The 144179-nt window shown below is 44.3% G+C and overlaps 1 pseudogene across 1 annotated transcript; it reads right to left on the bottom strand.

Annotated features, from left to right (window-relative positions):
- Positions 1 to 19780: 19780 nt before the first annotated feature.
- LOC309856999 (piggyBac transposable element-derived protein 5 pseudogene) lies at positions 19781 to 83663 on the bottom strand (annotated as a pseudogene). The gene is made up of 3 exons (XR_014316671.1): positions 83647 to 83663; positions 32354 to 32691; positions 19781 to 19905 (listed from the first exon to the last, which is right to left on the bottom strand). The product of XR_014316671.1 is annotated as a piggyBac transposable element-derived protein 5 pseudogene (transcript).
- Positions 83664 to 144179: the final 60516 nt, after the last annotated feature.

Below are 144179 nucleotides of genomic sequence, written 5' to 3' on the forward strand. Positions count from 1 at the left end.
TACTCATCATGCCTGTATTTTATCCTACCAGTTCTCTCTAATGACTTAGCATTCTTTCTTGTCTGCTCTCCTCTCTCATTTCCTTTCACCAGCACCAAAAACACAAAGACTCCAAAGTCCTGAGAGCAGACTGGAGTATCCCTTTGCCTTCTAGAAGCTGTGCATTTTGACCCTACTGGTCCATTCCACCTGCCCAATAGGCAAGATTGCCCAATAGGACAGTGCAGTCAGGAAGGGAGGCAAGGATAGAATCTTGAGGGATAGCAGAGAGAAAGAATCACCTTAAGAAAACTGGCAAGAATTCCTATCTTACATTGAGGTCTTCCATCCATTTTGAGTTTAATATTTTGTTCTAATAACACAACTCTGGGTGGGCTCCGAGATGGCTCCTCAGTGGGGACACATCACCAGGAAGACCACACCATGATTAGAATTTAGAATCTTCGGCACCCCCACCCCAACCCCTACATTCCCCCAGAGAGGGGAGGGGGCTAAAAGCAGAGCACATCTATGTAAGGAATCCTCCATAAAAATCCTCATAGCAGGGACGCCTGGGTGGCTCAGTTGGTTAAGCAGCTGCCTTCGGCTCAGGTCATGATCCCAGCGTCCTGGGATCGAGTCCCACATCGGGCTCCTTGCTCAGCAGGGAGCCTGCTTCTCCCTCTGCCTCTGCCTGCCATTCTGTCTGCCTGTGCTCGCTCTCTCCCCCTCTCTCTCTTTGATAAATAAATAAAATCTTTAAAAAAAAATCCTCATAGCAGGGGTTTCAGGAAACTTCCAGGTAAGTCAACATATCCAGGTACCAGGAGGGGGATAAAACCCAGCTCCACAGGAATAGACATTCCTGTGCTTGGGACCCTCCCAGACTGTGCCCTTTGTGTCTCTGCATCTGACTGTTCATCTGTATCCTTTATCATATCTTTCATAAATTGCAAATGAAAACAAATGTTTCCCAGAGTTCTGCGAGCCACTCAGTTGAACCAGAGGAGGAGTTGAAGGAACCTCTGATTTGTAGCCAAGTTGTAGAGAAGTTGTGGGTAACCTGGGCTCCTCCTACTTATGACTGGCACCTGAATGTGATGGAACAGTCTCACGGGACTGAGCCCTTAACCTGTGGGATCAGATGCCATATCAAGGCAGACAGTGTCAAAGCTGAGTAAAACTACAGGACACCCAGCTGGTGTTGCAGAGTTGCCTGGTGAGGGAAAAATCCACAGCCTCAGCCACAGTGTTAGAAGTAAAGTGTTCTGTGTGAATATGGTAATATAAAAGCCGATGGGAGAACTGAAATGTTTGCTTGACATACACTGTCACACAAAATATTATGTATGCCAGGTCTTTGCTGATGTGATATAGCACATATTCAAGTTCTAGTGAAATATCATAAAGAGTCAACTCAAAAAACAAACAAACAAACAAACAAACAAACAAGCAAACATACAAAATATGGATGAGCTGGGAGAAAATAAGCAATGTTTCCTCTTTCCTATCAAGAGAAAGACCATTCCTGAATTATCCAAGATTTTGCTTTTACCTGAATAACCATACAGTTCAATAGTACTTGAAGGAAAAAGCATGTTTGGTCCTCAGCGATCCTTTCCCCTGATATGGCCGGCAAGAGTGGAGTGATTCTTGTGGATATATCTTTGCTCCAGAGTGGGGAAAAAAAGGAGTTCTTTCACCAACGTTCAAAGGGTTTTTAAAAAATGGCCTTCATTAAAATACATCTGCCCCTTTTTTGGAACCTGCTCACGCTACACTCCAGGCCAGCGAGCATCAAGGGGTTGGAAATACGGTACAAACTCCCATGAAGCCACCTCTCCTTCTAAACTATTCTTCTCTCTGCCAAATTCTGCTTCGGTCAGCCTAAGGATCAAATACCTGTCTTTGGGCAATAAAGTGATGTGCATTAATCAATCATTGGCCCTAACTGGCAAGTTCCTTAAAAACTCATGGGACACAGATGGTTGCCATGACTTTCCCAGGAAGCAGCTACTGTCTTTCCATGAATGCGGCATGAAAATACAGGGCTGGGTGAGCAGATGAATGTCCACTCGTGAAACAATCATGCTGAGGACAATAAACAGTAGTTTTGGATGGCAGATTTAAATTTCATTCACAGCCAAGAAAACACTCCAGATACATGATGTGTCTCCACTTCCTGTTGTTCCCAACATCTGAGTCCTCCCTTCCATTCCTGTTTCCACCACTTCAGTAAATGTCTCCCATCCTCATTGCATATAAAAAAGGCTCTGATTCTTTCTATTCTAATGTCTGTAAGACATTACTGTGAACAAGAGCAGGGGATAATTCCTCCTCCAAACCCATCTACGAAATAAAGGGTTCTATTCAGGATCCTGACAAGCTGAGGAATCCCTCAAGAGAACTTCCAGAGTCATTTCAACCTGTAAGGCTGGCTAAAATGTTCCTCACCATCCGCCACACCAGGGCTAGGACTGATGAGTGTCTCCACCATGCAGGTCCCTCTGGATGACATGATCGCTGGGAAACCAGGCACGAGGCAAGCAAAAATCAGCACCTGCTCTTCTGCAAAGTTTGTCTGAAGTGCTTGAAGCCAGAGAAGAAACAGATTGACTCCTTCAGATCTTACCTAAAAACAAAATTAAAGGTGACAAAATTAAACACATCATTATGCAGAGATGCACTGCAATGCAGATTCAGTTCTGAGAAAGAAAAACTAGAAGTTAAAGGTACCGTTAAACTCCTGCACCAAGTTCTTAGTGACAAGAAATCAGGCGTGCTGCAAGAAGCCCAAGGGTGAAGAGTTGGGGTCTGGAGCCACAGTGCCTGGTTCCAATGCAGGCTCTGCTTTTTGCTTTTTGCTTGCTTAGCTGTGGCCAGTGGAGAACCACCAAACTTCTCCCTTTGCATCAGTCTCTACCTCTGAAAAATAAGGATGATAAAAGAATTTACCACAAAGTGTTTGCACAGGGATAAGTGACTTACAACAGTGCCTGTATCATCAACTGTCATTTAATCACAAAAATAATGCAAAGACAATCATCCTCCAAATTTACAGTGTGCTTTGAATAGTGTTTTTTCTATAATATGCTTATGTATCATGGAAAGTTCTTGAAAAATCTCAGAGCTAAATAAGACCTTAAAGACCTGGCTCAGTTATTTGACTTTGAAGCCCATTTATCAGGCATTTCTACACCAGCCCTCCTTTTTTTTTTTTTTTTTTTTTTTTTTGCCCGTGCAGGTAGCTACCTTGAGGGCTGCCACCAAATCATCACTTCCACAAAGAACCATTCAGAAATTTCTGGAACTCATATCATTGCTGGATTTCTGGCATAAGTCCATTGTTCCTGGTGGATGCTTCCAGTAGTAGGAAATGGAACATGCTCAATGAGGGCAGGGGGTTGTGTTTGACTTGCCCACTGCCATATCTCCAGCACCTAGAAAGGTGCCTGAAACACATAGCTGGCATCCAGTAAATGTGTGCAATAAATGAGTGAACTAGACAAAAATAGATATGCACTGGTAGATGTGGCCTGTGGAGTACAGCTTCAAAAGCAGGAGAGTATTGAGAGTCCTACATGGTAGGTTGCATAGCACTGAGTTAAAGAAAATGGGTCCTACAATCAGACCAAAGGTTAAACCTCGAAAGTTGTGCGATCTTGGACAAGTCACCTACAAGAACAAAGACCACTGTCTTCTATTGATAACAGCTGCGAAGAGAGAATCCATTTCAGAATGAAAGGGGACACAGGACGGCTGTGTACGACACTTATATTGTGGTCAAGATGGCAGTGTAAATTCACTTCATGGGGTCCCACACCATCATCCCTCACTACCATTTGAAATACATGGTAATAAGAGATAAAATATATATATGTATATATATTTTTTCAGTGTAACAGTATTAGTTGTTTTTGCACCACACCCAGTGCTTCATGCAATCCATGCCCTCTCTAATACCCACCACCTGGTTCCCCCAACCTCCCACCCCCTACCCCTTCAAAACCCTCAGATTATTTTTCAGAGTCCATAGTCTGTCATGGTTCACCTCCCCTTCCAGTTTCCCTCAACTCCCTTCTCTCCATCTCCCCTTGACACCATGCTATTTGTAATGCTCCACAAATAAGTGAAACCATATGATAATTGACTCTCTCTGCTTGACTTTTTTCACTCAGCATAATCTCTTCCTGGAAGAGATTATATATATATATTTTTAAAAGATTTATTTACTTACTTATTTATTTGACAGAGAGAGATCAAAAGTAGGCAGAGAGGCAGAGAGAGAGCGGAGGAGGAAGAGGGCTCCCTGCTGATGCAGGACTCAATCCCAGGACCCTGAGATCATAAACTGAGCTGAAGAAACAGGCTTAACCCACCCACTTAGCCACCCAGGTGCCCCTAGATTTTTTTTTTTTTTAAAGATTTTATTTATTTATTTGACAGACAGAGATCGTAAGTAGGCAGAGAGGCAGGCAGAGAGAGAGAGGAGGAAGCAGGCTCCCTGCTGAGCAGAGAGCCCGATGCGGGGCTCGATCCTAGGACCCTGGGATCATGACCTGAGCCGAAGGCAGCGGCTTAACCACTGAGCCACCCAGGCGCCCCCCAGGTGCCCCTAGATTAAACACATATATTTTTTAAAGATTTTATTTATTTATTTGGCAGACAGAGATCACAAACAGGCAGAGAGGCAGGCAGAGAGAGAGGAAGGGAAGCAGGCTCCCTGCTGAACAGAGAGCCTGATGTGGGGCTCAATCCCAGGACCCTGGGATCATGCCTTCAAGCCGAGTCAAAGGCAGAGGCTTTAACCCAGTGAGCCACCCAGGCACCCCTAGATTAAATATAATTTTTTTTAAGAGAAGAGAAAAGTTAGCAAGTGAACCTCAGTAAAAAACAAAACAAAACAAACAAAACCCAAAACTGACAAACATCTCCATGAAGCAGCAACCGCAGAAATTCTCAGTGATGCACAGATGTGTAGCGACAGGAAAAGATGTCTGGAGGCTGACTTCAAGGAGGACAAGTCGCTCCCACTGGAGATAAAGGCAGACAGAAAGGCCTGCTCGCTTGCTGCCTGAAGCCACAACTTCAACTGGGCTGCGGACTTGATTGCACACCACTTGCTTCACCAGAACACTGTGAGGTTTCCAGTAGCTCATTACATCTAAACACTACTGCCTCCTTTAACAAGGTTTCCCTTCCAGATTGCCCCTGACTTACAGGGATAGGCAGTAGGTGTCCCTCCACGTGCTCCTTCCAAATTCTCTCCTCTCTCTGCTTTCTTCTGATCCACTTTTTATTTATGGGCTAGCTTTACAGGATATCCCTTCTGTGATTAAACAGGTCTTAATAATTCTACCTTTTGTAAAGGAAGCCTTCCCCAATTATTTAGATGTTGATAAATATTTACCTCTGAATCTCCATAAATCATCACTTTATATGGCACCAACATGTAGAAAATAAGAATGAAGTTACCCAATTTTCAGAATGAACCATACAAATGACAACCTACCATCTAAAGCCAGAGACAGAAAGAGAACATCTGCATAAACTAAAGTAATGCGGGTTCCTTATTCATTCATATTTATTATGCAAAATGGAAGTTTTAGGAAGATTAGAATAATGCATACTTGTTCTATTATATAGGCAACTAATCCTCTGTAGATGGTAATGTATCCATAACTCCATCTCCAATCTAGAATTTCTGAACACGAGGAGAGGGTATTAAAATCTCCTCTGTGGGAGGCAGAGCATTACAGTGTCTGGCTCTGGCCTTCCTGCTGCAGGAGGAGACTTGCAATTAGTGATGGCAAATGGAATTCACAAAACATTTCTGGGCTTTAGAAGATATTGGAAAACTAGCAAAGGACTTAGAAAATGGTAGGAAAGGAAGCAGGAAGAGGGAGGTGGCAGAAACAAGTGAGCCAAAACCTGATCTGTAAGCAACAAGCTCAAGAAAAACAAATCAGGGTGCCAGAGAACAAATGCCATTTTCACTGCAGGATCTCTACAGGCCTGTGCCCTCCAGACCCCGTTCCCACCACACGGTAAGTTGGGGGAACTGAACCTGAGATTTCCTTAATAAACCAGGACCGTCAAATGGAACCAAAGTGATCCCAACCAAGAACACTCCCAGCCTCCTGGCAAAGGAAAGACAAACCCTCCAGGAAAAAACAGACAGACAAACAAACAAACAAACAAAAAAAACACACCAAAAAACAGAATTAAAAGAGATTACATCTATGTTCCAATAAATCTGGTCTCAAAATCCCTTCACAGAGCATGCAAGAAATGAGGCCACTGTGAGAGACAGAAGACTGAGGGAAAATGAAGACTTTAGACACTGGAATGATCAGATACAGAATAGAAAATATTACATGTTAATTGTTTAAGAACACAAAAGAGGTTTAAAAATAAAGAAGGAATAAGAGCCTATCAAAAGCAACAGGCCAAGTGTGAACATGGAACTGAAGGAAGTTAAACAGGGACCAAAAATCACTGAGACGTAAAACACAACAGAAAACACACCAGAATGGTGGGGCAGTAGATGAGCCCTGAATGAAGGACTTCACAACACTGCACCAAGAAGTGAAGACATTCCCCAGAATGCAACACAAGGAGGCAGGAGAAGAAGATGAACGCCAGCTTGAGAGACACGAACAACAGACGGGAGGTTTAAATAAGAATCCTGGGAAGTACAGCAGAAGGACAGAGTCAAAATTTCAGAAGAAAACAGCTGAGGATATGACAGAAATGATAAATCCAGAAATACAGGAAATGCACAGATACCAAGCAAGATGAGAAATCTTCAATTAAACATTTTGTGGTAAAGCTATAGAACACCAAAAACTAAGAAAAGGTTTTAAGGAAAAGGCATTTAAAGGAATGAACAGGGTGGAAACAGGGTTTAAAGCTGCTACAGTGGTAAGGAGATGCTAGTAAAATGGTACCTGTAAAGGGTGACAGGAGTATTTTTACTGCCACTACTGCTAATACTGTGCCTAATGCACATAACAACTGAAGACTGCGAAGGTTAAGCTGGAGCAGAAAAAAATTAAACGAATTATGACCCCCAAAATAAGGATCATGTTGGGGCGCCTGGGTGGCTCAGTGGGTTAAGCCTCTGCCCTCAGCTCAGGTCATGATCCCAGGGTCCTGGGATCGAGCCCCGCATCGGGCTTTCTACTCTGCAGGGAGCCTGCTTCCTCCTCTCTCTGCCTGCCTCTCTGCCTACTTGTGATCTCTGTCTGTCAAATAAATAAATAAAATCTTTTTTAAAAAAAAAAGAAGGATCATGCCAATGAATTTCACAACTCTGGTGATCACTTTAAAAGCATCTCTTCTTTTTATCATAGCATTTGTATCATGTCCAGGATGAGATATTACAGCACACATGATAGAATATTTTAAAACAATAGTCCATTTTGCTCAAACTCCATGTTGAAAGCAAACGACTCTGTCAAACACTTTGAAGAAGGTAAAAGTAGTGGAACCATGTTTTGTCAAGAAAGCCCAGGGAGAAAAGCAGGTAGTAAAACCAAGTAGCAGTATCGAGGAAGGGCAGCCTCAGGAAGAAAATGAACACCGTTTTCTTCTGCTTTGTTCTCTTTTTTGTTTTCTTGTTGTTGGTATCTTTTTTTTTTTTTTGGTCTTTCCCAGAAATCACTTCATATATATACATTTATCTGTTCAACTTCAGTGAAAGTTGGGAGGAAAACGGCCAGAACTTTTGAATGGTTGTCTTCAGCTGAGTGCTTATTTTCTTCCTTCAGTTTCTCTGGGGTTTCCCACTATTCTTCAATAAACATGTGTTGCTTTCTGGCAGGGTAAAGCCAAATGCATTTTTAAAAGAAGTAATGGCAGGTCATCCGTCCATCCAGATCAGGAGAGAGCCCATACCAGAAAAGGCAGAGAGGGTAGTACACTCCCCTCTGTGAGTTCCTGCCCTCTTGGTCTTTCCTCAGCCCTTGCTCTCTGCTATGTCTCTCCAGTCACACCCCAAACCCAGAGAAACAAAAGGACTCTTCAAAACTTAAACCCTGTGAGAAGGGCCACGCGGAGGCAAGGAGAGCCCTGTAAGACTCTGAGCCATGTGGTCTGTATCTGAGACTGCACATCTCCTTGAGCCACGTTCCATTCCCTCCATGCCTAATGTTGGCCTTGTGTTCTACAGAAGCAGTCAGGGCATCCATACACTCCTCTCTGTGTGCTTTTCTGTATACCTGATCCCATCTCAACCCACAACATCCAGCAGCATGCACCATCTGTCATCTCCCTTCAGTCAACCTGCAAATAGGTAAACACAGCCTATAAAACCCACCCTTGTCCAAGCTATGTCTGAAGTTATGATCGTCTGTGTCTTTACCATCAAACTTTCTAAAAGGCTATTCTTGTGTGTGACCTTCATGGTCTCACGCCCAGTCACTCTATCTCTATGTCTGGCTTAGGACTCCACTACTCACCTCCCATTTTCTTTCAGTACTCAGTGACAACCTCCTCGATCTACCCCCACCCCCTAATCAAGCTGCTTTGCAACTTTTCACATCATCGAACATTGCTGACATTTCATTCCTTGAAATCTCTCTTCTCTAGACATCTGTGCAAAAATGCCTTCCTGGCATCAAAGCCACGTCCCTCCCCTTCCATCCACTACTCATTTATTCTTCCCCTTTATCTGCCCAAGAAAAGAAGGAATTACTTTAAATCCTTAACTGTCACTCTCTCTACAAGGAATATATCCCTTGGCAACAGCATGATTGCATCTCTCTTCCCCCAAGCACCCATTCCTACATTTTGACTGTCCAACCAGAACCTACACCTGCACGTCCAACAGACACCTCAACTCAGATTGCCTAAAGCTGCACTCCTCCTCTTACCTCCTGCACCTGGCTCCCTTCCTGAGTTGCCACGACTGTTGTGGCAGTTGACACATCAGACTCAACATTCTGAAAGCACGGAGGCACCCCTAAGCCTACTGCAGCATTTTATTTTCCGTAGCTGAGATATGGAAGCAGCCCAAGTGTCCAGCAACAGAAGACAAAGTGGTACATACACACAATGGTATATTACTCAGCCATCAAAAAGGATGAGATCCTGATATTTACAACAGTATGGATGTACCTAGAGGGTATTGTGCTAAGCAAAATAAGTCAGACAGAGAAAAACAAATACTGTATCTCCAGGGATGAATTCTTAAAAAATGCCCTACATATTCAAGTTTTAAGGCAGGACCAGAAGCAACAGTTTTAGCATATATCACCACGATATAAAATAAAATCTTAAAAAAAAAAAAGGAAATAATAGGACAACAGCAATTAGGGTAAAAAGACTTAACAACTGTCTTGCTCAACATCACCAGCACTACACCAGCTACACGTCTGACCCCCAGACCAGCATAGCAGGTGTGAGGACAGGTCCAAGCAGAGAAAGTGTTACTTGTCACATTTTTTGAAAAATGATAAACAGAAGGGATGCCTGGGTGACTAGGCTCGTTGAGCGGCCAACTCTTGATCTCAGCTCGGATCTTGATCTCACGGTGGTGAGTTTGAGTTCCGCACTGGGCTCTGCACTGGGTGTGGAGCCTGCTTTAAACTAAACTAAACTAAACTAAAATAACACGTCTGTCAAAAGTACGTGAATTCACAACTTACATGTAAGTCAAGTTCTACTTGTTCTAAGACAGCATGAAAACCAAGATGTCGTTAGCAAGACAGGAAGCAAGATAAATTGTGTATTCCATGTGCCGTGAGATGACTCCAACTGCATCCAAGTCAGCCATGGCCCTCCACACATCTGCAAGAGAGGGTATATTATCCACATTAGCACAGAGGAAACCAAGGCTCAGAGAGGTTAAAAAAAAAAAAAAGAGTCCAAGATCATAGCATCATTTAGCAGCATAGACAGAATGTATAGGAATTACCTCAAAACAGGCCACACTAGTGGAAGAATACCTTAGTGTGGAGTTATGAAAACCCAGGTAGAACGCTGCCTCAGAAAGGCAGATAATCAATAAAGGAAAAATAAAGAGGCGCCTGGGTGGCTCAGTCGGTTAAGCATCTGCATTGGGCTCAGGTCATAAATAATCCTGGGATCTTGCCCTATGTCAGACTTCCTGCTTAGCAGGGAGTCTGCTTCTCCCTCTGCCTCTGCTCCCCATTCATTCTCATAAACAAACAAATCAATAAAATCTTACCCAAAAAAAAAGAAAAAAATAAAGATTATAAGCTTACAATAATGATATGAATGATGAGTCAAAGCTTTCAGTGACACACCCACACCTGCCTACAGTTCACTGGCTAAAACATGGGTGGAATTGATGGGGTTAGAAGAACAGGAGGCACATAGGCACGGACAGCACAGCCCCAGCAGATGCAGAATCCTGGTGTAGGTTCAGCTAGCTTTCATTGTCCTTTAAAATGTCAAAGCTAAAGAAATCTGGTAGGGTTATTGAAGTCTGATCCTGGGGGATGCCTGGTTGGCTCAGTCTGTTAGGCAGCAGCCTAACATGACTCAGGTCATGATCACAGGGTCCTGGGATCAAGTCCGGCATCAGACCCCTTACCCAACCAGAAGCCTGCCTCTCCCTCTGCCTGTTGCTCCCCCTGCTTGTGCTCTCTCACTGACAAATAAATAATCTTTAAAAAGAAAGAAGAAAGAAAAAAAAGAAAAGAAAAATAAAATCTGATCCACAGTATAGAACAACACAAAGGATCGTACTTTTTTGGGCTGATTTCTGTTTGTTTGATTTTAAGTAGGTTCCACAGCCAGCACGGACACTAGTGCAGGGTTTGATCTCAGGACCCTAAGACCATGAACTGAGCCAAAGGCAGACAATCGATTAAGCCACCCAGGCACCCCACTTTCTTGGGTTCTAATGGGACTTTTCCTAGGTTCTAATCCTAGCTGTACTGGCTGCCAGGGGGAATGAAGTCCAGCACCACAAGAAAAGCATCCCAAGGCAGCAGTCCTCTGCAGAAGATTTGCTGGTGGCTGCCATCATCAAAGAGTCAGTGGGTGAAGTTGTTGAAGCACAGTGGGAACAATGATAGCCACTGCCTTTTGTGTGTCACTGAATCATCCTACTCATCTTCAGGAAGCCTGGCCCTTCTCCAGTCAATGCAGCAAAAGCAAACTTGTTAGAAGAACAGGGGAGGGGGTCATCTCCCTCCCTCCCAGAAACTGAAGCAACCAGCCAAACAGTGCAGCACTGGAGTAAAAATAAAAATATGAAGGAATGTGGCTGCACCTGGGTAGCTCAGTCTTTTAAGCATCTGCCTTTGGGTCAGGTCCTGATCTCAGAGACCTGGGATCTGAGACCCACATCAGGCTCCATGCTCAGTGAGGAGTCTCCCTTTCCTTCTCCTTCTGCCCCCGCTCCTAGCTCATTCTCTCTCTCTCTCAAATAAATAAAATCTTTAAAATAAGAAATTTAAAAATGAAGGAATGAATCAAAATGCAGAATTCAGAAACAGAACTACAGATATAAAAACTACATATAAAAACCTGAAATATGACCCGGTGAGTGAGGAAGGATTATTAAATCATGATACTGTATGAATTGATTGCCAATTTTTTCTTAGAACATAGAGCACACTGCACTACACGAAAACAAAAACACAAAATTAGGATTGAATACAAAAACAAAATTATCAGTGTTATTCCATCAAGTGTTTCTCTAACCTACTGATCAAAACCTCAGTTCATCCTCCAAAAGAATCTGGGCACCACCTCAGCACACATGAACACATTTTCAGGCCACAGTTCACACTGCTCCAGTCCCCACTCTAAGTACTGAGCCATGGGCTCCTCCAGGCAAAGCCACCACCAACTAGGCCCCTGCCCTAGAAATCCCCAAACCCAACCACTTCACAACAGGGAGACTCAGGGAGATTCAAATGGGCAGAAACGTGGGACTTTGACTTTTTTTTTTATTTAAAAGAAAAATACAGCAAGAAACATTTCTAGCACAAAGTGAAGAGCTAATCTTTCACAATGTCGAGAGTATTAGAATTATCAATACACCATCAGTAGTTTGATAGGTCAAACAGGCCAAAAGCTGGAAACACAAGAGGAAATGCTCACAGCAAACAGTCCTGAAAGCCAGGGCCTGGACCGGCTGACATGGCTCTGCTGCTTACCACAGCGAGAAAGTGTAACTTTCCTGGGCCTCAACTTCCCTCCTGGCCAGCAGGAAAGTGGCAACACCACAAAATTCATATCTGGTCGGGGATTACGTGAAAGGAGAATGCTCAGTGAGAGCCCCGCCACACCGCCCGTCCAGCCACAGTCTGCGCCCAGTGAATGGGAATTTCCTCTACTGCAGCCACACGAAGAGCTGAAGGATCTGCACAGGATGCCTGTTTATTTACCAGTCACAAAACCACGTTCTGCCAGAAACAGAGAAGGCAAGAGACCCCAAGAGATGGGAATATCCCTCACCCTTGCCTGGACCAGGCTTTCAAGACAAGTTGGAAAGCCCACAGCAGCTCTGCCACTGACTCTGAATGAGCCTTTGGAAGACAACACCATCCCAAACAACAGTTTAATTTACTTCTCTTTAAAAAGCAGTGAGACAAGGTCTTGGCCACATCTTCATAAATTAACAGCTTAGGAGGCTAAACCCCAATGATTTAGTTATGTCCCCAGCAGGCACACCTCCACTCGTGGGCAGCTTCAGGGTGAAAGGGTGCCTCCCCATCCATGAGGACACCCTCTGACATTCATCTGAAGATGCTTCCTACCCATGGGCATTTACTCCCTGGAACCCCCCCATCTAAGTTCCTCTCTGGATGCTGCACGAGGCAACTTCCTCACACCCCCATCACCACTGGTGACACTGCAGCTACCTCAGAGCCTTCAAGCAGGGTGCACCTGTCTTTGCTGCCAAGTATCCCATCAGCCCAGCTCCATCACTGATTTCTGTACCCATAATTAATTAACTTATGCATGTATGTATTTATTTATTTTTACAGCTTCATTTATTTTAGGGAGAGATAGACAGAGAGAGAGATACAGAGAGAGCACACACACACAAATACAGGGAGATAGAACCTCCAGCAGATTCTACACTGAGAGCAGAGCACACCTCAGGGCTCAATCCCACCACCCTGAGATCATGACCTTAGCTGAAACCAAGAGTTGGATGCTTCAACGACTGAGCCACCAGGCACCCCTCTGTACCCTTAATCTTAAGAAAAGACAGACACCGCTTCTTTCTGTCAGCCACGGCCTCATAAGCCATCTGTCACACAGCCAAAGTTTCCAGAGGGTAGGACCAGGTCTGCAACACCAGTGATGCCAGAGTATCTCCATAAAACTACAATCTAGTGAGTACCAGGCTCTGCTCTAAGCTCCTAATATGGCCTTCTATTTTGTACCCGTCACAGACCTACATGCTAGGTATTATCCACAGTGCACAGAGGAGGACACTGAGGTCCATGGCTTACCCAAGCGATCTACTTTTATGTGGCAGCAGCAGGGGCCTGAACCCAAGTCTGTGACTCCAAGGCCCCTCCGTCAACTCTGTTACTCATGCAGCCCCAACACAGTCATCAAATACCTCCCTAAACCCTCATCCCTCCTGTGAAAAAGCATGGTCTTCTGCCATTTCCCAGATGGGAAGAAAGCCGGCGTGAGCCAGATATAGTGACCTGCCCACGATGGTACAGGCGATGTCCCCTCTGTTCTCCCCCCAACACCCATGTCATTCTGCACGAGGCCCCATGGGGTCCTTCATGCTTCCAGTGGAAAACTCTGGTGAGACCACCAGTCTCCTGGCAGGCCTTCATCTTGACCCTGGAGGACAGGACCAGTTAGGAGAAACGGGCTAGTTAAGCCTCTGAAATGGGGTCCTACCACCCAGGAAAACACCCTTATCTCCAGGGCATCGCCCGTGTGAATTAGCTGGATTTGTAGAGGGCTCCACAAGCACCAGCCTTGCTGAGTCACTTTCTCTAAGGTGGTGGCTGAGACAAAAAGGACCCAGGAAAGAAAGGCATAGGCTGTTGTGGAACTCCAGTGCCTTGGCATCAACAATTAATATGAGCAGCTGCCTCTGCTCACCAGATCTGCATTTTATGTGGGGCACACTGTTCAAAGTTTACACCCCCCCATCTCTGTAACCTTCACGACAACCCCTGGAGCTCCCTGCACCATCATTACCACCTCACAGACAAGGAGACAAGGCATGAGGGGTGTGTAGAATGATGCAGCTCTGTGCTGGGGCCAACCGGGGGAGGACTCCCACAGGCTTGCTCTTCCCACTGCTGCAGAAGCAGCTGAAAACAAAGAGTTTTTCAGTTTGCATTATGTAGAGTGGAAAAGTCAACCATAAAGGTCATTCAATTTTTAAATGGGTTATTCCTCAGGATAAAAACAGTTCCAAAAAATAATTTCCGAGAAGTTCAACATATTCCTCCTTCCAGGTGCCTGGAATGTGATGGAATGTTGTTAAAATAAGTTCTGGCCCAACAGTATGCCAGACAGAAACTGGAAGTAAGCTGTTGCAGGTCCCCAAAGGCTCCGTCACAATCCTAAGGAGAAGACATATAACTTTCACTGTCCCAAAGTGGTTATGTTTAAAAAAAAAAAAAAAAGACACAGGTGGAACATTTTAAATTACAGACTTTCAATGCAGGGGCAGTGGGGGTGGGGGGGGTGTCCCCCAACTACCCCCAAATGTTTCAGCTATATATAGTGACTTACCAAAGTGACTCATTACAAGTACCTACAAGGCGACTGACAGGCAACTGACCGATGAGGAAGGTATTCGGACTGCTTAACAAAACCAACACAACTTAGAATTTTCATGATTAAGAAGAGAAAACCATTTATTAAACACTCGCCAGGCACCAAACCCGCTAGGCACTGTCACACGCTCTACTCATCACAAGGCTGCCAAACTCAGTGCAGAAACTGAGGCTGAGTAAGTCACCTAATATCATGCAGCACCAGAAACTGGATTCCAACCAGTTCTGACATCAAAGCCCACCCCAGCTTGCTGCAATGCTTCAGAACCCAAGCTTTGTGATGATCAATGTTTACACATCTCTGTTAGAATTCAGGGAAAGGTTTTTAAAAATGACATACACAAGGGGAAAAAATAATACAGTTTCTGGAGGCAGGCTGCCCGGGGTTCAAATCTTGGCTCCTCCACTTGCAAGCTGTGTGACCTTGGACTCCTTTAGCTCCCCTGTGCCCATATTTCCATGCATTAAAATGGTAGCCATAACAGACCCTATCTCCTAAGGCAAATAAAGCATTTTGGTGTTGTTGTTCTTGTTTTAAGATTTTATTATTTATTTGACAGAGAGAGAGAGACAGGGTGAGAGGGAACACACACAGGGGGAGTGTGAAAGGGAGAAGCAGGCTTCCCACTGAGCAGGAAGCCTGGTGAGGATTAGATCCCTGCACCCTGGGAGCATAACCTCAGCTGAACAACTGAGCCACCCAGGTGCCCACAAATAAAACATTGAGAATCATTCCTGGCATGAGTTAAACCTCAGAAGGTGTGGGCTGGTGTTACTTCTTGCTGGCCACTAGATAGAGTCAGCAGCCTCAGGCCCACTGTTTTAGCAACTCATTTGCATAAACAAAGCCCAGGCTCAGCCACTTTGTGCTTACCCTATGATTTCTTCCTGTCACTAACATCTCTCCTCACTCCTGCTCTGTGGCACTAAGCTCTGGGCCTCAACTTCCCATCTGTCAAATGAGGTGAGGAGCCCAGCTGATCTATCTGAGGTCCTTCCAGCTGGGCAACCTAGGGTTCTTGGTAACTCAGGGCCCAGAAATTTCAGAACCATCCTAACACAAACATTACCAGATGGCACTCACTCAATTTCCTCAAATCTTCTCTTCCGTGTTATGTATAAATGCTTATTTTCATGGCAAATCTTCTCCAAGATCCCAGAGCTCCACGAGCACCCAGAATAGGCTGGGCAGGCATCCCCAGTGCTGAGGCTGGGGACATGATGGTCAGAAGCTCTGACCTCCAGGGGAGATGGATTCCAAATCAAGCTGCTCTGATAAGCAGGTCTTCCCTGTTAGAGAGGATTTCAACAGAGCACAGTTAAGAGGAAGTGCAGGTAAGAAACTCAGAACTTGGCCCACCGGACAGAGGGCAGTAGGACAGTGGGCCGGAGGGGTGAGAGAGGGATTGAGAGGAATGGCACGATCAACAGAGGCCAGCCAAGGCAGCCCTGATGCTCAATGTGAGAGGGTGGGCTGGGGATACACTGTGAAAATGGCTTCAAAGTCAGGAAGCAATCCCAGTCAGCACAAAGCAGTCCTGAGCAGGAACCTTCTGGGACCAGGTTGGACACTAAGGTGAGCTGAAAATGGCTGTGGCACCCAGTGCAGTCTGAATCTCACCCATGCCTCTCACAGGCTGGGTGACCCCGGACCAGTTATGCTATGTCCTTTAATGTTTCCTAAAGGGTATATTCACTCCATAACCCTGAGCCATGTTCTCATTTCGGTGAGTGTGGGAGGCCGCAATAAGGCTTGAGACGAGAACCAAACCAGACCCTGACTTGTGCCTCCTTTAAAGTCCAAATAACCTAACAAAAGGTTTAGGACGGGAAAAGTTCAGTAGCACTGGGCAAGAGTCTGTGCTATGTGTTGTGCGCTCGCCTACGTGACTCCCCACACGCTACTAAACAAATGAGAACAATTCGGTTGGGCTAAAAAGTTCGTTGCTGGTCCTTGCTGCCTTAGTACAACCCATAATTTACTTTCAGGTTTGCTGTATTTGTACTGGAATCAGCCATTTGGCGTCATGAGGAACCATAGTTGCTTAACTAAACACAGATGTAATGTCACTATATATATGGCCTTAAGGCTTTGAATAAACTCAGCACTGTTGGACATCCTCCTCAGTGCTCCTCCTGTCCCCCATCTCTTTGCTTCTCGAGTTCTTTTCTTCATCCTCTTACCCTCATGTTCCTGGTTGATTTGTTGCGCCGGCCACGACAGGTGAGGATCTGATGGTGCCCACTATCTACAGAGATCCAATATATACAACTAGGACAGCCTGGAGGGGGGTGGGCAACCCAGGCTGGACAAGGAGTTAAGAAGGAGTCAGGAAGGGCGCCTGGGTGGCTCAGTGGGTTAAGCCGCTGCCTTCGGCTCAGGTCATGATCTCAGGGTCCTGGGATCGAGTCCCGCATCAGGCTCTCTGCTCAGCAGCGAGCCTGCTTCCTCCTCTCTCTCTCTCTCCGCCTGCCTCTCTGCCTACTTGTGATCTCTCTCTGTCAAATAAATAAAGTAAAATAAAAAATCTTAAAAAAAAAAAAAGGAGTCAGGAAGAAGTCATTCCCACACTTGAGGCATGGGTTGGTACTGACCAGAGACACTGGGCAAGAGACAGTGTCCTAGGACTGCTGTAAGACTAGCCGGGTCCAGGCAAAGCGCCTAACAGTGTGAAGATGTAACCCATCTGTAAAAGGTGGACGGGGGGTGGTGGTTTCAGCTGGTTGAGCATCTGACTCTTTGTTTTGGCACAGGTCCATTCACCTGGCCCATTCACCTGTGCCTGCATGTGTTCCGTGGTGTGCTCTTTATCTCTCTCTCTTTCAAATAAATAAATCAAAAAAAAAAAAAAAAAAAAGGAAGTCAGGAAGGATCAGGAGACCTGCTGTGAAGGTCCAAAAGATTCCACCCTCCTCAACTAGCCTCCGGAAATAAAGTAAGTGGATGCCCAGGAGCCTCCTGGACACAAAACTTTCCAAAGCAAAGCTTTCAATTTCATACTGGAGAAAAGGTTGCTGTGCAAATTCAAGACAAAAAAGCCGGCCATGGTGGGGTGGGTTTGGACAGGGTTGGTCCTGTAGGGCTCTGGCCACTAAATGCCCACTGCCCAAGCCAGGAGCCTGGAGTCTGTGCAGCCAGTGCTTCCTGAGGCTTCCACATCATAGCCTCACTCCGAAGTTTCCTCCTGGAAGCTCCTTACCCAGGGAGGCCACCTGTGAGCACCCCCTCACACACACCCCAGCTTCTGCCCCTCCATCCAGCTGGAGTGAAGGATCCCCAAGCCTGCTCTCTCTGGTCTCTCCTGCACAGAGAGGAGTATGTGCCCCGGAAAGGAGGGTCCCTGAGGATACCTGAGTCCTTGGCCCAAAGACAGCTGGCTTGAGAATGTGGGGTTTCGGTGCTCTAGGCACAGCAGTTCCTAGAGGAAACAGGGTAGGGAGCTCCAAGGTGGAGGGGAGTCCCGGGAGTCTGGGATCACAGATGCCAGTGGCCCCCAAGTGGAAGGGTTTCAGTAACTCCAGAGGTGAGAGGGGCCAGGGGTCAGGCCTGGAGGTGGACAAGGACCTGTGGGGTAGGGGGCCGGAGATGGAGGTGATCCCAGGGTGGTTGCAGGCCAAAAGTAGAGGTGTGGGGTGGGGGTGGGGAAAGGGTTCCATGGGCCAGAAAAAAATGGTATCCTGGGGCTCCTGGGTAAAAGGCACTTGAGGTGGAGGGGACCCAGTGGGGCCCAGGCTGCGCGGGCAGAGCCAGCGCCTCTCAGGCTGGGGAGCCCGGCGATTCTGAGGGACAAAATTTTCCATCAAGTTCTGGAAAAGAAGCCTGTCAGCACAGGCGTCTCTCCGGGGTCCAGACGAGCCCAGTGGTGCTGGGCCCCTTGATGTCAGTAGGGTCCCACGGGTTCCCTGGATACCGAGAAGTGGAGCGAGGGCTGTGGGGCAAGGGCTATGGGGCGTAGGAGCACCAGGCCGCCAGGAACCTCTCCGCCAGGCCCCCTCCCGCTCCCTTGGACGAAGGAGCAGGTGGCAGCGGGCAGCAGGGCCCCAGTCTCCCTCTCTGCCTAGCGCCCCTACCCCTCCCCAGCCCCTCAGTACCTGAGTCAGCGGGGCACCGATGCACTCCCCCGCTCCTTGCCCAGCCAGCCCAGAACCCCTGGCTTCCCGGGAGGCGCTACTTGCACAGTGAGTTTGCTGGGCCCACAGAAGGCGGTGGGTGGGGCAGGCAGGTGCGGGCGAGCTGTGGCGGGTGGGGGGCGGCAAACAGCAGTGCAGGCCTCTCTGCAGGCCCGCGCGCCCTCGCCCAGCCTCCTGTTCTGTCCTGTCCGGTGAGGGGGCTGGCTGCGCCCCCTGCTGGTTCCCGCTGCTCTTCTGCTGACTCCAGGACCACAGTCCCCAGCCCAGTCCTGGCCTCCCTGCAGCTCCCTGCCACTGCTTGAGCTCCAGGCTAGGCCCGCTGCTGCTCCTGGGCGGCCGAACTTTGGCCCCGGTGCGGTGTGGCTGGCCCTTTTCTCTCCCCAGGGCACAGTGGAGCCGCGAGGGAAGGCCTGAGGGGATCTTCCGTCTGCTCAGTGCCCGTGGATACTCTCCAGGGGCCTCTCTACCTGGTGGGCTCCACCCATGGCCATCTTGGAACCCCTGGAATCCCCTTCAGAGACCAGGTGAAGCCCTCCTTGGGGAATCCAGGCTCCTGGGACCAAGGCGAGTTGATCTTGTGTACTGCTGGGTTTGTTCCCTGGCCTGGCATGGATTGACAGTTGCTGAATTGATCTATTCTGGGGTCATCAAGGGCAGAGCAAAGAGTTCAGGGCTGGGATCCCCAGGCCTGGGGTCCACACAGGCTTGGAGCCCTCTTGGCTGTCCCTGACAGAATGACCAAAGAGGAACCCTCAGAAACATGGATCTGCCTTGAACTGGCAGAGCCTTCAGGGACAGGAAGGGGAATGTCTCCTTCGCAGAGTATCTGGAAGCCTGCAGTGGAAGATGGATTTGTCTGAGCCATGGTCATTAGTGTTGGGCCAAGGAACCCCTGGCTTGCTTCTCCTACCTGCATCCTATGTCTAAAAGGGTCTCTGGGTGGCTCCCTCAGTGCAGCATCTGTCCAGGGTCCTGGGATCCAGCCCTGCATCTGGCTCCCTGCTCAGTGCAGATCCTGCTTCTCTTTCATCCTCTCCCTCTACTTGTGCTGTCAAATAAAATTAAAAAAAAAAAAAAAAGTTAAGTGGGGGGACAAAATGGCGCGGAAGTAGGAGGCGTCTTTTCAACTTGTACCCCAAAATGAGCTGATTACCTACCAATCACCCATGAACTCCAATCACCCATGAAATCAGCCTGATATCAGAATTATACACATGTGGATCTCTACAGGGGGAGAAGAAGCCAGTGGGCAGGTAAAGCGGAGTGGGAACTGTGAACTGATATCAGAAGATAAACAAAAGGGGGAGGGAGCTACCAGAGGCAACCAGTTGGAAAGTAATACCCCAATACAAGCGAGAGTGCCCTGCGTCTGGGGACCAGCATTAACTCGGAGACTGGTTGAAAGCACTCCAAAAGAGCAAAGCATCTCTGGGGAAATTGTGGGAATCGGGGCGGCTAGGGACAGGGGCTTAAGTCCCTGGTCCCAGGACAGCCTCCCTTGGCACTGAGTCAGAGAGAGTGCGGCAGAGAAACCAGCTCTTGGTCCCTAAGCTGCCAGCGCAAGGAGAATGCATGAGGTCCGTTTCCTGTGAGGGGATGGGAGCCACACCAGGTGGCAGAATGCAAGAGTCCTGCTATAGAGCCTGAGATACTCCCCTGAGAGAGGTATAAAGGCCCAGCAGGTGCCCTTTGATACACGCCCTTGTTTCAGAGCCTGCACCAAACTTTCGCCCCAGAGAGGTGCACGAAGGCCCAGCCTGGTCTCTGGGACCTGTGCCCCATTCTCAGAGCCTGAGACCCGCGCGCGAACCTCTGCCTTCCTTGAAATTGGTGCATGTAAGGTGGGCGCTCTTAGACCCAGAAAGACCGGGCACTCGCAGCCCGGGCCAGCGGGAAAATCTCAGTGTGCGATTGCTGCTTGGAACCTCTCTAGCAGTCTAGAGGTGCCCAAAAGCTGCTGCCGTGCTTTTGGGTACAAGCAAATGATCCTCCATCCCCAGGGACAGCGACTTCGAACCTGCTCTGCCAGCAGCCAAGGGGGAACTTATTTGGGCTCTGCAGCCAGACTGAGGCTTCTCTCTGAGAGGGAGATCAGGGTGCGGTTTGTTTTCCTCTAAAACTACAAAAACCATCAAAAGCGGTCAAAGTGAGAAAAAAAAAGTGAACAAACAAAAAACCGCCAGAGAACAAAAGCCTGAAAAAAAAAAAAGTTTCCTCAGAGCCCACCCCCTTGAGGGGGGCGGTAGGACTTAAGTCAGGGAACATCATTGACTGAAAACCCACATGGCAGGCCCCTTCCCCAGAAAACAAACCAAGAAAGAAAAAAAAAAAAGAGAGAGAGAGAGAGAAAAAAAGTACTACAAGAGAACTACCACTACTACATAGGACACTTTTATCTTTCATTCATTCCCACTATTCTGGTTCTTTTTTTATATATATAGGTAATTTTTTTAACCCCAGCAGGATGGTGGAAGGGGTACATGGCTGAGTGCCTCCCGGGTCTGACCCTGTGTGACGCCACCCGGTGCCTGCAGCTGCCCTCTGGAAGGTGTTGCTTTAGTGGCAGAGCCGGAGGGCACCAAGCGTGTGTGTGTCTCCAAAGTCCTGGGTACCACATCACAATGCCTTCCTGAGAAGCAGAATCAAGGACAGTTGCTGATCTTCATTCCTTCCTACCAAAGGTATCTCATACACCATCTTTGGAAGTTGGAGCCAGGGGGCGCATGGGTGGCTCAGTTGGTTAAGTGTCTTTCTTCAGCTCAGGTCATGATCCCAGGCTCCTGGAATGGAGTCCCACACATTTGCCTCCCTGCTCAGCTCCCCTGAGCCTGCTTCTCCTTCTCCCTCTGCCATTCCCCCAACTTGTGCTTTCTGGCTCTCTGTGTGTCAAATTAGTGAATAAAATCTTTTTAAAAAGTTTGGGCCAGGGATTGCCTGGGTGGCTCAGTGGGTTAAGCCGCTGCCTTCAGCTCAGGTCATGATCTCACGGTCCTGGGATCGAGTCCCGCATCGGGCTCTCTGCTCGGCAGGGAGCCTGCTTCCCTCTCTCTCTGACTGCGTCTCCATCTACTTGTGATTTTTCTCTGTCAAATTTGCCACCTCCCTGAATTTACCTGCATCTTTTCCAAAATCTACTTATCTTCCTGCCTTCGTGACCATAATGAGTCTATAAATTTTCAATAGACAGTGTGAACTCACATTGCTAATATTTGCATAACATGCACCTCTTTCAATCTCAAAGAAAAGCTTCACACCACAATGGTCTCTAATCTCCAATTAGTTTCTGTTCTGGGATCCCACTGGAATTCTATGCGCCTGTCCCCTAAGATCCCATAAATTGTGGTCCAGTTTCCCAGCCAGCCAAGGAAAGCACATGGGAAATCTTGCTGAAGTATGAGTAAGAGCCAACGAAAGGGAACATATTTATCTGCCTCGAATGCTGGGACCTGAGGAAAGCAAGTTTCATTACAGACACATCAGGAAGGAGGTGCAGATTGCTTTTTATGTCACTCTGGAGTGGAGGTCTGCTCACTCACAGAAACTCAAAATCTTCACAAAGGACAATGTCCCCCACCCCCAAAGTCAGCTGGGGATTCTCAGGAAAACTTTAATTGAAAGTATTACGGATTCTCCAACTTCCCAAAATGCAGGAGGAACATCTACAAGCAAGACTGTCACCACTTTTAGGCAATTACACTTATTTACCTTTTTTCTTCCTAGAAAATCATCCCCTCTCCCAATCCATGATCTTCTTTTTGTAACAGTTTCCTAAAGAAGGAAACAGATGTCCTCCCATTCCAGTTACATCCAAAATAATAAAATAAAAATCTTTAAAATTTAAAAAAAAATTGTGATTTGTTGAGACAGAGCACATATGCAGAGGGACAAGCAGACTCTCCCACTGAGCAGGAAGCCCGATTTGGGGCTCGATCCCAGGACCCTGAGACCATGACCTGAACCGAAGGCAGATGCTTAACCAACTGAGGCACCTAGGAAGCCCCCAAATAATTCAATTTTTAATCACTTTGCCATAGACACTTTTGGGTGGCTTTGAAACACCAGAATCTCATGGACTTATCAGTGTCCTCTTCACCATCTCAGAAAAGGACTGGGTGCCTCTCAGAGGCCTCTCTCCCCTCCTGACCCAGGTCCCAGCCAAAGGTCCTTCACATTAGAGTATGAGGAACTGAGCGGGATGGGGTGTGGAAGCACCCTGGGGTGGGGGGCTCTGGGGCCCTCCCACTCCCAACTTCAAAGACAGCGCCTGCTTTCCCCTGCCTCATATAGGTACCCTGGGTTTGCCCTCTTTAAGGTTCCTGGTTGCTGCAAAGGTCTGAAAATCTCCTAAGTAGCACAAAAGCCATCATGTGCATTTTGGCCACACAGGACAGAGGGAGTTTAAAGGAAGAAAGATAAAGGTCCCCAGAATGAGCCAGCAGCTCTGGGCTTCCCTGCACATCTTTCCTGACCTTCAGAACCCTGGGAAGGAGCCCCTTGGTGCAAAGTCACAGGGGGAGCCCACGCACAGCCCAGGCCTCCTGCCCCAGGTCCTCTCCAGCCATAAACTGACCCCCTAGCCCCTTCCAAACCATCTACAGCCTCAAACCACTGACGTGCGGTTCAGCACCCATCTCCAGAGCGCAGGATGCACGTGGCTTCCCGGCACCCTTCCGTGGCCGCTCCCAAAATCACCGTGGGAATGTCGCAGCAAGGAGACAGGGAATCGATTTTTATCCTCTGGGTTGTCTTCCCTCGTAGCCCCTCAGGAGTCCCCACGCAGCAATGCCGTGTGGGCCCTACTGCTCTGAATCCACTTCCCTGGAGGAATCCGCTTTTCTTCAGCGTCTGTGTCTGCAAACCTGGCTCCTCTAACACCCCCCACCAAACGTACCAAGAACCAACGGGGGAAGAAGTTCATTTCTGGCCGAAAAGCCTTTAATCCCTGAGAGCTGTGGCTGATGCAGGAGCAGCTTTTCTCCAAATGGTGATTTCGATACGAGGTCGTTTTACCTGCTGGCCCCCAACATCCCTGACGTGTGGCTCCCAGGGGCCTCCCCGCGGCCAGGCCTGAGAGTGGAGCCCACCCTTGGGCTCATTTTCCACTGCGCTGAATCCAGGCAGCGGTCCCGTCTCACTACAAAGGGTGCTGAGTAATGAGGTGCTGCCACCAGGAAGAGAGGCAGCAGGTCAGACAGATCTGTAGAATGACACTGGCCTTCAATGGCCCCTCACAAGGGAAATACCATTAAGTAGCAGATCTGAACAGATATACTGTGTTCCACATTCACGCCGTAAGGATGGGGTTTCCTCGAGCCCTAATCAAAGGAACTCTTTCACCTGAGTTCACTTGACCAATCGGTGACTCAGTTTCCTTATACTAAAAATGAGGATAACAATACATCACAAGATTGTTTTGAGGAGTACACACGTTACAAAGTGTTTAGAGGCACCTGGGTGGCTCAGTGGGTAAGCATCTGACTTCAGCTTAGGTCATGATCTCATGGTCCTGGGAGAGGGCCGTGTCAGGCTCCTTGCTCAGCGAGGAGTCTGCATGTCCCTCTCCCTCCCTCTTCACTTCCTGCCCTCTCTCTCTCTCTCTCAAATATATAAATAAAATCTTTAAAAAAACCGAAGTTCTTAGAACACTATATGCACATAGTACAGGACACACAAGCACTTGTTAAACAGATAAAAGGGTACAAGAGGCTGGCTTCCCTTCAGATTTCTAATAGGCTCCTGTCTGGGGGTCTCTAGCTCTTAGGAAGTGGGGAGGCCACAGAAGCCCAAGATTGTAGAGTTCCTCCGAGGCCAAGTTCAGTTTTCTATGCAGGACAGAAAACCTATAAAACACATCCCAGACTTGCTTCGCTGCCTTCCTAGTAGGGAATCCATTCCCTCAAGAGTGGTCCAACCTCTCTTCCACTATTTGGGATGTAGAAAACGTTTAGACATTTCTCCATTGGTGCTCATTCCATCCTCATTTTTAACAATCTAGCTGTGTGTTCATCTGGTCTTCTGTTAGTTCCTTTATCCAACAAACATAGAGGACTCACCGTGTCCTAACTGTGACCAAGACATCCAGCATCTCATCCCACAAAGGAAACATATTAGCAAATGTGGCAGCAAAGAGGGATGGGGTAAGGCAGTGACATCTGAATCAAGATCAAACTAACAAGCAGAGCCTGCCATGAAGAACATTCCAGGTATGGGCCCCATAGGCATGAAGGCGGAAATGAATAGATTATGTGCAGACAGCAGGACAGGGGACTAAGGGGACACTGGAAAGGAAGGCTGCGGAGCAGCTGTTGGCATTGGAGGCCTTGCGAAGGACTCTGGAATTCCCTTTGGTTTCAGCCAGAAGCTACATGAAGGTTTAAGCAGGGAATCATCAGATTAGCGTATATTTGTAAAAGATCGCTCCTCTTCCACAGAAGACATGGGGATGGGGTGGGGGTGTCCACGAGCCTAGAAGCTGGAAATGGAAGCAGATGAAGTTTCCAATATCCTGGCCAAGGAGTGAGTCTGTCGCAGTGAGAGTGTCAAGATTTTCAGTTCTAAACTTTTTAGTAAAGTGGCTTATTAAACACACAGCTAACTATTGCCCGGGGTTCCTACTTTTGTAATAAGTTTTTTCTGAAACTCAAAAAGGGGAGAGGGGCTCTCTGCACCACGTGCCAGTCGGGGCAAAACATCATCGTCACATTACAGGGTGTTTTCAGAGCCTGTTATCCTTTTAGTACGACATCCCTCCCACCCCGAGACAACACCGTGCCTCTTTCCGCCAACAGAAGTTGAGTTTTTCCCTTTCCCTCTTCCTTCTTTCGAGGGCAGAGCTCAGGGCTTCTCCAGAGATTCCATCCTAAGTTCATAGATCTCACCGAGCCGACCACATTCCCCTCCCTGTGGGCGCCAGGAAACACTGTAAACATCTGTATCTGCACCTGAACATGGGACCTTGGATCCCAGCTACAGTTACTTGTGCTGTGGTAACAAGGACATCATGTCACGTTTCAGGACATTTTTGTATATAAGGCCTCGGGTCGGGATGCTCAGGGTAGGAAAAGGGTGGGTTCACCCCTGGGCAGAGTGGCATACCTTCTCTCTCCTCCTGGCCTTTGCCCGAGTTGGAGATGCCCTGTTCCTTCCTCTTCACCTGAGTAATCATTATCTCTGCTTCCAGAAGCAGCTCAGGGGGCCACCTCCATCCGAGGGGCCACCTCCTCCCCAACCCCGCTGGACCAGGTGACCCTCCCCAGAATTCCATATAAATCCCTGTTAACGTTGATCCCACTGCTTCCCAGAGGCTCTTTCTCCTTGTCTTTACTTTGTCTCTCCTGCTGGACCCCAGGAGACAGGTCTCACTCATCATTTTATCCCAGCAGGGTTCAGTATGTTGCTGAATTAACACATGGCATGTCCCGCACATCGCTGGCAGCTGGATGAACTGGAACACAGTGTGGCAGCATGTACTGAAGCAGGGGTTCTCAGAGCACCAGGGGATTCAGTCGGTGAAGCATCTGCCTTCGGCTCAGGTCATGATCCTAAGGTCCTGGGATCCAGGCCTGCACCGGGATCCCTACTCAACAGGGAGTTGGCTTCTCCCTCTCCCTCTGCTTCTCCCCTCCCTCTCAAATAAATACATAAAATCTTTTCAAAAAATAAATTTTAAATAAATTTTAAGAAAATTAAGCAGTTGTTCTCAGCTGCAGGTGATTTGGCTCCCCAGGGGACATATGGCAATGCCTGGAGAAACGTTTGGTTGATGTAATTGGAGGAAAGGGCGCCACTGGGCATTTGGTGGGGAGAGGCCAAATGGAGGTGGCCAACATCTGGCCATGCACAAGACAGGCCTCAGCAAAACATCACCCAGTCCACGAGGTCGACAGGGGAGACCCACATCTAATCTAGGACCTGGAAAACCTTTTCCTAGCTTTACATGATCAAGGGAAATGTATCTGTCCATCAAAACCACAGGAATGTCTAAAGCAGCTTATCCTCGGAAGCCCCAAACTGGATGCCATGTAAAAGACCATTAACAGGAGAACGGATAACTGACTACAGTACCTACGTGATGGAAGACAACAGACGATAACGAAATTTAAGATGCCACATACGCGACAACAAGAAGGAATCCACAGATGTCCTGAGGAACTGAACCACCAGAGCAAGGTAACAGGCAAACTTGATCGCTGGTGATGGAAGAGAAGCAGGGGGCAGGGAGTGACTGGGAAGGAGCAGGAAAGAACCTCTGGTGTGCTCAGAATGTTCCTGATCCTCATCTGGGTAGTAGTTACACACAGCGTGCCGCATGCTAGGACTCATGTGCTGTGTGTGTGTATTACACCTCAGCAAGCTTTACCAAAGGCAACGGTCCTCCAAGAGCCCCGGCGGGCAGGATTCACACACTGGAGCAGGTCCTCCGAGCATGACTTTCTAAGGATTTCGGTGCACAGCCGGCAGGAGCATTGTAGATATGTTTATGGAGACCTATTTCACCACAGACACCAAAAACCTTACAGTGGGTCCTTGATTCAATTCTGCTTCGGTCATTTTCTGCTAAGGATTGTGCTACAGATGTGCACACAGACTTAGGTTTCAAGAATATTTATCACAGCAGAACAAATACAAGAGGGAGGCAGCAACAACACGGACCCAGAGGAAACTGTGTGATACCGCGGACTCATTAAAATCGACATTTAAAAATGTAAATGGAAAACGACTACAATATATTAATTACAATTAAAGAGCAGGTCACCCAACAAGCTGACACCTAAGATATATGAAGAATATACTCAATATGATTAACTATGATTAGCTAAGGTCATGAGGGGTTATGGGATTTCTTAAAATTTTATCATTTTCCCCTAAAATGTACATATATTACTTATTAATAAGAAAAAATACACAATCACACTTCTTAAAAATAAAGGTGAGTTTTCAACTCTAAAACTGAGTACCAGGGGCGCCTGGGTGGTTCAGTGGGTTAAAGCCTCTGCCTTCGGCTCAGGTCATGATCTCAGGGTCCTGGGATCCAGCCCCGCATCGGGCTCTCTGCTCAGCAGGGAGTCTGCTTCCTCGTCCCTCTCTCTGCCTGCCTCTCTGCCTACTTGTGATCTCTATCTGTCAAATAAAATAAATAAAATCTTTAAATAAATAAAATAAAACTGAGTACCAGACCCCACACAACTCCCAGATTCCCCATGGATTCAGAGCCCTGCTGCCTGCAGAAGCGCTCTATCGATGCTCATCACAGTGGCTGAGACAGATTAAATAAAGAGATAACATTGCAGATTTCCTGTCTCTTATCCGACTGTGCAGATTGGTTAAACAAATCCAAATCCATACATGCATTAGATCTCACTGAACTGAGTACGCCCTGAGAAAAAGACCCTGTAAAGCAATTCCCTGTAAAAATACGAAAGTATTTCTGACAGCAAAAGTTTTCAGATTGCTGTAACGAAAAAAAAAAACTAAAAAGGCACGACCTTCCCTGATTAATAAAGTCTCCCTCGAGAGAAGGCTACCACTTCCCAAGGTAATCTCATCGCCTCAGACGAATCCATGTTTCTCTGTGAAGTGGAGGTGATCGCGGCTCTCTCGGAGTACTCACAAAGGTTTGGCATGATTATGAAACGGAACATTATGACCGGGGCCCGCTGGTTGTGGTCACCGTCATGCCCACAGCCTGAACACCACCTCCCTCCAGGAAGCTCCCTTCTCTGAATTCTGTGTGGTAGGGGCACGTGGCTGACTATTAGGGAGCACTGCATAAGGCGTACCCTGTCGCTCGCCCAGACGCACAGCTCCTCCCGGAGCCACCGAATGCCATACAGAGCTAAAGCTGGGAGCAGTGGCTCACCGTGGACACCAATGATGAGGGCTCAGGTACCTCAGCTCACAAACCCATTACAAGCATATACATTTAACTCTAGCTTTAAGATGTTTCTCCTCTTACTTCTCAGTCAAAAAAGACTTTAAGCTGAGTAAACCAACAACAAACCCTAAGATAAAACATTTAACCCTGTTAACTTCCTAAGGCCTACGGTCGTCTTCAGCTTCTCAAGGTCACACCTCCCTGCTGAATGATTACCGAGGGTTGCTGACATGGTACACAGAAAAAAAAAACTCTTAGGATGTCCAGCCTCTAAGAGAAAAAGCAAACAGCTCAGAATGCAGCCAGCCATGGCAAAGGAACCACCGACAAAGCCAAACACAGAGGGGCCCCTGAGCATCTGGGAAATCTTCCTGTTCCTTTGCCTCCTCAGAGGAAACGAGTCACAAGACTGCTCAGAATGGGAAATGAGAAGGGCAGAAGCCCGGAAACCAGCGCGTCCTGAATTTCGTGCTGCTTCCAAGGAGTGAGCCCGCCTGCTGTGCTGCTGTGTCAGTTATTTACACAGTGGGCAGGTGAGGCTGACAGCTTGAAGGGGTTATTTTAGAGGGAGAGCTGTAAGTCTGATCAGGAGAAGGTTCTGGACCCTGGGGTCCCAGCACGCATCTCCAGCTTCCAAGCTGACCCTCCCTTCAGACAGGGTTTAAGAGGCAGCAGGGCAAGCATGGTCTTTGTATTTAAATCACCTCAAGGGGGCCCATATCTCCAGGCACAACCAGAAGCCAGGGAGGAGAGGGAAGGGGGAGAGGGAGAGGGTACCTCCACTCCTATCTGCTGGCTGCACTTCTGGAGCGCCTGATCCAGGAAGCTAAATGTGTGGACAGAACAGAAGGAAGAATCTGGGAAGACTGGAAGACTAGAAGAGCTGTTCGTGGACTAGTCTCAACCTGAACCACAGAAACACCTCTGCCTCCCTGCCCTCCTCCCCTCGGCTGGGCACCAGGTGCCTCCCTACTGCACTCCAGATGCAGATCCAAGCTCAGGGGTGCCCAGTGCCGATGCCTCTCTCTGGCGCAAGGACTCTAGGGCATCAGCGGGACTCCTAGACAGCACCTGTGATCTCTAATTTAAAACCAAAACCAAAATCCCCAACCAGCCCAATCCAGCACAAGCAATACATATTTATGTGTAAGACACCTATGCACACATACACATTCACTTATCTACACACACACACACACACACACACACACACACGCTTTTGCAGCAGAAGGCAGGCATGAAACCTGTTCCCTAAGTCCTTTGCTTTCCTCATCTGCTTCTAGCAGCAACAGCCATTTCTGCTACGGATTTTCCTATTCGAGGGTTGATCACAGATCCAAATGCCACCATCCTGTTTGCCACCCTTTCCTACCCCACCGGCCCACTGACGTCTGTCAGTGAACCAGGGAACAAAGATGGAAGACAGGCCCAAGCTGCCTTCCTAAAGTGGGGTTATATTTGACACTTTAATAAACCTCAGAGCCTGAGCCTCTCTGCTCTCAGACTGGCCAGGGTGCAGCTCTCACTCTTACCAAACCCGTCCATCTCTCCTCCCCCCACCGCGGGGCACAAGGGTTTTCTCTGCCCGGCATCTATTTCCAGGCCCCATAAATCATATCCCATTGTTCCAGGCCATCTGAACTCATGCTTAATAAACCATCCACCTCACCCTTCCGCCACCACCCCAAATTTCCCACAGGGAAAGACTGTTTCAAGAAGAAAAGGAAATTCTTCATTAGGGCTGGATTTTAAAAGCAAGCTTCCACAAAAAACCAGAAAACAAAATTGGGTATAAATACCACCCAATAACCACTAAATGTCTTTGGTTAAAGCACCTGCCTGCCTGTGATTCTCAGGTCCAGATGTGAGCTCAGTGCACATCCAAAGGAAGCAGAATTTGAACCTGATGCTAAATGACAAATGATCCTGAACTTCATGACCATTTAAGTGCCACAGTGGCTAGACTAAATTGCTCTGATGCAGAATTTCTCCCAAGTATAGGTTACTGAGAAACATAATATTGCTTGAAAATGTATTTAGGTGCGCTCATCCTTCTCAGACCAACACTCATGGGCTCTTAGTCATAACCAGGCTTAAGCAAACACGATTCCCCTATTTTCCCCAGAGAGGGAGGGAAACAAGAGGACATGTCTCTCATGTTCCAAGATCAAAAACTGGATCACAGCACTCACAGCATCAAGTCTGCCAAACCAGAGCTCTGGGTACGTACAATTCTTAAAGAGCTAATTGAATGGAAAACAGCCATCTGGGGCTGGAAACCCTTATGACATTCTGGGAAATGTATGGGCTTTAAAAGGATTATGCAGGGTGATGGGACTTTCAAAATTCCCAAACTCTGAACTGAAGCCTAAATGAGAATATGTTAAATTCACCCATTCCAAAACACAGCACAGTTGACTCGGACCCTAGAGCCCAGCTGTAGCTCAGGGTGTCCACACTGCAGCCTGTCTGTGGGAGGTCTGCAGACCACTCCCTGCTGAGAGAGTCCAGCCAACCCAATCAGCCTACCAGCAGGCTGTGGCACAAGGTCCAGATCCTAGCCCAGGCACCAGCCAGGGTTCCCTTTGGCCTGCCCTCTTATGGTTGAACAACAATCATGGAGAGCCACAGGGAGAGCGGCATTGGGTCCAGTATGGCCACTCCCTGGTCCTCCACAACACTGGTTGCACACTCTTCAACACAAGAAAATGGTGTGCAGAAACAAGGGCCTGCCACAGTAGGCTGTCGAGCAAGGAACAGAAAGCATCAGGGGACAGGTGGGACTGCTGGCTGGTCTCCATCTCTCCCAGAGGGCAGAGGCCGCAGAGCTTCTGCAGGCTAAGCAGAGACGTGTCAGAATTACCTTCCCAAAAAGTAGGCAGTAAAGGAGGATTTCAAGCAGCCACAACCACCAGCAGGCCTGCGACCTCCAGATATCAGGGGCTTGACCATGACCGTGTCGGTAAGCAGAACACACAAGTGCCTTCTGGAGCGAGAGAAGACAGCTTAACGCTGATAACTGGTCCTCTCACTCTGCTCTCAGCAAGTGATCCTGAAAGGGATGGACAAAGTTGGTCAGATTCACTGGAGAAAACACGAGCCAGTGAAGATGTCCCGGCTCGCACTAGGCCTCCCTCCAAAGGCTGGCTGCCCCACCCCTGGCACCTGGGTAACGCTGCTCTGGGGCCATCCACACAAAACGATTTACGTACCCCCCACCCGCAACAAACAGACACACACACACACACACACACACACACAAGCTGCATCGGGCTTTAGGAACCTAACTCAAACGCACCCCTAACAACAACCCCACAGGTGTGACTGGGTTGGACACTCCCAGCAAGGGAGGAAAGGCCCTCCCCTTGGGTCCTTGCCAGCGGCAGGGTGCCACCTGGGCCTCCGCCTCATCCTCTCCATCCGCGAAGAAGTCGGAGCGGCCCCCACCAACCACCACCACGCAACCAGATTCTCGCACTTCAAATCCCCGCTGCCAGGGCCCCATCTGTGTGCTGACCGAAAAGCCGCCCTCAAGCAGCCAGCCCGCGGAGCATCCGGAGTTCTCCCAGCCCCGCGCTCACGCCTCCCCAGGCAGCCCCCGCACCGGCGGGCCGCGCCTTACCGCCAGTGTCCACGAAGCGCGGGGGCGGGCGGTCCCGCAGCGTGGCACTCCAACCCGCGCTGGCCTCGTCCTCGTCGGACTCCTGCCCTTCGGGGGCGTCGGGAGGCAGCAGGGGGCCGGGGCGCTTGTGTTTGGCGTCTGAGGAGGCGGCGGAGGAGGAGCGCGAGGCGGCGGACGTGGAGCGCGAGGCGGCGGACGTGCTGTAGAAGGCGTTCCCGCCGCTGTCCGGGCCGGACTCGCCGAACACTTCGTCCCAGATGTGCAGGCTCTCGTGGCGCGCGAGGGCCGCCTCCAGCAGCGCCGGCGCCCTTCTCCGCGCGCTCCCGCCGACCTGGGCCCTGGCCCCGGCCGCCGCCCGCGCGCCCGCCCCCCAGAGCGCCTCCCAGCCGCACGCGCTGGGCACCGGGCCCGCGCCGCGGGCCCGCCGACCCCCACCAGCGCAGCCCGCAGCACAGCGCCTGCCGCCCCACGCCCGGCCGGCCCGCCATCTTGGCCGCCTCGGGCCCAGCGCCCTCGGAAGCGCCCTCGGAGCTCGGGCGCCGCAGGCTGCAGGCCGCGGAGGGACGCAGGGCGCGAGGGCGGGAGGCAGGGGCTGCGGCCGGGCCCAGGTGCCGCCGCTACCGCCGCCGCTGCGTCTCCTCCGCACCCGCTGCGTCCCCGCGCGCCCTCCCGCCGCACCCCGCGCTCCCTGGCGGACCTTCCCGGGCGCCAGCCGCCAGAGACGGCCCCGCCTCCTCGCACATCCGGCCGCCCGCCGGCCAATGGGGAGCAGGCCGGGGCGGGGCCCGCGCGGGGCACGCCCCACACCCCTCGGCGGAGCGGGGCAAGGAGAGCAGCTGCGGCGCCGGTGGCGGCAGGGGGGAGGGCGGCCGGTGGCTTCCTCGCCTGCGGGACGTGTGGCCCGGGACGGCCACCCGCAGGCCCCGCGCGGCCCCGCAGGGGGAAGGGAGGAACCGAGTGGGTGTCGGGTGTGGGGGGGACGCAGCCGGTCTTCCCGCCGCCCCAGCCGGCTCACGGAGCGTGAAGCCCGCGCTCTCGGTCCCCTTCCGCAGTCGGCACCGGCGGCGGCGGGGAGCTCTCCGCCCCGGTGGTTCTGAACCAGGCGCTGCGGAAATTCCAGGTAGGCGCCGGGCCTGAGGGTCACGATTCCCGTGGCTGCTGTGGCTGCTGCTGCTTCGGTGCTCCACAGCCGGCTGTACCTTGAGCTCTTGCAAGCACAAGGGCTATCTGGCTTCCGGGAGCCTTGCTCTAATAAGGAGCCCTCCTCGCTGGTTCATTCCTGGGGTCAGGTGGTGACTCAGTCTCGCTTCAATACCCCTGTAATTTGAGGGGGTCAACATCCAATCTTAGTCATTCCTTCCGTCTTTGACCTTTGACATCTTTAAACTCAAAATATTCATTCACATGACATTGCTTTGTATATGAATTGGCTGATATACGTGAAATGGTTTGCAAAGCATTTCAAATCCGTTGGAAGAATTGTGTCACAGAAAAGAACTGGTTTCCAGCACTTCTCTATACTGTGTTAACCAGGGAAAGATTCTGAAGAGAGTTCATACAGGTAATCAGACTTAAAAAGGTCATTGACACATAGATTAAAGACGAAAAGTAAGATTGCGTAGCTCAAGTTCAAATTCTGCAATTAGGAATTCTGTAATACTCCTGTAAAATTTAATGACATATATTTTAAAAAATAATTGAAAGGGATCAAAACACTGAAATACATAGGCAAGGACTCCTTCTCTTCTCCAGGCAGCCAATGAAAAAGTCAGCAGCTAAAGTGAGTATTTTAAAAACATTAGCTAGCTTTGCTACCCAGAGGAAGCAGGAAGTAGAGCAGTAACAGTTACAAGGATGGAATCAGTCTTCCATTGTGCCAAATCTGCATTTGTGTGGTGCTAATCCCAAAGAAACCTTGGAGTATTTGTGCTTATGAGCTCTCAAGTGCTTGTAGCTCACAGAGCATGCAACACTGGGAGAGGATTATATGGTCACAAAAGAAACAGACTGGCAAATCAAATTGTTATCCAAACCCTGGCCCAACAAAAATGAGATGGCTATGTCCATTTAGAATCAAGGGTTTAGCAACCAAGTGCTACTTTGTTTAAACAAATGTTTCCGACCAAGAACAGTAAAAATACTTCAGCCTTTAAAAACAGGTGGCTGATTCTCCTTGTGAAAGGAGGGGAGGAAAGGGAAGAAAACAACTGGAAAACAAAAACCAAAAAACTTTCCCATCTGCTTGGCAACCTCCTACTCGATGCAATGATTATGGTTCTACATCATTAAGTTTTACAAGTAATGTTTTCTGGGAGGATAATTATAGAACCAGCATTATACTGAGATCTTTTAACTTTGAGTCATTTAAACACATCTTCCAAATAATACAACTTTGTAATATAATTAATTTTAAATTTAATATTGAGCTTTTGGTTCATAGTCTGCACAAAAGGCTCCAGGGTAGTAAGAACGACCCATTTCTGTAGTAGATTCCTTAGGCTTTGTTAAGCCAGAGAGGTTCATGCTCTTGTGAAACTGGGGATAATAGCCATATTTCATTGAGTCTTGGCCTCCTTTCCTGGTATAGTTTAATAAGAAACAAAAAATGCTACCATTCAAACTATGATACAATGTTTTCTTTTCATTAATATTTTAATTTAAATGTATTCAAAAAGCTCTTTGGTAAGTATTTAGACAGATTTTTATTACATATGGCCTTAATGCATACATAAAATAAAAGTTAAAATTTTGGGTTAACGTTTTTCCAAACCTCACATTAAGAATCTCACTACTTTTATTTACTTTCTAACTGAGAGATTTCAGTGCCCAGATTTTTCTCACAATATGTTCCTCTGAGCCACCCAGAGCTTTTGTCATGCTGCACTTAAAAAATTATTATTAGACATATACCTGACATTCAATGTTAAATTAGTTTCAGGTGTACAACATAGTAATTTGACAATTCTATACATTACTCAGTGATCACCACAGTAAGTATATCATCACGTCACCATATAAACTTATTATAATATCATTGGCTGTATTCCCAATGCTGTACTTTTCATCTCCAGATAAGAACAAGAAATTATTTTATTTATTTTATAACAGGAAATTTGTACCTCTTAATCCCCTTCACCTATTTCACCCATCCCCCATCCACCTTCCCTCCCATAACCACCAGTTTGTTCTTTGTATTTAAGAGTCTATTTCTGTTTTATTTTTTTGTCTGTTCACTTGTTTCTTTTTTTATATTCCATATAGACGTGAAATTACAGGGGCCCCTGGGTGGCTTAGTGGGTTAAAGCCTCTGCCTTTGGCTCAGGTCATGATACCATGTTCCTGGAATCGAGCCCCGAGTCGGGCTCTCTGCTCGGTGGGGACCCTGCTTCACCTGCCTCTCTGCCTGTCTCTCTGCCTACTTGTGATCTCTCTCTCTTTCAAATAAATAAATAAAATCTTAAAAAGAAAAAAAAAAGGAAGTGAAATCATATGGTATTTGCCTTTCTCGGTCTGACTTATTTCTCTTAACCTAATACCTTCTAGATCCAGCCATATTGTCACAAATAGCAAGATCTCATTCTTTTTTATAGCTGGATAATATTCCATTATATATCTATATACACCATATCTTTACCCATTCATCTACTGATAAACACCTGAACTGCTTCCATATACTGGCTATTATAAATAGTGCTGCAGAAAACCTAGGAGGGCATATATCTTTTTGAATCAAGTGTTTTTATTTCCTTTGGGTAAATATCAAGTACTAGAATTACTAAAGCATATGGTAAATCTATTTTTAATTTTTTGAGGAACCTCCATACTGTTTTCCACAGTTGTTGCACCAATTTACATTCCCACTAAAAATGTACAGAGGTTCCTTTTTCTCCACATCCTGGCCAACACTTGTTCTTTCTTGTCTTTTTAATACTAGCCATTCTGACAAGTATAAGGTGATAGATCTCCCTGTGGTTTTGATTTTATTTTCCTGATGATGAGTGATATTGAGCATCTTTTCACATGTCTATTGGGTGTCTGTATGTATTTTTTGGAAAAATGTCTATTAAGTCCTCTGCCCATTTTTCAATTGGATTATATGTTGGGGTTTGGGTTTTTTGGGGGTTTGGTGTGTGTGTGTGTGTGTGTTCTTTACATATTTTGGTTATTAATTCTTTATTTTATTTATCATTCACCACTGTCTTCTCCCATTCTGTAGGTTCCCTTTTGGTTTTGTTGCGGGTTTCCCTTACTGTGCAAAAGCTTTTTATTTTGTTGTAGTCTTAATAATTTATTTTTGTTCTTGTTTCCCTTGCCTAAGCAGACATACCCACAAATAATGTTGCTAAAACCAATCTCCAAGTGATTACTGCTTATTGTCTTTTAGGAGTTTTATGGTTTCAGGGCTCTCATTTATTCATTTAATTTTTTTTTTAAGTAAGCTTTACACTGAATGTGGGACCTAAACTCACAGCCTCAAGAATAAGAGTCACATGCTGTAAAGGCTGAGCAAGACAGGCACACCTCACACTTCACATTTAGATCTTTGATCCATTTTGAGTTTCTTTACGTGTATGGTAAAAGAATGTGGTCTAGTTTCATTCTTTTGCAAATGGCTCTCCAGTTTTCCCAACACTGTTTTTGAGGAGACTTTCTTCTGTTACATATACTTGCCTCCTTTGTCAAAGATTAATTGACCATATAATTGTGGATTTATTTCTGGGCTCTCTATCCTGTTTCCGTTGATTTATGCGTATATTTTCTCCCAGTACCCTACTGTTTTGATTACTATAACGTTGTAGTATATCTTGAAATCCAAGAAATTGATACCTCCAGCTTTGTTCTCCTTTCTCAAGATTGTTTTGCATGCTACACTTCTTATAAAAGTATTCTGAGGTCATCCATTCTGCTTGGTTTGATGCTGGTAGGGTTTCTCTTTTTCTTTTTTCTTTTTTTTTTTTCCTTATCTGAGATTTTGTTCTCAAAATCTCTTGAGCTTTGTTCTCCTTTCTCAAGATTGTTTTTTTTTTTCCTTATCTGAGATTTTGTTCTCAAAATCTCTTGAGCTTTGTTCTCCTTTCTCAAGATTGTTTTGCATGCTACACTTCTTATAAAAGTATTCTGAGGTCATCCATTCTGCTTGGTTTGATGCTGGTAGGGTTTCTCTTTTTCTTTTTTCTTTTTTTTTTTTCCTTATCTGAGATTTTGTTCTCAAAATCTCTTGAGCTTTGTTCTCCTTTCTCAAGATTGTTTTTTTTTCCTTATCTGAGATTTTGTTCTCAAAATCTCTTGAGCTTTGTTCTCCTTTCTCAAGATTGTTTTGCATGCTACACTTCTTATAAAAGTATTCTGAGGTCATCCATTCTGCTTGGTTTGATGCTGGTAGGGTTTCTCTTTTTCTTTTTTCTTTTTTTTTTTCCTTATCTGAGATTTTGTTCTCAAAATCTCTTGAGCTTTGTTCTCCTTTCTCAAGATTGTTTTTTTTTCCTTATCTGAGATTTTGTTCTCAAAATCTCTTGAGCTTTGTTCTCCTTTCTCAAGATTGTTTTGCATGCTACACTTCTTATAAAAGTATTCTGAGGTCATCCATTCTGCTTGGTTTGATGCTGGTAGGGTTTCTCTTTTTCTTTTTCTTTTTTATTTCCTTATCTGAGATTTTCATATAATAACCAGTTTATTTTCTTTCTTTAAATGGTCCTCAAAAGGCCTGTGGCTTGGCATGCCAAGGGATGTAGATGATCAGTTGTGCCCTAGGAGCAGTAACCACATGGCACAGGGTCAAGCTGTGGTAACTTTATAGGGACTTCCACCTGCTCAGCCCCAACTATAAGACAATTCCTGACATTGGAGATGTGAAAGAAAATGGGAGGGGAGGGGCATCTTAAAATCCATAAAATATGGCATATTGTCTCCTGTTTGTACTTTTACAATTTCTGATTTTGCAAATGGCCAAGCTGCCGCAGGGAACAAAAATGAGGTCCTAAGGTGGCAGAGACTGACCTGGCCAGCCCTGTACTGCACAGGCTATGCGTTACTGGATCAGTGTGAATGGAGAAAGCAGGGCTGAGTCAGGGAAGCTGCTGCTTCTCCCTACATTGCCTTCATCACTCACAGGGAGGGGGCCCAAAGCCAAGGAGGACCTCCTGGAACTGAGACAGGGGAGGGGAAAAGAAAGCTGAACGATGCCACAGCTGCTGAACCATGACCAAAATATGGGGGAGAAGGCTGGAGGCAAATGTGCATGGTACACCGTGACATTTGGAGTCCTAGGTGTCATAGAAGCTTAAGGATCCAACCTTGCTCAAACTGATTTTACATGATGATTTTATCTACTAATCAACCCAGAGATGCAGAGGATGAAATAGGGCAATACTATAGAAAATGCTTGAGAGAAATCTCTCTTATGATTGAGATAACCTGATATTTCCATTGATTGATTGATTGATTCATTCATTCATTCGTTCAACAATTATGTACTGAGTATTATGTATCAAATCCTCTTCTGAACACAGAATAAATAAGGAAAAAAACCCACAAATACCATTTTTATAGCACATGCATTCAAATAGAAGAGAGAGAACAGACAGTAAATAAATAAATATATAATATGTCAGCTGTTGATAAGAAGTCAAAAGTAGAGAGGGACAGAAACTATGTTGATTGTGATGGTGCTGGTGCTGGCTGTGTGTGCAGTTAGGGGAGATTACTCTGATAAGAAGACATTGGCAGATCCTTGAGTGGATTCAGAGAACAAGACGGGTACATTTAAGAAGAGGAAACAAGTGCAACGCCCCAAGAAAGGCACGCACTTGCTGTACTCTGTTAAACACTAAGGAGGCTGGTGAGCGGAGGCAGAGACAGCTGAGTGAAGAGGTAGGAGATGAATTGAGAAGGAAGTTGAGTGTTAAATTTTGTAAGACTGAATTTTGTATTGAGTGAAATGGGGAGCCATTGGAGATCTTAGAGCAGAGAAATAACAAGGTCTGACTTTTGTCTTAAACGGATTGCTTTAACTGCTGAGTGGAAAATAAACTAGAACAGAGCAAAGATGGAATCCAGAAGACCAGATAGGAGACTATTACAATAACTCATAGAAGACGGTGTTTTGGACCACAGTGGGAGTAACTGAAATGTGGAGAACTGGTCAGATTTAGAATATATTTTGAAGATAGAATCCACAGTTTCTACCAAAGAATTAAACGTGGGCAGTGAAAGAAAGAGATGAATCAAGAATGACTCTACAGTTTCCTGTTTGAGCTATTGCAAGACCAGCAGAGCTCGAGAAGAATAAGAGCTTGGTTTTGAACATGTTGGGTTTAACTCATCTAGGTAGATCTGGAAAGCAGGCAGTGGAAGAAAGCTCAAAATCCAGGTCTGGACTGGAGGTGGAGATGTGGAGTCATCAGGAGATAGATGGTAGAAGAGGGACAGTCACCAAGGACTCAGTGTAGACAGAGGAGAAGTCTGAGGTTGGGTCCTGGAGCACATTCATACTCAGAGATCAGGGAAATGAGAAGAAATCCCAAGTGGAGGGGCATGTCATCACTCAGAAGGGATTGGAGTAAGGGTTCCACCCAGGTAAACTTAGTGGGATTCTGTGGGTCTTCTTTCCTTACCGATTTTTCTTTTCAAGATTTATTTGAGAGAGAGAGAGAGAGAGAGAGAGAGCAGGAGCACACACATGCAGGGGGAAGAGACAGAAGGAGAGGGAGAGAATCTCAATCAGATTCCCCGCTGAGCATGGAGCCTGACATGGGGCTCAACTCCATAACCCTGAGCTCATGACCTGAGCCAAGATTCACACGCTTAACCACTTAGCAACCTAGACACCCACCCAGTTTGTTTTTCATTCTTTTTTAAAAATATTTTATTCATTTATTTATTTGACACAGAGAGAAAGAGAGAGAGAGAGATCACAAGTAGGCAGAGAGGCAGGCAGAGGGAGAGGGAGAAGCAGGTTTCCTGCTGAGCAGAGAGCCTGATGAGAGAGCCCGAGACCCTGAGACCAGGATCTGAGCTGAAGCCACCCAGGTGCCCTCAATTTACTTTTCTCAGTGAAGTCATCAGAATGGTCGGTCATCAGCTGTATCTGATGGAAGGTGTTCAATTCTCACTCTGAACAAAATGGCTGTACATTAGAATCACTGGGAGAATTTTAAAAGCACACTTATATCCAGACCCTAATTGGATATTAATCTAATTGGTTCTACACCAATTAGATCAGGTCCTTTGGAGGTGGGCACTCCTGTGTTTTAAAGTCTTCCAGGTGATTCAAAAGTGTGGCCAGTGTTGAGAAGCCCTGGCTTAAGGTTGGAGGAAAGAAGATGTGAAATAGTCAAAATATTTCACGAGAAGAATGGAGATTCTGTCAGTCAGAGAAACATACTTGGATTTGTGGCTGAGAATTTAATGTGAAAGGGGCGCCTGGTAGGCTCAGTGGGTTAAGCCACTGCTGCCTTCGGCTCAGGTCATGATCTCAGGGTCCTGGGATCGAGTCCCACATTGGGCTCTCTGCTCAGCAGGGGGCCTGATTCCCTTCCTCTTTTTGTGATCTCTTCCCTTCCTCTCTCCTACTGTGATCTCTCTCTGTCAAATAAATAAATAAAATCTTAAAAAAAAAAAATTTAATGTGAAAGCTTCCAGCATTGTTGCTTTTCTCACCAACCACCTTCAGCTGCCAGGGGCAGACATAGGGTGGAAAGAAGGTTGGGTTTTTACCAGGGTGGGGTTTTATCAGGTATGTATGATGTATGATGGAGGTGAGAGTATGGGACAGGGATTATAGTTATGGGAGCAGACTCTGTGCCAGCTGCGGAGGCCTGTGAGAATTTGGGGTAAGGATCAAGAACCACAGAAAATGAAATAGGGGGATGCCTGGGTGGCTCAGTTGGTTAAGCAGCTGCCTTCGGCTCAGGCCATGATCCCAGCGTCCTGGGATCAAGTCCAACCTCAGGCTCCTTGCTCGGCAGGGAGCCTGCTTCTCCCTCAGTCTCTGCCTGCCACTCTGTCTGCCTGTGCTCGCTCTTGCTCCCTCACTCTCTCTGACAAAGAAATAAAATCTTAAAAAAAAAAGATTCTCTTCAAAAAAAGAAAATGAAATAGGTAAATGGATTCTTCTGAGTGACTTAGATAATTAATACTTCTTGAAATAATTTAGTGCAGCCAGACCCCTGCAAAGCAGCACAAACAACTCTGATGAGTGCTTCAATCTACCACTTCTTCCCAGGGCTTCAATCAATTGCTTTCAACAAGTGAACATTGAGATATTTAGAGCAAAGGAAAAAAAATAAATATTGGAAGTTCGCATTTTTTTAAGATTTTATTTATTTATTTGACAGAGACACAATGAGATAGGGAATACAAGCAGTGGGAGAGGGAGAAGCAGGTTTTTCCTCTGAGAAGGGAGCCCGATGCGGGGCTGGATTCTCAGGCCCCTGGGATCATGACCTGAGCCAAAGAGCAGATGCTTAACAATTGAGCTACCCAGGCTCCCCTGGAAGTTAGCTTTTTACATTCTTGGAAAATGGGATTTTGTACATTTATGTCCTTTTTCTGTCCCCTTGTGGATATTTTCCCTCTTGAAGCACACCCAACCCCTGCTCCACAGTTGTCCAGTAAAAGAAAGGGATCTGAGTGCCATCCCCAAAGTTCACTTGCGTTTAAAGGAGAAACAATCCTGGGAAGCTGTTTTACACAAAAGAGTAGATTGCTCAGTTGTAGAAACTCAGCTATTATAAGAAAACGGGAGAGATATTCGTTACTAGAAGGGGGACTTGCTCAGCGTTTCTAAATTCACATTGGTAGATTGTTGAACTGTTGTAGGCTGAGTGTTAAAATCACATCTTTCCCTCCGTTTTCTTACAGAGACAATGATGGTTCTTCCAAGATTGTCTGTGAAAGGCTAGGCACCTGCAAAACCACACATTTGACCTGAGCCATCACCCAAGTAGAATGTAATCCGCTCTCAGATCATAGGAGAAAAAAGAGAGAGAGAGAATCCCAAGAAGAAACACTCACGTCAGGATTTTCATCAAATTTAGTGCACGTCTCACCATTTATCTTCATTTGCGGTAATTTTTTAAATAAACACTAATGTCGAATTGCCCTGCGTTACAACGAGCAACTCAATTATCAGAAAATCACGAGTCTCCAACGTTTGTTCTAATTACTAAAGCAGAAGAGTGGACAGAGTTTAGAAAATTTTCAACAAGGCTTAAACAAGAGAGATTTTCCACTTTTTTCTAATCAGGTCAACATAGATACCACTTTCCCTACAACCTTGTAGGCAGTTGGTATTTTTCAGAGATATCATTTGGTTCTTTATAGAAGGCTTAAAGTTGGAGGTCCATAAAAACGATAATCAACTTTTGTGTGTGCCTTCTATAGGCCAGGAACTGTGCTAAATGAACAGTATCTAATTTAATCCTCCTAACAAGCCCTTTGAAGTCAATACTACTGACTATTCTCACTCCAAGGGGGGGGGGGCAAAGCAGATGCTTCGAGAGTTGAACTCAGTTTTCCTAGTTCATACAGCTCGTATATGATGGAATCAGGACTTGAGCTCAGTCTAATGCCAGGTTGGACCCTCAGTGGCAGCTACTGTAGTTTTTTTGACCGTCACCTGCTTCCCTCCCCCACCCCCGCCCCCATCTCATTCCCATTTAGGGATAATCAGCCATACCTAAATGACAGTGGCCAGGCAGGAAGGGTGGCTTATTTATATCCAGGGGGAAGAGCCGCCTCGCCCCATACATTCTGCTTCAGCTCTTGCCCTTCCAGGGGAGTAGCCATCCTTCAAACCATCAGTGTTAATGGCTGGTGAGGGATGAATTAGGCGGCAGGGGTCACACACAGTTTACTAGTCATGCATATTTCTTTCAGAATACCTAAGTACCATTCCCTTGAAGATGAGAAGAAATGATGGGAGGGATGTTAAAAGGGACTCCCAGAAATATTTCTGGACCAGTCATGATCACTAGCCCTTATGATACTCTTGGAGTCATTTTACTGGTTCTTGAAATGAGTGCACTTGCCCTAGGATGGCTTGGCCCCTCCCAGTAATCAGAAGCTCCCAGGATGGGTCAAAGATTACTTTATTTGCTATAATTCTGCAAGTTGAATGTATCTCTCAGCCATTTCCTGTGAATGCTATTATGGGGCAGGCACAGGGGGATGACTATGGGACAGAAACATATCAGGTGAGAGGGATCCTATGCTTTTGTATGAAGGAGAAGCCCATTCTCCTTGGTGATGGGAGTTTTCCTTCTGCTCTGACTCCTGCCCAGCCGGGATCAGTGGGGAGCCTCCTCCTTTGGGCGACAGGTCTCTTTCTTTCTAAATCTTCTTTTTTTGGGACAAAAAGCAAGACTACCCTTCTTTTCATCTTTCAGCTTTTTCATCCTGGCCAACGACACTCAAACACCCTCGCCCCCAATTTGGGCTGCTAGACTATACCAAGAGGCCACATACTGGATATATTACCTCAGGCCCAGTGTTTGGACTTCACTGAACCTTAATTGTAACATCTGAGAAGGGTTGGGGAGGCGGATGTTGTGAGGATTCATTAAGACAATGTTAAATTTTTATCACGAATTCAAGAAAGATCTCTTGTTAGGAATGTGTTCAATCTTACCAGGATAGAGGGCAAAATCGCATTTTACATATATTTTTTTAATAAAGTATTTCTTTTTAAAAAATTATTTATTTGACAGAGAGACAGAGCAGGAATACAAGCAGGGCAGTGGGAGAGGGAGAAGAAGTCTTCCTGTTGAGCAGGGAGCCCAATGTGGGCCTCCATCCCAAGACCCTAAGATTATGATCTGAGTGGAAAAACGACGCTTTAAGGACTGAGCCACCCAGGTTCCCTGCAAAACAGCATTTTTTTAAAAGATTTTATTTATTAATTTGACCGACAGAGATCACAAGTAGGCAGAGAAGCAGGCAGAGAGAGAGGGAGAAGCAGGCTCCCCGCTGAGCAGAGAGCCCAATGAGGGGCTCCATCCCAGGACCCTGGGATCATGACCTGAGCTGAAGGCAGAGGCTTTAACCCACCGAGCCACCAGGCACCCCGGAAAACAGCCTTTTAAACAATATTTTTATTTTTATTTTATACATATATATGTAAACAGAGAATTGAATGTATACATATAAATATAACTTGTAAACACATTTGATATATATTTATGTTTATCCTAGGATGCAACACTGCCCTCCTGAGCAGCGCAAGAGGGTGGGTTTTTACAAAGAATCACCAAACAGCTTGACCCAACTGAACGGCCTGCCTTGCGCTGCTGCTTAAGAGAAAGCCTTGAGTTGGTTAAGGTTTGACAAATACTGAGAAAAACCAGTCAATTAATATGTTAAAAACACTACCCAACCACAGTATGAACCATTTAGACATATGGCTTTAATTTTGACTTTAGTCTCCAAAGCCTAGGGGTCCCTGGGGAAAGGGGGCAGAGGGAGAGAAAGGACCAGCTTCTCTGTGGGCCAGGTTTCTGGGGTTGCTCCCAGCCCTGCCCCCAGAGGGAATGCCCCCACCCAGGGCTTTGCTCCCAGAAGGGCCCCTCCCCCAGAAAGCCCCTTCCCAAATGGCCCTGACCTTTGGCCACACCCTCAGAGGTCCCATTATCCACCCCCAACCCCCTCACACCCCCCTACCCTGCCAAGCACCGCCCTCAGAAGGGTTCTAAGGTGAAGTCAGTGTGCTTCTCTCTCAATGTCTAGGAATTACTCAGTTTTATTTTTGACTTTGTGTTTTTTGAGCGAAGTGGGTGGTGTAAGGACCTACTTTATATTTTTATATTTTAGCCAGAGGCTTCCATTGAGGTTACACAATAACCTTGTTGTTTAACCCTTAAGCTGTCCCTGCTCCCCTTCTCCCAGGGGACTTAGTTAAAAACAAGTCCTGGAAATCAACCTCAGGTAACAAAGCCCAAATACAAGGGTGGGTCAGGCCAGGTAAGACATCTGATCAGTGGAGGGCTGCATACTGTCTCCCTAGCTACCAAGGAGTATGGGTCCCGCCCTTTGTGAGTCTTTTGGGCGAAAATCCTAACCAAGGTGATAGGCTAGGTCAAATATCTACTAAAAGGTAAGTTGTAATTCAATTGGTCACCTAGCATCACTGTGCAGCTTTCTCTGTGTGTTACAATTTCATTGGCCACCTGTGCATGACCAGGCCCAACCGCATGGCCTATGTCCTTAAAAGCTAGTCTGTAAAGGAGAGAGGGGTTGACTTCTCTGTAAGAAAAGCGGCCCTGGCTGGTCAGTTTGATTCTTGATGCTTGGTGCAAAATAAAGCTTTGTTTGACCTTCGCTTTGTATCAGTCTCGCTCTTTTAATCATGGACCCATTATTGGGGCATAACAGGTGGGATAGTGGAGCATGTACATAGTGGAGGGGACAGCCCACTGTGGGTATCCACCATTCCTTGCCTGTACTGTTCATTTGCATGTACTGCTCGCCCTGCCCGGTGAGCACAGCATGGAAATGGACACCTTGTGAGTGGTGGTCAACGAGACTCACTGACCACGTGATGTCTATGACCGAGTCAACCAGAGCTCGCCTTCCCTACAGACCAGAGCTTGCTCTAAGCACCGGCAGGAGGCGGTGGCCTCTTGTGAGCAGCCCAGAACCCTGTCTTGTCCTTTCTCACTCATGTCACCTCCCTGTGTTAGCCAAGCCTTGGAAGTGGTGACTTAGGAGGGAAGGGAAAGAAAGGCAGCCCCTGGCTCCTGATCCTGTCAAGTTCCGTACTCATCAGGAAGCCGAGGGCAGCAGGGTTGGTGGAACAGGTGTGAGTCCCCAGGTGAGGTAAAGATGGCAGAGCTGGTCTTGTGCAGGATTTCTACGGTTCTGATAAGAAGAGGGCACGTGGGTGTGCCCCAGCTGTGGAATCCCTGTGTGAATTATTTAACACTGACATTGCACCCTGCGAAGATGAATGGCATAAATCATGCCCATAATCACATTATAAAATTTTTATTTGCTTGGAATGACATTAAATGCAAATAGAAAACAGCAGCCATGCCCCTTCAGAAGACAGATGGTGGAGGAAATGAGCTTTCTATTTTAGTACCTTTAATAAACACTTCCTCCCTGTTTTTGCCCAAAGGGCCCTATATCTTCATTTTGCATGGGGCTTGTAAATTATGTAGCCAGCCCTGGGGACAGCTGTGCAGTGTCTCAATGACCCAGTGCAGGGAATGGCAGGAGCCTCCCTCCTTGATACAGTAGTATTACACAAGCCCCTGAAGCTGAAACAGAACTTCAGGATAAAGTCTGGGGGGGAGGTCCTCAAATTTCTGAGTCATGGGCTGTCGTAAACAAAATAACAGCCGGGTGGCTTAGGCAACATACAATTTATTTTCTCATGGTTCTGGGCGCTGGAAGTCCAAGATCAAGGTGGCAGTAGGGTTCGATTCTTCAAACGTCTCTCCTTGGCTTGCAGATAGCTGTGTTCTCCACTCTGTCTTCAAACGATTGTCCTTCAGTCTGTACTGTCTGTGTCCTAATCTCTTCTTCCTGTAAGCACACCAGTCCTGTTGGCTTGGTGCCCACCCCCAGTGAGCTCGTTTTCCCTTTATCACCTCTTTAAAAATCCTGTCTCTGAATACTGCCACATTCTGAGATGCTGGGTGTTAGGACGTCAACGTAGGAATCTGGGGGCATCCAACTAAGCCCATAACAATAGTCAAAACTGGATCCGAAACTGAAATTTAGACACATTTTAAAATGCTAAAAGTGTATATATATAATTTTTGTGGTAGGCCTGAGATGGTTGGTAGGCTGAGATATATTTGTAACCTTTGAGGGAAACATCCTTTGGAATGATCAAAGAGAGCTTCTATGTAATTCCATACATCCACAATTAAACCCCAGAGCTTTTTAATTTGGAATTTGGCTGTTTTGTGCTTGGTGGTAACCAAAACCAGCCTAGGGATTTTCTTTTGTTTTGGCAGAAAAGTAGGAGGCAGAGGACTTGAGCATTTAGACATCTTGCTGCTCTTTGGTTTAATCATACTCTACTGAGTTGCCCGAAACTAATTAAGCTCTTGGCTCTGTAGAGGAGAGATGATGTTCCTTACATGTCATTGGCCACAATGTTCCTTTTTTAAATTGTTGTTAACATTTGTGTTATTTTTCAGTATAAGAGACAAGCTTTACCTTAGTTTGGGCTGATGTAACAAGAGCACCATAAACTAGGTGCTTTAAAGACATACTTATTTCTCTCAGTTCTGGAAGCTGGGAAGTCTACGATCAAGACCCTGGAAGATTCCGTGTCTGTTCAAGTGCCCACTTCCTGGGTCACAGATGACCATCTTCTCCCTATAACCTCCAAGGTGGAGGAGGCGAGGGATCTCTGTGGGGTCTCTCTTATGGAGACACTAATCTCGCCCATGAGGACTCCACCCTCATGACCTAAACATCTCCCAAGGACCCCATCTCCTAGTTATGTCCCTTTGGACATTGAGTTTTCAACTTATGAATCCTGGAGGGATACACTGTCTACAGTGAGCTTCGTCAAACATCTTTTATGTTCAAGGCACTGTTTTTTGGCAAAATTAATCATTTCCTACACATCCTTTGAAGCAAGAGTATTTCTGCACTTTGCCTTCCTTTAGAACCTTTCTCTAGAGAGGATCCTAAAAAGTTCAGAAAAGATGCAGAAGAAACCTGCTGGTTAGCTCGTTTTTCACAGTAGAGCAGAATTCATTTTGAAGTAGGTTAATCTTAGAAATCCAGGCGAAGACACTTCGCTTGAAAATCATCTCAAATGATCAGTTAGTTTTGTTAGTAGGAGTAATAGTAACTATAAGATCAATAGAACAACTTTTTGTTCTACTGTGGGCCTACTGTGTGCTGGCTACCTCGGAGCACCTGAGTCTAACCATCTCGTGATCCTTTCAACAGCCCACTGAGGGTCACACTGTCTTCTCCTCCACGTTATGGATGAGCCTTAAGTCTGGGCCAGAAATGACACAACTTTCCCAAAGCCATATTGCTACTGAGGGGCCAGCTGGGATCTACGCCCACTCTGGTGCCAGAGCCTGTGATTGCAAACATGGGCTGCACTAGCTGTTCAGAACAAAGGACTGTTCATGGAGGTGACACAGCTAACCCGTGAGACCCACCACCCTTTTCCCTAAGGTCATCCCGGTACAGCCTGCAGTGATGGCCCGAGTTAAGCATTTGAACTTGGTGCTGCAGAGGGCGTGTTTTAGGGACAAGATTGGTGTTAAGGGGGTCTAATGAAGCCCAGAGGGAATGGAAGGAAACAGGACTTGGGGAAATATCTGGGTCCCTGGAGCAGTGATCTCCTTTTATTACTGTGCACCTCTCTTTCACAAAAATAAATACATACATACATACATACCTACATACAAAAAATATTTGCGGACATAGCACAAATTTAAGCAAATTTTTGATAAATTATAAACTCTACTACTCTACTAAATTATTATAAAAGGCATGCAAAAGCTAAACAGTTAAATGGATGACATGAAATATGAATAAAACTTATAATATTTTCTTCCAGCCCCTTACTGGACTATTTGTCAAACTCCCTTTGGAGAAGACTTTTTAAAGATTTGTTTATTTATTTATTGAGAGAGAGAGAGACAACACGTGTGTGCACATGTGAGTAGGGGGGGTGGGGCAAAGGGAAAAGGAGAGAAGCAGACTCCCCATTGAGCACAGAGGCCTCACTAAGGGCTCAATCCCATGATCCTGAGATCATGACTTGAGCCAAAATTTTGAGTCAGACATTTAATCAACTGAGACACCCAGGTGCCCTGGAGAAGACTTTTTAAGAAAGAGATAGGACACTGGATTTATAGCAATAATTCCTAGAATTAATCTTTATTTATTTTTTTTAAAGATTTTAATTATTTATTGGACAGAGAGAAATTACAAGTAGACAGAGAGGCAGGCAGTGAGAGAGAGAGGAAAGCAGGCCCCCTGCTGAGCAGAGAGCCCGATGCGGGACTCGATCCCAGGACCCTGAGATCATGACCTGAGCCAAAGGCAGTGGCTTAACCCACTGAGCCACCCAGGCGCCCCTAGAATTAATCTTTAAAAGTGGGAAGATAGAAATGGTTTTTTTAATTTTTTTTAAAGATTTTCTTTATTTATTCATAAGAGATGGGAGGCAGAGACATAAGCAGGCTTCTCGCAGAGCAGGAAGTCCAGAGTGGGACTTGATCCCAGGACCTGGGATCATGACCCTAGCTGGAGATAGACGCTGGAGATACTGATAAACCAAACTTTAGGGAAAAATACTGAACTTTACTGGGAAGATGAAGCAGAACAACAGCATATGGCAGCAACATGAGTTTTAGATAGTTGTTGGTCGCCCAGAAGGCTTAAGGTGGAGAGAAAAACAAAAGGCTGTAGTGACCCAAAATTGTCCGAGTTGTGACCCAGGAACTTCCGGGTGACATAAAGATTTGTTTATTTATTACACGGACAGCGCCATGTGGGGACAGAGCGAGGGGGAATGAGAATTCCATACAAACGTGTGAGTGGCTCTTCTCCCATCTCCAGGGGGGAAGGAAGAGATTGGGTTTACTCCAGTAAGCATGGTGATGAGTTGGTGAGGTAGGTTGACTAGATGTCTGGACACCTGAAAAAGCCAGCTAAGGGGGCTTCCTGGCCATCTTGTCAGTGTCTTATTGAAAGCTTGTCATGTGCAAGACTTTCTTTTAACAGGTTGCCAGGTGAATTGATGTACAAATCAGACTACCGGCCGCCATGTGTCATTGCTCAGGTGGTCCATGACACAGTGCCCTGCCACTAAGGGGATGCACTTAGCATTACAGACATCGTTCTGTCTTTGTTATTTTGAAATTTAGAAAATATCTTATTAATTTGTTCACCCCAAAGAGGCAATTTATTGCTTACTATGATAGTCTTTTGGTAGAGGACACAAAACTGCTTTCTTTGTTATGAAAATCAATGTGTTACACCAATTTTCTGAAAGATAGAAATGAATTGCCTCCTTCCAGCTGGGTCAGGACATAAGTGTACCCTATGTACTGGTTTTTCAATAGATTCCATTTACAGATTGTACATGTCTCTCAATACAGAAGACATTTGCTCACATTTATGTGTAGAACATTCCCGAACCTGGTCCAGGTTGCGGATGAAACCGTCACTCTGACTGGCAAGGCATAACGAAGAAGAGTTTTCCTGTAAACAATATGTGGTCATGGAAGGAATCAGCACTGCAATTCGTGGCTGATTCCAAAGGCTCTAAGAGGTGGTAGATGCACAGGCAAAGTGGTGACTTTTGCAGAGGAAGCAGGCTGGGGAGAGATAGCAAAACAGAAGTTTGAGAGGGCCCTAAAATCTCCTCCTGTGGGATTATTGGCCATTGAGCTTGAGAAAGGCTATGGTGAAAACTTGAAAGAGCATCAGATCAAACCCTTGGCCACTGGAGGTTGAAACTGACATGAGCAGCACTATCTCTATTCTTGACCCAAGGCCACAGGATGACAAGCTTTGCTTTTTCAATGTGGTTTCAAGTCTCGATACTGCCCTATAAAGAAAATAATACAAATAAATGCTGAGAGTGTAAAGTGTAAGCAGAGCTCCCCTTGGCCATTTCCTAAGTTTTGTCCACTCCGAAGTGAGTATCACTTTGGTGAGTGCATTGCAGGAAATGGCCTTAATGATCAATGGCAGACCTCCACTCCAGAGTGACATAAAAAGCAATCTGCACCTCCTTCCTGATTTGTCTGTAATGAAACTTGCTTTCCTCAGGTCCCAGCATTCGAGGCAGATAAATATGTTCCCTTTCGTTGGCTCTTACTCATACTTCAGCAAGATTTACCATGTGCTTTCCTTGGGTGGCTGGGAAACTGGACCACAATTTGTGGGATCCTAGGGGACAGGCGCGTAGAATTCCAGTGGGATCCCGGAACAGAACCTAATTGGAGATTAGAGACCATTGCGGTGCAAAGCTTTTCTTTGAGATCGAAAGAGGTGCATGTTATGCAAATATTAGCAAGTGTAAGTTCACACTGTCTATTGAAAATTTATAGACTCATTATGGTCAAGAAGGCTGGAAGATAAGTAGATTTTGGGAAAGATTCAGGTAAATTCAGGGAGGTGGCAAATTACCCCAGGGAAAGTAGAATGGCTAAAGAGTATGGCCCAAACTTTTTAAAAAAATTTTATTCACTTATTTGACACACAGAGAGCCAGAAAGCACAAGTGGGGGGAATGGCAGAGGGAGAAGGGGAAGCAGGCTCCCCGCTGAGCAGGGAGGCAAATGTGTGGGACTCGATCCCAGGACCCTGGGATCATGACCTGAGCTGAAGGCAGACACTTAACCGACTGAGCCACCCAGGCACCCCCTGGCTCCAACTTCCAAAGATGGTGTATGAGATACCTTTGGTGGGAAGGAATGAAGATCAGCAACTGTCCTTGATTCTGCTTCTCAGGAAGGCATTGTGATGTGGTGCCCAGGACTTTGGAGACAGACACATGCTTGGTGCCCTCTGGCTCTGCCGCAAAAGCAACACCTTCCAGAGGGCAGCTGCAGGCACTGGGTGGCGTCACACAGGGTCAGACCCAGGAGGCACTCAGCCACGTACCCATTCCACCATCCTGCTGGGTTTGGAAGAGCGCTATCTAAGTCCCTGCTGCTGAAGGACCATCCAGAGTGACATGTCCCATGGGGCATCCCGGCATTCCTTTACCCCTTCAGGTTGTTGTCAGCAAGGCTGGAAATTTTTTTAATTGCCTGGGAAAATGATAGCAAACAGCTCCAAAAAGGAGTTTCAGAACGCAGACTTCATACTATGTTTTGAGTACATTTCATTCATTTGGCAGGTACTGACAGGGTGCTTAAGTGCCAGGTGCTGCTGCATTAGAAACGGACTTGAGAAGTTAACAGGAGGGGGCTCCAGCCCTCAACCAGCACAAAGTTGATCAATGGATGCATGTGACAGACAGAGCACTGTGACGGGGAGTACTAGGTGCTGTCATAAGAAGGGTATGCCTGGAGTTAAAGGAACTCTCGGGGGGAGCCAGCACCAACACTCGGGGAGAGCTGTGGGAAATATGATGGATGCAGATGGCTCCAGGGGAAACCAGAGAACTGCTCAGATCCCTGCTTCTTAACAGCTCCAAGTGCCCGCCGCTTCAGAGTGGGGGCTGGGCGAGCAGGGAGCTGGGGTGGGCGCAGCGATGCCTAAGTTCCGACCTCAAGCCCCTGCGCTGTTTCACCTGTCCCTTTAGGAGTACAATGACATAGGATGTCACCAACGGAGGATCTACCCCTGCATCCTGGTACTGGGAAAGCACGCGAGGGCTGCGGAGCTGAAAGCAAGAGTTGGTAGTTCCAGTAATGTGTGCAGGGTTTTAAAAAACTATATACCGGAAAATATCCGGTCTTATTTGCATGTGTTTGTATCATGCACAATTTTTAACTGCAATCCTCCTTTTACCTTCTTCCCTGTTGTTCAGACTCTCCTCTCCTCACCGCTGCCTTTGTCCCTATAATACCTGTTGACAGCCTGGTGCTCATCCATGAGCTCATTCGCCTCTATCCACGCACGCATGGGGCTCTGTCACTGTTTAACAAATATGGGCTCATTTTATCTACCTCTTGATCTAGTGCTTCCCAGTTAATAATCCCTCCTGCATAACGTCCTTCTGTTTTTATCTTCATTTTTATAAAGAATGGTTGCTCACCTTTTATCAGGTGCCTTTATTTTTTTATCAAATGCATTTATTGCTATGGTCTTAAGAGTTTTTTCACAGTTAATTTAGTGATGAGGTAAATCTTATTGATTTTCTGGTCTTGAGCTCCCTTTATTTTCCTGGAATGAATCCAAGTTGGTCTCAGGATATAGTCCTTTGATAGATGCCTGACTTCTGTTATTTGCTAACATTAGTTCAGTTTCTGTTAACTAATCTGTCCTAAGCCAGATTTGTTAATAGCTTCCCCGTTCCTCCCTCTCAGGTTTGGGTATTAAAATTGTGCTCAGCTTCATCAAGTGAATTGACTTATTATTGTTTAATTGCCTGTTGCCATTTAACAGTAGAATGACAGTTATCCATCTGCAAACCTGTCTGATCTTGGAACTCATCTTCTTAATTTTCCATTCTTGAATCATTTGGATGATTTTGTTTTCCTAGGAAATCATCGTTTCTTCTAGGTTATCAAATTGATTAGTATAAAGTGCCTTGCAGTTTAGTGATTCTTTTATATTATGCATTTGCTTTTATATCTCTGTTCCCAATCCTTATCTGTTTTGCAACTCTCTCCCTCTCTCTGTCCCCTCCTCCCTGAAACCCCCCTTTCCCCATTCCCCTTCCCTCTCCCCACCTCCTCCCACACCCCATCTTCCCCCTCTCTTATCCTTAATAGGGCATGTGAAGTTGTTTTTATTATTATTATTTCATTAGTCTTTCATAGAAACAACTTTGAGTTTATTTGCCCCTGATATTTTTTATTAGTTTAAAAATTTATCTTTATTATAACTACTTCCTTTCTTTGGATTGAGCTGCCCTTTTCTGATGGGTTTAAATGAGTACTTTCTTTTATTTAAAAAAATGTTTGAAATTGAAGACATTTGACACTAAAGTCTCCTTAGAGTATAACTTCTGGTGTCTTCTGTAAGTTTTGGTATGAAATAGTCTCCTTTCCATTGCTTTCAAGAATTTCTTCAGTCGTCTTATGATTTCTTCTTTGACTGAAGACTGTATTTCTTAACTTGTATGTAGTTTCAATTTTTTGTTACCAGGTTATCTAATTCTGATTCTACTGGATTGTGATCAAAGAACTGTTCTTTAAATCTTTAATTTGGAAGGCTTGTAAAGGTTTACTTTGTTGCCTAGTATGCAATTAATCTTTACAAATATGGCTTTCCTTAGGTGTAAGAAAGAAATGTTTTCCGAGGGAAATAAGGATGTCTATTTTCTTTTTTTTTTTTAAGATTTTATTTATTTATTTATTTGACAGACAGAGATCACAAGTAGGCAGAGAGGCAGGCAGAGAGTGAGAGAGAGGAGGAAGCAGGTTCCCCGCGGAGCAGAGAGACCGATGTGGGGCTCGATCCTAGGACCCTGGGATCATGACCTGAGCCGAAGGCAGAGGCTTTAACCCACTGAGCCACCCAGGCGCCCCAGGATGTCTATTTTCTGTGTGTCCTTGTTTTTCCCTCCTTCTAGTAGATACTCCCATTTGAAAAGCTAAAATTTTACCTTGTTATTGCATTTTTAGAGTCTTCAGGTATTATGTTGTTAGATGTATACCTGCTTATACATTTTACACCTTCTTTCCAAACTCTGCCTTTAAAAATGTCCCTCTTCATCTTAGTACCTATAACTTTAGACCCAACTTGTCTGCGATGAATTTTGCCATTCCGGCTTTCTCTTTTGCATGGTATCTCCTCACCTGATACATTCTCAATCCCTTTTGCATTTTAAGTATGTTTCTTGAACAGCGTGGATCTGTAACCTCCTGATAGGCGCTTTAATAGAAAAAGTCAGTCTGTACACATTTAAATTAATGATAAACAGTCATAATTTTATTCCTCCCATCTTATTTTGTTTTTATTTTCCCCATTTTCGATGTTTTTAATCAAGTTCATTCTTTTTGTACTTGATAAATAGAGAAGTTCTTTGCATTTTTCGATGACAGCTTAATTGAGATATAATTCACAGGCCATACCACTCACCATCTAATGTGGACAATTTAATGGCTTTCACTATATTTAACTATACTATACTGAACTACCTACACATTTTCATCATCCTCAAAAGAAAACTTTAGCCATCACCACCAGTCTTAGGCAACCGCTAATCTACTTTCGGTCTCTGTAGATTTAGCTATTCTGGAAATTCCATATAAATCAAATTATGCAATACGTGGTCTTCTGTGACTGACTTCTCTCAATCAGCAGAATGTTTTCAAGGCTCCTCTGTGTCGTGGCACATATCAAAATTCTATTCCTTTTCAAGGCTGAATAATATTCCACAGGCTGGATGGATCACATTTTATTTATCTCTTCATCAGTTGATGAACATCAGGGTTGTTCTCACCTTTTCGCTATTACGAATAAACCCTAAACCTTCATGCACAAGTTTTTGTGTGGGCATAGTTTTTTTCTTGGCTCTATACACAGGAGTGATATTGGTGTGTCATATGGCAACTCTGTGTTCTGCATTTTGAGGAACTACTAAACCATTTCTAATGTGGCTGTGCCATTTTCCAAGCCCACCAGCAATTTACAGGTTCCAGCTCTTCACATCCTTCCAACACCTGCTTTTGGGGTTTTTGATAGTAGCCATCCACGTGGGTGGGAGGTGGTATCTCACCATGGTTTTGATTTGCATTTCCCGAATGATTAGTGATGTTGAGCATATTTACACGTGCTTATTGTCCCATATATTTTATATATACCTTATATGTATCTTTAAATATATATTATATATTTCATATTTTATTTATATTTAAATACATATTTAAGAATGTAAATATATTTACATAAATATGTTTATATAAATATATGATCATGTAAAATATATTTATATATACATTTATATATTAATGTATACATTTGAATATTAGAGAAATGTATATTCAAGTTCTTTGCTCATTTTTTAAGAGATTTTATTTATTTATTTGAGAGAGATTTATTGAGAGAGATCACAAGCAGGCAGAGAGGCAGGCAGAGAGAGAGGAAGAAGCAGGCTCCCTGCTGAGCAGAAAGCATGGGGTTCGATCCCAGGACTCTGAGTTCAAGACCTGAGCGGAAGGCAGCAGCTTAACCCGCTGAGCCACCCAGGCGCCCCTCTTTGCTCATTTCTTAACTTGGTTGTCTTTTTATTTGAGTTGTAAGAATTCTTGGGTGCCTGGGTGGCTCAGTGGGTTAAGCCGCTGCCTTCGGCTCGGGTCATGATCTCAGGGTCCTGGGATCGAGGCCCGCATCGGGCTCTCTGCTCAGCAGGGAGCCTGCTTCCCTCTCTCTCTCTCTGCCTGCCTCTCCATCTACTTGTGATTTCTCCCTTTCAAATAAATATAAAAAAAAATCTAAAAAAAAAAAAAAAGAATTCTTCACACAGTCTGAATGCATGTTCCTTATATATGACCTGCAAATATTTTCTCCCATTTAGTGGCTTGTCTTTTGACTTTGTCAATGGGGTCCTTGGAAGCACAAAACTGGGATATTTTGGTTGAGTCGCATTTATTTGTTTATTATTTTTTTTAAGTTGCTTGTACTTTGGTGTTTGGCTGAGGAGCCGTTGTTAGATTCAAGACCACTAACATTTACCTTTGTGTTTTCTTCTGAAAACTTTCTCATTTTACTTTATTTTTATTTTTTAAAAGATTTTATTTATTTGAGAAAGAGACAATGAGAGAGAGCATGAGCGAGGAGAAGGTCAGAGGGAGAAGCAAGCTCTGTGGAGCTTGGAGCCTGAAGCAGGACTCAATCCGGGATCTCCGGGATCATGACCTGAGCAGAAGGCAGCCGTCCAACCAACTGAGCTACCCAGGCATCTCGAACTTTATCATTTTAATGCTTACACTTATGTCTTTGATGTATTTGGGGTTATTTTCTCTGTATGGTGTTAGGCAGGACTCCTGTTTCATTATTTGCATGTGGCTGCTTGGGAGTAAAATACTGTTCTTACCCCCATTGAATTGTTTGGGAGTCTTGTCAAACATTAGTTGACTGTAATTTATTTTCCTTTTTTTCCCCCATTGAGGCATTTCACGTGCCATGTATATTATATTTCTAGGAAAAAGGAATCCCAGGATTTTCCCTCCTGCCTGGATTCTTCCTTCTTCATGGTGCATGATGCCAGAAGAATTTTTCCATGCAGTGAAACCAAACTGAGGGGATGGAAATATTCTGCCACTTTTCTAGATCTTTCAGTTATACAAGTCTAGGGCTGGTCATGCCACACTTGTTTAACTTGCCCGTGAGGTTCACAGCAGTTTTCCCAGCTCTGTGGTCATCAATAATTTCAAATTTGCCAATGTACTCATGCTTCGTCATCACAGTGAGGAAACGGGACGATGACTTTGGTGCAGGGCCTCCTAAGAACCTGACCTTCGCCCCCCCTTTCAGCAGTGTTAATGTTCTTGAGGGCATCTGTGGGACATTTGTTCACACTGTTACTGCGGCACGGAAAGATGGCAGAAAAAGCTTTTTTCCCTTTTATTAATATTTGGTCTTGTTCTCCTTCCCTTTCTCATAACCGAATGCGTATTTCCCCTTCGTCATTTGAAAACTGCATACTGTTCTCCAGCTGTTTTCCCCAGACGAGACCTTGCGTATCAAGAATCCTTATTTCACGGTTATTATACACAATCTTAAAGATTTATGACTGTCCGCTTATTTTACACATGCATACACACGAAGCACTAAATACGGACTTTATCTGAATGGCTAAATGTTGGCCAAGACAGAAGCCAGTTGTAGTGGGAACTGATAGGATAAAGATATAGTCTGAAGTTTTTTGTTCTTTAAAAAAAGCCTTCATGGGGCGCCTGGGTGGCTCAGTGGGTTAAGCCGCTGCCTTCGGCTCAGGTCATGATCTCAGGGTCCTGGGATCAAGTCCCATGTCGGGCTCTCTGCTCAGCGGGGAGCCTGCTTCCTCCTCTCTCTCTCTCTGCCTGCCTCTCTGCCTACTTGTGATCTCTCTGTCAAATAAATAGGTAAAATCTTAAAAAAAAAAAAAGCCTTCATGGGGCGCCTGGGTGGCTCAGTGGGCTAAAGCCTCTTGCCTTCAGCCCAGGTCATGATCCCAGGGTCCTGGGATCAAGTCCTGCATCGGATTCTCTGTTCAGTGGGGAGCCTGCTTCCTCCTCTCTGCCTGCCTCTCTGCCTACTTGTGATCTCTGTCTTTCAAATAAATAAAATCTTAAAAAAAAAAGGCCTTCATATTTTATTAAAAATTTTAGGTGTCCGAATTCAAAAGGTTAACAATATAGTATAATAATAATAATAATAATAATAATAATATATCATCTAATAATAAAATAATAATAATTTCTCCTGCATAGTCACTGCTGCACACTAGTAAAATGAGATGTTTCTTTTCTCTTCTTTTTTAAAGATTTTATTTATTTTATTTATTTGACAGGCAGAGATTACAAGTAGGCAGAGAGGCAGGCAGAGAGAGAAGGAGGGAAGTGGGCTCCCCGCTGAGCAAAGAGCCCGACGTGGGGCTTGATCCCAGCCAAAGGCAGAAGCTTAAACCACCCAGGCGCCCCGAGATGTTTATTTTCATTTGGGATTATGGAGGGGCAAGGTGTTTTTGGCTCTCCTGCTGAAGTAGGGACTCAGTCAGTATTGTCTCCACCTTTTTCCCTAATAGTAGCTCTGGAAGATGAAGACGTCCCTCCATCTCCCAGACATGAGGGTTTGACCAGGACATGGGATGTTATAAGCTCATTGACAGTCTCATGAACTAAGCCCTGGTTTATTGGTCACAGTCGTTCTCCAAGTATTTTCAGGAATAAACTTCAGGTGTTGCCCTTACTCTAATTTTTCTTTCTGAGATTTCTGACTGCAATCGCTACTTCCTGCAGTCACTCAAGGAGAAACGAGGCATGTGGCAGCGCAACAGTGTGTTTTTCTTTCAAGATGACAGAATCACTCTTGATTTCTGTACGCATCTCGGATTTTCATATAGGAACATGGATTTTGGTGTCTACCCTGAGGAGATAATACATATGGTGTGAGCTACACATGTATTCTCATGACACGTCACCTGGGTTACCCAGAACTTTCTGGGCCCGGCAGAAAGGCAGAAACCCAGGTGAAGTCCTCATTGTTCCAGCAGGCTGTCAGCCCTCAAAGGCCTTCTGGATGTGTTTGTGCATCGCAGTGTCTGCTGTGTAAGATACAGAAAGAGCACAGTAGTTCAGGGGGAAAATATTTAGGAACACATTTTCCAGGAGGAACCAGGATTCAGTTTGGGTGACTCTTGACCATTTTTCATCTTCTGACGACTGAAAGTGGTAGTTAATCTACAGTCATGGTTTTAACATGCATTTCAAATGTAATGTGAGTTTCTATCAACATAAAACTATAAGAACTGCCTTCCTAAAGGGCATTCATGTAAGGCCCGTTATTTTCCAGCTTGATTAATGAAAACAAAATTTTTCTGTAATGCTTTCTTCCTACTCTGTATTAGTTTTCAGGACTGGATTGAAAGTGATTTATTGTGGATAGGGTTATACCTGCTCGTGGAATTTTTTTCTGTTCCTGGGTTTTTAAAGGTGGCAGAGTTGACTTTCTGATTTTAATTCATCTTCACTAGATGAAGAATTCACAAATAGGACTTTTTCTTGAAATAACCATAGCCTGGGGGCGCTTGGGTGGCTCAGGTCATGATCTCAGGGTCCTGGGATTGAGTTCCACATCGGGCTCCCTGCTCAGTGGGGAGCCTGCTTCACTCTTTGCCTCCCCCTCTGCTTATGCTTTCTCTAATAAGTAAATAAATAAATAACCTAAAAAAAAAAGAAGTTGTATTTGACTGGAGCTTCATGTGGAGTGACAGATCAACAGAAAGACAAAGGAATAAGAGACAGGAAGCAATGAAGGAAAACACAGAGGCGCACAGTATAGACAGATGTTCCTCAGCTTATGACGGCCTCGGCTTCTAATAAACCCATTGTTCAGCTGGAAATCTCTTTAGTTGAAAATGCATGGAAAACACCTAAGTGACTGAACATCAGAGCTTAGCCCCGCCAAACTTAAATGTCTTGAGAACACTTAAAGTATTGCACAGTTGGGCAAAATCCTCTAACACAAAGCCTATTTCACAATAAAGTGTCTGGTATCTCATGTAACTTACTGAACACTGCACTGAAAGCCAGAACAGGACGGTTCAAGTGTGTTGGTTGCTGACCCTCGTGATCACGTGGTTTGCCTGGGGGCTGTGCTCGCTGCCCCTGCCCAGCATTACAAAAGAGGACCCTACTGTAGATCGCCAGCCTGGGAAAAGATCCAAACTAAATGCATATCACTTCTGCACTATTATAAAAAGTCAAAAAACCATAAACTGAACCAAGGTGAAGTCAGGGATCTTCTGTACCAGGTGTGTTAGGGAAGGTCAAGTGCTCCTGTCTGGCCAGGAACCATAGTGGTATGGGGGAAAGTTCCACAGTAGAAAGTTCTACAGCGGAGAACCACTAGGACTCAAGCACCAACGGTCACAGGTTACACCAGGAAGACTGGATGCTCTTCTGTGGGCGATGAGAAGCCACGAGCGACTCAGGAAGGCTGAAGAGCTCTGGGCAGGTGGGACAGCTGAGGGCTGCAATGAAGAGGGACAGGTGGAGCTGAGAGACCAGGTGGGGAGAGCCCGCTACCCTCGAACAAAAGGCAACAAAGGTCTGGACTGGGATGATGGAGATGGTGGAAGGTAATGGGATATTCATGAAACAGAACTGGAAAGCCATGGAAATGAAATAAGAGAGGGAGGGAAAACCGTTCATGACTTTAATTGCCATCAGTATAAAACATGTTGAATTAAAATGAATTGGTATTTCTAGACCGATGATGACATCACAATAATGGAAGGAAACCAATTTTGATTTTGAGCCTGGTTAAGGAGACAGTATAGACAAGAGAAAAGCAGAGGCTCTGGAGTCACACAAATGTCACCATTGAGATACGTCCCCACTCTTCATTCCCTTCCCTGTAAACCCAGGCAAGTGACACCTGCCTCACAGCACTGGTAACAAATAGGGAAGAGCACACGTTCCCACGTTCCTGGGTCAGACAGGACAGCCAGGGATCAGCGGCACATGAGGAGGTGACAGGTGGTCACTAAACTGAGCTCAGGTGCATACACAGCATTTTACGTCACCTTGAGATGGCTCCTCTTGTGACCTCTCGAAGAAGGTGGAAGTGGTGAGGAACAAACTCCAGGAGCTTATTAGCATACATGATCTTCAGGCCGTCTGGATGAGACTCAATGATCTGCTCTACAATCACCTAGCAGAAGGAAGAGCGTTTTATTTTTATTTATTTATTTGTGTGTTTGTTTGTTTGTGTTTTTGTTTGTTTTTAAAGCACCTAAAAGAGAAGTATGAACTATACACTACAGAGAAAAGAATCGTGTAAACCTTAAAAATGCACTTCGTCCTTCCTCCTCCCCACTCAGTATGCTTTCTAAACAGGAGGTAAGTAACATTGGCATGAAAATCTAGGTCCTGGGATTTGGGAATAGTGCTCCAACCCTGGGGGACACAGAGGCTGAGGGACAGAGACTGGCCTGAAGCTAAAACATCACACACACTCATCTGCTTCCCTTCTGAGCTTAAAAGCAAAATACTGTATCTGCAGACAACAGCTCTGTATCATCTTCACCCTGGCCTTATCCTCTACCGTCTCCAGAACAGGGAAAGGGCTGAGATGGAAAGTGATGGAAGAAAACACATCTTATTTTGCTTTAGTATTTAATTTTTTTTGGTGAGGCTGAGTTGCAGGAGGTGAATGACAAGCATACAAACTTAAAATACAAACGTGGCCACAGTTCATTTAATGACATGGAAACGTAAAGTACTTCCCCAATTTAGCATATTAGATTCAGTTCAATGAAAAGGGCATAAATTAAATAACTAAAATATTTTCATTTAGTGACAAAGAATAATGTGATCTTTTTCACCCCCACAGAGAGAGCTATGAACTATAATAGGATACATACAAAGAACTGACAGATCATTTACTTTTAGTAGTCTTAATGAAGCTGAGAAGATTACTGAAATTAATCCTTCAATTTCATTTCTATCACTGGGATACTGTCTCGTTTTAAAACTGGAAGCCTTTCATCCTGAAGTCATGGTGGGTAGCTTTATACTTACCAGACAGAAAGAACACTCGCACTGGCAGGTGACTGGAAGAAAGCCCTCAAACGCTGAGACTGGCTTCATGACTTCTGTCCGCTTGAACTAGATGAAACCGACGCTCTCTAAGTTGGAAGCTGCTGATTGCTGGCGGCCTCACATGGTGCAGCCCATACTCCGGCCGCTCGGAGGCAGGATACACTGACTCCCTGTATTTTACTGTATCCTTATAGGTTAAGAACACTGGGTAACCAAGTTCTGGACTTAAGGTACTACCCCGCTAACTCGCCCTTCAAAGCCCTTTATCTTTGAATATTCCCTCCCTCCCACCTTCCTAGCCTGGCAAACTCCCCCATGGTCTTCAAGACTTAGGCCACATCAATTCTGCGAAGACGCTTCCCCTCACAGACTTTCCCTGCGCCCAGAGCTGTCTTCCAGCTCCTCCAGTGGGCACGGGCGCCTTGGTGGGGTCACGCTTTTCGGCAACTTCATTAACGTATAACTTATGGAAATGGAAATTGACCTGAGAATGTTCTGATCCGTACCTTCTTCCTAGGCAAGTCCCTCACCCCTACTAAATTAAGATGATCCCTGAGTTATGGCATCACTGGAAGAGACCAGAGCGCATGCCTGATTCCTGCCATGCTGATGGGCACCAAGCGGGACCAACCTTTTCTTACAACCAGAAGAGCAGGAACAAAGAGCATCTTCAAGGAAGAGCCCTGAGCTCTCTCGCACCCAGTCAAGAAACAAAGCCAGATTAGATGCTCTGTGTTTGTGGAATGAGGTGCACGGGGGCACAAACCTCATCCATGTATTGTTTCACCAGTACTTGACCGACTAACGCCTCTGCATCCCGTGTCTTGTCAATTGTAGCGTAAGTCTGGAGGCAGTGCCGTATGATGTCCACATTGGAAGTCTGAAGCCCTTCTAGCAGCAGACCTCCCAGGGACTGCTGCAGCATGGCCGTAATGTGGGCTATACGCTGCAAGAACAGAGAGACCAGGAAAGAAGGTTCAGGTACCACAGTTTCTAAAAGCTCAAATATATGTGTATAATTTATATACATATGTGTTATATATATAAAGCGAGCCTCTAATTCTACCAGAATATATGTAAGATTAAAATCCCAACATTTCCTAGAGAATAACAATGAATCTCTTCTCCCCATGATTGCTTTCTTTCTTTTTTTTTAAAGGTTTTTATTTATTTATTTGTTGAGAGAGAGCACAAGCACACAAGGAGACACAGGCAGAAAGAGAAGCAGGCTTCCTGCCAAGCAAGGAGCCCAAGGTGGGACTCAATCCCAGGACCCTCGGATCATGACCTAAGCCAGAGGCAGTAGCTCAACTGACTGAGCCACTGAGGCGTCCCCTCCCTATGATTTCTTTGAAAGTAAGTCGGCTTCATCAAAGTGAAGTTCAGACAATTATGGAATGACAAAAAGTTATTTGCCTCTTAAGCTACGGAGTAAATCTGACAAACGTGCATTTAAACCCAGTCAAGGGCTTTGGATAAATGAACTCTGACTACATCATATGATGTGTCAAGTTACATGAAATTCAGAATTAATTTTACTTGCATAGTTTGGAGACTACGCTTGTGTCTTTACACAAAATCTATCTAGTGTGACATAATGGAAGCAGGGTCCCAAGCAGGAGACACTGAAAAAAAAAGAATTCAAAGCTAGCTTCAAAATCCTGTAGAGTAGCAATTATCAGGGGCAATGCTAGGTCAAACCAAAATCATCCAGGAAATTCGCAAACAGCAAATTGAAAATCGAAACCAACACTTGCTGGTCTTACTTTGTCCAGAAGAGGCATGCCTTTGCTCTGAACAGCATGAAAGTGTAACTGGTTAAATTCTGTGGCAATTCTCTCCAAAATCTGTCTAGTCCAGAGAGGGCTAGTAGAGACAATTAGAGAAATGTAATTCCCAAAGTTAAAAACCTGCCACCCCCACCGCCCCACATGCCTTACAGCGCTCAGGCACCTGCACCTGAACGCCATCAATTTTCATGACAAACTGTCTGTGCAGCAGGCCCCAGTGCAAGGGGTGAGGAGCGGGGAGGTCGTAGAAGCCACCGACGCAGCCTGGCCCGGGCCACAGGGCCCAGGCAAGGGGATGGAGCTATTTTAGGTCAGTGTGGGTACAACTGCATGATTCCTCCACGTTCCTCGGGCTCTCCCATTTGTGCCCTTCTTCTCCCTTCTTCTCCCATTCTCTAACCCCCTCCTCTCTCTTTTTTTTTTTTTAATATTTTATTTATTTATTTGTCAGGGATAGAGGAGAGAGAGTGAGCGAGCATAGGCAGACAGAGAGGCAGGCAGAGGCAGAGGGAGAAGCAGGCTCCCTGCCAAGCAAGGAGCCCGATGTGGGACTCGATCCCACGACACTGGGATCATGACCCGAGCCGAAGGCAGCTGCCTAACCAACTGAGCCACCCAGGTGTCCCCCCCCTCCTCTCTCTTGCCCTGTCCTACCGTTCATACCCGAAGCCCCCTCTTCTTCTCTGCCTGCCTCATTCTCCCTCCCAAGTACCTCCCCAGTACCAACTACTGCTGTCTCCTCAATCAGCTAAAACTGACCGCCTAGCAGCAACCTGGGAAATCGCTCAGAGCAGCGGACTCCAAGTTTAAATTTACCCAACGGCAGAAAGAGCAAGCTCGGTGCTCCGGGAGCTGGTGAGAAATCACTCACAGTGCATCTGCCATCAAGTGGACTGGATACACTTCCCTCTTGCCCCCCACATTAGAAAGCGTCAACCCCATTCAAAAGGAAGTCGAACAGTGAAAGAAAAAAAAACACACAACAAAGGCCCCAAAGCCCCTGCTGGGCTCATCTACATCTGAGGATGGGCAGTCAGGTAGTAAGGAAACACACTGTAAGAAAACCCAAAATCGCTGGAGACCTGCCATGGTGTGCCCCGTCCCAGAGCATCAGAACTGGTGTGGAGGGAAGGCAAGCGCTTGGCACGACCAATGCAGAAGCCTAATCCCAACCTCTACTGACTGATCCCATGTGCATTTCCTATTTATCCTTTTCTCTGCATTTCTGGGCCTGGCAGAGCATGATGGATTTACTGTGCACTGACGCTGCTCTGGCTTTCCTGACTCTAGAGCTCAGAGCTGCTCTTCTGGAGAAAAAAGTCCTCCAAGGTAATTCTGAGCAAGAAAGTGCACAATGTCTGTTTATCAAGGACAGTGTTGCAAAGGGACAGGATTGTAGACACAGAGCTCACTGAGGTGTTTCTATCCGATGAGCACAGCAGCAACAGCAAAGACGGGAAGAACACTGGAGGGCCAGCTCCCCAGGGGCCGAACGTGGACATGGCTGGAGGGGCTGCAGGCGCTGCCAAGGGCCGCAGTGAAGCAGAGCCGCTGGAGACACACGGGCTGCAGAAGGGCCGCGTGCAGACTGTCTGCTAAGTGTGGACGAACGGGGCAGAAGCACGAGTGCAACGGGCTAGAGACACAAGCACAGTGGAGGCTGACCACTTAGTTGAATGCCTTGATGTGAAAGAGGACAGAGACCTAGGACCAGAGAATCGCTTCCTTTGGGATGTGTCCGTTCTTAATCTCCATCATGAGACATGCGGAGCATATGGTCTCTCAAGTTCCTTCCAAATCTAAAACCTTAATTCCTAAAATTTAGAAACCTAACTCCGCCTGCAAGGGGAGGGACTGTTAGCGTCACACAACAGAGCAATCAGGGCACCAGGCGACCTTGACGCAGGCAGCCCAGCTGGTATGTGTAGGACCAGCCCCGGCTACTCCCACTGCACCACTGTGCGTCTCACAGTGCTGACAGGACCTAACTACTCATTTTCTGAGTCACTCATCTACCCTGGATGATTGAAAATTCACACCAGGAAGGGAACAAGACAATCACAGTGTAACAAAGAGAGCCATCATCTTTTTCCTATTTCATAAGTTTTTCCTTTCCTGTTTGTAAATTTCAACTGGATATGTCCTATACTGTTTCATAATAATATAATGCTGGTGCAAAATACATCAATGGTAATACTCTGGGCATGTCTAGGAAAAAAAATGAGATGGAGAAAAACCAAGATGAATGGTAGGTATGCCTTAAAGATCAACAGGACTTTGCTAGTCCTCAGGGAAGGTGATTCCAAATATACTTTTACACTGCAAGCATAATGACGTGTTGGAACTGTGGTCTATAACCAAAGCGTTTATAGGAACGTGTTATAGATTTTACCATTTCATGCTCTCCACTCTCCTGGAGCTACATTCTAGCCACAAACCTGGATTTTCTTCTTGTTCAGAAATGAATTCTAACTAAGCCGTCCCCGCCTAATTAGATTGGATGTGAAGTATTAATTTATGTGCTACTTAGTTAAAAAAAAAATGCTTACCTGCTTGCTTCTAGTGCAGAGGTTTCTTTCGAACTTTGTGAATTTAAGATTTTTTCATGGGTTTAAATGAGTACTTTCTTTTATTTAAAAAAATGTTTGAAATTGAAGACATTTGACACTAAAGTCTCCTTAGAGTATAACTTCTGGTGTCTTCTGTAAGTTTTGGTATGAAATAGTCTCCTTTCCATTGCTTTCAAGATTTTCTTCAGTCGTCTTATGATTTCTTCTTTGACTGAAGACTGTATTTCTTAACTTGTATGTAGTTTCAATTTTTTGTTACCAGGTTATCTTATTCTGATTCTACTGGATTGTGATCAAAGAACTGTTCTTTAAATCTTTAATTTGGAAGGCTTGTAAAGGTTTCCTTTGTTGCCTAGTATGCAATTAATCTTTACAAATATGGCTTTCCTTAGGTGTAAGAAAGAAATGTTTTCTGAGGGAAATAAGGTAGTCTATTTTCTTTTTTTTTTAAGATTTTATTTATTTATTTGACAGACAGAGATCACAAGTAGGCAGAGAGGCAGGCAGAGAGTGAGAGAGAGGAGGAAGCAGGCTCCCCGCGTAGCAGAGAGACCGATGTGGGGCTCGATCCTAGGACCCTGGGATCATGACCTGAGCCGAATGAAGGCAGAGGCTTTAACCCACTGAGCCACCCAGGCGCCCCAGGATGTCTATTTTCTGTGTGTCCTTGTTTTTCCCTCCTTCTAGTAGATACTCCCATTTGAAAAGCTAAAATTTTACCTTGTTATTGCATTTTTAGAGTCTTCAGGTATTATGTTGTTAGATGTATACCTGCTTATACCTTTTACATCTTCTTTCCAAACTCTGCCTTTAAAAATGTCCCTCTTCATCTTAGTACCTATAACTTTAGACCCAACTTGTCTGCGATGAATTTTGCCATTCCGGCTTTCTCTTTTGCATGGTATCTCCTCACCTGATACATTCTCAATCCCTTTTGCATTTTAAGTATGTTTCTTGAACAGTGTGGATTTGTAACCTCCTGATAGGTGCTTTAATAGAAAAAGTCAGTCTGTACACATTTAAATTAATGATAAACAGTCATACTTTTATTCCTCCCATCTTATTTTGTTTTTATTTTCCCCATTTTCGATGTTTTTAATCAAGTTCATTCTTTTTGTACTTGATAAATAGAGAAGTTCTTTGCATTTTTCGATGACAGCTTAATTGAGATATAATTCACAGGCCATACCACTCACCATCTAATGTGGACAATTTAATGGCTTTCACTATATTTAACTATACTATACTGAACTACCTACACTTTTTCATCATCCTCAAAAGAAAACTTTAGCCATCACCACCAGTCTTAGGCAACCGCTAATCTACTTTCGGTCTCTGTAGATTTAGCTATTCTGGAAATTCCATATAAATCAAATTATGCAATACGTGGTCTTCTGTGACTGACTTCTCTCAATCAGCAGAATGTTTTCAAGGCTCCTCTGTGTCGTGGCACATATCAAAATTCTATTCCTTTTCAAGGCTGAATAATATTCCACAGGCTGGATGGATCACATTTTATTTATCTCTTCATCAGTTGATGAACATCAGGGTTGTTCTCACCTTTTCGCTATTACGAATAAACCCTAAACCTTCATGCACAAGTGTTTGTGTGGGCATAGTTTTTTCTTGGCTCTATACACAGGAGTGATATTGGTGTGTCATATGGCAACTCTGTGTTTTGCATTTTGAGGAGCTACTAAACCATTTCTAATGTGGCTGTGCCATTTTCCAAGCCCACCAGCAATTTACAGGTTCCAGCTCTTCACATCCTTCCAACACCTGCTTTTGGGGTTTTTGATAGTAGCCATCCACGTGGGTGGGAGGTGGTATCTCACCATGGTTTTGATTTGCATTTCCCGAGTGATTAGTGATGTTGAGCATATTTTCACGTGCTTATTGTCCCATATATTTTATATATACCTTATATGTATCTTTAAATATATATTATATATTTCATATTTTATTTATATTTAAATACATATTTAAGAATGTAAATATATTTACATAAATATGTTTATATAAATATATGATCATGTAAAATATATTTATATATACATTTATATATTAATGTATACATTTGAATATTAGAGAAATGTATATTCAAGTTCTTTGCTCATTTTTTAAGAGATTTTATTTATTTATTTGAGAGAGATTTATTGAGAGAGATCACAAGCAGGCAGAGAGGCAGGCAGAGAGAGAGGAAGAAGCAGGCTCCCTGCTGAGCAGAAAGCATGGGGTTCGATCCCAGGACTCTGAGTTCAAGACCTGAGTGGAAGGCAGCAGCTTAACCCACTGAGCCACCCAGGCGCCCCTCTTTGCTCATTTCTTAACTTGGTTGTCTTTTTATTTGAGTTGTAAGAATTCTTCACACAGTCTGAATGCATGTTCCTTATATATGACCTGCAAATATTTTCTCCCATTTAGTGGCTTGTCTTTTGACTTTGTCAATGGGGTCCTTGGAAGCACAAAACTGGGATATTTTGGTTTAGTCCCATTTATTTGTTTATTATTTTTTTTAAGTTGCTTGTACTTTGGTGTTTGGCTGAGGAGCCGTTGTTAGATTCAAGACCACTAACATTTACCTTTGTGTTTTCTTCTGAAAACGTTATCATTTTACTTTATTTTTATTTTTTAAAAGATTTTATTTATTTGAGAAAGAGACAATGAGAGAGAGCATGAGCGAGGAGAAGGTCAGAGGGAGAAGCAGACTCCCTGTGGAGCTTGGAGCCTGATGCAGGACTCAATCCGGGAACTCCGGGATCATGACCTGAGCAGAAGGCAGCCGTCCAACCAACTGAGCTACCCAGGCATCCCGAACTTTATCATTTTAATGCTTACACTTATGTCTTTGATGCATTTGGGGTTATTTTCTCTGTATGGTGTGAGGCAGGACTCCTGTTTCATTATTTGCATGTGGCTGCTTGGGAGTAAAATACTGTTCTTACCCCCATTGAATTATTTGGCACCCTTGTCAAACATTAGTTGACTGTAATTTATTTTCCTTTTTTTTTTCCCCATTGTGGCATTTCACGTGCCATGTATATTATATTTCTAGGAAAAAGGAATCCCAGGATTTTCCCTCCTGCCTGGATTCTTCCTTCTTCATGGTGCATGATGCCAGAAGAATTTTTCCATGCAGTGAAACCAAACTGAGGGGATGGAAATATTCTGCCACTTTTCTAGATCTTTCAGTTATACAAGTCTAGGGCTGGTCATGCCACACTTGTTTAACTTGCCCGTGAGGTTCACAGCAGTTTTCCCAGCTCTGTGGTCATCAATAATTTCAAATTTGCCAATGTACTCATGCTTCGTCATCACAGTGAGGAAACGGGACGATGACTTTGGTGCAGGGCCTCCTAAGAACCTGGCCTTCGCCCCTCCTTTTAGCAGTGTTAATGTTCTTGAGGGCATCTGTGGGACATTTGTTCACACTGTTACTGCGGCACGGAAAGATGGCAGAAAAAGCTTTTTTCCCTTTTATTATTATTTGGTCTTGTTCTTCCCTTTCTCATAACTGAATGCGTATTTCCCCTTCGTCATTTGAAAACTGCATACTGTTCTCCAGCTGTTTTCCCCAGACGAGACCTTGCGTATCAAGAATCCTTATTTCACGGTTATTATACACAATCTTAAAGATTTATGACTGTCCGCTTATTTTACACATGCATACACACGAAGCACTAAATACGGACTTTATCTGAATGGCTAAATGTTGGCCAAGACAGAAGCCAGTTGTAGTGGGAACTGATAGGATAAAGATATAGTCTGAAGTTTTTGTTCTTTAAAAAAAGCCTTCATGGGGCGCCTGGGTGGCTCAGTGGGTTAATCCGCTGCCTTCGGCTCAGGTCATGATCCCAGGGTCCTGGGATCAAGTCCTGCATCGGATTCTCTGTTCAGTGGGGAGCCTGCTTCCCCCTCTCTGCCTGCCTCTCTGCCTACTTGTGATCTCTGTCTTTCAAATAAATAAAATCTTAAAAAAAAGGCCTTCATATTTTATTTAAAATTTTAGGTGTCCGAATTCAAAAGGTTATCAATATAGTATAATAATAATAATAATAATAATAATAATAATATATCATCTAATAATAAAATAATAATAATTTCTCCTGCATAGTCACTGCTGCACACTAGTAAAATGAAATGTTTCTTTTCTTTTCTTTTTTAAAGATTTTATTTATTTCATTTATTTGACAGACAGAGATCACAAGTAGGCAGAGAGGCAGGCAGAGAGAGAAGGAGGGAAGTGGGCTCCCCGCTGAGCAAAGAGCCCGACGTGGGGCTCGATCCCAGCCAAAGGCAGAAGCTTAAACCACCCAGGCGCCCCGAGATGTTTATTTTCATTTGGGATTATGGAGGGGCAAGGTGTTTTTGGCTCTCCTGCTGAAGTAGGGACTCAGTCAGTATTGTCTCCACCTTTTTCCCTAATAGTAGCTCTGGAAGATGAAGACGTCCCTCCATCTCCCAGACATGAGGGTTTGACCAGGACATGGGATGGTATAAGCTCATTGACATAGTCTCATGAACTAAGCCCTGGTTTATTGGTCACAGTCATTCTCCAAGTATTTTCAGGAATAAACTTCAGGTGTTGCCCTTACTCTAATTTTTCTTTCTGAGATTTCTGACTGCAATCACTACTTCCTGCAGTCACTCAAGGAGAAACGAGGCATGTGGCAGCGCAACAGTGTGTTTTTCTTTCAAGATGACAGAATTACTCTTGATTTCTGTACGCATCTCGGATTTTCATATACGAACATGGATTTTGGTGTCTACCCTGAGGAGATAATACATATGGTGTGAGCTACACATGTATTCTCATGACACGTCACCTGGGTTACCCAGAACTTTCTGGGCCCGGCAGAAAGGCAGAAACCCAGGTGAATTCCTCATTGTTCCAGCAGGCTGTCAGCCCTCAAAGGCCTTCTGGATGTGTTTGTGCATTGCAATGTCTGCTGTGTAAGATACAGAAAGAGCACAGTAGTTCAGGGGGAAAATATTTAGGAACACATTTTCCAGGAGGAACCAGGATTCAGTTTGGGTGACTCTTGACCATTTTTCATCTTCTGACGACTGAAAGTGGTAGTTAATCTACAGTCATGGTTTTAACATGCATTTCGAATGTAATGTGAGTTTCTATCAACATAAAACTATAAGAACTGTCTTCCTAAAGGGCATTCATGTAAGGCCCGTTATTTTCCAGCTTGATTAATGAAAACAAAAATTTTCTGTAATGCTTTCTTCCTAATCTGTATTAGTTTTCAGAACTGGATTGAAAGTGATTTATTGTGGATAGGGTTATACCTGCTCGTGGAATTTTTTTCTGTTCCTGGGTTTTTAAAGGTGGCAGAGTTGACTTTCTGATTTTAATTCATCTTCACTAGATGAAGAATTCACAAATAGGACTTTTTCTTGAAATAACCATAGCCTAGGGGCGCTTGGGTGGCTCAGGTCATGATCTCAGGGTCCTGGGATTGAGTTCCACATCGGGCTCCCTGCTCAGTGGGGAGCCTGCTTCACTCTTTGCCTCCCCCTCTGCTTATGCTTTCTCTAATAAGTAAATAAATAAATAACCTAAAAAAAAAGAATTTGTATTTGACTGGAGCTTCATGTGGAGTGACAGATAAACAGAAAGACAAAGGAATAAGAGACAGGAAGCAATGAAGGAAAACACAGAGGTGCACAGTATAGACAGATGTTCCTCGGCTTATGACGGCCTCAGCTTCTAATAAACCCATTGTTCAGCTGGAAATCTCTTTAGTTGAAAATGCATGGAAAACACCTAAGTGACTGAACATCAGAGCTTAGCCCCGCCAAACTTAAATGTCTTGAGAACACTTACAGTATTGCACAGTTGGGCAAAATCCTCTAACACAAAGCCTATTTCACAATAAAGTGTCTGGTATCTCATGTAACTTACTGAACACTGCACTGAAAGCCAGAACAGGACGGTTCAAGTGTGTTGGTTGCTGACCCTCGTGATCACGTGGTTTGCCTGGGGGCTGTGCTCGCTGCCCCTGCCCAGCATTACAAAAGAGGACCCTACTGTAGATCGCCAGCCTGGGAAAAGATCCAAACTAAATGCATATCACGTCTGCACTATTATAAAAAGTCAAAAAACCATAAACTGAACCAAGGTGAAGTCAAGGATCTTCTGTACCAGGTGTGTTAGGGAAGGTCAAGTGCTCCTGTCTGGCCAGGAACCATAGTGGTATGGGAGAAAGTTCCACAGTAGAAAGTTCTACAGCAGAGAACCACTAGGACTCAAGCACCAACGGTCACAGGTTACGCCAGGAAGACTGGATGCTCTTCTGTGGGCGATGAGAAGCCACGAGCGACTCAGGAAGGCTGAAGAGCTCTGGGCAGGTGGGACAGCTGAGGGCTGCAATGAAGAGGGACAGGTGGAACTGGGAGACCAGGTGGGGAGAGCCCGCTACCCTCGAACAAAAGGCAACAAAGGTCTGGACTGGGATGACGGAGATGGTGGAAGGTAATGGGATATTCATGAAGCAGAACTGGAAAGCCATGGAAATGAAATAAGAGAGGGAGGGAAAACCGTTCATGACTTTAATTGCCATCAGTATAAAACGTGTTGAATTAAAATGAATTGGTATTTCTAGACCGATGATGACATCACAATAATGGAAGGAAACCAATTTTGATTTTGAGCCTGGTTAAGGAGACAGTATAGACAAGAGAAAAGCAGAGGCTCTGGAGTCACACAAATGTCACCATTGAGATTCGTCCCCACTCTTCATTCCCTTCCCTGTAAACCCAGGCAAGTGACACCTGCCTTACAGCACTGGTAACAAATAGGGAAGAGCACACGTTCCCACGTTCCCGGGTCAGACAGGACAGCCAGGGATCAGCGGCACATGAGGAGGTGACAGGTGGTCACTAAACTGAGCTCAGGTGCATACACAGCATTTTACGTCACCTTGAGATGGCTCCTCTTGTGACCTCTCGAAGAAGGTGGAAGTGGTGAGGAACAAACTCCAGGAGCTTATTAGCATACATGATCTTCAGGCCGTCTGGATGAGACTCAATGATCTGCTCTACAATCACCTAGCAGAAGGAAGAGCGTTTTATTTTTATTTATTTATTTGTGTGTTTGTTTGTTTGTGTTTTTGTTTGTTTTTAAAGCACCTAAAAGAGAAGTATGAACTATACACTACAGAGAAAAGAATCGTGTAAACCTTAAAAATGCACTTCGTCCTTCCTCCTCCCCACTCAGTATGCTTTCTAAACAGGAGGTAAGTAACATTGGCATGAAAATCTAGGTCCTGGGATTTGGGAATAGTGCTCCAACCCTGGGGGACACAGAGGCTGAGGGACAGAGACTGGCCTGAAGCTAAAACATCACACACACTCATCTGCTTCCCTTCTGAGCTTAAAAGCAAAATACTGTATCTGCAGACAACAGCTCTGTATCATCTTCACCCTGGCCTTATCCTCTACCGTCTCCAGAACAGGGAAAGGGCTGAGATGGAAAGTGATGGAAGAAAACACATCTTATTTTGCTTTAGTATTTAATTTTTTTTGGTGAGGCTGAGTTGCAGGAGGTGAATGACAAGCATGCAAACTTAAAATACAAACGTGGCCACAGTTCATTTAATGACACGGAAACGTAAAGTACTTCCCTAATTTAGCATATTAGATTCAGTTCAATGAAAAGGGCATAAATTAAATAACTAAAATATTTTCATTTAGTGACAAAGAATAATGTGATCTTTTTCACCCCCACAGAGAGAGCTATGAACTATAATAGGATACATACAAAGAACTGACAGATCATTTACTTTTAGTAGTCTTAATGAAGCTGAGAAGATTACTGAAATTAATCCTTCAATTTCACTTCTATCACTGGGATACTGTCTCGTTTTAAAACTGGAAGCCTTTCATCCTGAAGTCATGGTGGGTAGCTTTATACTTACCAGACAGAAAGAACACTCGCACTGGCAGGTGACTGGAAGAAAGCCCTCAAACGCTGAGACTGGCTTCATGACTTCTGTCCGCTTGAACTAGATGAAACCGACGCTCTCTAAGTTGGAAGCTGCTGATTGCTGGCGGCCTCACATGGTGCAGCCCATACTCCGGCCGCTCGGAGGCAGGATACACTGACTCCCTGTATTTTACTGTATCCTTATAGGTCAAGAACACTGGGTAACCAAGTTCTGGACTTAAGGTACTACCCCGCTAACTCGCCCTTCAAAGCCCTTTATCTTTGAATATTCCCTCCCTCCCACCTTCCTAGCCTGGCAAACTCCCCCATGGTCTTCAAGACTTAGGCCACATCAATTCTGCGAAGACGCTTCCCCTCACAGACTTTCCCTGCGCACAGAGCTGTCTTCCAGCTCCTCCAGTGGGCACGGGCGCCTTGGTGGGGTCACGCTTTTCGGCAACTTCATTAACTTATAACTTATGGAAATGGAAATTGACCTGAAAATGTTCTGATCCGTACCTTCTTCCTAGGCAAGTCCCTCACCCCTACTAAATTAAGATGATCCCTGAGTTATGGCATCACTGGAAGAGACCAGAGCGCATGCCTGATTCCTGCCATGCTGATGGGCACCAAGCGGGACCAACCTTTTCTTACAACCAGAAGAGCAGGAACAAAGAGCATCTTCAAGGAAGAGCCCTGAGCTCTCTCGCACCCAGTCAAGAAACGAAGCCAGATTAGATGCTCTGTGTTTGTGGAATGAGTTGCATGGGGGCACAAACCTCATCCATGTATCATTTCACCAGTACTTGACCGACTAACGCCTCTGCATCCCGTGTCTTGTCAATTGTAGCGTAAATCTGGAGGCAGTGCCGTATGATGTCCACATTGGAAGTCTGAAGCCCTTCTAGCAGCAGGCCTCCCAGGGACTGCTGCAGCATGGCCGTAATGTGGGCTATACGCTGCAAGAACAGAGAGACCAGGAAAGAAGGTCCAGGTACCACAGTTTCTAAAAGCTCAAATATATGTGTATAATTTATATACATATGTGTTATATATATAAAGCGAGCCTCTAATTCTACCAGAATATATGTAAGATTAAAATCCCAACATTTCCTAGAGAATAACAATGAATCTCTTCTCCCCATGATTGCTTTCTTTCTTTTTTTTTAAAGGTTTTTATTTATTTATTTGTCGAGAGAGAGCACAAGCACACAAGGAGACACAGGCAGAAAGAGAAGCAGGCTTCCTGCCAAGCAAGGAGCCCAAGGTGGGACTCAATCCCAGGACCCTCAGATCATGACCTAAGCCAGAGGCAGTAGCTCAACTGACTGAGCCACTGAGGCGTCCCCTCCCTATGATTTCTTTGAAAGTAAGTCGGCTTCATCAAAGTGAAGTTTAGACAATTACGGAATGACAAAAAGTTATTTGCCTCTTAAGCTACGGAGTAAATCTGACAAACGTGCATTTAAACCCAGTCAAGGGCTTTGGATAAATGAACTCTGACTACATCATATGATGTGTCAAGTTACATGAAATTCAGAATTAATGTTACTTGCATAGTTTGGAGACTACGCTTGTGTCTTTACACAAAATCTATCTAGTGTGACATAATGGAAGCAGGGTCCCAAGCAGGAGACACTGAAAAAAAAAAATATTCAAAGCTAGCTTCAAAGTCCTGTAGAGTAGCAATTATCAGGGGCAATGCTAGGTCAAACCAAAATCATCCAGGAAATTCGCAAACAGCAAATTGAAAATTGAAACCAACACTTGCTGGTCTTACTTTGTCCAGTAGAGACATGCCTTTGCTCTGAACAGCATGAAAGTGTAACTGGTTAAATTCTGTGGCAATTCTCTCCAAAATCTGTCTAGTCCAGAGAGGGCTAATAGAGACAATTAGAGAAATGTAATTCCCAAAGTTAAAAACCTGCCACCCCCACGCCCCACATGCCTTACAGCGCTCAGGCACTTGCACCTGAACGCCATCAATTTTCATGACAAACTGTCTGTGCAGCAGGCCCCAGTGCAAGGGGTGAGGAGCGGGGAGGTCGTAAAAGCCACCGACGCAGCCTGGCCCGGGCCACAGGGCCCAGGCAAGGGGATGGAGCTATTTTAGGTCAGTGTGGGTACAACTGCATGATTCCTCCACGTTCCTCGGGCTCTCCCATTCGTGCCCTTCTTCTCCCTTCTTCTCCCATTCTCTAACCCCCTCCTCTCTCTTGCCCTGTCCTACCGTTCATACCACTAGCCCCCTCTTCTTCTCTGCCTGCCTCATTCTCCCTTCCAAGTACCTCCCCAGTACCAACTACTGCTGTCTCCTCAATCAGCTAAAACTGACCGCCTAGCAGCAACCTGGGAAATCGCTCAGAGCAGCGGACTCCAAGTTTAAATTTACCCAACGGCAGAAAGAGCAAGCTCGGTGTTCTGGGAGCTGGTGAGAAATCACTCACAGTGCATCTGCCATCAAGTGGACTGGATACACTTCCCTCTTGCCCCCCACATTAGAAAGCGTCAACCCCATTCAAAAGGAAGTCGAACAGTGAAAGAAAAAAACACACACAACAAAGGCCCCAAAGCCCATGCTGGGCTCTATGAGGCATCCCACATCTGAGGATGGGCAGTCAGGTAGTGAGGAAACACACTGTAAGAAAACCCAAAATCTCTGGAGACCTGCCATGGTGTGCCCCGTCCCAGAGCATCAGAACTGGTGTGGAGGGAAGGCAAGCGCTTGGCACGAACAGTGCCGAAGCCTAATCCCAACCTCTACTGACTGATCCCATGCGCATTTCCTATTTATCCTTTTCTCGACATTTCTGGGCCTGGCAGAGCATGATGGATTTACTGTGCGCTGATGCTGCTCTGGCTTTTCTGACTCTAGAGCTCAGAGCTGCTCTTCTGGAGAAAAAAGTCCTCCAAGGTAATTCTGAGCAAGAAAGCGCACAATGTCTGTTTATCAAGGACAGTGTTGCAAAGGGACAGGATTGTAGACACAGAGCTCACTGAGGTGTTTCTATCCGATGAGCACAGCAGCAACAGCAAAGACAGGAAGAACACTGGAGGGCCAGCTCCCCAGGGGCCGAACGTGGACATGGCTGGAGGGGCTGCAGGCACTGCCAAGGGCCGAAGTGAAGCAGAGCCGCTGGAGACACAAGGGCTGCAGAAGGGCCGCGTGCAGACTGTCTGCTAAGTGTGGACGAACGGGGCAGAAGCACGAGTGCAACGGGCTAGAGACACAAGCACAGTGGAGGCTGACCACTTAGTTGAATGCCTTGATGTGAAAGGGGACAGAGACCTAGGACCAGAGATCGCTTCCTTTGGGATGTGTCCGTTCTTAATCTCCATGATGAGACATGTGGAGCATATGGTCTCTCAAGTTCCTTCCAAATCTAAAACCTTAATTCCTAAAATTTAGAAACCTAACTCCGCCTGCAAGGGGAGGGACTGTTAGCATCACACAACAGAGCACTCAGGGCACCAGGCGACCTTGACGCAGGCAGCCCAGCTGGTATGTGTAGGACCAGCCCCGGCTACACCCACTGCACCACTTTGCGTCTCACAGCGCTGACAGCACCTAACTACTCATTTTCTGAGTCACTCATCTACCCTGGATGATTGAAAATTCACACCAGGAAGGGAACAAGACAATCACAGTGTAACAAAGAGAGCCATCATCTTTTTCCTATTTCATAAGTTTTTCCTTTCCTGTTTGTAAATTTCAACTGGATATGTCCTATACTGTTTCATAATAATATAATGCTGGTGCAAAATACATCAATGGTAATACTCTGGGCATGTCTAGGAAAAAAAATGAGATGGAGAAAAACCAAGATTAATGGTAGGTATGCCTTAAAGATCAACAGGACTTTGCTAGTCCTCAGGGAAGGTGATTCCAAATATACTTTTACACTGCAAGCATAATGACGTGTTGGAACTGTGGTCTATAACCAAAGGGTTTATAGGAACGTGTTATAGATTTCACTATTTCATGCTCTCCACTCTCCTGGAGCTACATTCTAGCCACAAACCTGGATTTTCTTCTTGTTCAGAAATTAATTCTAACTAAGCTGTACCCGCCTAATTAGATTGGATGTGAAGTATTAATTTATGTGCTACTTAGTTAAAAAAAATGCTTACCTGCTTGCTTCTAGTGCAGAGGTTTCTTTCGAACTTTGTGAATTTAAGATTTTTTCAATCTTTTCAACTGATCAAATAACTTGTATAAGCCTCAAAACACACATCTATAAAAATAAAAATTAAGCAAACAAAAAACGTCACCATCTTTACTCTTAATCATCTATATTTCCCATGCTAAATGCAGGAAAATATAAGACCAAAAGTTAACTTCAAATATATAGGGCATGCTATATTTTGAATATTTCTATGAAACACAGACTTCTCAAGAATGCAAATCTTAGTTCTAGAATAAGCATACTTCCATATTCTATTGCAAGTTTATAGAGGAAAAAAAAAAAACCCTAGATTTTGCTTTCTCATATTCTATACTCTTATTTCTTTTTTTCCCCATCCTGAATCTTTCTATGGGCATTTCTTTCCTATTTTCTTAAAAAAGATTTGTTTATTTGAGAGAGAGAGAGACTGCATGTGCGCGTGCAGGGGAGGGGCAGAGGGAGAGAGAGAATCTCGAGCAGACATCCTGCTGAGCACAGAGCTCAATGCGGGGCTCAATCTCATGATCCTGAGATCATGACCTGAGCCAAAATCAAGAGTCGGACGTTTAACCAACTGAGCCACCAGGCGCCCCTCCATTTGTTTTCTTATGGCCCTTTATTCATGTTTTAACTTTGGCTTCCGATTGTACTGGCCCTCTCAGTTTACATGTGCATATACCTATATGCCCAAGCACCAAATCATTAAAGACCTTTTACACTACAAATATTATCAAAGAGGTTGAGGGACATTATGAAAACTCTCATCCTTAAAGAACAAAAAAATACAAAGTCATCCATTCAATAAATAATAATAATAATGAACACCCCTGGGAGCTCGATATTCATTCCGACGGGGGGGTGGGGGGGGCACGAGAAAATAAAGCAAGAAATACACCCTGCTCTCACAAAGCTTACTGTTTTGTCTGGAAGCGCACGACAAGCATTCTTTGGACAAAAGCTGTGAGGAGATCCAGAGGCGAATTAAACAGAAGGTCCCTCAAACAGGCTTCTCCCCACTGAGATTTTAACAAATATGCTAATAATACACATAGAAAACATTGTACAGAGCAGCAGGCGAGAGTCAGAAGCCCAGACTCCCAATGCCCGCTGTGCCCCTACATCGTTATGCTCATGAATGATATCGGGGACACTTGGAACTGGAGATAGCACTAAGGGGCACACTCCCGGGGTGAGCCCTCAGATGTACAGAGCCGTTGCCTGTCTCACACACCTGAAACTAAGCCAAAACCGCATGCTAACTACTGGGAATTGAAAAAATTAAAGTGAACACCAGAACATAAAGAACACAGGATCAGAAAATAACAGCAAACCTACAGCAGAATCCTGAGTTTGCTTTGGAAAGCCCACTTCTCCCCTGGTCTTTAATATAGGCCTATTTTCTTTACAGGGCAGCTGACAATTTATACAGTCGTTAACTGTCAAGCGCTGCACTGACAACAGTTATCACTGTTTCTTGTTCTGGAAAAAGTGGGTGATATTGAGATCGTGTGGGTACCTCTGAAATTCTGTCTTCTTATTTCAGGTAGATAACGTGACATAATGCATAAAATGCACATGCGTGAGAACTTTAAAAAAAAGCTAAATTAAAAAAAAAGAAAAAAAGCTGAATAGTGCTGACAAGTTCACGGAGACAAGAGGAGAGGGCTTCAACTGGCATGCAGCATAAGAAATCTACTGGAGGGTACCTTTTTCTTCCTTATGTCCTCTTGTTACACATTCGTTCATCTACTGCCCGAATTCCTTCACTGACTGATGACCTGAGACTCTTTAAAAGAATAATAAAGAAAATGTATTACAGACATTGTTTTGTCACATTATCAATTTCCTACATCTCATTCAATTCCACAAAAATTAATACCTGTGCACCAGTACTATGCAGATATTGACAAAAAAAAAAAAACATGATATACCAGACACAGTTACTGTTGAGGGGACTCATGACCTGGGGGCATAATGACACGAAGGCAGGGTCGCATGGCTAGAAGAAGAATGACATATACAGTGAAAGTTATGGGGATGAGGGGGCTTAGAATGGAGAACAGATAATATGAAGCAAAGTACAGGAGAGTCTGGAAATGCGACGGGGCTCGAATCGGACTCTGAAAGCCATGTGTACACAGCTGCCGAGGTGGGGAGGGGATGGGGAGCAGATGTAAGTGCACACACACTCAGGGGCAGGGTCAGACAGGCACACAGCCATGTGCACTGCAGGCTTCCTTCTGGAGAGAAGCAGAAATAGGAATGGAGGGCCAACTTCACTGAGATGAAGTCTTTAGATTCTGCATATTTTGGAGAACGAAAGAATGTCAAAGCACTGATGCATGATAATGAAATGTGGGTATGGAAATACCAGGAATCAAGAATGAAGAACAGAAGACCAGAAAAAGGCAGAGCACAGAGGTAGAGAAACATGTCCAGAAGCTAATGAATAAAGAGATAATTAGGAATTAGGGCCAAAACAAAGGTTAACAGAAACAACTAGAATGAAGTAGGCAGATCACAAAAATTCCACAGGAAGGTGAATTAATTCACTCCATCAACATTATGAAACACCTCCTGGACGTCAGTATTGTGGCAGCCTACAGGGATGCAATGAAGACAGATATAGTCGTATCCCTCAGTGATCTGAGAATCTCACAGAACAGCTTCAGAGTTGGGACCAGAAAGGCAGGTCAGGCCTGTGGCTGAGCAGGACCAAAGTGGCCATAAAAACAGGCCATGGAAAAGGGAGGGTATATGGTGATGGCAGGGGGTGAGGTGGGACGGGAGCCTGTGTGAGTAGAGCAAATCTGCCTCCAGGGAGGGGGTTCGAGAGAAGAGTGGGAGGCCAAAGGAAGGCTAGGCTTGGGAAACAACACCACTATGAGGCCCCGGGAGGAAGAGGCACACCAAGGAGGCAGTGGGAGAGCCCCACAGTGGCTGGTTTGGAATCCAACAGCGGACCATGAAAATCCCTTCCATTCCAAGGAAAAGTATCTTTAACAAGATTTTGTAAAATTCAAATGAGACATAAACCATGGAAAGTATTGGCTACCTCAAGGCACAACTCAAGATTTTTTTTTTAAAGATTTTATTTATTTATTTGACAGAGAGAAATCACAAGTAGATGGAGAGGCAGGCAGAGAGAGAGAGAGAGAGGGAAGCAGGCTCTCTGCTGAGCAGTGAGCCCGATGCGGGACTAGATCCCAGGACTCTGAGATCATGACCAGAGCCGAAGGCAGCGGCTTAACCCACTGAGCCACCCAGGCGCCCACAACTCAAGATTTTTACCTGTTTCACGAACTCTTTCCTGCCTGCCCCTCCCCTAGACTTCTCAGCACTGATATTTCCATTACTTCGCATTTTTCTTGGTTCTAACCATGTACTGTGTCTTCCCTTAAATTAAGTTCTCCTTATATTCTCTGTAGGATGCAGGCACTGTCTTAGGGGAGGGACGCAAGAGGCCACTCAAGCTAGAGGAGACACACAAGGAAGGATGGTGTCGTTTATGACAAGTTTACGACAGGGCATCAGAATGAACAGAGGCCGTAAGTCAGGGCACCAGACACAGACGGGGGGGGGGGGGGCGGCAGGGGAAACAGGGCAGCACAGTTTTCTGTTAGAAGTGATGCCACAACTGCCCCTCCACTGTTCACCAGGTGGAATTCCTATTCCCAATGGCTTAGAGGTGGGGAGTCCCATTCGCACAACAGAGATTTTTCTGAGAGAATATTCAAATGTAGCATTTATGAAGTATTACATTTTATTTATATTATCCTTCAGTTCCATTAGGGATTACACAATTTTTGTAGATCAGCCCAGGAACCTAACCACACGTAGATTACATGGGGTGGAGGGGGGAACTTTACAAGATTACAAACTGTTAAAATACAAGTCATTCGTAAGTTAGAAACCACTTACATATTACCAAAGTGGCATTAATAAGTTGAATTTGGAAATATGCTTCCTCTCCCCTGACATTTTAAGGTTGTCTACTCTGAGAATATGTCTTCTTCAAATCGAACATGTTTTTTTAGGTTGTTAGCATATGCAAAAACAAAATCATTTACAACTCTTCTGAAGGTGAATATTATAATCATGAACCGTTAAAATACAACCACCAGTACCAACTAACTAACAGATGAAAAGAATTCTTAGAGAAAAGCCGACGAGGACAACAGGCGTCAGAGCAGACTGTTTTCATTAATTGGGGACTTACCAGAACTTCTCGTAACTGTCGCAAAGGCACAGAAAGTTGATTGAGGGCTTTGTCCATGCCAACCTAAAGGGGAACTTCCCCTCTACCACTGTTGCCAGACTAACCTTACCTATCCTGCAGGGTCAGGTCGGCCTGGCCCTTTATCTGTTGCACTCCTCTGAGTGGTTAGTTTTTCATAGAAACCGTGCTTTGCTTTTGTCAGGATTTACCCTGGATTATCAAAACCCTTTTCTTCTGCCAGTGAAGCCCAAGAAACAGTCCTAATGAGAGAACCAGGAACACAAACAGATCATATTTATCCTGAATGTTCTGTCCAAAATGAAAAATTCATTTCTGAGGTGCCTCAAGATCTCTGAGAATGGAAGTTTCACCAACTCTGTCATGTAGGGCATCAATTCCGATTCTGTGTCAATTGTCCTACTTTCCCAGCTAGTAATTCTCTACCTCTCAAAGCACACTCTCAACCGTTTCCCCTTTCAAAGGCAGTTGCTCTTAGACTCTGCACAAGGCACTTGGGGCCTGCTGGTCATTGGCTACTGCCCTCTGTACCTTGGGTCTAACAGCTAAAGGGCATCAAGATGAGCACGTCTCTTGTTCTAGGACTTAATATAGTTTGGGGCACATGGTAAGCAATAATCACTTCTTTAGTTGATCCAAGTGTTGGATCTTTCTTAATTATTCTACTACCACAATTTACTTGTTTTAAGATTTGTCTGCCCCCCCATTTTAATATCTCTTAAGGTGTCACTCACCTTGTACTTGATGACATATCCTATTTTAACTGACAGCATTTCTCTATCTTAGTCGAACATAAACTATAGTGCATCTTACACTTGATAAAAGCTAGGATGCAATTAAATACTCTATTATGGTTACGATTCTGATATTTGAAATCCTCCGGTAGCTCCCTGTGCCCACACAGTGTAGTACCTCACCTCCTCGCCAGTGTATACAAACCATCTCACCCCCAGTGTTAAACCCGGGGCTCAGCCTCCATCCCCAGGTGATGCTGCCAGATCAGCTGTCGGTTGTTATGAACTTGCTGTAGTTTCCCGAATGCACTGTGCTGCCTCCTGGCACGTTGAAACTTGACACACTCATCCTCATTCTTCGCTTTGCCCTTGTCTATCACCTCCCCTGAAAATCTGATCCTAAGTGGCTTTTCCCAGCTCCCACCTACCCTTGGCAGTCTTTTATCTCCCTGTGGTAAAGCCTGTCACACTGCATTATGGACATGCCCGTTGTCTCCCTGAAAAGAGAAAAGGGACAATGAGGGCCGCCAGCATTTGCAGCTCTAGTGCAGAGCCCCATGCCTGGCTTGCAGGAAATGCCAGATCATGAAGACAAACGGAGATCATCCTCTGGCTAAAACCAGCACTTCTTTGCCTACCGCAGGATATGGATCAATAAAGAGCAGCCAGTTATTATTGCTGTTTTTCTAGGGATTCTTACCCCATATATTTCCCAGGTCTTTACTCGTTTTGTAGCACTTCAATTCAGGCTTCAACCACTTCCTAGTCCGATCAGGTGAAATCATTTTCCTTCCCATATCCTCGATGTATTTCACATCTAGTAATTCTTTTTTTAAAGATCTTATTTACCCATTTGACAGACAGATCACAAGTATGTAGAGAGGGAGGCAGAGAGAGAGGGGGGAAGCAAGCTCCCCGCTGAGCAGAGAGCCCGATGTGGGGCTCCATCCCAGGACCCTGAAATCATAACCTGAGCCGAAGGCAGAGGCCTAAACCACTGAGCCACCCAGGAGCCCCCATATCTGGTAATTTTTAACCAACGTGGATTTGCTGCATCAAATAGTTTCTTCATCTTCAAATATAAATATATAAATAAAGTGATCAAGTCACTCGCATGTCTTAGGAGAATGTCATACCTTTAGTAGCAAACTTGAAATCTTGGCCATTGGTTTTGATTTTTGTTTTGGTTAGATTTGGTTCGGTTTTTGTCATTTTAAAAATCCCTCCAGCCCTTGGCTCTGTCTGACCTGAATGCTTTCAGCTGTTTTTGCAACAAAATTGTCCCGGCAGCGAAAACTCTCATTGTTTACAGTGGCGCCCCCTTCTGAACACTTTGTTATTAAAAAGCTTTTTTTGTTTGTTTGTTTGTTTTTGTTTTTTGGCTATGGTAAATGTGGAACAACAATGAGGTATTTCAAAGAGGTGAACAACAGATAAATTTCTCTAAGGGTGGGGTGATAGTTACTCAAAAAGTAACTTGACAAGGCTTTGAAAGATATCGACAATCATTATAACATAACGTGACTGATTGTTACCGTGCTCTTAACTGGGCAAACACTTGTTGGCTTCCAAGAAAGACTAACATAGTTGAGATGGTTCTAGCGGCCTTCTAGCACAGGGTCTCATGAGACAGGGATTCTAGCCACTGGCTGTGCAAGGCATGAGGCCTGTTAGTGATTCTATTTTTTCCTCTGCAGAATAGGTCTTTCTACATTCCAGGTCCTTTCTACCCCAATAAATAATGCGGCGTTTCTCTCAGTGAGTTGTACTATTGGTTTAAACAGCCAACTGTCTCTTTAAAAGGACTTTTGTTTAAATTCCTTTAATAAAAAAGTCCTTTCAAAGAAATCTTTTTTCTTTATTTTTTATTTTTTATCCCATATGTTTACTCTGATCGTGGAACTTTGTCATTTTGACATTCTCTGCTGATTAAAATATTCTTCATCATCAGCACCTACTGCTCTCCTCTCCTGGTGGTCTCTCCGGAAGGGGTCTTCTCTAGCTCTTCTAGCAGGAGATGGGCACTTCCCCTCTACCCCTGTTGCCAGACTAACCTTACCTATCCCGCAGGGTCAGGTCGGCCTGGCCCTTTATCTCTTGTTCTCCTCTGAGTGGTTAGATTTTCATAGATCCCGTGCTTTGCTTTTTCAGGATTTACCTGGATTATAAAAACCCTTTTCTTGTGCCAGTGAAGCCTAAGAAACAGTCCTAATGAGAGAACGAGGACCTCAAACAGATCATATTTATTTTGAATGTTCTGTCCAAAATGAAAAATTCATTTCAGAGGAGCCTCAAGATCTCTGAGAAGGGAAGTTTCACCAACTCTGTCATGTAGGGGCATCAATTCCGATTCTGTGTCAATTGTCCTACTTTCCCAGCTAGTAATTCTCTACCTCAGAAAGCCCACTCTCAACCGTTTCCTCTTTCAAAGGCAGTTGCTCTTAGAGTCTGCACATGGCACTTGGGGCCTGTTGGTCATTGGCTACTGCCCTCTGTACCTTGGGTCTAACAGCTGCGGGGAACCAAGATGAGCACGTCTCTTGTTCTAGGACTTAATATAGTTTAGGGCACATGGTAAGCAATAATCACTTCTTTAGTTGATCCAAGTGTTGGATCTTTCTTAATTATTCTACTACCTCAATTTACTTGTTCTAAGATTTGTCCCCCCCCCATTTTAATATCTCTTAAGGTGGCACTCACCTTGCACTTGATGACATATCCTATTTTAACTGACAGCATTTCTCTTTCTTAGTCGAACATAAACTATAGTGCATCTTACCCTTGATGAAATCTAGGATGCAATTAAATACTCTATTATGGTTACGATTCTGATATTTGAAATCCTCCGGTAGCTCCCTGTGCTTCCACAGTGTAGTACCTCACCTCCTTGCCATAGTATACAAACCCTCTCACCCCCAGTGTTAACCCCGGGGCTCAGCCTCTATCCCCAGGTGATGCTGCCAGGTCAGCTGTCGGTTGTCATGAACTTGCTGTAGTTTCCCGAATGCACTGTGCTGCCTCCTGGCCCTTTGAAACTTGAAACACTCATCCTCATTCTTCGCTTTGCCCTTGTCTATCACCTCCCCTGAGAATCTGTTCCTAAGTGGCTTTTCCCAGCTCCCACCTACCCTTGGCAGTCTATTATCTCCCTGTGGTAAAGCCTGTCACACTGCATCATGGACATGCCCGTTGTCCCCCTGAGAAGAGAAAAAGGACAATGAGGGCCCCCAGCATTTGCAGCTCTAGTGCCGAGCACCATGCCTGGCTTGCAGGACATGCCAGATCATGAAGACAAACGGAGATCATCCTCTGGCTAAAACCAGCTCTTCTTTGCCTACCGCAGGATCTGGATCAATAAAGAGCAGCCAGTTATTATTGCTGTTTTTCTAGGGATTCTTACCCCATATATTTCCCAGGTCTTTACTCGTTTTGTAGCACTTCAATTCAGGCTTCAACCACTTCCTAGTCAGATCAGGTGAAATCATTTTCCTTCCCATACCCTCGATGTATTTCACATCTAGTAATTCTTTTTTTAAAGATATTATTTACCCATTTGACAGACAGATCTCAAGTAGGTAGAGAGGGAGGCAGAGAGAGAAGGGGAAGCAGGCTCCCCGCTGAGCAGAGAGCACGATGTGGGGCTCCATCCCAGGACCCTGAAATCATGACCTGAGTCGAAGGCAGAGGCCTAAAGTACTGAGCCACCCAGAAGCCCCCATATCTGGTAATTTTTAACCAACGTGGATTTGCTGCATCAAATAATTCCTTCTTCTTCAAATATAAATATATAAATAAAGTGATTAGGTCACTCGCATGTCTTAGGAGAATGTCATACCTTTAGTAGCAAACTTGAAATCTTGGCCATTGGTTTTGATTTTTGTTTTGGTTAGATTTGGTTCGGTTTTTGTCATTTTAAAAATCCCTCCATCCCCTGGCTCTGTCTGACCTGAATGCTTTCAGCTGTTTCTGAAACAAAATTGTCCCGGCAGCGAAAACTCTCATTGTTTACAGTGGCGCCCCTTCTGAACACTCTGTTAATAAAAAGTTTTTTTTGTTTTTGTTTTTGTTTTTCGGCTATGGTAAATGTGGAACAATAATGAGGTATTTCAAAGAGGTGAGCCACAGATAAATTTCTCTAAGTGTGGGTGAAGGTTACTCAAAAAGTAACTTGACAAGGCTTTGAAAGATATCGACAATCATTATAACATAACGTGACTGATTGTTACCATGCTCTTAACTGGGCAAACACTTGTTGGCTTCCAAGAAAGACTAACATAGTTGAGATGGTTCTAGCGGCCTTCTAGCACAGGGTCTCATGAGGCAGGGATTCTAGCCACTGGCTGTGCAAGGCATGAGGCCTGTTAGTGATTCTATTTTTTCCTCTGCAGAATTGGTCTTTCTATATTCCAGGTCCTTTCTACCCCAATAAATAATGCGGCAATTCTCTCAGTGAGTTGTACTATTGGTTTAAATAGCCAACTGTCTCTTTAAAAGGACTTTTGATTAAATTACTTTAATAAAAAAGTCCTTTCAAAGAAATCTTTTTTCTTTATTTTTTATTTTTTATCCCATATGTTTACTCTGATCGTGGAACTTTGTCATTTTGACATTCTCTGCTGATTAAAATATTCTTCATCATCAGCACCTACTGCTCTCCTCTCCTGGTGGTCTCTCCGGAAGGGTCTTCTCTAGCTCTTCTAGCAGGAGATGGGCACTTCCCCTCTACCCCTGTTGCCAGACTAACCTTACCTATCCTGCAGGGTCAGGTAGGCCTGGCCCTTTATCTGTTGCTCTCCTCTGAGTGGTTAGTTTTTCATAGATCCCGTGCTTTGCTTTTGTGAGGATTTACACTGGATTATCAAAACGCTTTTCTTGTGCCAGTGAAGCCTAAGAAACAGTCCGGATGAGAGAACCAGGAACTCAAACAGATCATATTTATCCTGAATGTTCTGTCCAAAATGAAAAATTCGTTTCTGAGGAGCCTCAAGATCTCTGAGAAGGGAAGTTTCACCAACTCTGTCATGTAGGGGCATCAATTCCAATTCTGTGTCAATTCTACTTTCCCAGCTAGTAATTCAGTACCTCAGAAAGCCCACTCTCTACCGTTTGCCCTTTCAAAGGCAGTTGCTCTTAGACTCTGCACAAGGCACTTGGGGCCTGCTGGTCGTTGGCTACTGCCCTCAGTACCTTGGGTCTAACAGCTGCGGGGCATCAAGATGAGCACGTCTCTTGTTCTCCGACTTAAAATAGTTTGGGGCACATGGTAAGCAATAATCACTTCTTTAGTTGATCCAAGTGTTGGATCTTTCTTAATTATTTTACTACCACAATTTACTTGTTCTAAGATTTGTCCCCCCCCCCATTTTAATATCTCTTAAGGTGGCACTCACCTTGCACTTGATGACATATTCTAGTTCAACTGACAGCATTTCTCTTTCTTAGTCGAACATAAACTATAGTGCATCTTACACTTGATGAAAGTAGGATGCAATTAAATACTCTATTATGGTTACGATTCTGATATTTGAAATCCTCCGGGGGCTCCCTGTGCCCCCACAGTGTAGTAACTCACCTGCTCGCCATAGTATACAAACCCTCTTACCCCCAGTGTTAACCCCGGGGCTCAGCCTCCATCCCCAGGTGATGCTGCCAGATCAGCTGTCGGTTGTCATGAACTTGCTGTAGTTTCCCGAATGCACTGTGCTGCCTCCTGGCACTTTGAAACTTGACACACTCATCCTCATTCTTCGCTTCGCCCTTGTCTATCACCTCCCCTGAAAATCTGTTCCTAAGTGGCTTTTCCCAGCTCCCACCTACCCTTGGCAGTCTATTATCTCCCTGTGGGAAAGCCTGTCACACTGCACCATGGACATGCCCGTTGTCCCTATGAGAAGAGAAAAGGGACAATGAGGGCCCCCATCATTTGCAGCTCTAGTGCCGAGCACCATGCCTGGCTTGTAGGAAATGCCAGATCATGAAGACAAACGGAGATCATCCTCTGGCTAAAACCAGCTCTTCTTTGCCTACCGCAGGATCTGGATCAATAAAGAGCAGCCAGTTATTATTGCTGTTTTTCTAGGGATTCTTACCCCATATATTTCCCAGGTCTTTACTCGTTTTGTAGCACTTCAATTCAGGCTTCAACCACTTCCTAGTCAGATCAGGTGAAATCATTTTCCTTCCCATACCCTCGATGTATTTCACATCTAGTAATTCTTTTTTTAAAGATCTTATTTACCCATTTGACAGACAGATCTCAAGTAGGTAGAGAGGGAGGCAGAGAGAGAAGGGGAAGCAGGCTCCCCGCTGAGCAGAGAGCACGATGTGGGGCTCCATCCCAGGACCCTGAAATCATGACCTGAGCCGAAGGCAGAGGCCTAAACTACTGAGCCACCCAGGAGCCCCCATATCTGGTAATTTTTAACCAACGTGGATTTGCTGCATCAAATAATTCCTTCTTCTTCAAATATAAATATATAAATAAAGTGATTAGGTCACTCGCATGTCTTAGGAGAATGTCATACCTTTAGTAGCAAACTTGAAATCTTGGCCATTGGTTTTGATTTTTGTTTTGGTTAGATTTGGTTCGGTTTTTGTCATTTTAAAAATCCCTCCAGCCCCTGGCTCTGTCTGACCTGAATGCTTTCAGCTGTTTCTGAAACAAAATTGTTCCGGCAGCGAAAACTCTCATTGTTTACAGTGGCGCCCCTTCTGAACACTCTGTTAATAAAAAGTTTTTTTTGTTTTTGTTTTTGTTTTTCGGCTATGGTAAATGTGGAACAACAATGAGGTATTTCAAAGAGGTGAGCCACAGATAAATTTCTCTAAGTGTGGGTGAAGGTTACTCAAAAAGTAACTTGACAAGGCTTTGAAAGATATCGACAATCATTATAACATAACGTGACTGATTGTTACCGTGCTCTTAACTGGGCAAACACTTGTTGGCTTCCAAGAAAGACTAACATAGTTGAGATGGTTCTAGCGGCCTTCTAGCACAGGGTCTCATGAGGCAGGGATTCTAGCCACTGGCTGTGCAAGGCATGAGGCCTGTTATGATTCTATTTTTTCCTCTGCAGAATAGGTCTTTCTATATTCCAGGTCCTTTCTACCCCAATAAATAATGCGGCAATTCTCTCAGTGAGTTGTACTATTGGTTTAAATAGCCAACTGTCTCTTTAAAAGGACTATTGATTAAATTCCTTTAATAAAAAGGTCCTTTCAAAGAAATCTTTTTTCTTTATTTTTTATTTTTTATCCCATATGTTTACTCTGATCGTGGAACTTTGTCATTTTGACATTCTCTGCTGATTAAAATATTCTTCATCATCAGCACCTACTGCTCTCCTCTCCTGGTGGTCTCTCCGGAAGGGTCTTCTCTAGCTCTTCTAGCAGGAGATGGGCACTTCCCCTCTACCCCTGTTGCCAGACTAACCTTACCTATCCTGCAGGGTCAGGTAGGCCTGGCCCTTTATCTGTTGCTCTCCTCTGAGTGGTTAGTTTTTCATAGATCCCGTGCTTTGCTTTTGTGAGGATTTACACTGGATTATCAAATCGCTTTTCTTGTGCCAGTGAAGCCTAAGAAACAGTCCGGATGAGAGAACCAGGAACTCAAACAGATCATATTTATCCTGAATGTTCTGTCCAAAATGAAAAATTCGTTTCTGAGGAGCCTCAAGATCTCTGAGAAGGGAAGTTTCACCAACTCTGTCATGTAGGGGCATCAATTCCAATTCTGTGTCAATTGTCCTACTTTCCCAGCTAGTAATTCAGTACCTCAGAAAGCCCACTCTCAACCGTTTCCCCTTTCAAAGGCAGTTGCTCTTAGACTCTGCACAAGGCACTTGGGGCCTGCTGGTCGTTGGCTACTGCCCTCTGTACCTTGGGTCTAACAGCTGCGGGGCATCAAGATGAGCACGTCTCTTGTTCTCCGACTTAAAATAGTTTGGGGCACATGGTAAGAAATAATCACTTCTTTAGTTGATCCAAGTGTTGGATCTTTCTTAATTATTTTACTACCACAATTTACTTGTTCTAAGATTAATCCTCCCCCCATTTTAATATCTCTTAAGGTGGCACTCACCTTGCACTTGATGACATATTCTAGTTCAACTGACAGCATTTCTCTTTCTTAGTCGAACATAAACTATAGTGCATCTTACACTTGATGAAAGCTAGGATGCAATTAAATACTCTATTATGGTTACGATTCTGATATTTGAAATCCTCCGGGGGCTCCCTGTGCCCCCACAGTGTAGTAACTCACCTGCTCGCCATAGTATACAAACCCTCTTACCCCCAGTGTTAACCCCGGGGCTCAGCCTCCATCCCCAGGTGATGCTGCCAGATCAGCTGTCGGTTGTCATGAACTTGCTGTAGTTTCCCGAATGCACTGTGCTGCCTCCTGGCACTTTGAAACTTGACACACTCATCCTCATTCTTCGCTTCGCCCTTGTCTATCACCTCCCCTGAAAATCTGTTCCTAAGTGGCTTTTCCCAGCTCCCACCTACCCTTGGCAGTCTATTATCTCCCTGTGGGAAAGCCTGTCACACTGCACCATGGACATGCCCATTGTCCCTATGAGAAGAGAAAAGGGACAATGAGGGCCCCCATCATTTGCAGCTCTAGTGCCGAGCACCATGCCTGGCTTGTAGGAAATGCCAGATCATGAAGACAAACGGAGATCATCCTCTGGCTAAAACCAGCTCTTCTTTGCCTACCGCAGGATCTGGATCAATAAAGAGCAGCCAGTTATTATTGCTGTTTTTCTAGGGATTCTTACCCCATATATTTCCCAGGTCTTTACTCGTTTTGTAGCACTTCAATTCAGGCTTCAACCACTTCCTAGTCAGATCAGGTGAAATCATTTTCCTTCCCATACCCTCGATGTATTTCACATCTAGTAATTCTTTTTTTAAAGATCTTATTTACCCATTTGACAGACAGATCTCAAGTAGGTAGAGAGGGAGGCAGAGAGAGAAGGGGAAGCAGGCTCCCCGCTGAGCAGAGAGCACGATGTGGGGCTCCATCCCAGGACCCTGAAATCATGACCTGAGCCGAAGGCAGAGGCCTAAACTACTGAGCCACCCAGGAGCCCCCATATCTGGTAATTTTTAACCAACGTGGATTTGCTGCATCAAATAATTCCTTCTTCTTCAAATATAAATATATAAATAAAGTGATTAGGTCACTCGCATGTCTTAGGAGAATGTCATACCTTTAGTAGCAAACTTGAAATCTTGGCCATTGGTTTTGATTTTTGTTTTGGTTAGATTTGGTTCGGTTTTTGTCATTTTAAAAATCCCTCCAGCCCTTGGCTCTGTCTGACCTGAATGCTTTCAGCTGTTTCTGAAACAAAATTGTCCCGGCAAGGAAAACTCTCATTGTTTACAGTGGCGCCCCTTCTGAACACTCTGTTAATAAAAAGTTTTTTTTGTTTTTGTTTTTGTTTTTCGGCTATGGTAAATGTGGAACAACAATGAGGTATTTCAAAGAGGTGAGCCACATATAAATTTCTCTAAGTGTGGGTGAAGGTTACTCAAAAAGGAACTTGACAAGGCTTTGAAAGATATCGACAATCATTATAACATAACGTGACTGATTGTTACCGTGCTCTTAACTGGGCAAACACTTGTTGGCTTCCAAGAAAGACTAACATAGTTGAGATGGTTCTAGCGGCCTTCTAGCACAGGGTCTCATGAGGCAGGGATTCTAGCCACTGGCAGTGCAAGGCATGAGGCCTGTTAGTGATTCTATTTTTTCCTCTGCAGAATAGGTCTTTCTATATTCCAGGTCCTTTCTACCCCAATAAATAATGCGGCAATTCTCTCAGTGAGTTGTACTATTGGTTTAAATAGCCAACTGTCTCTTTAAAAGGACTTTTGATTAAATTACTTTAATAAAAAAGTCCTTTCAAAGAAATCTTTTTTCTTTATTTTTTATTTTTTATCCCATATGTTTACTCTGATCGTGGAACTTTGTCATTTTGACATTCTCTGCTGATTAAAATATTCTTCATCATCAGCACCTACTGCTCTCCTCTCCTGGTGGTCTCTCCGGAAGGGTCTTCTCTAGCTCTTCTAGCAGGAGATGGGCACTTCCCCTCTACCCCTGTTGCCAGACTAACCTTACCTATCCTGCAGGGTAAGGTAGGCCTGGCCCTTTATCTGTTGCTCTCCTCTGAGTGGTTAGTTTTTCATAGATCCCGTGCTTTGCTTTTGTGAGGATTTACACTGGATTATCAAAACGCTTTTCTTGTGCCAGTGAAGCCTAAGAAACAGTCCGGATGAGAGAACCAGGAACTCAAACAGATCATATTTATCCTGAATGTTCTGTCCAAAATGAAAAATTCGTTTCTGAGGAGCCTCAAGATCTCTGAGAAGGGAAGTTTCACCAACTCTGTCATGTAGGGGCATCAATTCCAATTCTGTGTCAATTCTACTTTCCCAGCTAGTAATTCTCTACCTCAGAAAGCCCACTCTCTACCGTTTCCCCTTTCAAAGGCAGTTGCTCTTAGACTCTGCACAAGGCACTTGGGGCCTGCTGGTCGTTGGCTACTGCCCTCTGTACCTTGGGTCTAACAGCTGCGGGGCATCAAGATGAGCACGTCTCTTGTTCTCCGACTTAAAATAGTTTGGGGCACATGGTAAGCAATAATCACTTCTTTAGTTGATCCAAGTGTTGGATCTTTCTTAATTATTTTACTACCACAATTTACTTGTTCTAAGATTTGTCCCCCCCCCCATTTTAATATCTCTTAAGGTGGCCCTCACCTTGCACTTGATGACATATTCTAGTTCAACTGACAGCATTTCTCTTTCTTAGTCGAACATAAACTATAGTGCATCTTACACTTGATGAAAGCTAGGATGCAATTAAATACTCTATTATGGTTACGATTCTGATATTTGAAATCCTCCGGGGGCTCCCTGTGCCCCCACAGTGTAGTAACTCACCTGCTCGCCATAGTATACAAACCCTCTCACCCCCAGTGTTAACCCCGGGGCTCAGCCTCCATCCCCAGGTGATGCTGCCAGATCAGCTGTCGGTTGTCATGAACTTGCTGTAGTTTCCCGAATGCACTGTGCTGCCTCCTGGCACTTTGAAACTTGACACACTCATCCTCATTCTTCGCTTCGCCCATGTCTATCACCTCCCCTGAAAATCTGTTCCTAAGTGGCTTTTCCCAGCTCCCACCTACCCTTGGCAGTCTATTATCTCCCTGTGGGAAAGCCTGTCACACTGCACCATGGACATGCCCGTTGTCCCTATGAGAAGAGAAAAAAGACAATGAGGGCCCCCATCATTTGCAGCTCTAGTGCCGAGCACCATGCCTGGCTTGTAGGAAATGCCAGATCATGAAGACAAACGGAGATCATCCTCTGGCTAAAACCAGCTCTTCTTTGCCTACCGCAGGATCTGGATCAATAAAGAGCAGCCAGTTATTATTGCTGTTTTTCTAGGGATTCTTACCCCGTATATTTCCCACGTCTTTACTCGTTTTGTAGCACTTCAATTCAGGCTTCAACCACTTCCTAGTCAGATCAGGTGAAATCATTTTCCTTCCCATACCCTCGATGTATTTCACATCTAGTAATTCTTTTTTTAAAGATCTTATTTACCCATTTGACAGACAGATCTCAAGTAGGTAGAGAGGGAGGCAGAGAGAGAAGGGGAAGCAGGCTCCCCGCTGAGCAGAGAGCACGATGTGGGGCTCCATCCCAGGACCCTGAAATCATGACCTGAGCCGAAGGCAGAGGCCTAAACTACTGAGCCACCCAGGAGCCCCCATATCTGGTAATTTTTAACCAACGTGGATTTGCTGCATCAAATAATTCCTTCTTCTTCAAATATAAATATTTAAATAAAGTGATCAATCACTCGCATGTCTTAGGAGAATGTCATATCTTTAGTTGCAAACTTGAAATCTTGGCCATTGGTTTTGATTTTTGTTTTGGTTAGATTTGGTTCGGTTTTTGTCATTTTAAAAATCCCTCCAGCCCCTGGCTCTGTCTGACCTGAATGCTTTTAGCTGTTTCTGAAACAAAATTGTCCCGGCAGCGAAAACTCTCATTGTTTACAGTGGCGAACCTTCTGAACACTCTGTTAATAAAAGTTTTTTTTGTTTTTGTTTTTGTTTTTCGGCTATGGTAAATGTGGAACATCAATGAGGTATTTCAAAGATGTGAGCCACAGATAAATTTCTCTTAGTGTGGGTGAAGGTTACTCTAAAAGGAACTTGACAAGGCTTTTAAAGATATCGACAATCATTATAACATAACGTGACTGATTGTTACCGTGCTCTTAACTGGGCAAACACTTGTTGGCTTCCAAGAAAGACTAACATAGTTGAGATGGTTCTAGCGGCCTTCTAGCACAGGGTCTCATGAGGCAGGGATTCTAGCCACTGGCTGTGCAAGGCATGAGGCCTGTTAGTGATTCTATTTTTTCCTCTGCAGAATAGGTCTTTCTATATTCCAGGTCCTTTCTACCCCAATAAATAATGCGGCGATTCTCTCAGTGAGTTGTACTATTGGTTTAAACAGCCCACTGTCTCTTTAAAAGGACTTTTGATTAAATTCCTTTAATAAAAAAGTCCTTTCAAAGAAATCTTTTTTCTTTATTTTTTATTTTTTATCCCATATGTTTACTCTGATCGTGGAACTTTGTCATTTTGACATTCTCTGCTGATTAAAATATTCTTCATCATCAGCACCTACTGCTCTCCTCTCCTGGTGGTCTCTCTGGAAAGGGTCTTCTCTAGCTCTTCTAGCAGGAGATGGGCACTTCCCCTCTACCCCTGTTGCCAGACTAACCTTACCTATCCTGCAGGGTCAGGTCGGCCTGGCCCTTTATCTGTTGTTCTCCTCTGAGTGGTTAGATTTTCATAGATCCCGTGCTTTGCTTTTGTCAGGATTTACCTGGATTATCAAAATCCTTTTCTTGTGCCAGTGAAGCCTAAGAAACAGTCCTAATGAGAGAACCAGGAACTCAAACAGATCATATTTATCCTGAATGATCTGTCCAAAATGAAAAATTCGTTTCTGAGGAGCCTCAAGATCTCTGAGAAGGGAAGTTTCACCAACTCTGTCATGTAGGGCATGAATTCTGATTCTGTGTCAATTGTCCTACTTTCCCAGCTAGTAATTCTCTACCTCAGAAAGCCCACTCTCAATCGTTTCCTCTTTCAAAGGCAGTTGCTCTTAGAGTCTGCACATGGCACTTGGGGCCTGTTGGTCATTGGCTACTGCCCTCTGTACCTTGGGTCTAACAGCTGCCGGGCATCAAGATGAGCACCTCTCTTGTTCTAGTACTTAATATACTTTGGGGCACATGGTAAGCAATAATCACTTCTTTAGTTGATCCAAGTGTTGTATCTTTCTTAATTATTTTACTACCACAATTTACTTGTTCTAAGATTTGTCCCCCCCCCCATTTTAATATCTGTTAAGGTGGCACTCACCTTGCACTTGATGACATATCATAGTTTAACTGACAGCATTTCACTTTCTTAGTCGAACATAAACTACAGTGCATCTTACACTTGATAAAAGCTAGGATGCAATGAAATACTCTATTATGGTTACGATTCTGATATTTGAAATCCTCCGGTAGCTCCCTGTGCCCCCACAGTGTAGTACCTCACCTCCTTGCCATAGTATACAAACCCTCTCACCCCCAGTGTTAACCCCGGGGCTCAGCCTCCATCCCCAGGTGATGCTGCCAGGTCAGCTGTCGGTTGTCATGAACTTGCTGTAGTTTCCCGAATGCACTGTGCTGCCTCCTGGCACTTTGAAACTTGACACACTCATCCTCATTCTTCGCTTCGCCCTTGTCTATCACCTCCCCTGAAAATCTGTTCCTAAGTGGCTTTTCCCAGCTCCCACCTACCCTTGGCAGTCTATTATCTCCCTGTGGTAAAGCCTGTCACACTGCACCATGGACATGCCCGTTGTCCCCCTGAGAAGAGAAAAGGGACAATGAGGGCCCCCATCATTTGCAGCTCTAGTGCCGAGCACCATGCCTGGCTTGTAGGAAATGCCAGATCATGAAGACAAACGGAGATAATCCTCTGGCTTAAACCAGCTCTTCTTTTCCTACCGCAGGATATGGATCAATAAAGAGCAGCCAGTTATTATTGCTGGTTTTCTAGGGATTTTTACCCCATATATTTCCCAGGTCTTTACTCTTTTTGTAGCACTTTAATTCAGGCTTCAACCACTTCCTAGTCAGATCAGGTGAAATCATTTTCCTTCCCATACCCTCGATGTATTTCACATCTAGTAATTCTTTTTTTAAAGATCTTATTTACCCATTTGACAGACAGATCTCAAGTAGGTAGAGAGGGAGGCAGAGAGAGAGGGGGAAAGCAGGCTTTCTGCTGAGCAGAGAGCATGATGTGGGGCTCCAACCCAGGACCCTGAAATCATGACCTGAGCCGAAGGCAGAGGCCTAAACCACTGAGCCACCAAGGAGCCCCCATATCTGGTAATTTTTAACCAACGTGTATTTGCTGCATCAAAATAGTTCCTTCTTCTTCAAATATAAATATATAAATAAAGTGATCAAGTCACTCGCATGTCTTAGGAGAATGTCATACCTTTAGTAGCAACCTTGAAATCTTGGCCATTGGTTTTGATTTTTGTTTTGGTTAGATTTGGTTCGGTTTTTGTCATTTTAAAAATCCCTCCAGCTCTTGGCTCTGTCTGACCTGATTGCTTTCAGCTGTTTCTGAAACAAAATTGTCCCGGCAGCGAAAACTCTCATTGTTTACAGTGGCGCCCCTTCTGAACACTCTGTTAATAAAAAGTTTTTTTTTGTTTTTGTTTTTGTTTTTCGGCTATGGTACATGTGGAACAACAATGAGGTATTTCAAAGAGGTGAACCACAGATAAATTTCTCTAAGTGTGGGTGAAGGTTACTCAAAAAGGAACTTGACAAGGCTTTTAAAGATATCGACAATCATTATAACATAACGTGACTGATTGTTACCGTGCTATTAACTGGGCAAACACTTGTTGGCTTCCAAGAAAGACTAACATAGTTGAGATGGTTCTAGCGGCCTTCTAGCACAGGGTCTCATGAGGCAGGGATTCTAGCCACTGGCTGTGCAAGGCATGAGGCCTGTTAGTGATTCTATTTTTTCCTCTGCAGAATAGGTCTTTCTACATTCCAGGTCCTTTCTACCCCAATAAATAATGCGGCGATTCTCTCAGTGAGTTGTACTATTGGTTGAAATAGCCAACTGTCTCTTTAAAAGGACTTTTGATTAAATTCCTTTAATAAAAAAGTCCTTTCAAAGAAATCTTTTTCCTTTATTTTTTATTTTTTATCCCATATGTTTACTCTGATCGTGGAACTTTGTCATTTTGACATTCTCTGCTGATTAAAATATTCTTCATCATCAGCACCTACTGCTCTCCTCTCCTGGTGGTCTCTCTGGAAAGGGTCTTCTCTAGCTCTTCTAGCAGGAGATGGGCACTTCTCCTCTACCCCTGTTGCCAGACTAACCTTACCTATCCTGCAGGGTCAGGTCGGCCTGGCCCTTTATCTGTTGTTCTCCTCTGAGTGGTTAGATTTTCATAGATCCCGTGCTTTGCTTTTGTCAGGATTTACCTGGATTATCAAAATCCTTTTCTTGTGCCAGTGAAGCCTAAGAAACAGTCCTAATGAGAGAACCAGGAACTCAAACAGATCATATTTATCCTGAATGATCTGTCCAAAATGAAAAATTCGTTTCTGAGGAGCCTCAAGATCTCTGAGAAGGGAAGTTTCACCAACTCTGTCATGTAGGGCATGAATTCTGATTCTGTGTCAATTGTCCTACTTTCCCAGCTAGTAATTCTCTACCTCAGAAAGCCCACTCTCAATCGTTTCCTCTTTCAAAGGCAGTTGCTCTTAGAGTCTGCACATGGCACTTGGGGCCTGTTGGTCATTGGCTACTGCCCTCTGTACCTTGGGTCTAACAGCTGCCGGGCATCAAGATGAGCACCTCTCTTGTTCTAGTACTTAATATACTTTGGGGCACATGGTAAGCAATAATCACTTCCTTAGTTGATCCAAGTGTTGGATCTTTCTTAATTATTTTACTACCACAATTTACTTGTTCTAAGATTTGTCCCCCCCCATTTTAATATCTGTTAAGGTGGCACTCACCTTGCACTTGATGACATATCCTAGTTTAACTGACAGCATTTCACTTTCTTAGTCGAACATAAACTACAGTGCATCTTACCCTTGATGAAAGCTAGGATGCAATTAAATACTCTATTATGGTTACGATTCTGATATTTGAAATCCTCCGTTAGCTCCCTGTGCCCACACAGTGTAGTACCTCACCTCTTTGCCATAGTATACAAACCCTCTCACCCCCAGTGTTAACCCCGGGGCTCAGCCTCCATCCCCAGGTGATGCTGCCAGATCAGCTGTCGGTTGTCATGAACTTGCTGTAGTTTCCCGAATGCACTGTGCTGCCGCCTGGCCCTTTGAAACTTGAAACACTCATCCTCATTCTTCGCTTTGCTTTGTCTATCACCTCCCCTGAAAATCTGTTCCTAAGTGGCTTTTCCCAGCTCCCACCTACCCTTGGCAGTCTATTATCTTCCTGTGGTAAAGCCTGTCACACTGCATCATGGACATGCCCGTTGTCCCCCTGAGAAGAGAAAAGGGACAATGAGGGCCCCCATCATTTGCAGCTCTAGTGCCGAGTACCATGCCTGGCTTGTAGGAAATGCCAGATCATGAAGACAAACGGAGATCATCCTCTGGCTAAAACCAGCTCTTCTTTGCCTACCGCAGGATCTGGATCAATAAAGAGCAGCCAGTTATTATTGCTGGTTTTCTAGGGATTTTTACCCCATATATTTCCCAGGTCTTTACTCTTTTTGTAGCACTTTAATTCAGGCGTCAACCACTTCCTAGTCAGATCAGGTGAAATCATTTTCCTTCCCATACCCTCGATGTATTTCACATCTAGTAATTCTTTTTTTAAAGATCTTATTTACCCATTTGACAGACAGATCTCAAGTAGGTAGAGAGGGAGGCAGAGAGAGAGGGGGGAAGCAGGCTTTCTGCTGAGCAGAGAGCACGATGTGGGGCTCCAACCCAGGACCATGAAATCATGACCTGAGCCGAAGGCAGAGGCCTAAACCACTGAGCCACCAAGGAGCCCCCATATCTGGTAATTTTTAACCAACGTGGATTTGCTGCATCAAATAGTTCCTTCTTCTTCAAATATAAATATATAAATAAAGTGATCAAGTCACTCGCATGTCTTAGGAGAATGTCATACCTTTAGTAGCAACCTTGAAATCTTGGCCATTGGTTTTGATTTTTGTTTTGGTTAGATTTGGTTCGGTTTTTGTCATTTTAAAAATCCCTCCAGCTCTTGGCTCTGTCTGACCTGATTGCTTTCAGCTGTTTCTGAAACAAAATTGTCCGGGCAGCGAAAACTCTCATTGTTTACAGTGGCGCCCCCTTCTGAACACTTTGTTAATAAAAAGCTTTTTTTTTGGTTTGTTTGTTTTTTCGGGTATGGTAAATGTGGAACAACAATGAGGTATTTCAAAGAGGTGAACCTCAGATAAATTTCTCTAAGTGTTGGTGAAGGTTACTCAAAAAGGAACTTGACAAGGCTTTTAAAGATATCGACAATCATTATAACATAACGTGACTGATTGTTACCGTGCTCTTAACTGGGCAAACACTTGTTGGCTTCCAAGAAAGACTAACATAGTTGAGATGGTTCTAGCGGCCTTCTAGCACAGGGTCTCATGAGGCAGGGATTCTAGCCACTGGCTGTGCAAGGCATGAGGCTTGTTATGATTCTATTTTTTCCTCTGCAGAATAGGTCTTTCTACATTCCAGGTCCTTTCTACCCCAATAAATAATGCGGCGATTCTCTCAGTGAGTTGTACTATTGGTTGAAATAGCCAACTGTCTCTTTAAAAGGACTTTTGATTAAATTCCTTTAATAAAAAAGTCCTTTCAAAGAAATCTTTTTCCTTTATTTTTTATTTTTTATCCCATATGTTTACTCTGATCGTGGAACTTTGTCATTTTGACATTCTGTGCTGATTAAAATATTCTTCATCATCAGCACCTACTGCTCTCCTCTCCTGGTGGTCTCTCTGGAAAGGGTCTTCTCTAGCTCTTCTAGCAGGAGATGGGCACTTCTCCTCTACCCCTGTTGCCAGACTAACCTTACCTATCCTGCAGGGTCAGGTCGGCCTGGCCCTTTATCTGTTGTTCTCCTCTGAGTGGTTAGATTTTCATAGATCCCGTGCTTTGCTTTTGTCAGGATTTACCTGGATTATCAAAATCCTTTTCTTGTGCCAGTGAAGCCTAAGAAACAGTCCTAATGAGAGAACCAGGAACTCAAACAGATCATATTTATCCTGAATGATCTGTCCAAAATGAAAAATTCGTTTCTGAGGAGCCTCAAGATCTCTGAGAAGGGAAGTTTCACCAACTCTGTCATGTAGGGCATGAATTCTGATTCTGTGTCAATTGTCCTACTTTCCCAGCTAGTAATTCTCTACCTCAGAAAGCCCACTCTCAATCGTTTCCTCTTTCAAAGGCAGTTGCTCTTAGAGTCTGCACATGGCACTTGGGGCCTGTTGGTCATTGGCTACTGCCCTCTGTACCTTGGGTCTAACAGCTGCGGGGCATCAAGATGAGCACGTCTCTTGTTCTAGTACTTAATATACTTTGGGGCACATGGTAAGCAATAATCACTTCTTTAGTTGATCCAAGTGTTGGATCTTTCTTAATTATTTTACTACCACAATTTACTTGTTCTAAGATTTGTCCCCCCCCCCCCCATTTTAATATCTGTTAAGGTGGCACTCACCTTGCACTTGATGACATATCCTAGTTTAACTGACAGCATTTCACTTTCTTAGTCGAACATAAACTACAGTGCATCTTACCCTTGATGAAAGCTAGGATGCAATTAAATACTCTATTATGGTTACGATTCTGATATTTGAAATCCTCCGTTAGCTCCCTGTGCCCACACAGTGTAGTACCTCACCTCCTTGCCATAGTATACAAACCCTCTCACCCCCAGTGTTAACCCCGGGGCTCAGCCTCCATCCCCAGGTGATGCTGCCAGATCAGCTGTCGGTTGTCATGAACTTGCTGTAGTTTCCCGAATGCACTGTGCTGCCTCCTGGCCCTTTGAAACTTGAAACACTCATCCTCATTCTTCGCTTTGCTTTGTCTATCACCTCCCCTGAAAATCTGTTCCTAAGTGGCTTTTCCCAGCTCCCACCTACCCTTGGCAGTCTATTATCTCCCTGTGGTAAAGCCTGTCACACTGCACCATGGACATGCCCGTTGTCCCCCTGAGAAGAGAAAAGGGACAATGAGGGCCCCCATCATTTGCAGCTCTAGTGCCGAGCACCATGCCTGGCTTGTAGGAAATGCCAGATCATGAAGACAAACGGAGATCATCCTCTGGCTAAAACCAGCTCTTCTTTGCCTACCGCAGGATCTGGATCAATAAAGAGCAGCCAGTTATTATTGCTGGTTTTCTAGGGATTTTTACCCCATATATTTCCCAGGTCTTTACTCTTTTTGTAGCACTTTAATTCAGGCGTCAACCACTTCCTAGTCAGATCAGGTGAAATCATTTTCCTTCCCATACCCTCGATGTATTTCACATCTAGTAATTCTTTTTTTAAAGATCTTATTTACCCATTTGACAGACAGATCTCAAGTAGGTAGAGAGGGAGGCAGAGAGAGAGGGGGAAAGCAGGCTTTCTGCTGAGCAGAGAGCACGATGTGGGGCTCCAACCCAGGACCCTGAAATCATGACCTGAGCCGAAGGCAGAGGCCTAAACCACTGAGCCACCAAGGAGCCCCCATATCTGGTAATTTTTAACCAACGTGGATTTGCTGCATCAAATAGTTCCTTCTTCTTCAAATATAAATATATAAATAAAGTGATCAAGTCACTCGCATGTCTTAGGAGAATGTCATACCTTTAGTAGCAACCTTGAAATCTTGGCCATTGGTTTTGATTTTTGTTTTGGTTAGATTTGGTTCGGTTTTTGTCATTTTAAAAATCCCTCCAGCTCTTGCCTCTGTCTGACCTGATTGCTTTCAGCTGTTTCTGAAACAAAATTGTCCCGGCAGCGAAAACTCTCATTGTTTACAGTGGCGCCCCTTCTGAACACTGTTAATAAAAAGTTTTTTTTTGTTTTTGTTTTTGTTTTTCGGGTATGGTAAATGTGGAACAACAATGAGGTATTTCAAAGAGGTGAACCTCAGATAAATTTCTCTAAGTGTGGGTGAAGATTACTCAAAAAGGAACTTGACAAGGCTTTTAAAGATATCGACAATCATTATAACATAATGTGACTGATTGTTACCGTGCTATTAACTGGGCAAACACTTGTTGGCTTCCAAGAAAGACTAACATAGTTGAGATGGTTCTAGCGGCCTTCTAGCACAGGGTCTCATGAGGCAGGGATTCTAGCCACTGGCTGTGCAAGGCATGAGGCCTGTTATGATTCTATTTTTTCCTCTGCAGAATAGGTCTTTCTACATTCCAGGTCCTTTCTACCCCAATAAATAATGCGGCGATTCTCTCAGTGAGTTGTACTATTGGTTTAAACAGCCCACTGTCTCTTTAAAAGGACTTTTGATTAAATTCCTTTAATAAAAAAGTCCTTTCAAAGAAATCTTTTTTCTTTATTTTTTATTTTTTATCCCATATGTTTACTCTGATCGTGGAACTTTGTCATTTTGACCTTCTCTGCTGATTAAAATATTCTTCATCATCAGCACCTACTGCTCTCCTCTCCTGGTGGTCTCTCTGGAAAGGGTCTTCTCTAGCTCTTCTAGCAGGAGATGGGCACTTCCCCTCTACCCCTGTTGCCAGACTAACCTTACCTATCCTGCAGGGTCAGGTCGGCCTGGCCCTTTATCTGTTGTTCTCCTCTGAGTGGTTAGATTTTCATAGATCCCGTGCTTTGCTTTTGTCAGGATTTACCTGGATTATCAAAATCCTTTTCTTGTGCCAGTGAAGCCTAAGAAACAGTCCTAATGAGAGAACCAGGAACTCAAACAGATCATATTTATCCTGAATGATCTGTCCAAAATGAAAAATTCGTTTCTGAGGAGCCTCAAGATCTCTGAGAAGGGAAGTTTCACCAACTCTGTCATGTAGGGCATGAATTCTGATTCTGTGTCAATTGTCCTACTTTCCCAGCTAGTAATTCTCTACCTCAGAAAGCCCCCTCTCAATCGTTTCCTCTTTCAAAGGCAGTTGCTCTTAGAGTCTGCACATGGCACTTGGGGCCTGTTGGTCATTGGCTACTGCCCTCTGTACCTTGGGTCTAACAGCTGCGGGGCATCAAGATGAGCACGTCTCTTGTTCTAGTACTTAATATACTTTGGGGCACATGGTAAGCAATAATCACTTCTTTAGTTGATCCAACTGTTGGATCTTTCTTAATTATTTTACTACCACAATTTACTTGTTCTAAGATTTGTCCCCCCCCCCCATTTTAATATCTGTTAAGGTGGCACTCACCTTGCACTTGATGACATATCCTAGTTTAACTGACAGCATTTCACTTTCTTAGTCGAACATAAACTACAGTGCATCTTACCCTTGATGAAAGCTAGGATGCAATTAAATACTCTATTATGGTTACGATTCTGATATTTGAAATCCTCCGTTAGCTCCCTGTGCCCACACAGTGTAGTACCTCACCTCCTTGCCATAGTATACAAACCTTCTCACCCCCAGTGTTAACCCCGGGGCTCAGCCTCCATCCCCAGGTGATGCTGCCAGATCAGCTGTCGGTTGTCATGAACTTGCTGTAGTTTCCCGAATGCACTGTGCTGCCTCCTGGCCCTTTGAAACTTGAAACACTCATCCTCATTCTTCGCTTTGCTTTGTCTATCACCTCCCCTGAAAATCTGTTCCTAAGTGGCTTTTCCCAGCTCCCACCTACCCTTGGCAGTCTATTATCTCCCTGTGGTAAAGCCTGTCACACTGCACCATGGACATGCCCGTTGTCCCCCTGAGAAGAGAAAAGGGACAATGAGGGCCCCCATCATTTGCAGCTCTAGTGCCGAGCACCATGCCTGGCTTGTAGGAAATGCCAGATCATGAAGACAAACGGAGATCATCCTCTGGCTAAAACCAGCTCTTCTTTGCCTACCGCAGGATCTGGATCAGTAAAGAGCAGCCAGTTATTATTGCTGGTTTTCTAGGGATTTTTACCCCATATATTTCCCAGGTCTTTACTCTTTTTATAGCACTTTAATTCAAGCGTCAACCACTTCCTAGTCAGATCAGGTGAAATCATTTTCCTTCCCATACACTCCATGTATTTCACATCTAGTAATTCTTTTTTTAAAGATCTTATTTACCCATTTGACAGACAGATCTCAAGTAGGTAGAGAGGGAGGCAGAGAGAGAGGGGGGGAAGCAGGCTTTCCGCTGAGCAGAGAGCACGATGTGGGGCTCCATCCCAGGACCCTGAAATCATGACCTGTGCCGAAGGCAGAGGCCTAAACCACTGAGCCACCCAGGAGCCCCCATATCTGGTAATTTTTAACCAACGTGGATTTGCTGCATCAAATAGTTCCTTCTTCTTCAAATATAAATATATAAATAAAGTGATCAAGTCACTCGCATGTCTTAGGAGAATGTCATACCTTTAGTAGCAACCTTGAAATCTTGGCCATTGGTTTTGATTTTTGTTTTGGTTAGATTTGGTTCGGTTTTTGTCATTTTAAAAATCCCTCCAGCCCTTGGCTCTGTCTGACCTGAATGCTTTCAGCTGTTTCTGAAACAAAATTGTCCCGGCAGCGAAAACTCTCATTGTTTACAGTGGCGCCCCTTCTGAACACTCTGTTAATAAAAAGTTTTTTTTTGTTTTTGTTTTTGTTTTTCGGCTATGGTAAATGTGGAACAACAATGAGGTATTTCAAAGAGGTGAACCACAGATAAATTTCTCTAAGTGTGGGTGAAGGTTACTCAAAAAGGAACTTGACAAGGCTTTTAAAGATAGCGACAATCATTATAACATAACGTGACTGATTGTTACCGTGCTCTTAACTGGGCAAACACTTGTTGGCTTCCAAGAAAGACTAACATAGTTGAGATGGTTCTAGCGGCCTTCTAGCACAGGGTCTCATGAGGCAGGGATTCTAGCCACTGGCTGTGCAAGGCATGAGGCCTGTTAGTGATTCTATTTTTTCCTCTGCAGAATAGGTCTTTCTACATTCCAGGTCCTTTCTACCCCAATAAATAATGCGGCGATTCTCTCAGTGAGTTGTACTATTGGTTTAAATAGCCAACTGTCTCTTTAAAAGGACTTTTGATTAAATTCCTTTAATAAAAAAGTCCTTTCAAAGAAATCTTTTTTCTTTATTTTTTATTTTTTATCCTATATGTTTACTCTGATCGTGGAACTTTGTCATTTTGACATTCTCTGCTGATTAAAATATTCTTCATCATCAGCACCTACTGCTCTCCTCTCCTGGTGGTCTCTCTGGAAAGGGTCTTCTCTAGCTCTTCTAGCAGGAGATGGGCACTTCTCCTCTACCCCTGTTGCCAGACTAACCTTACCTATCCTGCAGGGTCAGGTCGGCCTGGCCCTTTATCTGTTGTTCTCCTCTGAGTGGTTAGATTTTCATAGATCCCGTGCTTTGCTTTTGTCAGGATTTACCTGGATTATCAAAATCCTTTTCTTGTGCCAGTGAAGCCTAAGAAACAGTCCTAATGAGAGAACCAGGAACTCAAACAGATCATATTTATCCTGAATGATCTGTCCAAAATGAAAAATTCGTTTCTGAGGAGCCTCAAGATCTCTGAGAAGGGAAGTTTCACCAACTCTGTCATGTAGGGCATGAATTCTGATTCTGTGTCAATTGTCCTACTTTCCCAGCTAGTAATTCTCTACCTCAGAAAGCCCACTCTCAATCGTTTCCTCTTTCAAAGGCAGTTGCTCTTAGAGTCTGCACATGGCACTTGGGGCCTGTTGGTCATTGGCTACTGCCCTCTGTACCTTGGGTCTAACAGCTGCGGGGCATCAAGATGAGCACGTCTCTTGTTCTAGTACTTAATATACTTTGGGGCACATGGTAAGCAATAATCACTTCTTTAGTTGATCCAAGTGTTGGATCTTTCTTAATTATTTTACTACCACAATTTACTTGTTCTAAGATTTGTCCCCCCCACCCCATTTTAATATCTGTTAAGGTGGCACTCACCTTGCACTTGATGACATATCCTAGTTTAACTGACAGCATTTCACTTTCTTAGTCGAACATAAACTACAGTGCATCTTACCCTTGATGAAAGCTAGGATGCAATTAAATACTCTATTATGGTTACGATTCTGATATATGAAATCCTCCGTTAGCTCCCTGTGCCCACACAGTGTAGTACTTCACCTCCTTGCCATAGTATACAAACCCTCTCACCCCCAGTGTTAACCCCGGGGCTCAGCCTCCATCCCCAGGTGATGCTGCCAGATCAGCTGTCGGTTGTCATGAACTTGCTGTAGTTTCCCGAATGCACTGTGCTGCCTCCTGGCCCTTTGAAACTTGAAACACTCATCCTCATTCTTCGCTTTGCTTTGTCTATCACCTCCCCTGAAAATCTGTTCCTAAGTGGCTTTTCCCAGCTCCCACCTACCCTTGGCAGTCTATTATCTCCCTGTGGTAAAGCCTGTCACACTGCACCATGGACATGCCCGTTGTTCCCCTGAGAAGAGAAAAGGGACAATGAGGGCCCCCATCATTTGCAGCTCTAGTGCCGAGCACCATGCCTGGCTTGTAGGAAATGCCAGATCATGAAGACAAACGGAGATCATCCTCTGGCTAAAACCAGCTCTTCTTTGCCTACCGCAGGATCTGGATCAATAAAGAGCAGCCAGTTATTATTGCTGGTTTTCTAGGGATTTTTACCCCATATATTTCCCAGGTCTTTACTCTTTTTATAGCACTTTAATTCAAGCTTCAACCACTTCCTAGTCAGATCAGGTGAAATCATTTTCCTTCCCATACACTCCATGTATTTCACATCTAGTAATTCTTTTTTTAAAGATCTTATTTACCCATTTGACAGACAGATCTCAAGTAGGTAGAGAGGGAGGCAGAGAGAGAGGGGGGGAAGCAGGCTTTCCGCTGAGCAGAGAGCACGATGTGGGGCTCCATCCCAGGACCCTGAAATCATGACCTGTGCCGAAGGCAGAGGCCTAAACCACTGAGCCACCCAGGAGCCCCCATATCTGGTAATTTTTAACCAACGTGGATTTGCTGCATCAAATAGTTCCTTCTTCTTCAAATATAAATATATAAATAAAGTGATCAAGTCACTCGCATGTCTTAGGAGAATGTCATACCTTTAGTAGCAACCTTGAAATCTTGGCCATTGGTTTTGATTTTTGTTTTGGTTAGATTTGGTTCGGTTTTTGTCATTTTAAAAATCCCTCCAGCCCTTGGCTCTGTCTGACCTGAATGCTTTCAGCTGTTTCTGAAACAAAATTGTCCCGGCAGCGAAAACTCTCATTGTTTACAGTGGCGCCCCTTCTGAACACTCTGTTAATAAAAAGTTTTTTTTTGTTTTTGTTTTTGTTTTTCGGCTATGGTAAATGTGGAACAACAATGAGGTATTTCAAAGAGGTGAACCACAGATAAATTTCTCTAAGTGTGGGTGAAGGTTACCCAAAAAGGAACTTGACAAGGCTTTTAAAGATATCGACAATCATTATAACATAACGTGACTGATTGTTACCGTGCTATTAACTGGGCAAACACTTGTTGGCTTCCAAAAAAGACTAACATAGTTGAGATGGTTCTAGCGGCCTTCTAGCACAGGGTCTCATGAGGCAGGGATTCTAGCCACTGGCTGTGCAAGGCATGAGGCCTGTTAGTGATTCTATTTTTTCCTCTGCAGAATAGGTCTTTCTACATTCCAGGTCCTTTCTACCCCAATAAATAATGCGGCGATTCTCTCAGTGAGTTGTATTATTGGTTTAAATAGCCAACTGTCTCTTTAAAAGGACTTTTGATTAAATTCCTTTAATAAAAAAGTCCTTTCAAAGAAATCTTTTTTCTTTATTTTTTATTTTTTATCCCATATGTTTACTCTGATCGTGGAACTTTGTCATTTTGACCTTTTCTGCTGATTAAAATATTCTTCATCATCAGCACCTACTGCTCTCCTCTCCTGGTGGTCTCTCTGGAAAGGGTTTTCTCTAGCTCTTCTAGCAGGAGATGGGCACTTCCACTCTACCCCTGTTGCCAGACTAACCTTACCTATCCTGCAGGGTCAGGTCGGCCTGGCCCTTTATCTGTTGTTCTCCTCTGAGTGGTTAGATTTTCATAGATCCCGTGCTTTGCTTTTGTCAGGATTTACCTGGATTATCAAAATCCTTTTCTTGTGCCAGTGAAGCCTAAGAAACAGTCCTAATGAGAGAACCAGGAACTCAAACAGATCATATTTATCCTGAATGATCTGTCCAAAATGAAAAATTCGTTTCTGAGGAGCCTCAAGATCTCTGAGAAGGGAAGTTTCACCAACTCTGTCATGTAGGGCATGAATTCTGATTCTGTGTCAATTGTCCTACTTTCCCAGCTAGTAATTCTCTACCTCAGAAAGCCCACTCTCAATCGTTTCCTCTTTCAAAGGCAGTTGCTCTTAGAGTCTGCACATGGCACTTGGGGCCTGTTGGTCATTGGCTACTGCCCTCTGTACCTTGGGTCTAACAGCTGCGGGGCATCAAGATGAGCACGTCTCTTGTTCTAGTACTTAATATACTTTGGGGCACATGGTAAGCAATAATCACTTCTTTAGTTGATCCAAGTGTTGGATCTTTCTTAATTATTTTACTACAACAATTTACTTGTTCTAAGATTTGTCCCCCCCCCCATTTTAATATCTGTTAAGGTGGCACTCACCTTGCACTTGATGACATATCCTAGTTTAACTGACAGCATTTCACTTTCTTAGTCGAAAATAAACTACAGTGCATCTTACCCTTGATGAAAGCTAGGATGCAATTAAATACTCTATTATGGTTACGATTCTGATATTTGAAATCCTCCGTTAGCTCCCTGTGCCCACACAGTGTAGTACCTCACCTCCTTGCCATAGTATACAAACCCTCTCACCCCCAGTGTTAACCCCGGGGCTCAGCCTCCATCCCCAGGTGATGCTGCCAGATCAGCTGTCGGTTGTCATGAACTTGCTGTAGTTTCCCGAATGCACTGTGCTGCCTCCTGGCCCTTTGAAACTTGAAACACTCATCCTCATTCTTCGCTTTGCTTTGTCTATCACCTCCCCTGAAAATCTGTTCCTAAGTGGCTTTTCCCAGCTCCCACCTACCCTTGGCAGTCTATTATCTCCCTGTGGTAAAGCCTGTCACACTGCACCATGGACATGCCCGTTGTCCCCCTGAGAAGAGAAAAGGGACAATGAGGGCCCCCATCATTTGCAGCTCTAGTGCCGAGCACCATGCCTGGCTTGTAGGAAATGCCAGATCATGAAGACAAACGGAGATCATCCTCTGGCTAAAACCAGCTCTTCTTTGCCTACCGCAGGATCTGGATCAATAAAGAGCAGCCAGTTATTATTGCTGGTTTTCTAGGGATTTTTACCCCATATATTTCCCAGGTCTTTACTCTTTTTATAGCACTTTAATTCAAGCGTCAACCACTTCCTAGTCAGATCAGGTGAAATCATTTTCCTTCCCATACACTCCATGTATTTCACATCTAGTAATTCTTTTTTTAAAGATCTTATTTACCCATTTGACAGACAGATCTCAAGTAGGTAGAGAGGGAGGCAGAGAGAGAGGGGGGGAAGCAGGCTTTCCGCTGAGCAGAGAGCACGATGTGGGGCTCCATCCCAGGACCCTGAAATCATGACCTGTGCCGAAGGCAGAGGCCTAAACCACTGAGCCACCCAGGAGCCCCCATATCTGGTAATTTTTAACCAACGTGGATTTGCTGCATCAAATAGTTCCTTCTTCTTCAAATATAAATATATAAATAAAGTGATCAAGTCACTCGCATGTCTTAGGAGAATGTCATACCTTTAGTAGCAACCTTGAAATCTTGGCCATTGGTTTTGATTTTTGTTTTGGTTAGATTTGGTTCGGTTTTTGTCATTTTAAAAATCCCTCCAGCCCTTGGCTCTGTCTGACCTGAATGCTTTCAGCTGTTTCTGAAACAAAATTGTCCCGGCAGCGAAAACTCTCATTGTTTACAGTGGCGCCCCTTCTGAACACTCTGTTAATAAAAAGTTTTTTTTTGTTTTTGTTTTTGTTTTTCGGCTATGGTAAATGTGGAACAACAATGAGGTATTTCAAAGAGGTGAACCACAGATAAATTTCTCTAAGTGTGGGTGAAGGTTACTCAAAAAGGAACTTGACAAGGCTTTTAAAGATATCGACAATCATTATAACATAACGTGACTGATTGTTACCGTGCTATTAACTGGGCAAACCCTTGTTGGCTTCCAAGAAAGACTAACATAGTTGAGATGGTTCTAGCGGCCTTCTAACACAGGGTCTCATGAGGCAGGGATTCTAGCCACTGGCTGTGCAAGGCATGAGGCCTGTTAGTGATTCTATTTTTTCCTCTGCAGAATAGGTCTTTCTACATTCCAGGTCCTTTCTACCCCAATAAATAATGCGGCGATTCTCTCAGTGAGTTGTACTATTGGTTTAAATAGCCAACTGTCTCTTTAAAAGGACTTTTGATTAAATTCCTTTAATAAAAAAGTCCTTTCAAAGAAATCTTTTTTCTTTATTTTTTATTTTTTATCCCATATGTTTACTCTGATCGTGGAACTTTGTCATTTTGACCTTTTCTGCTGATTAAAATATTCTTCATCATCAGCACCTACTGCTCTCCTCTCCTGGTGGTCTCTCTGGAAAGGGTTTTCTCTAGCTCTTCTAGCAGGAGATGGGCACTTCCACTCTACCCCTGTTGCCAGACTAACCTTACCTATCCTGCAGGGTCAGGTCGGCCTGGCCCTTTATCTGTTGTTCTCCTCTGAGTGGTTAGATTTTCATAGATCCCGTGCTTTGCTTTTGTCAGGATTTACCTGGATTATCAAAATCCTTTTCTTGTGCCAGTGAAGCCTAAGAAACAGTCCTAATGAGAGAACCAGGAACTCAAACAGATCATATTTATCCTGAATGATCTGTCCAAAATGAAAAATTCGTTTCTGAGGAGCCTCAAGATCTCTGAGAAGGGAAGTTTCACCAACTCTGTCATGTAGGGCATGAATTCTGATTCTGTGTCAATTGTCCTACTTTCCCAGCTAGTAATTCTCTACCTCAGAAAGCCCACTCTCAATCGTTTCCTCTTTCAAAGGCAGTTGCTCTTAGAGTCTGCACATGGCACTTGGGGCCTGTTGGTCATTGGCTACTGCCCTCTGTACCTTGGGTCTAACAGCTGCGGGGCATCAAGATGAGCACGTCTCTTGTTCTAGTACTTAATATACTTTGGGGCACATGGTAAGCAATAATCACTTCTTTAGTTGATCCAACTGTTGGATCTTTCTTAATTATTTTACTACAACAATTTACTTGTTCTAAGATTTGTCCCCCCCCCCCATTTTAATATCTGTTAAGGTGGCACTCACCTTGCACTTGATGACATATCCTAGTTTAACTGACAGCATTTCACTTTCTTAGTCGAAAATAAACTACAGTGCATCTTACCCTTGATGAAAGCTAGGATGCAATTAAATACTCTATTATGGTTACGATTCTGATATTTGAAATCCTCCGTTAGCTCCCTGTGCCCACACAGTGTAGTACCTCACCTCCTTGCCATAGTATACAAACCCTCTCACCCCCAGTGTTAACCCCGGGGCTCAGCCTCCATCCCCAGGTGATGCTGCCAGATCAGCTGTCGGTTGTCATGAACTTGCTGTAGTTTCCCGAATGCACTGTGCTGCCTCCTGGCCCTTTGAAACTTGAAACACTCATCCTCATTCTTCGCTTTGCTTTGTCTATCACCTCCCCTGAAAATCTGTTCCTAAGTGGCTTTTCCCAGCTCCCACCTACCCTTGGCAGTCTATTATCTCCCTGTGGTAAAGCCTGTCACACTGCACCATGGACATGCCCGTTGTCCCCCTGAGAAGAGAAAAGGGACAATGAGGGCCCCCATCATTTGCAGCTCTAGTGCCGAGCACCATGCCTGGCTTGTAGGAAATGCCAGATCATGAAGACAAACGGAGATCATCCTCTGGCTAAAACCAGCTCTTCTTTGCCTACCGCAGGATCTGGATCAATAAAGAGCAGCCAGTTATTATTGCTGGTTTTCTAGGGATTTTTACCCCATATATTTCCCAGGTCTTTACTCTTTTTATAGCACTTTAATTCAAGCGTCAACCACTTCCTAGTCAGATCAGGTGAAATCATTTTCCTTCCCATACACTCCATGTATTTCACATCTAGTAATTCTTTTTTTAAAGATCTTATTTACCCATTTGACAGACAGATCTCAAGTAGGTAGAGAGGGAGGCAGAGAGAGAGGGGGGGAAGCAGGCTTTCCGCTGAGCAGAGAGCACGATGTGGGGCTCCATCCCAGGACCCTGAAATCATGACCTGTGCCGAAGGCAGAGGCCTAAACCACTGAGCCACCCAGGAGCCCCCATATCTGGTAATTTTTAACCAACGTGGATTTGCTGCATCAAATAGTTCCTTCTTCTTCAAATATAAATATATAAATAAAGTGATCAAGTCACTCGCATGTCTTAGGAGAATGTCATACCTTTAGTAGCAACCTTGAAATCTTGGCCATTGGTTTTGATTTTTGTTTTGGTTAGATTTGGTTCGGGTTTTGTCATTTTAAAAATCCCTCCAGCCCTTGGCTCTGTCTGACCTGAATGCTTTCAGCTGTTTCTGAAACAAAATTGTCCCGGCAGCGAAAACTCTCATTGTTTACAGTGGCGCCCCTTCTGAACACTCTGTTAATAAAAAGTTTTTTTTTGTTTTTGTTTTTGTTTTTCGGCTATGGTAAATGTGGAACAACAATGAGGTATTTCAAAGAGGTGAACCACAGATAAATTTCTCTAAGTGTGGGTGAAGGTTACTCAAAAAGGAACTTGACAAGGCTTTTAAAGATATCGACAATCATTATAACATAACGTGACTGATTGTTACCGTGCTATTAACTGGGCAAACCCTTGTTGGCTTCCAAGAAAGACTAACATAGTTGAGATGGTTCTAGCGGCCTTCTAACACAGGGTCTCATGAGGCAGGGATTCTAGCCACTGGCTGTGCAAGGCATGAGGCCTGTTAGTGATTCTATTTTTTCCTCTGCAGAATAGGTCTTTCTACATTCCAGGTCCTTTCTACCCCAAGAAATAATGCGGCGATTCTCTCAGTGAGTTGTACTATTGGTTTAAATAGCCAACTGTCTCTTTAAAAGGACTTTTGATTAAATTCCTTTAATAAAAAAGTCCTTTCAAAGAAATCTTTTTTCTTTATTTTTTATTTTTTATCCCATATGTTTACTCTGATCGTGGAACTTTGTCATTTTGACATTCTCTGCTGATTAAAATATTCTTCATCATCAGCACCTACTGCTCTCCTCTCCTGGTGGTCTCTCTGGAAAGGGTCTTCTCTAGCTCTTCTAGCAGGAGATGGGCACTTCCCCTCTACCCCTGTTGCCAGACTAACCTTACCTATCCTGCAGGGTCAGGTCGGCCTGGCCCTTTATCTGTTGTTCTCCTCTGAGTGGTTAGATTTTCATAGATCCCGTGCTTTGCTTTTGTCAGGATTTACCTGGATTATCAAAATCCTTTTCTTGTGCCAGTGAAGCCTAAGAAACAGTCCTAATGAGAGAACCAGGAACTCAAACAGATCATATTTATCCTGAATGATCTGTCCAAAATGAAAAATTCGTTTCTGAGGAGCCTCAAGATCTCTGAGAAGGGAAGTTTCACCAACTCTGTCATGTAGGGCATGAATTCTGATTCTGTGTCAATTGTCCTACTTTCCCAGCTAGTAATTCTCTACCTCAGAAAGCCCACTCTCAATCGTTTCCTCTTTCAAAGGCAGTTGCTCTTAGAGTCTGCACATGGCACTTGGGGCCTGTTGGTCATTGGCTACTGCCCTCTGTACCTTGGGTCTAACAGCTGCGGGGCATCAAGATGAGCACGTCTCTTGTTCTAGTACTTAATATACTTTGGGGCACATGGTAAGCAATAATCACTTCTTTAGTTGATCCAAGTGTTGGATCTTTCTTAATTATTTTACTACAACAATTTACTTGTTCTAAGATTTGTCCGCCCCCCCCATTTTAATATCTGTTAAGGTGGCACTCACCTTGCACTTGATGACATATCCTAGTTTAACTGACAGCATTTCACTTTCTTAGTCGAACATAAACTACAGTGCATCTTACCCTTGATGAAAGCTAGGATGCAATTAAATACTCTATTATGGTTACGATTCTGATATATGAAATCCTCCGTTAGCTCCCTGTGCCCACACAGTGTAGTACCTCACCTCTTTGCCATAGTATACAAACCCTCTCACCCCCAGTGTTAACCCCGGGGCTCAGCCTCCATCCCCAGGTGATGCTGCCAGATCAGCTGTCGGTTGTCATGAACTTGCTGTAGTTTCCCGAATGCACTGTGCTGCCTCCTGGCCCTTTGAAACTTGAAACACTCATCCTCATTCTTCGCTTTGCTTTGTCTATCACCTCCCTTGAAAATCTGTTCCTAAGTGGCTTTTCCCAGCTCCCACCTACCCTTGGCAGTCTATTATCTCCCTGTGGTAAAGCCTGTCACACTGCACCATGGACATGCCCGTTGTTCCCCTGAGAAGAGAAAAGGGACAATGAGGGCCCCCATCACTTGCAGCTCTAGTGCCGAGCACCATGCCTGGCTTGTAGGAAATGCCAGATCATGAAGACAAACGGAGATCATCCTCTGGCTAAAACCAGCTCTTCTTTGCCTACCGCAGGATCTGGATCAATAAAGAGCAGCCAGTTATTATTGCTGGTTTTCTAGGGATTTTTACCCCATATATTTCCCAGGTCTTTACTCTTTTTATAGCACTTTAATTCAAGCTTCAACCACTTCCTAGTCAGATCAGGTGAAATCATTTTCCTTCCCATACACTCCATGTATTTCACATCTAGTAATTCTTTTTTTAAAGATCTTATTTACCCATTTGACAGACAGATCTCAAGTAGGTAGAGAGGGAGGCAGAGAGAGAGGGGGGGAAGCAGGCTTTCCGCTGAGCAGAGAGCACGATGTGGGGCTCCATCCCAGGACCCTGAAATCATGACCTGTGCCGAAGGCAGAGGCCTAAACCACTGAGCCACCCAGGAGCCCCCATATCTGGTAATTTTTAACCAACGTGGATTTGCTGCATCAAATAGTTCCTTCTTCTTCAAATATAAATATATAAATAAAGTGATCAAGTCACTCGCATGTCTTAGGAGAATGTCATACCTTTAGTAGCAACCTTGAAATCTTGGCCATTGGTTTTGATTTTTGTTTTGGTTAGATTTGGTTCGGTTTTTGTCATTTTAAAAATCCCTCCAGCCCTTGGCTCTGTCTGACCTGAATGCTTTCAGCTGTTTCTGAAACAAAATTGTCCCGGCAGCGAAAACTCTCATTGTTTACAGTGGCGCCCCTTCTGAACACTCTGTTAATAAAAAGTTTTTTTTTGTTTTTGTTTTTGTTTTTCGGCTATGGTAAATGTGGAACAACAATGAGGTATTTCAAAGAGGTGAACCACAGATAAATTTCTCTAAGTGTGGGTGAAGGTTACTCAAAAAGGAACTTGACAAGGCTTTTAAAGATATCGACAATCATTATAACATAACGTGACTGATTGTTACCGTGCTATTAACTGGGCAAACCCTTGTTGGCTTCCAAGAAAGACTAACATAGTTGAGATGGTTCTAGCGGCCTTCTAGCACAGGGTCTCATGAGGCAGGGATTCTAGCCACTGGCTGTGCAAGGCATGAGGCCTGTTAGTGATTCTATTTTTTCCTCTGCAGAATAGGTCTTTCTACATTCCAGGTCCTTTCTACCCCAAGAAATAATGCGGCGATTCTCTCAGTGAGTTGTATTATTGGTTTAAATAGCCAACTGTCTCTTTAAAAGGACTTTTGATTAAATTCCTTTAATAAAAAAGTCCTTTCAAAGAAATCTTTTTTCTTTATTTTTTATTTTTTATCCCATATGTTTACTCTGATCGTGGAACTTTGTCATTTTGACCTTCTCTGCTGATTAAAATATTCTTCATCATCAGCACCTACTGCTCTCCTCTCCTGGTGGTCTCTCTGGAAAGGGTTTTCTCTAGCTCTTCTAGCAGGAGATGGGCACTTCCACTCTACCCCTGTTGCCAGACTAACCTTACCTATCCTGCAGGGTCAGGTCGGCCTGGCCCTTTATCTGTTGTTCTCCTCTGAGTGGTTAGATTTTCATAGATCCCGTGCTTTGCTTTTGTCAGGATTTACCTGGATTATCAAAATCCTTTTCTTGTGCCAGTGAAGCCTAAGAAACAGTCCTAATGAGAGAACCAGGAACTCAAACAGATCATATTTATCCTGAATGATCTGTCCAAAATGAAAAATTCGTTTCTGAGGAGCCTCAAGATCTCTGAGAAGGGAAGTTTCACCAACTCTGTCATGTAGGGCATGAATTCTGATTCTGTGTCAATTGTCCTACTTTCCCAGCTAGTAATTCTCTACCTCAGAAAGCCCACTCTCAATCGTTTCCTCTTTCAAAGGCAGTTGCTCTTAGAGTCTGCACATGGCACTTGGGGCCTGTTGGTCATTGGCTACTGCCCTCTGTACCTTGGGTCTAACAGCTGCGGGGCATCAAGATGAGCACGTCTCTTGTTCTAGTACTTAATATACTTTGGGGCACATGGTAAGCAATAATCACTTCTTTAGTTGATCCAACTGTTGGATCTTTCTTAATTATTTTACTACAACAATTTACTTGTTCTAAGATTTGTCCCCCCCCCCCATTTTAATATCTGTTAAGGTGGCACTCACCTTGCACTTGATGACATATCCTAGTTTAACTGACAGCATTTCACTTTCTTAGTCGAAAATAAACTACAGTGCATCTTACCCTTGATGAAAGCTAGGATGCAATTAAATACTCTATTATGGTTACGATTCTGATATTTGAAATCCTCCGTTAGCTCCCTGTGCCCACACAGTGTAGTACCTCACCTCCTTGCCATAGTATACAAACCCTCTCACCCCCAGTGTTAACCCCGGGGCTCAGCCTCCATCCCCAGGTGATGCTGCCAGATCAGCTGTCGGTTGTCATGAACTTGCTGTAGTTTCCCGAATGCACTGTGCTGCCTCCTGGCCCTTTGAAACTTGAAACACTCATCCTCATTCTTCGCTTTGCTTTGTCTATCACCTCCCCTGAAAATCTGTTCCTAAGTGGCTTTTCCCAGCTCCCACCTACCCTTGGCAGTCTATTATCTCCCTGTGGTAAAGCCTGTCACACTGCACCATGGACATGCCCGTTGTCCCCCTGAGAAGAGAAAAGGGACAATGAGGGCCCCCATCATTTGCAGCTCTAGTGCCGAGCACCATGCCTGGCTTGTAGGAAATGCCAGATCATGAAGACAAACGGAGATCATCCTCTGGCTAAAACCAGCTCTTCTTTGCCTACCGCAGGATCTGGATCAATAAAGAGCAGCCAGTTATTATTGCTGGTTTTCTAGGGATTTTTACCCCATATATTTCCCAGGTCTTTACTCTTTTTATAGCACTTTAATTCAAGCGTCAACCACTTCCTAGTCAGATCAGGTGAAATCATTTTCCTTCCCATACACTCCATGTATTTCACATCTAGTAATTCTTTTTTTAAAGATCTTATTTACCCATTTGACAGACAGATCTCAAGTAGGTAGAGAGGGAGGCAGAGAGAGAGGGGGGGAAGCAGGCTTTCCGCTGAGCAGAGAGCACGATGTGGGGCTCCATCCCAGGACCCTGAAATCATGACCTGTGCCGAAGGCAGAGGCCTAAACCACTGAGCCACCCAGGAGCCCCCATATCTGGTAATTTTTAACCAACGTGGATTTGCTGCATCAAATAGTTCCTTCTTCTTCAAATATAAATATATAAATAAAGTGATCAAGTCACTCGCATGTCTTAGGAGAATGTCATACCTTTAGTAGCAACCTTGAAATCTTGGCCATTGGTTTTGATTTTTGTTTTGGTTAGATTTGGTTCGGTTTTTGTCATTTTAAAAATCCCTCCAGCCCTTGGCTCTGTCTGACCTGAATGCTTTCAGCTGTTTCTGAAACAAAATTGTCCCGGCAGCGAAAACTCTCATTGTTTACAGTGGCGCCCCTTCTGAACACTCTGTTAATAAAAAGTTTTTTTTTGTTTTTGTTTTTGTTTTTCGGCTATGGTAAATGTGGAACAACAATGAGGTATTTCAAAGAGGTGAACCACAGATAAATTTCTCTAAGTGTGGGTGAAGGTTACTCAAAAAGGAACTTGACAAGGCTTTTAAAGATATCGACAATCATTATAACATAACGTGACTGATTGTTACCGTGCTATTAACTGGGCAAACCCTTGTTGGCTTCCAAGAAAGACTAACATAGTTGAGATGGTTCTAGCGGCCTTCTAACACAGGGTCTCATGAGGCAGGGATTCTAGCCACTGGCTGTGCAAGGCATGAGGCCTGTTAGTGATTCTATTTTTTCCTCTGCAGAATAGGTCTTTCTACATTCCAGGTCCTTTCTACCCCAAGAAATAATGCGGCGATTCTCTCAGTGAGTTGTACTATTGGTTTAAATAGCCAACTGTCTCTTTAAAAGGACTTTTGATTAAATTCCTTTAATAAAAAAGTCCTTTCAAAGAAATCTTTTTTCTTTATTTTTTATTTTTTATCCCATATGTTTACTCTGATCGTGGAACTTTGTCATTTTGACATTCTCTGCTGATTAAAATATTCTTCATCATCAGCACCTACTGCTCTCCTCTCCTGGTGGTCTCTCTGGAAAGGGTCTTCTCTAGCTCTTCTAGCAGGAGATGGGCACTTCCCCTCTACCCCTGTTGCCAGACTAACCTTACCTATCCTGCAGGGTCAGGTCGGCCTGGCCCTTTATCTGTTGTTCTCCTCTGAGTGGTTAGATTTTCATAGATCCCGTGCTTTGCTTTTGTCAGGATTTACCTGGATTATCAAAATCCTTTTCTTGTGCCAGTGAAGCCTAAGAAACAGTCCTAATGAGAGAACCAGGAACTCAAACAGATCATATTTATCCTGAATGATCTGTCCAAAATGAAAAATTCGTTTCTGAGGAGCCTCAAGATCTCTGAGAAGGGAAGTTTCACCAACTCTGTCATGTAGGGCATGAATTCTGATTCTGTGTCAATTGTCCTACTTTCCCAGCTAGTAATTCTCTACCTCAGAAAGCCCACTCTCAATCGTTTCCTCTTTCAAAGGCAGTTGCTCTTAGAGTCTGCACATGGCACTTGGGGCCTGTTGGTCATTGGCTACTGCCCTCTGTACCTTGGGTCTAACAGCTGCGGGGCATCAAGATGAGCACGTCTCTTGTTCTAGTACTTAATATACTTTGGGGCACATGGTAAGCAATAATCACTTCTTTAGTTGATCCAAGTGTTGGATCTTTCTTAATTATTTTACTACAACAATTTACTTGTTCTAAGATTTGTCCGCCCCCCCCATTTTAATATCTGTTAAGGTGGCACTCACCTTGCACTTGATGACATATCCTAGTTTAACTGACAGCATTTCACTTTCTTAGTCGAACATAAACTACAGTGCATCTTACCCTTGATGAAAGCTAGGATGCAATTAAATACTCTATTATGGTTACGATTCTGATATATGAAATCCTCCGTTAGCTCCCTGTGCCCACACAGTGTAGTACCTCACCTCTTTGCCATAGTATACAAACCCTCTCACCCCCAGTGTTAACCCCGGGGCTCAGCCTCCATCCCCAGGTGATGCTGCCAGATCAGCTGTCGGTTGTCATGAACTTGCTGTAGTTTCCCGAATGCACTGTGCTGCCTCCTGGCCCTTTGAAACTTGAAACACTCATCCTCATTCTTCGCTTTGCTTTGTCTATCACCTCCCTTGAAAATCTGTTCCTAAGTGGCTTTTCCCAGCTCCCACCTACCCTTGGCAGTCTATTATCTCCCTGTGGTAAAGCCTGTCACACTGCACCATGGACATGCCCGTTGTTCCCCTGAGAAGAGAAAAGGGACAATGAGGGCCCCCATCACTTGCAGCTCTAGTGCCGAGCACCATGCCTGGCTTGTAGGAAATGCCAGATCATGAAGACAAACGGAGATCATCCTCTGGCTAAAACCAGCTCTTCTTTGCCTACCGCAGGATCTGGATCAATAAAGAGCAGCCAGTTATTATTGCTGGTTTTCTAGGGATTTTTACCCCATATATTTCCCAGGTCTTTACTCTTTTTATAGCACTTTAATTCAAGCTTCAACCACTTCCTAGTCAGATCAGGTGAAATCATTTTCCTTCCCATACACTCCATGTATTTCACATCTAGTAATTCTTTTTTTAAAGATCTTATTTACCCATTTGACAGACAGATCTCAAGTAGGTAGAGAGGGAGGCAGAGAGAGAGGGGGGGAAGCAGGCTTTCCGCTGAGCAGAGAGCACGATGTGGGGCTCCATCCCAGGACCCTGAAATCATGACCTGTGCCGAAGGCAGAGGCCTAAACCACTGAGCCACCCAGGAGCCCCCATATCTGGTAATTTTTAACCAACGTGGATTTGCTGCATCAAATAGTTCCTTCTTCTTCAAATATAAATATATAAATAAAGTGATCAAGTCACTCGCATGTCTTAGGAGAATGTCATACCTTTAGTAGCAACCTTGAAATCTTGGCCATTGGTTTTGATTTTTGTTTTGGTTAGATTTGGTTCGGTTTTTGTCATTTTAAAAATCCCTCCAGCCCTTGGCTCTGTCTGACCTGAATGCTTTCAGCTGTTTCTGAAACAAAATTGTCCCGGCAGCGAAAACTCTCATTGTTTACAGTGGCGCCCCTTCTGAACACTCTGTTAATAAAAAGTTTTTTTTTGTTTTTGTTTTTGTTTTTCGGCTATGGTAAATGTGGAACAACAATGAGGTATTTCAAAGAGGTGAACCACAGATAAATTTCTCTAAGTGTGGGTGAAGGTTACTCAAAAAGGAACTTGACAAGGCTTTTAAAGATATCGACAATCATTATAACATAACGTGACTGATTGTTACCGTGCTATTAACTGGGCAAACCCTTGTTGGCTTCCAAGAAAGACTAACATAGTTGAGATGGTTCTAGCGGCCTTCTAGCACAGGGTCTCATGAGGCAGGGATTCTAGCCACTGGCTGTGCAAGGCATGAGGCCTGTTAGTGATTCTATTTTTTCCTCTGCAGAATAGGTCTTTCTACATTCCAGGTCCTTTCTACCCCAAGAAATAATGCGGCGATTCTCTCAGTGAGTTGTATTATTGGTTTAAATAACCAACTGTCTCTTTAAAAGGACTTTTGATTAAATTCCTTTAATAAAAAAGTCCTTTCAAAGAAATCTTTTTTCTTTATTTTTTATTTTTTATCCCATATGTTTACTCTGATCGTGGAACTTTGTCATTTTGACCTTCTCTGCTGATTAAAATATTCTTCATCATCAGCACCTACTGCTCTCCTCTCCTGGTGGTCTCTCTGGAAAGGGTTTTCTCTAGCTCTTCTAGCAGGAGATGGGCACTTCCACTCTACCCCTGTTGCCAGACTAACCTTACCTATCCTGCAGGGTCAGGTCGGCCTGGCCCTTTATCTGTTGTTCTCCTCTGAGTGGTTAGATTTTCATAGATCCCGTGCTTTGCTTTTGTCAGGATTTACCTGGATTATCAAAATCCTTTTCTTGTGCCAGTGAAGCCTAAGAAACAGTCCTAATGAGAGAACCAGGAACTCAAACAGATCATATTTATCCTGAATGATCTGTCCAAAATGAAAAATTCGTTTCTGAGGAGCCTCAAGATCTCTGAGAAGGGAAGTTTCACCAACTCTGTCATGTAGGGCATGAATTCTGATTCTGTGTCAATTGTCCTACTTTCCCAGCTAGTAATTCTCTACCTCAGAAAGCCCACTCTCAATCGTTTCCTCTTTCAAAGGCAGTTGCTCTTAGAGTCTGCACATGGCACTTGGGGCCTGTTGGTCATTGGCTACTGCCCTCTGTACCTTGGGTCTAACAGCTGCGGGGCATCAAGATGAGCACGTCTCTTGTTCTAGTACTTAATATACTTTGGGGCACATGGTAAGCAATAATCACTTCTTTAGTTGATCCAAGTGTTGGATCTTTCTTAATTATTTTACTACCACAATTTACTTGTTCTAAGTTTTGTCCCCCCCACCCCATTTTAATATCTGTTAAGGTGGCACTCACCTTGCACTTGATGACATATCCTAGTTTAACTGACAGCATTTCACTTTCTTAGTCGAACATAAACTACAGTGCATCTTACCCTTGATGAAAGCTAGGATGCAATTAAATACTCTATTATGGTTACGATTCTGATATTTGAAATCCTCCGTTAGCTCCCTGTGCCCACACAGTGTAGTACCTCACCTCCTTGCCATAGTATACAAACCCTCTCACCCCCAGTGTTAACCCCGGGGCTCAGCCTCCATCCCCAGGTGATGCTGCCAGATCAGCTGTCGGTTGTCATGAACTTGCTGTAGTTTCCCGAATGCACTGTGCTGCCTCCTGACCCTTTGAAACTTGAAACACTCATCCTCATTCTTCGCTTTGCTTTGTCTATCACCTCCCCTGAAAATCTGTTCCTAAGTGGCTTTTCCCAGCTCCCACCTACCCTTGGCAGTCTATTATCTCCCTGTGGTAAAGCCTGTCACACTGCACCATGGACATGCCCGTTGTCCCCCTGAGAAGAGAAAAGGGACAATGAGGGCCCCCATCATTTGCAGCTCTAGTGCCGAGCACCATGCCTGGCTTGTAGGAAATGCCAGATCATGAAGACAAACGGAGATCATCCTCTGGCTAAAACCAGCTCTTCTTTGCCTACCGCAGGATCTGGATCAATAAAGAGCAGCCAGTTATTATTGCTGGTTTTCTAGGGATTTTTACCCCATATATTTCCCAGGTCTTTACTCTTTTTATAGCACTTTAATTCAAGCTTCAACCACTTCCTAGTCAGATCAGGTGAAATCATTTTCCTTCCCATACACTCCATGTATTTCACATCTAGTAATTCTTTTTTTAAAGATCTTATTTACCCATTTGACAGACAGATCTCAAGTAGGTAGAGAGGGAGGCAGAGAGAGAGGGGGGGAAGCAGGCTTTCCGCTGAGCAGAGAGCACGATGTGGGGCTCCATCCCAGGACCCTGAAATCATGACCTGTGCCGAAGGCAGAGGCCTAAACCACTGAGCCACCCAGGAGCCCCCATATCTGGTAATTTTTAACCAACGTGGATTTGCTGCATCAAATAGTTCCTTCTTCTTCAAATATAAATATATAAATAAAGTGATCAAGTCACTCGCATGTCTTAGGAGAATGTCATACCTTTAGTAGCAACCTTGAAATCTTGGCCATTGGTTTTGATTTTTGTTTTGGTTAGATTTGGTTCGGTTTTTGTCATTTTAAAAATCCCTCCAGCCCTTGGCTCTGTCTGACCTGAATGCTTTCAGCTGTTTCTGAAACAAAATTGTCCCGGCAGCGAAAACTCTCATTGTTTACAGTGGCGCCCCTTCTGAACACTCTGTTAATAAAAAGTTTTTTTTTGTTTTTGTTTTTGTTTTTCGGCTATGGTAAATGTGGAACAACAATGAGGTATTTCAAAGAGGTGAACCACAGATAAATTTCTCTAAGTGTGGGTGAAGGTTACTCAAAAAGGAACTTGACAAGGCTTTTAAAGATATCGACAATCATTATAACATAACGTGACTGATTGTTACCGTGCTATTAACTGGGCAAACCCTTGTTGGCTTCCAAGAAAGACTAACATAGTTGAGATGGTTCTAGCGGCCTTCTAGCACAGGGTCTCATGAGGCAGGGATTCTAGCCACTGGCTGTGCAAGGCATGAGGCCTGTTAGTGATTCTATTTTTTCCTCTGCAGAATAGGTCTTTCTACATTCCAGGTCCTTTCTACCCCAAGAAATAATGCGGCGATTCTCTCAGTGAGTTGTATTATTGGTTTAAATAGCCAACTGTCTCTTTAAAAGGACTTTTGATTAAATTCCTTTAATAAAAAAGTCCTTTCAAAGAAATCTTTTTTCTTTATTTTTTATTTTTTATCCCATATGTTTACTCTGATCGTGGAACTTTGTCATTTTGACCTTTTCTGCTGATTAAAATATTCTTCATCATCAGCACCTACTGCTCTCCTCTCCTGGTGGTCTCTCTGGAAAGGGTCTTCTCTAGCTCTTCTAGCAGGAGATGGGCACTTCCACTCTACCCCTGTTGCCAGACTAACCTTACCTATCCTGCAGGGTCAGGTCGGCCTGGCCCTTTATCTGTTGTTCTCCTCTGAGTGGTTAGATTTTCATAGATCCCGTGCTTTGCTTTTGTCAGGATTTACCTGGATTATCAAAATCCTTTTCTTGTGCCAGTGAAGCCTAAGAAACAGTCCTAATGAGAGAACCAGGAACTCAAACAGATCATATTTATCCTGAATGATCTGTCCAAAATGAAAAATTCGTTTCTGAGGAGCCTCAAGATCTCTGAGAAGGGAAGTTTCACCAACTCTGTCATGTAGGGCATGAATTCTGATTCTGTGTCAATTGTCCTACTTTCCCAGCTAGTAATTCTCTACCTCAGAAAGCCCACTCTCAATCGTTTCCTCTTTCAAAGGCAGTTGCTCTTAGAGTCTGCACATGGCACTTGGGGCCTGTTGGTCATTGGCTACTGCCCTCTGTACCTTGGGTCTAACAGCTGCGGGGCATCAAGATGAGCACGTCTCTTGTTCTAGTACTTAATATACTTTGGGGCACATGGTAAGCAATAATCACTTCTTTAGTTGATCCAAGTGTTGGATCTTTCTTAATTATTTTACTACCACAATTTACTTGTTCTAAGATTTGTCCCCCCCACCCCATTTTAATATCTGTTAAGGTGGCACTCACCTTGCACTTGATGACATATCCTAGTTTAACTGACAGCATTTCACTTTCTTAGTCGAACATAAACTACAGTGCATCTTACCCTTGATGAAAGCTAGGATGCAATTAAATACTCTATTATGGTTACGATTCTGATATTTGAAATCCTCCGTTAGCTCCCTGTGCCCACACAGTGTAGTACCTCACCTCCTTGCCATAGTATACAAACCCTCTCACCCCCAGTGTTAACCCCGGGGCTCAGCCTCCATCCCCAGGTGATGCTGCCAGATCAGCTGTCGGTTGTCATGAACTTGCTGTAGTTTCCCGAATGCACTGTGCTGCCTCCTGGCCCTTTGAAACTTGAAACACTCATCCTCATTCTTCGCTTTGCTTTGTCTATCACCTCCCCTGAAAATCTGTTCCTAAGTGGCTTTTCCCAGCTCCCACCTACCCTTGGCAGTCTATTATCTCCCTGTGGTAAAGCCTGTCACACTGCACCATGGACATGCCCGTTGTCCCCCTGAGAAGAGAAAAGGGACAATGAGGGCCCCCATCATTTGCAGCTCTAGTGCCGAGCACCATGCCTGGCTTGTAGGAAATGCCAGATCATGAAGACAAACGGAGATCATCCTCTGGCTAAAACCAGCTCTTCTTTGCCTACCGCAGGATCTGGATCAATAAAGAGCAGCCAGTTATTATTGCTGGTTTTCTAGGGATTTTTACCCCATATATTTCCCAGGTCTTTACTCTTTTTATAGCACTTTAATTCAAGCTTCAACCACTTCCTAGTCAGATCAGGTGAAATCATTTTCCTTCCCATACACTCCATGTATTTCACATCTAGTAATTCTTTTTTTAAAGATCTTATTTACCCATTTGACAGACAGATCTCAAGTAGGTAGAGAGGGAGGCAGAGAGAGAGGGGGGGAAGCAGGCTTTCCGCTGAGCAGAGAGCACGATGTGGGGCTCCATCCCAGGACCCTGAAATCATGACCTGAGCCGAAGGCAGAGGCCTAAACCACTGAGCCACCCAGGAGCCCCCATATCTGGTAATTTTTAACCAACGTGGATTTGCTGCATCAAATAGTTCCTTCTTCTTCAAATATAAATATATAAATAAAGTGATCAAGTCACTCGCATGTCTTAGGAGAATGTCATACCTTTAGTAGCAACCTTGAAATCTTGGCCATTGGTTTTGATTTTTGTTTTGGTTAGATTTGGTTCGGTTTTTGTCATTTTAAAAACCGCTCCAGCCCTTGGCTCTGTCTGACCTGAATGCTTTCAGCTGTTTCTGAAACAAAATTGTCCCGGCAGCGAAAACTCTCATTGTTTACAGTGGCGCCCCTTCTGAACACTCTGTTAATAAAAAGTTTTTTTTTGTCTTTGTTTTTCGGCTATGGTAAATGTGGAACAACAATGAGGTATTTCAAAGAGGTGAGCCACATATAAATTTCTCTAAGTGTGGGTGAAGGTTACTCAAAAAGGAACTTGACAAGGCTTTGAAAGATATCGACAATCATTATAACATAACGTGACTGATTGTTACCGTGCTCTTAACTGGGCAAACACTTGTTGGCTTCCAAGAAAGACTAACATAGTTGAGATGGTTCTCGCGGCCTTCTAGCACAGGGTCTCATGAGGCAGGGATTCTAGCCACTGGCTGTGCAAGGCATGAGGCCTGTTAGTGATTCTATTTTTTCCTCTGCAGAATAGGTCTTTCTACATTCCAGGTCCTTTCTACCCCAATAAATAATGCGGCGATTCTCTCAGTGAGTTGTACTATTGGTTTAAATAGCCAACTGTCTCTTTAAAAGGACTTTTGATTAAATTCCTTTAATAAAAAAGTCCTTTCAAAGAAATCTTTTTCCTTTATTTTTTATTTTTTATCCCATATGTTTACTCTGATCGTGGAACTTTGTCATTTTGACATTCTCTGCTGATTAAAATATTCTTCATCATCAGCACCTACTGCTCTCCTCTCCTGGTGGTCTCTCTGGAAAGGGTCTTCTCTAGCTCTTCTAGCAGGAGATGGGCACTTCTCCTCTACCCCTGTTGCCAGACTAACCTTACCTATCCTGCAGGGTCAGGTCGGCCTGGCCCTTTATCTGTTGTTCTCCTCTGAGTGGTTAGATTTTCATAGATCCCGTGCTTTGCTTTTGTCAGGATTTACCTGGATTATCAAAATCCTTTTCTTGTGCCAGTGAAGCCTAAGAAACAGTCCTAATGAGAGAACCAGGAACTCAAACAGATCATATTTATCCTGAATGATCTGTCCAAAATGAAAAATTCGTTTCTGAGGAGCCTCAAGATCTCTAAGAAGGGAAGTTTCACCAACTCTGTCATGTAGGGCATGAATTCTGATTCTGTGTCAATTGTCCTACTTTCCCAGCTAGTAATTCTCTACCTCAGAAAGCCCACTCTCAATCGTTTCCTCTTTCAAAGGCAGTTGCTCTTAGAGTCTGCACATGGCACTTGGGGCCTGTTGGTCATTGGCTACTGCCCTCTGTACCTTGGGTCTAACAGCTGCGGGGCATCAAGATGAGCACGTCTCTTGTTCTAGTACTTAATATACTTTGGGGCACATGGAAAGCAATAATCACTTCTTTAGTTGATCCAAGTGTTGGATCTTTCTTAATTATTTTACTACCACAATTTACTTGTTCTAAGATTTGTCCCCCCCCCCCCATTTTAATATCTGTTAAGGTGGCACTCACCTTGCACTTGATGACATATCCTAGTTTAACTGACAGCATTTCACTTTCTTAGTCGAACATAAACTACAGTGCATCTTACCCTTGATGAAAGCTAGGATGCAATTAAAACTCTATTATGGTTACGATTCTGATATTTGAAATCCTCCGTTAGCTCCCTGTGCCCACACAGTGTAGTACCTCACCTCCTTGCCATAGTATACAAACCCTCTCACCCCCAGTGTTAACCCCGGGGCTCAGCCTCCATCCCCAGGTGATGCTGCCAGATCAGCTGTCGGTTGTCATGAACTTGCTGTAGTTTCCCGAATGCACTGTGCTGCCTCCTGGCCCTTTGAAACTTGAAACACTCATCCTCATTCTTCGCTTTGCTTTGTCTATCACCTCCCCTGAAAATCTGTTCCTAAGTGGCTTTTCCCAGCTCCCACCTACCCTTGGCAGTCTATTATCTCCCTGTGGTAAAGCCTGTCACACTGCACCATGGACATGCCCGTTGTCCCCCTGAGAAGAGAAAAGGGACAATGAGGGCCCCCATCATTTGCAGCTCTAGTGCCGAAACCATGCCTGGCTTGTAGGAAATGCCAGATCATGAAGACAAACGGAGATCATCCTCTGGCTAAAACCAGCTCTTCTTTGCCTACCGCAGGATCTGGATCAATAAAGAGCAGCCAGTTATTATTGCTGGTTTTCTAGGAATTTTTACCCCATATATTTCCCAGGTCTTTACTCTTTTTGTAGCACTTTAATTCAGGCGTCAACCACTTCCTAGTCAGATCAGGTGAAATCATTTTCCTTCCCATACCCTCGATGTATTTCACATCTAGTAATTCTTTTTTTAAAGATCTTATTTACCCATTTGACAGACAGATCTCAAGTAGTTAGAGAGGGAGGCAGCGAGAGAGGGGGGAAGCAGGCTTTCTGCTGAGCAGAGAGCACGATGTGGGGCTCCAACCCAGGACCCTGAAATCATGACCTGAACCAAACGCAGAGGCCTAAACCACTGAGACACCCAGGAGCCCCCATATCTGGTAATTTTTAACCAACGTGGATTTGCTGCATCAAATAGTTCCTTCTTCTTCAAATATAAATATATAAATAAAGTGATCAAGTCACTCGCATGTCTTAGGAGAATGTCATACCTTTAGTAGCAACCTTGAAATCTTGGCCATTGGTTTTGATTTTTGTTTTGGTTAGATTTGGTTCGGTTTTTGTCCTTTTAAAAATCCCTCCAGCTCTTGGCTCTGTCTGACCTGATTGCTTTCAGCTGTTTCTGAAACAAAATTGTCCCGGCAGCGAAAACTCTCATTGTTTACAGTGGCGCCCCTTCTGAACACTCTGTTAATAAAAAGTTTTTTTTTGTTTTTGTTTTTGTTTTTCGGCTATGGTAAATGTGGAACAACAATGAGGTATTTCAAAGAGGTGAACCTCAGATAAATTTCTCTAAGTGTGGGTGAAGGTTACTCAAAAAGGAACTTGACAAGGCTTTTAAAGATATCGACAATCATTATAACATAACGTGACTGATTGTTACCGTGCTCTTAACTGGGCAAACACTTGTTGGCTTCCAAGAAAGACTAACATAGTTGAGATGGTTCTAGCGGCCTTCTAGCACAGGGTCTCATGAGGCAGGGATTCTAGCCACTGGCTGTGCAAGGCATGAGGCCTGTTATGATTCTATTTTTTCCTCTGCAGAATAGGTCTTTCTACATTCCAGGTCCTTTCTACCCCAATAAATAATGCGGCGATTCTCTCAGTGAGTTGTACTATTGGTTGAAATAGCCAACTGTCTCTTTAAAAGGACTTTTGATTAAATTCCTTTAATAAAAAAGTCCTTTCAAAGAAATCTTTTTTCTTTATTTTTTATTTTTTATCCCATATGTTTACTCTGATCGTGGAACTTTGTCATTTTGACCTTCTCTGCTGATTAAAATATTCTTCATCATCAGCACCTACTGCTCTCCTCTCCTGGTGGTCTCTCTGGAAAGGGTCTTCTCTAGCTCTTCTAGAAGGAGATGGGCACTTCCCCTCTACCCCTGTTGCCAGACTAACCTTACCTATCCTGCAGGGTCAGGTCGGCCTGGCCCTTTATCTGTTGTTCTCCTCTGAGTGGTTAGATTTTCATAGATCCCGTGCTTTGCTTTTGTCAGGATTTACCTGGATTATCAAAATCCTTTTCTTGTGCCAGTGAAGCCTAAGAAACAGTCCTAATGAGAGAACCAGGAACTCAAACAGATCATATTTATCCTGAATGATCTGTCCAAAATGAAAAATTCGTTTCTGAGGAGCCTCAAGATCTCTGAGAAGGGAAGTTTCACCAACTCTGTCATGTAGGGCATGAATTCTGATTCTGTGTCAATTGTCCTACTTTCCCAGCTAGTAATTCTCTACCTCAGAAAGCCCACTCTCAATCGTTTCCTCTTTCAAAGGCAGTTGCTCTTAGAGTCTGCACATGGCACTTGGGGCCTGTTGGTCATTGGCTACTGCCCTCTGTACCTTGGGTCTAACAGCTGCGGGGCATCAAGATGAGCACGTCTCTTGTTCTAGTACTTAATATACTTTGGGGCACATGGTAAGCAATAATCACTTCTTTAGTTGATCCAAGTGTTGGATCTTTCTTAATTATTTTACTACCACAATTTACTTGTTCTAAGATTTGTCCCCCCCCCCATTTTAATATCTGTTAAGGTGGCACTCACCTTGCACTTGATGACATATCCTAGTTTAACTGACAGCATTTCACTTTCTTAGTCGAACATAAACTACAGTGCATCTTACCCTTGATGAAAGCTAGGATGCAATTAAATACTCTATTATGGTTACGATTCTGATATTTGAAATCCTCCGTTAGCTCCCTGTGCCCACACAGTGTAGTACCTCACCTCCTTGCCATAGTATACAAACCCTCTCACCCCCAGTGTTAACCCCGGGGCTCAGCCTCCATCCCCAGGTGATGCTGCCAGATCAGCTGTCGGTTGTCATGAACTTGCTGTAGTTTCCCGAATGCACTGTGCTGCCGCCTGGCCCTTTGAAACTTGAAACACTCATCCTCATTCTTCGCTTTGCTTTGTCTATCACCTCCCCTGAAAATCTGTTCCTAAGTGGCTTTTCCCAGCTCCCACCTACCCTTGGCAGTCTATTATCTCCCTGTGGTAAAGCCTGTCACACTGCACCATGGACATGCCCGTTGTCCCCCTGAGAAGAGAAAAGGGACAATGAGGGCCCCCATCATTTGCAGCTCTAGTGCCGAGCACCATGCCTGGCTTGTAGGAAATGCCAGATCATGAAGACAAACGGAGATCATCCTCTGGCTAAAACCAGCTCTTCTTTGCCTACCGCAGGATCTGGATCAATAAAGAGCAGCCAGTTATTATTGCTAGTTTTCTAGGGATTTTTACCCCATATATTTCCCAGGTCTTTACTCTTTTTATAGCACTTTAATTCAAGCTTCAACCATTTCCTAGTCAGATCAGGTGAAATCATTTTCCTTCCCATACACTCGATGTATTTCACATCTAGTAATTCTTTTTTTAAAGATCTTATTTACCCATTTGACAGACAGATCTCAAGTAGGTAGAGAGGGAGGCAGAGAGAGAGGAGGGAAGCAGGCTTTCCGCTGAGCAGAGAGCACGATGTGGGGCTCCATCCCAGGACCCTGAAATCATGACCTGAGCCGAAGGCAGAGGCCTAAACCACTGAGCCACCCAGGAGCCCCCATATCTGGTAATTTTTAACCAACGTGGATTTGCTGCATCAAATAGTTCCTTCTTCTTCAAATATAAATATATAAATAAAGTGATCAAGTCACTCGCATGTCTTAGGAGAATGTCATACCTTTAGTAGCAACCTTGAAATCTTGGCCATTGGTTTTGATTTTTGTTTTGGTTAGATTTGGTTCGGTTTTTGTCATTTTAAAAATCCCTCCAGCCCTTGGCTCTGTCTGACCTGATTGCTTTCAGCTGTTTCTGAAACAAAATTGTCCCGGCAGTGAAAACTCTCATTGTTTACAGTGGAGCCCCTTCTGAACACTCTGTTAATAAAAAGTTTTTCTTGTTTTTGTTTTTGTTTTTCGGCTATGGTAAATGTGGAACAACAATGAGGTATTTCAAAGAGGTGAGCCACATATAAATTTCTCTAAGTGTGGGTGAAGGTTACTCAAAAAGGAACTTGACAAGGCTTTGAAAGATATCGACAATCATTATAACATAACGTGACTGATTGTTACCGTGCTCTTGACCAGGCAAACACTTGTTGGCTTCCAAGAAAGACTAACATAGTTGAGATGGTTCTCGCGGCCTTCTAGCACAGGGTCTCATGAGGCAGGGATTCTAGCCACTGGCTGTGCAAGGCATGAGGCCTGTTATGATTCTATTTTTTCCTCTGCAGAATAGGTCTTTCTACATTCCAGGTCCTTTCTACCCCAATAAATAATGCGGCGATTCTCTCAGTGAGTTTTACTTTTGGTTGAAATATCCAACTGTCTCTTTAAAAGGACTTTTGATTAAATTCCTTTAATAAAAAAGTCCTTTCAAAGAAATCTTTTTCCTTTATTTTTTATTTTTTATCCCATATGTTTACTCTGATCGTGGAACTTTGTCATTTTGACATTCTCTGCTGATTAAAATATTCTTCATCATCAGCACCTACTGCTCTCCTCTCCTGGTGGTCTCTCTGGAAAGGGTCTTCTCTAGCTCTTCTAGCAGGAGATGGGCACTTCCCCTCTACCCCTGTTGCCAGACTAACCTTACCTATCCTGCAGGGTCAGGTCGGCCTGGCCCTTTATCTGTTGTTCTCCTCTGAGTGGTTAGATTTTCATAGATCCCGTGCTTTGCTTTTGTCAGGATTTACCTGGATTATCAAAATCCTTTTCTTGTGCCAGTGAAGCCTAAGAAACAGTCCTAATGAGAGAACCAGGAACTCAAACAGATCATATTTATCCTGAATGATCTGTCCAAAATGAAAAATTCGTTTCTGAGGAGCCTCAAGATCTCTGAGAAGGGAAGTTTCACCAACTCTGTCATGTAGGGCATGAATTCTGATTCTGTGTCAATTGTCCTACTTTCCCAGCTAGTAATTCTCTACCTCAGAAAGCCCACTCTCAATCGTTTCCTCTTTCAAAGGCAGTTGCTCTTAGAGTCTGCACATGGCACTTGGGGCCTGTTGGTCATTGGCTACTGCCCTCTGTACCTTGGGTCTAACAGCTGCGGGGCATCAAGATGAGCACGTCTCTTGTTCTAGTACTTAATATACTTTGGGGCACATGGTAAGCAATAATCACTTCTTTAGTTGATCCAAGTGTTGGATCTTTCTTAATTATTTTACTACCACAATTTACTTGTTCTAAGATTTGTCCCCCCCCCCCCATTTTAATATCTGTTAAGGTGGCACTCACCTTGCACTTGATGACATATCCTAGTTTAACTGACAGCATTTCACTTTCTTAGTCGAACATAAACTACAGTGCATCTTACCCTTGATGAAAGCTAGGATGCAATTAAATACTCTATTATGGTTACGATTCTGATATTTGAAATCCTCCGTTAGCTCCCTGTGCCCACACAGTGTAGTACCTCACCTCCTTGCCATAGTATACAAACCCTCTCACCCCCAGTGTTAACCCCGGGGCTCAGCCTCCATCCCCAGGTGATGCTGCCAGATCAGCTGTCGGTTGTCATGAACTTGCTGTAGTTTCCCGAATGCACTGTGCTGCCGCCTGGCCCTTTGAAACTTGAAACACTCATCCTCATTCTTCGCTTTGCTTTGTCTATCACCTCCCCTGAAAATCTGTTCCTAAGTGGCTTTTCCCAGCTCCCACCTACCCTTGGCAGTCTATTATCTCCCTGTGGTAAAGCCTGTCACACTGCACCATGGACATGCCCGTTGTCCCCCTGAGAAGAGAAAAGGGACAATGAGGGCCCCCATCATTTGCAGCTCTAGTGCCGAGCACCATGCCTGGCTTGTAGGAAATGCCAGATCATGAAGACAAACGGAGATCATCCTCTGGCTAAAACCAGCTCTTCTTTGCCTACCGCAGGATCTGGATCAATAAAGAGCAGCCAGTTATTATTGCTAGTTTTCTAGGGATTTTTACCCCATATATTTCCCAGGTCTTTACTCTTTTTATAGCACTTTAATTCAAGCTTCAACCATTTCCTAGTCAGATCAGGTGAAATCATTTTCCTTCCCATACACTCGATGTATTTCACATCTAGTAATTCTTTTTTTAAAGATCTTATTTACCCATTTGACAGACAGATCTCAAGTAGGTAGAGAGGGAGGCAGAGAGAGAGGAGGGAAGCAGGCTTTCCGCTGAGCAGAGAGCACGATGTGGGGCTCCATCCCAGGACCCTGAAATCATGACCTGAGCCGAAGGCAGAGGCCTAAACCACTGAGCCACCCAGGAGCCCCCATATCTGGTAATTTTTAACCAACGTGGATTTGCTGCATCAAATAGTTCCTTCTTCTTCAAATATAAATATATAAATAAAGTGATCAAGTCACTCGCATGTCTTAGGAGAATGTCATACCTTTAGTAGCAACCTTGAAATCTTGGCCATTGGTTTTGATTTTTGTTTTGGTTAGATTTGGTTCGGTTTTTGTCATTTTAAAAATCCCTCCAGCCCTTGGCTCTGTCTGACCTGATTGCTTTCAGCTGTTTCTGAAACAAAATTGTCCCGGCAGTGAAAACTCTCATTGTTTACAGTGGAGCCCCTTCTGAACACTCTGTTAATAAAAAGTTTTTCTTGTTTTTGTTTTTGTTTTTCGGCTATGGTAAATGTGGAACAACAATGAGGTATTTCAAAGAGGTGAGCCACATATAAATTTCTCTAAGTGTGGGTGAAGGTTACTCAAAAAGGAACTTGACAAGGCTTTGAAAGATATCGACAATCATTATAACATAACGTGACTGATTGTTACCGTGCTCTTGACCAGGCAAACACTTGTTGGCTTCCAAGAAAGACTAACATAGTTGAGATGGTTCTCGCGGCCTTCTAGCACAGGGTCTCATGAGGCAGGGATTCTAGCCACTGGCTGTGCAAGGCATGAGGCCTGTTATGATTCTATTTTTTCCTCTGCAGAATAGGTCTTTCTACATTCCAGGTCCTTTCTACCCCAATAAATAATGCGGCGATTCTCTCAGTGAGTTTTACTTTTGGTTGAAATATCCAACTGTCTCTTTAAAAGGACTTTTGATTAAATTCCTTTAATAAAAAAGTCCTTTCAAAGAAATCTTTTTCCTTTATTTTTTATTTTTTATCCCATATGTTTACTCTGATCGTGGAACTTTGTCATTTTGACATTCTCTGCTGATTAAAATATTCTTCATCATCAGCACCTACTGCTCTCCTCTCCTGGTGGTCTCTCTGGAAAGGGTCTTCTCTAGCTCTTCTAGCAGGAGATGGGCACTTCCCCTCTACCCCTGTTGCCAGACTAACCTTACCTATCCTGCAGGGTCAGGTCGGCCTGGCCCTTTATCTGTTGTTCTCCTCTGAGTGGTTAGATTTTCATAGATCCCGTGCTTTGCTTTTGTCAGGATTTACCTGGATTATCAAAATCCTTTTCTTGTGCCAGTGAAGCCTAAGAAACAGTCCTAATGAGAGAACCAGGAACTCAAACAGATCATATTTATCCTGAATGATCTGTCCAAAATGAAAAATTCGTTTCTGAGGAGCCTCAAGATCTCTGAGAAGGGAAGTTTCACCAACTCTGTCATGTAGGGCATGAATTCTGATTCTGTGTCAATTGTCCTACTTTCCCAGCTAGTAATTCTCTACCTCAGAAAGCCCACTCTCAATCGTTTCCTCTTTCAAAGGCAGTTGCTCTTAGAGTCTGCACATGGCACTTGGGGCCTGTTGGTCATTGGCTACTGCCCTCTGTACCTTGGGTCTAACAGCTGCGGGGCATCAAGATGAGCACGTCTCTTGTTCTAGTACTTAATATACTTTGGGGCACATGGTAAGCAATAATCACTTCTTTAGTTGATCCAAGTGTTGGATCTTTCTTAATTATTTTACTACCACAATTTACTTGTTCTAAGATTTGTCCCCCCCCCCCCATTTTAATATCTGTTAAGGTGGCACTCACCTTGCACTTGATGACATATCCTAGTTTAACTGACAGCATTTCACTTTCTTAGTCGAACATAAACTACAGTGCATCTTACCCTTGATGAAAGCTAGGATGCAATTAAATACTCTATTATGGTTACGATTCTGATATTTGAAATCCTCCGTTAGCTCCCTGTGCCCACACAGTGTAGTACCTCACCTCCTTGCCATAGTATACAAACCCTCTCACCCCCAGTGTTAACCCCGGGGCTCAGCCTCCATCCCCAGGTGATGCTGCCAGATCAGCTGTCGGTTGTCATGAACTTGCTGTAGTTTCCCGAATGCACTGTGCTGCCGCCTGGCCCTTTGAAACTTGAAACACTCATCCTCATTCTTCGCTTTGCTTTGTCTATCACCTCCCCTGAAAATCTGTTCCTAAGTGGCTTTTCCCAGCTCCCACCTACCCTTGGCAGTCTATTATCTCCCTGTGGTAAAGCCTGTCACACTGCACCATGGACATGCCCGTTGTCCCCCTGAGAAGAGAAAAGGGACAATGAGGGCCCCCATCATTTGCAGCTCTAGTGCCGAGCACCATGCCTGGCTTGTAGGAAATGCCAGATCATGAAGACAAACGGAGATCATCCTCTGGCTAAAACCAGCTCTTCTTTGCCTACCGCAGGATCTGGATCAATAAAGAGCAGCCAGTTATTATTGCTAGTTTTCTAGGGATTTTTACCCCATATATTTCCCAGGTCTTTACTCTTTTTATAGCACTTTAATTCAAGCTTCAACCATTTCCTAGTCAGATCAGGTGAAATCATTTTCCTTCCCATACACTCGATGTATTTCACATCTAGTAATTCTTTTTTTAAAGATCTTATTTACCCATTTGACAGACAGATCTCAAGTAGGTAGAGAGGGAGGCAGAGAGAGAGGAGGGAAGCAGGCTTTCCGCTGAGCAGAGAGCACGATGTGGGGCTCCATCCCAGGACCCTGAAATCATGACCTGAGCCGAAGGCAGAGGCCTAAACCACTGAGCCACCCAGGAGCCCCCATATCTGGTAATTTTTAACCAACGTGGATTTGCTGCATCAAATAGTTCCTTCTTCTTCAAATATAAATATATAAATAAAGTGATCAAGTCACTCGCATGTCTTAGGAGAATGTCATACCTTTAGTAGCAACCTTGAAATCTTGGCCATTGGTTTTGATTTTTGTTTTGGTTAGATTTGGTTCGGTTTTTGTCATTTTAAAAATCCCTCCAGCCCTTGGCTCTGTCTGACCTGATTGCTTTCAGCTGTTTCTGAAACAAAATTGTCCCGGCAGTGAAAACTCTCATTGTTTACAGTGGAGCCCCTTCTGAACACTCTGTTAATAAAAAGTTTTTCTTGTTTTTGTTTTTGTTTTTCGGCTATGGTAAATGTGGAACAACAATGAGGTATTTCAAAGAGGTGAGCCACATATAAATTTCTCTAAGTGTGGGTGAAGGTTACTCAAAAAGGAACTTGACAAGGCTTTGAAAGATATCGACAATCATTATAACATAACGTGACTGATTGTTACCGTGCTCTTGACCAGGCAAACACTTGTTGGCTTCCAAGAAAGACTAACATAGTTGAGATGGTTCTCGCGGCCTTCTAGCACAGGGTCTCATGAGGCAGGGATTCTAGCCACTGGCTGTGCAAGGCATGAGGCCTGTTATGATTCTATTTTTTCCTCTGCAGAATAGGTCTTTCTACATTCCAGGTCCTTTCTACCCCAATAAATAATGCGGCGATTCTCTCAGTGAGTTTTACTTTTGGTTGAAATATCCAACTGTCTCTTTAAAAGGACTTTTGATTAAATTCCTTTAATAAAAAAGTCCTTTCAAAGAAATCTTTTTCCTTTATTTTTTATTTTTTATCCCATATGTTTACTCTGATCGTGGAACTTTGTCATTTTGACATTCTCTGCTGATTAAAATATTCTTCATCATCAGCACCTACTGCTCTCCTCTCCTGGTGGTCTCTCTGGAAAGGGTCTTCTCTAGCTCTTCTAGCAGGAGATGGGCACTTCCCCTCTACCCCTGTTGCCAGACTAACCTTACCTATCCTGCAGGGTCAGGTCGGCCTGGCCCTTTATCTGTTGTTCTCCTCTGAGTGGTTAGATTTTCATAGATCCCGTGCTTTGCTTTTGTCAGGATTTACCTGGATTATCAAAATCCTTTTCTTGTGCCAGTGAAGCCTAAGAAACAGTCCTAATGAGAGAACCAGGAACTCAAACAGATCATATTTATCCTGAATGATCTGTCCAAAATGAAAAATTCGTTTCTGAGGAGCCTCAAGATCTCTGAGAAGGGAAGTTTCACCAACTCTGTCATGTAGGGCATGAATTCTGATTCTGTGTCAATTGTCCTACTTTCCCAGCTAGTAATTCTCTACCTCAGAAAGCCCACTCTCAATCGTTTCCTCTTTCAAAGGCAGTTGCTCTTAGAGTCTGCACATGGCACTTGGGGCCTGTTGGTCATTGGCTACTGCCCTCTGTACCTTGGGTCTAACAGCTGCGGGGCATCAAGATGAGCACGTCTCTTGTTCTAGTACTTAATATACTTTGGGGCACATGGTAAGCAATAATCACTTCTTTAGTTGATCCAAGTGTTGGATCTTTCTTAATTATTTTACTACCACAATTTACTTGTTCTAAGATTTGTCCCCCCCCCCATTTTAATATCTGTTAAGGTGGCACTCACCTTGCACTTGATGACATATCCTAGTTTAACTGACAGCATTTCACTTTCTTAGTCGAACATAAACTACAGTGCATCTTACCCTTGATGAAAGCTAGGATGCAATTAAATACTCTATTATGGTTACGATTCTGATATTTGAAATCCTCCGTTAGCTCCCTGTGCCCACACAGTGTAGTACCTCACCTCCTTGCCATAGTATACAAACCCTCTCACCCCCAGTGTTAACCCCGGGGCTCAGCCTCCATCCCCAGGTGATGCTGCCAGATCAGCTGTCGGTTGTCATGAACTTGCTGTAGTTTCCCGAATGCACTGTGCTGCCTCCTGACCCTTTGAAACTTGAAACACTCATCCTCATTCTTCGCTTTGCTTTGTCTATCACCTCCCCTGAAAATCTGTTCCTAAGTGGCTTTTCCCAGCTCCCACCTACCCTTGGCAGTCTATTATCTCCCTGTGGTAAAGCCTGTCACACTGCACCATGGACATGCCCGTTGTCCCCCTGAGAAGAGAAAAGGGACAATGAGGGCCCCCATCATTTGCAGCTCTAGTGCCGAGCACCATGCCTGGCTTGTAGGAAATGCCAGATCATGAAGACAAACGGAGATCATCCTCTGGCTAAAACCAGCTCTTCTTTGCCTACCGCAGGATCTGGATCAATAAAGAGCAGCCAGTTATTATTGCTGGTTTTCTAGGGATTTTTACCCCATATATTTCCCAGGTCTTTACTCTTTTTATAGCACTTTAATTCAAGCGTCAACCACTTCCTAGTCAGATCAGGTGAAATCATTTTCCTTCCCATACACTCCATGTATTTCACATCTAGTAATTCTTTTTTTAAAGGTCTTATTTACCCATTTGACAGACAGATCTCAAGTAGGTAGAGAGGGAGGCAGAGAGAGAGGGGGGGAAGCAGGCTTTCCGCTGAGCAGAGAGCACGATGTGGGGCTCCATCCCAGGACCCTGAAATCATGACCTGTGCCGAAGGCAGAGGCCTAAACCACTGAGCCACCCAGGAGCCCCCATATCTGGTAATTTTTAAACAACGTGGATTTGCTGCATCAAATAGTTCCTTCTTCTTCAAATATAAATATATAAATAAAGTGATCAAGTCACTCGCATGTCTTAGGAGAATGTCATACCTTTAGTAGCAACCTTGAAATCTTGGCCATTGGTTTTGATTTTTGTTTTGGTTAGATTTGGTTCGGTTTTTGTCATTTTAAAAATCGCTCCAGCCCTTGGCTCTGTCTGACCTGAATGCTTTCAGCTGTTTCTGAAACAAAATTGTCCCGGCAGCGAAAACTCTCATTGTTTACAGTGGCGCCCCTTCTGAACACTCTGTTAATAAAAAGTTTTTTTTTGTTTTTGTTTTTGTTTTTCGGCTATGGTAAATGTGGAACAACAATGAGGTATTTCAAAGAGGTGAACCACAGATAAATTTCTCTAAGTGTGGGTGAAGGTTACTCAAAAAGGAACTTGACAAGGCTTTTAAAGATATCGACAATCATTATAACATAACGTGACTGATTGTTACCGTGCTCTTAACTGGGCAAACACTTGTTGGCTTCCAAGAAAGACTAACATAGTTGAGATGGTTCTAGCGGCCTTCTAGCACAGGGTCTCATGAGGCAGGGATTCTAGCCACTGGCTGTGCAAGGCATGAGGCCTGTTATGATTCTATTTTTTCCTCTGCAGAATAGGTCTTTCTACATTCCAGGTCCTTTCTACCCCAATAAATAATGCGGCGATTCTCTCAGTGAGTTGTACTTTTGGTTGAAATATCCAACTGTCTCTTTAAAAGGACTTTTGATTAAATTCCTTTAATAAAAAAGTCCTTTCAAAGAAATCTTTTTCCTTTATTTTTTATTTTTTATCCCATATGTTTACTCTGATCGTGGAACTTTGTCATTTTGACATTCTCTGCTGATTAAAATATTCTTCATCATCAGCACCTACTGCTCTCCTCTCCTGGTGGTCTCTCTGGAAAGGGTCTTCTCTAGCTCTTCTAGCAGGAGATGGGCACTTCCCCTCTACCCCTGTTGCCAGACTAACCTTACCTATCCTGCAGGGTCAGGTCGGCCTGGCCCTTTATCTGTTGTTCTCCTCTGAGTGGTTAGATTTTCATAGATCCCGTGCTTTGCTTTTGTCAGGATTTACCTGGATTATCAAAATCCTTTTCTTGTGCCAGTGAAGCCTAAGAAACAGTCCTAATGAGAGAACCAGGAACTCAAACAGATCATATTTATCCTGAATGATCTGTCCAAAATGAAAAATTCGTTTCTGAGGAGCCTCAAGATCTCTGAGAAGGGAAGTTTCACCAACTCTGTCATGTAGGGCATGAATTCTGATTCTGTGTCAATTGTCCTACTTTCCCAGCTAGTAATTCTCTACCTCAGAAAGCCCACTCTCAATCGTTTCCTCTTTCAAAGGCAGTTGCTCTTAGAGTCTGCACATGGCACTTGGGGCCTGTTGGTCATTGGCTACTGCCCTCTGTACCTTGGGTCTAACAGCTGCGGGGCATCAAGATGAGCACGTCTCTTGTTCTAGTACTTAATATACTTTGGGGCACATGGTAAGCAATAATCACTTCTTTAGTTGATCCAAGTGTTGGATCTTTCTTAATTATTTTACTACCACAATTTACTTGTTCTAAGATTTGTCCCCCCCCCCCATTTTAATATCTGTTAAGGTGGCACTCACCTTGCACTTGATGACATATCCTAGTTTAACTGACAGCATTTCACTTTCTTAGTCGAACATAAACTACAGTGCATCTTACCCTTGATGAAAGCTAGGATGCAATTAAATACTCTATTATGGTTACGATTCTGATATTTGAAATCCTCCGTTAGCTCCCTGTGCCCACACAGTGTAGTACCTCACCTCCTTGCCATAGTATACAAACCCTCTCACCCCCAGTGTTAACCCCGGGGCTCAGCCTCCATCCCCAGGTGATGCTGCCAGATCAGCTGTCGGTTGTCATGAACTTGCTGTAGTTTCCCGAATGCACTGTGCTGCCTCCTGGCCCTTTGAAACTTGAAACACTCATCCTCATTCTTCGCTTTGCTTTGTCTATCACCTCCCCTGAAAATCTGTTCCTAAGTGGCTTTTCCCAGCTCCCACCTACCCTTGGCAGTCTATTATCTCCCTGTGGTAAAGCCTGTCACACTGCACCATGGACATGCCCGTTGTCCCCCTGAGAAGAGAAAAGGGACAATGAGGGCCCCCATCATTTGCAGCTCTAGTGCCGAGCACCATGCCTGGCTTGTAGGAAATGCCAGATCATGAAGACAAACGGAGATCATCCTCTGGCTAAAACCAGCTCTTCTTTGCCTACCGCAGGATCTGGATCAATAAAGAGCAGCCAGTTATTATTGCTGGTTTTCTAGGGATTTTTACCCCATATATTTCCCAGGTCTTTACTCTTTTTATAGCACTTTAATTCAAGCGTCAACCACTTCCTAGTCAGATCAGGTGAAATCATTTTCCTTCCCATACACTCCATGTATTTCACATCTAGTAATTCTTTTTTTAAAGGTCTTATTTACCCATTTGACAGACAGATCTCAAGTAGGTAGAGAGGGAGGCAGAGAGAGAGGGGGGGAAGCAGGCTTTCCGCTGAGCAGAGAGCACGATGTGGGGCTCCATCCCAGGACCCTGAAATCATGACCTGTGCCGAAGGCAGAGGCCTAAACCACTGAGCCACCCAGGAGCCCCCATATCTGGTAATTTTTACCAACGTGGATTTGCTGCATCAAATAGTTCCTTCTTCTTCAAATATAAATATATAAATAAAGTGATCAAGTCACTGGCATGTCTTAGGAGAATGTCATACCTTTAGTAGCAACCTTGAAATCTTGGCCATTGGTTTTGATTTTTGTTTTGGTTAGATTTGGTTCGGTTTTTGTCATTTTAAAAATCGCTCCAGCCCTTGGCTCTGTCTGACCTGAATGCTTTCAGCTGTTTCTGAAACAAAATTGT

This window comes from Mustela nivalis (assembly GCF_964662115.1).
Source record: "Mustela nivalis genome assembly, contig: HAP1_SCAFFOLD_122, whole genome shotgun sequence".
NCBI classification, from domain to species: domain Eukaryota; kingdom Metazoa; phylum Chordata; class Mammalia; order Carnivora; family Mustelidae; genus Mustela; species Mustela nivalis.